Source organism: Symphalangus syndactylus, chromosome 7, assembly GCF_028878055.3.
Source record: "Symphalangus syndactylus isolate Jambi chromosome 7, NHGRI_mSymSyn1-v2.1_pri, whole genome shotgun sequence".
Classification (NCBI taxonomy): Eukaryota; Metazoa; Chordata; class Mammalia; order Primates; family Hylobatidae; genus Symphalangus; species Symphalangus syndactylus.
In genome coordinates this window covers 116,021,480-116,165,658 of record NC_072429.2, presented here as the reverse complement: position 1 = coordinate 116,165,658, position 144,179 = coordinate 116,021,480, and the positions used below count along the sequence as shown (strand labels likewise).

At 37.3% G+C, this 144,179-nt stretch overlaps 1 long non-coding RNA gene across 1 annotated transcript; it reads left to right on the top strand.

Annotated features, from left to right (window-relative positions):
* The first annotated feature begins 61,384 nt into the window (after positions 1–61,384).
* Positions 61,385–130,749, top strand: LOC129485857 (uncharacterized). Its single transcript, XR_008658794.1, has 3 exons — positions 61,385–61,500; positions 63,726–63,825; positions 130,615–130,749. It is a non-coding gene; the product is annotated as an uncharacterized lncRNA (long non-coding RNA).
* Positions 130,750–144,179: the final 13,430 nt, after the last annotated feature.

The window sequence follows — 144,179 nt, the reverse complement described above, 5'->3', positions numbered from 1 at the left end:
ATGTGATATGTAAGGTTCCAACATCGTGTAATGAATGCTAGATTCGTCTATATTAAACTCTGACTCACTGACTATTTTCAAAGCCTGCTTCATCTTAATCCATGCCAGTGTTCTACGATAATAACACAGTAAACAAGTTTTTGCTTATAGACTAGCAGTATAGAGTAGCCATGTGTGGTGGAGGTGGATTTTAAGAAAGGATGAAATGGTACCTTGGGAAAGTAAAAAGCAACAAAAAATATCTTTATTAGTCTAATAAATAGTTTTAACTGTGCTGCTAGATTTGTTTTACATCAAATAATCATTGACTTCAATGTTTCTGCTTCAACTTAGATGGTCTTCCTTCTTCTTTTCCTCTTTCCTTCTCTTTTTCCTTGTTTTGTCTCCTTCATTTTTAAAAATTTTTCACACATATTTTATCTGTTTTTTTTTCTTTCTTCACTGTGCATTAGATATGTACTATTTAACTGTTAGATCCTAGAGATAAAATGGTGAACAAAAGCAGTTTGGAGTATTGTTGAGAGATTTAAACATACAATTCCACAAATACATGTTAGTAAACAAGACGTAAGTCCAGTATTACCAAGGAGAGGAGCTATACAAGCATGTAAGAGGGAAATATATCTCAGATATGTTGCCCAGGCTTTCCTCAGGAAATAAACTCAGAAGAATGAGTGGGTTAACTAGGTGAAGATAGGAGAGAAGATCATTCCTGATAGGGAGAATTGTTTCTGCAAAAACCCCGCAGCTCAAGTAACCACAAAGCTTATGAAAGACTGAAGGAGGACCAGTGTGGTTGGATGAAGGAGCTAGGAAGGGTTTTGGCATAGAGCCAGATCGTGCAGGGCATAGCTTGCCTGGGATGGGATAAAGATTCTCATCTTTAACTCTAGAGAGATAGAAATCATTGAAATGTTTTAAACCAGGAGATCTGTGATATGATCAGATTTGCATTTTGCAAATGTGTCTCTGTCCACAGTATAACAAGATTGATAAACAATTTTGTGCTTATTGCAATTTTACATCTTTAAGGTATCCCTGCAAGGAAAGAGCAACCCTGATGTCTGCATTTTTCCATTTTGGAAATAGAAAGAATGAGGCTTATGAGAATGAAAATTATCCTTTGCTTGATCGAGTCTGTTTTTTTCCTCATACTTCCTCTAAGGGATATCAGTATCACAAGAGATGGCATCATAGCTGTGAAACAAAGCATACAGGTAAAATAACCACATTTCTTTGAATAGAGGGGCCTCAGTCTCTCATTTTTTTGTACTCTCCATCTTGAAAACAGCTTCTATTCACACCTGAACTCTCATTTGTAAGCTACTTCTGTCTCAGTTTTGTTGGAGGTGTTTCTAGGTTTTTCTGCCACATTAAACATGTACATCTCCAGGATCTACCATTGAAAAGTTTGAACAGATCACTGGAATTAGCAAAAGAAGAAAAGAAAAAGAAGTCAGATTTTTGGCAGGAGGCTATCTACCTGAGGACACATTGCCTCATTCCCTTGGCAACCATGCCTGTGATTAACAGTTTTCATAAATAATTCAAGTCTTCCATTTGCACTCTCTATAATCCCTCTTAGGGAGGGAACGGCACAGTATTTAGGGGTTTTTAGTTAAGCAAAGTCACACTCCCTGTGGCTCCTCTTCCTTCACTCAAACTATTACACTGTGAGATTAAGAACTCCAGAAATGTGTTAGGTTTTGTGCAGAATTTAAAGGAAACACTGGATGTTTCTCAGTAAATTTTATGTCCAGTTTGCCACCTAAGCCTCTGCTCTGTACCTCCTTTAACAACACATTCTTTCCTTTTAGAAAGTAGAGTTGCTTTGAGGGCATAATCTTAACAACCAATGGTTTCTGTCCATCTAATGATAACAGGCCACTTTGTAAGTTCTGGCTGCCAGCAATACTGCTTGAGGTGAAATTATGAGAGGTGGGGCCTGCACCAGAAGCAAGAAATTGAAGAAGAGGGCATCAGCTATAAATTTTTCACTTGTCTAATGGACTGTAGTTTTAGGGTCCCAAAGTGAAGTAGCTGGTGGGGAAGAATTTCATTATGACAAAAATGTGTGAAGCCAGAATTCTCCCTAATCTTTTGTCATAATCAAATCTTCAAAACTCCCAGATGATAAATGGGCATCATGGAAATGTATCTAGGGTCCAATCACTTTGAATCTGAAGTGTAATCACAGATCATCTCATGATTTAAACACACACACACACGCACACACACACACACAGACACACAGAATTTATCAGGGCAGGGCTTAGACATTTCTATACTGCACACAAATGTGCATTCCTAGCATCAATCTTCTAACACTGAAATGTTCACTAGGCAACAAGTAATGAACTGACCTGGGTGGAGAAATTTTGAAAAGTTATAGCTCCTCCACTAAGACATCCAATGACCTGGTAATAGAGACAGAAAGAAGAAAAACAGAATAGAGAAAAGATTGGTTGAAGGCAAAACAGCAAGAGAAAGTCCAAAAAAAAAAAATGAGAAATAATGATAGAGAGGGAGAGAAAGAAAAAGAAGAAACATACTAAAGGGATGCTTCTTAAGGCAGCTAAGAGAGTGTGAAAGATTGAGACCATGGAAGATTCTGGACAGGGAATCAACTAGGAGTGTTTATTACACTAGAGGCTGAATACATTATCCTTATTTGTGGCATATTATTTTTAATCTACTTCTAAATATGAATGTTTTAATCCTTTCTAGAATGAGATGAGGTGTAAGTAGATAATTAAAAACAGAACCAGAAATGACTTATGATGTTAAACTACACCAAAAAATAGAGGGAATAAAAATAAGAGATTAAAAAAATAAAGGAATGTGAGAGGAGGCATTTGGGTGAGCTTCCTGTTATGAACTACATATTTAGCTTTGGACTCCATGTTATAAAAGGCAAAGTGGGAGGTCATCTAGTATTGTCAAACTAAAACAACAAGAGCAACAACAACAACAGTAAGCATCTTAAAATTTTATCAAGAAAATTAACACCTTTTTTTCTGGCACTAAAAAACAAATATATATATGTAAGAGATAAAATAATGGAAAATATTTTATTGTGGTTTCTAAAAAAAGGAAGGGAGGGAGGGAGGAAGGAAAGGAAGGAAGGAAGGAAGGAAGGAAGGAAGGAAGGAAGGAAGGAAGGAAGGAAGAAAGAAAGAAAGGAAAGAAGGAAGGAAGGTTCTTATAACAGTATTTTATGTTTATATAGTGGTTTGTAATATATCCCATACCTCTACTTTAATTATTTCACTTGAGCCTCCTAAATAGTCCTATGACTTAGAAAAGGCACATACAATGATCACGTAACAGATTAAAATTAAACACTTGAAAAGAAAATGCTATTAGTAAAATTGATGGACAATATACTAGAACCCAGGACTTCTGACCCATAATCCAATTCCATCTGCTTCCTTAAAAAAGCAAAATGTAAACTATTAAATCAATGATTTTACCACTTGGATTGCCTCAGAATTAACTATGAACAGCTTTATTGAGATATAATGGAAAAATAAAAATTGTACATATTTAAGGTGTACACTGTGATGATTTGATATACGTGCATATATTCACTAAATGAAATGATCACAATAAAGCTAATTAAAACATTCATCATTTAATGTGGTTTCCTTTTTGTGTGTGGTGAGAACATTTAAGATCTAATCTTGAGCAAGTTTCGGGTATAGAATACAGAATTGTCAACTATAGCCACCATGTTGTACATGAGATCCCCAGAACTTTGTCATCTTATAACGGAAAGTTTGTACCCTTTGACAAATATCACCCTATTCCATGCACCTCCCACCTGGCTTTTGGCAACCACCATTCTAGACTTTGCTTCTGTGAGTCTGACTTTTTTAGATTTCACATATAAATGATATTATACAATATTTTTCTTTCTGTCTCTGCTTATTTCATTTAGCATAATGTCCTCCAGATTCATTCATGTTGTTGCAAATGGTGGAGTTTCCTCCTTTTTTATGGCTGAATAATGGTTCATCACACACACACACATATATATAAAAATATATGATATGTATGCATCACATTTTCTTCATCCACCAATGGACACTTATGTTGTTTCTGTATCTTAGCTATTGTGAGTAATGCTGCAATGAACATGGGAGTGCAGATATCTCTTCAAGATGTTGACTTCATTTCTTTTGGACATATATCCAGAAGTTAGATTGCCGGATAATATTGTAGTTCGATTTGTAATTTTGTGAGAAGCCTCCATGCTGTTCCATAATGACTGTGCTGATTTACATTCACACCAACAGTGTACAAGGGTTCTCTTTTTTTCACACTCTCACTAACCCTTGTTAGCCCTTGTCTTTTTGATAGCAGCATCCTAACAGGTATGAGGTGATATCTCATCATGGTTTTGATTTACATTTCTCTACTCATCAGTGATATTGACTACCTTTTCACTTACAAATGTTGGACATTTGTGTATCTTCTTTGTAAAAAATGTTTATTGAAGTCCTTTGCCCATTTTTTAATAAAAATATTTCTTCTGTTTTTTTGCTATTAAGTTATATAAGTTGCTCATATATTTTGAACATTAATTCTTTATCAAATATATGGTTGGCAAATATTTTCCTCCCATTCTGTGGGTTGCCTTTTCAGTCTGTTGAATGCGTCCTTTGTTATGCAGAACCATTTAAGTTTGATGTATATAAAACTAAAATGCTTTTGGCATCATATCCAAGAAATCATTGCCAAGACCAACGTCATAAAGATTTCCCCTTTGTTTGCTTCTAGGAATTCTACACTCTCAGATCTTATATTTAAGTCTTTAATCTACTCCAAGTTAGTTTTTTGTGTGTGGTATAAGATAAGGGTCCAAATTCATTCGTTTGCATGTCAATATTCAATTTTCTCAACACTATTTTTGCAAGGGACTCTCCTTTTCCCATTGTGTACTTTGTAGATCAATGGACCATATATGTGTGGATATATTTCTGGGCTCTTTCTTCTGTTCCATTGGTTTATATATGTCTTTATACCAGTACCATATTGTTTCTATTAGTGTAGCTTTATAATATATTTTGAAATCAATAAATGTGATGCTTCCATCTTTGTTCTTTGTCAAGATCACTTTGGCTATTCTGGGTCTTTTGTTGTTTCATATAAATTTTGGATTGTTTGTTCTATTTCTATAAAAAGTGTCACTGGGATTTTGATGGAAATAGGATAGAATCTGTATATATCTGTGGGCAATACAGACATTTTAACCATAGTAGGTCTTCCAATTTGTGTACATCGGATGTCTTTCTATTTATTTGTGTCTTCTTTAATTTCTTTCATCAGCATATTGTAGTTTTCACTGTAAGTCTTTTACCTCCTTAGTTAAGTTTATTCTTAAGTATTTTACAATTTTTGATACTATTATAAATGAGATTGTTTTCTTAATTTTCTTTTGAGAAATTGAATTTATTATTCAAAACCTTTCACATGTGAATTTCATCAAGTATTTAAGGAAGAAATATTTTCAATATTATGAAATGTTTTCTGAGAGTAGAAGGAAAACTTCTCAACTTGTTTTATGATGCTAGTTACCCTGATAACAAAACTTGACAATGATGTTACTAAATAAAGTTACAGAACAATATCCCTCATAAAAATATACTAAAAATACTTAAAAGTATAACAAATTAAAATCAGCAATATTATAGTATCATTAGGGTAGTTTATTTTAGAAATACACAATTTGTCTTTTAAAATTATTTAATATAATTTATCATGTCAATGGAATAAAATAAGACACATATAATTAATTAATAGATGTGGAAAAGACACTGAGAAAATTTAATACCAATTTATTATTAAGGTTCTTGCATAAAAAGGAGAAGCAAAGATTAAAACTGTCTCTGTTTGCATATTACATGATTCTTTAATTAGAAAATCCTAAAGAATTTGCCAAACACCTATTAGAACTAGTATGTCTGCTTTGCATGAACACAGAATATGAGGTAATATTTAAAAATCAGTTATATTTTACACACTGGCAGGAAACAATTGGAAAATTAAATGTTAAAAATTCCATGTATTTTAGCATTAAAACATAAAAATGAAAGAATAAATTTGAACAAGTTTAACAAACATTTTTAAAGAAAAATAATTTTATAGTGAAAACTACCAAAATGTTCTTGAGAGAAAAGATCTAAATAAATGGAGACATATACCATGTACATTGATTGTAAAACCCAATAGATTTAAGATTTCAATTTATCTATAGATTGAATCTTGTCCAAATTATAGTGTCAGCTATTTTTAAGCTGATTCAAAAATTTATATGTAAATGCAAGCAATAAAGAATATCCAAAACATAACTGAAATGAACAAAGATGAAGGATTTACACTATCTGACTTTCAGATTTACAGGCACCCTAAAACTACAATAATTGAGAAAGTATAGTGCAGGCATAAAGATCTACAAATAGATGCATGGAACAAAATAGATGGCCCAGGAATAACACCCCTCTTATGTAGTTATTTGATTTTTGAGAATGTTTCCAACGCAATCTAGTAGGGAAAGAAAAGTCTTCTCAACAAATGGTGCTAAAATAAGTAGATATTATATTGGAAAATTGAACTACACTCTTTATTTTACACCATGCAAAAAATTAATTAGAGATGAATTGTAGATCGAAGTGTAAAAGCTAAAACCACAAAGCTCTTGTAGAAAAACATCGTGGAACATCTCCATGACTTATGAGCAGATAAAGGTTTCTTATTCAGTCCCAGAAAGAAAGAACTAACCACAAAAGAAAATATCAGTCAATTAGAATTCATCAAAATTGAAAGTATCCGTTTAACAACGGGCTGAAATTCAAGATATATAGAACTCAACAATAAAAGGACAACTAACTTAATGTAAAATAGACAAAAGGTTTAAAAGACACTTCATAAAAGAGAATATATGAATAGTCTATAATTATATGAAAATGAATTTAACAGCATTATTACATAATGCAAATTAAAATCACAAGAAACTACTGCACACTTTCCTAAATGGTCAAAATTAAACGGACTGAAAACACCAAATGTTGGTTGGCATGTGGAACAAATAGAACTCTCATACATTGTTGGTGGGATTCTAAAATTTTACAACCACTTCAGAAAATAGCCTGCCATATTTTTATTAAAATTAATTAATTAATTAAATATTTTAGCTTTATTGAAGTACAGTTGACATACAAAAAAAGTATACATTTAATGTATTCATCTTGACGAATTTGGACATAAGCATACACCTGTGAGATCATCACCACAATCAAGGTACTAAACATACTCATCATCACCAAAAATTTTCTTGTGCTTCTTGTGGGGTTTTTTTCTGGAGGGGGATAAAAATGCTTCACATAAGATTTATCCTCTTAACATATTTTAAAATGTACAATACTACATTGATAACTATAGGTACTACTTGTGTATAGCAGATTTCTAGAATGTATTCGTCTTGCATGACACAAATTTTATATCCAGTGAAAAACAGTTCTCCATTTTCTCCTCCCTCCAAGCCCCTGGCAACCAACATTTTATTCTCTTATGAGTTTGACTATTTTAGATACCTCATATAGGTTGAATTACACAATATTTGTCCTTCTGTGCCTGGCTTATTTCACTTAGCATAATGTTCTCTAGGTTCATCCGTGGTGTTGAAAATGCTAGCATGCTTTTATTTCTGCTGAGTAAATAAATAGGAGTGGAACAGCTCCATCACAGGTCATTTTTTGTGAAACTAAACATACACACATTCTATGATTCAGCAATTTCACTCCTACGTATTTACCCAACAGACATAAAAACCATCTTAACAAAAAAACTTGTACAAGAATGTTCATAACAGCTTTATTCATATTAACCACAAATTGACCCGTGTCCACCATTATAAGAATGAATAAACAAACAGTAGAATATTTATGTAATATGGACAATATTACACGAATATTAGAATATTTATGTAATATGGGCAATATTTATATAACATGGACAGTATGTCAAAATCATTATGCCAAGTGAAAGAAGCCTTACATTGTATACTATATAATGAATGTGGATATATGCTCTATGATGTCATTTATATTAAATGTTAAAACAAGAAAATCTAATTTATGGTAAAATAATATCAGAACAATATTTGTCTCTGGTGGACTCTGGTGTTTAAGGATCAACTGGCAAGGGGCCTGAAAGAACTTCTTTTTGTGATAATAATGTTCTATATCTTACTAGGGGTTTGGATAACACAGACATATTCATTTGTCAAAATTCACTAACTATACACTTAAAATTTGAGCATTTCATGGTATGTAAATTCAAGAAAAGAAAACTACTAAAAATACTGAATTTTTGTTAATGTGCATATTGTTTGGATGTCTGCAATTTGCTTTGAAATCCATCAAAAGTAAAATTGATAAATGGACAGAAAGATAGGTAGAGTGATAAGTGGTGCAACAGGTGTAGTAAGATATTAAGCTAGAATCTAGGTGGTGAGGATGAGGATGTTTCATGTAAAATATTTTCAACTTTGCCATATGTATGAGAATCTTCATAAAAAATTGAAAAAAAATCTACCTACCTGATTTAGTCACTTGATATGCAAGAAGTGTTAATACTCTGACATGCATCTTTCCCCAAGCAGGAGATATTTCTGGTGTTACACGTGTAGAGACTTGAGAGGTGGTTTGAAACTGCAAAAACTCTTCGATGAGGACACCACCTAGACTTTGTGGTTCCTCACCAACATTTTAGCGCAAATGCTAGTGCTATGGTTTGAAGGTTTGTGTCCCTACAAAATTCATGTTGAGTCTTAATTCTCAATGCACCAGTATTAAGAGGTGTGGCCTTTAGGACATGATTAGACCATAAAAGCTCTACCCTTATGAATGGGATTAATGCCTTATAAGAGAGCTTTAGGGAACAACTTTGTCCCTTTTTTGCCAGTCTGCTGCTTCTGGTGAGGATACAGTAACAAGGTGCCATCTTGGAAGAAGAGCGTGAGCCCTCACCAGATGCTGAATCTGCTGGCAAATTGATCTTGGATTTCCCAGCCTCTGGAACTGTGAGAAGTAAATTTCTATTATTTATAAATTACCCAATCTAAAGTGTTTTTGTTATAGCCACAGGAACAAAATAACATTACCAGCTGTCCACCTCAAAAACAGAACTTGAGCCTCTGTGTAGGACTGTGGTTTTGAATAGTACTATATTTGGATTGGCCTCTTATTAGGATGAATTTGCCACAAAATATGCCCAAGCAAGTTGAATATTTCAGGCTATGAGATGAGGATATATCAGTTCTGTTCACTTAGATGCAAATATTTACCTGCTAAGGACAATGATCTTAATCTTAAGTACACATGGTTGTCAATATCATACCTATGTACTTAGTGAGTTTTCCTTCTTCCAAGTCCATTTCCAAACATAGCTATAGGTTTGTGAAATCTATGCCTTACTAATTAAAGCCCAAGGTAAAATATTATTTCACTTACCTCTTTTAATCTGTTTTAACACTTACTTGCATAGGAATCTTTTTGGCTCAGTTTTCTGTAAACTCTTTTGTGAACTGAGGCCTATCATTCTTTCCAGATATTTACATTCCTGTGAGCTGAGACCATGTCTGGATTGTTCACTACTATTTCCTTAGTGCTTAGAACAGTTTTTGGCATATAGTAGATGATCAATAAGTGCCTATTCAATAAGTTGATAATAAAGATGTGTTTCAAAATATCAATTAGATGCCAGTATTGCATATTCTGTCCTTCTAGAGGAGTATTTTATAAACTGAAATATTTTTAAATTATTTTTGGCAAAGGCTTCTGTATATCATATATATTAGCATTGCAGAAACTTTAGAAGTTAGTTTATAAACAATGTTTTATCTCTCGGCTACAGGTGGCATTTATTACATAGAAATCCTATGCAATAGAACAAATGTTACCAGTTACTAGGCCAGAAAAATAGATGATCTATAAAAATAAGTATTTTATAACAGAGATGTAAAGAATAATGGCTAACTTAACCAGCTGCCAGATTTCTAGCAATCTCAAAACTTTTGACCAGGCACAGTGGCTCACGCCTGTAATCCTAGCACTTTGAGAGGCTGAGGTGGGCAGATAACCTGAGGTCAGCAGTTCGAGACTGGCCTGGCCAACATGGCGAAACAGCATCTCTACTAAAAATACAAAAATTAGCCAGGCGTGGTGGTGGGCAGCTATAATCCCAGCCCCTTGGGAGGCTGAGGCAGGGGAATAACTTGAACCCGGGAGGTGGAGGTTGCAGTGAGCTGAGATTGTACCACTTCACTCCAGCCTGGGCAAAAGAGGGAAACTCTGTCTAAAAAACAAACAAACAAAAAACAAAAAAAAACAAACAACAACAATAACAACAGCAAAAACCTTTTATACATTTCTAAAATAAGAGAAATAATCTGTAAGTAGAGAGGAAAAAAAAGAAGACATAAATCTACTGCACTTTATTCTAAGAATGAAATATATAGTATCCAAGTGACATGAAAGAGTGAAAACTTGGGTTACTTATAAAACAAGTTGATATATCTATTTTTATAGACATTTTTTGTTTCATTTAAGTTTAGCTTAGTGGGGAAACTAAAACAACAATGACAAGTACTACCACCACTATTACTACTATTATAGTTAACAGTGAAACAAGGTGGAAAACAGGAAAACCACTATTTAAAACTCAAGTCTGGTGAACTCCCATTTACAATTGCTACAAAGATGATAACATACCTAGAAATCCAACTTACAAGAGATGTGAAAGACCTCTTCAAGGAGAACTACAAACCACTGCTCAACAAAATAAAAGAGGACACAAACAAATGGAAGAACATTCCATGCTCATGGATAGGAAGAATCAATATCATGAAAATGGCCATACTGCCCAAGGCAATTTAGAGATTCAATGCCATCCCCATTAAGCTACCCATGACTTTCTTCACAGAATTGGAAAAAACTACTTTAAAGTTCATATGGAACCAAAAAAGAGCCTGCATAGCCAAGACAATCCTAAGCAAAAAGAACAAAGCTGGAGGCAACATGCTACCTGACTTCAAACTATACTACAAGGCTACAGTAACCAAAACAGCATGGTACTGTTACCAAAACAGATATATAGACCAATGGAACAGAACAGAGGCCTCAGAAATAATACCACACATTTACAGCCATCTGATCTTCAATAAACCTGACAAAATCAAGCAATGGAGAAGGGATTCCCTATTTAATAAATGGTGCTGGGAAAACTGGCTAGCCATATGTAGAAAGCTGAAACCGGATCCCTTCCTTACACTTTATATAAAAATTAACTCAAGATGGATTAAAGACTTACATGTAAGAACTAAAACTGTAAAAACCCTAGAATAAACCTAGGCAATACCATTCAGGATGTAGGCATGGGCAAAGACTTCATAACTAAAATGCCAAAAGCAATGGCAACAAAACCCAAAATAGACAAATGGGATCTAATGAAACTAAAGAGCTTCTGCACAGCAAAAGAAACCACATCAGAGTGAACAGGCAACCTACAGAATTTGAGAAAATTTTTGCAATCTACTCATCTGACAAAGGGCTAATATCCAGAATCTACAAAGAACTCAAACAAATTTACAAGAAAAAAAAACCCCATCACAAAGTGGGAGAAGGATATGAATAGACACTTCTCAAAAGAAGACATTTTTGCAGCCAACAGACATATGAAAAAATGCTCATCATCACTGGTCATCAGATAAATGCAAATCAAAACCACAGTGAGATACCATCTCACGCCAGTTAGAATGGTGATCATTAAAAAGTCAGGAAACAACAGGTGCTGGAGAGGATGTGGAGAAATAGGAACACTTTTACACTGTTGGTGGGACTGTAAACTAGTTCAACGATTGTGGAAGTCAGTGTGGCGATTCCTCAAGGATCTAGACTAGAAATACCATTTGACCCAGCCATCCCATTATTGGGTATATACCCAAAGGATTATAAATCATGCTGCTATAAAGACACATGCACACGTATGTTTATCGCAGCACTATTCACAATAGCAAAGACATGGAACCAACCCAAATGTTAATCAACGATAGACTGGATTAAGAAAATGTGGCACATATGTGCCATGGAATACTATGCAGCCGTAAAAATGGATGAGTTCATGTCCTTTGCAGGGACATGGATGAAGCTGGAAACCATCATTGTAAGCAAACTATCACAAGGACAGAAAACCAAACACCGCATGTTCTCATTCATAGGTGGGAGTTGAACAGTGAGAACACATGGACACAGGGTGGGGAACATCACACACTGGGGCCTGTCAGGGGGAGGGGGGCTGGGGGAGGGATAGCATTAGGAGAAATACTTAATGTAAATGACGAGTTGATAGGTGCAGCAAACCAACATGGCACATGTATACCTATGTAACAAACCTTCACATTGTGAACATGTACCCTAGAACTTAAAGTATGATTTAAAAAATAAAAATAAATAAATAAATAAAACTCAAGCCTCAGAGCATTTAGCAGAAGGACAAACAGCCTGCGGTGAAGATGGCTCTAGGTACCATAAAGACATAGTATAATAATTAAGTTTAATAATGAAGACTTTCAATTATCAAGGGGTGGGTAAGATTGTAGGATCATCTTCAAGTTTTCTATTCTTTCTGGGCTTTCAACTACACTACATTTCCCAGCCTTCCTGTGTCTGTGAGACTGAGTTCTAGTCAGTGAGATGTTAGCAGAAAAGATTTATGTCACCCAGAGTTCTGGTTATAAAATCATTTACAAGTAACCCTCAATACGCTTCTCTAATCTCTTGTCTGGGTGCTGATGTTTACGGTTATTTGGGAAGCCACAATTTGAAGACAGCAAAGATTCTGTCAGTTTGAATTTCTGAATACTGTGATAATCAAACTTCCATTGCCTCTGATCTGGAACTTCTGTTTTGGTCTTTACTTGAGTGAAAGACAACGTTAGGTTTATTAAGCAACTGAGTGTGCTGTGGAATCCAGTAGCCACTAGCTACACGCACATTATGGTTACTAAAGATTTGGCTAGTGCAACAAGAGTGAATTTTTAATTTTATTAAATTTAAATAGCCACATGTGGCTCATGGCTACCATATTAGTGCAGTTTTTTCTTTTTTTGGATTTTTTTTATTATACTTTAAGTTCTAGGGTACATGTGCACAACGTGCAGGTTTGTTACATATGTATACATGTGCCATGTTGATGTGCTGCACCCATCAACTCGTCATTTACATTAGGTATATCTCCTAATGCTATCCTTCCCCCGTCCCCCGACCCCATGACAGGCCCCAGTGTGTGATGTTCCCCTTCCTGTGTCCAAGCGTTCTCATTGTTCAATTCCCACCTATGAGTGAGAACATGTGGTGTTTGGTTTTTTGTCCTTCCGACAGTTTGCTGAGAATGATGGTTTCCAGCTTCATCCATGTCCCTACAAAGGACATGAACTCATCCTTTTTTATGGCTGCATAGTATTCCATGGTGTATATGTGCCACATTTGCTTAATCTAGTCTATTATTGATGGACATTTGGGTTAGTTCCAAGCCTTTGCTACTATGAATAGTGCTGCGATAAACATACGTGTGCATGTGTCTTTATAGCAGCATGATTTATAATCCTTTGGGTATATACCCAGTAATGGGATGGCTGGGTCAAATGGTATTTCTAGTTCTAGATCCCTAAGGAATCGCCACACTGTCTTCCACAATGGTTGAACTAGTTTACAGTCCCACCAACAGTGTAAAAATGTTCCTATTTCTCCACATCCTCTCCAGCACCTGTTGTTTCCTGACGTTTTAATGATCACCATTCTAACTGGTGTGAGATGGTATCTCATTGTGGTTTTGATTTGCATTTATCTGAAGACCAGTGATGACGAGCATTTTTTCATGTGTCTGTTGGCTGCATAAATGTCTTCTTTTGAGAAGTGTCTGTTCATATCCTTCACCCACTTTGTGATGGGATTGTTTGTTTTTTTTCTTATAAATTTGTTTGAGTTCATTGTAGATTCTGGATATTAGCCCTTTGTCAGATGAGTAGATTGCAAAAATTTTCTCCCATTCTGTAAGTTGCCTGTTCACTCTGATGTAGTTTCTTTTGCTGTGCAGAAGCTCTTTAGTTTCATTAGATCCCATTTGTCAATTTTGGCTTTTGTTGCCATTGCTTATGGGGTTTTAGACATGAAGACCTTGCCCATGCCTATGTCCTGAATGGTATTGCCTAGGTTTTCTTGTAGGGTTTTTATGGTTTTAATTCTAACATTTAAATCTTTAATCCATCTTGAATTAATTTTTGTATAAAGTGTAAGTAAGAGATCCAGTTTCAGCTTTCTACATATGGCTAGCTAGTTTTCCCAGCACCATTTATTAAATGGGGAATCCTTTCCCAATTTCTTATTTTTGTCAGGTTTATCAAAGATCAGATAGTTCTAGATGTATAGTATTATTCCTGAGGGCTCTGTTCTGTTCCATTGGTCTAGATCTCTGTTTTGGTACCAATACCATGCTGTTTTGGTACCAATACCATGCTGTTTAGGTTACTATAGCCTTGTAGTATAGTTTGAAGTCAGGTAGCGTGATGCCTCCAGCTTCATTCTTTTTGCTTAGGATTGTCTTGGCAATGCAGACTCTTTTTTGGTTCCATATGAACTTTAAAGTAGTTTTTTCCAATTCTGTGGAGAAAGTCATTGGTAGCTTGATGGGGATGGCATTGAATCTATAAATTACCTTGGGCAGTATGGCCATTTTCACAATATTGATTCTTCCAACTCATGAGCATGGAATGTTCTTCCATTTGTTTGTGTCCTCTTTTATTTTGTTGAGTAGTGGTTTGTAGTTCTCTTTGAAGAGGTCCTTCACATCCCTTGTAAGTTGGATTCCTAGGTACTTTATTCTCTTTGAAGCAATAGTGAATGGGAGTTCACTCGTGATTTGGCTCTCTGTTTGTCTGTTATTGGTGTATAAGAATGCTTGTGATTTTTGCACACTGATTTTGTATCCTGAGACTTTGCTGAAGTTGCTTATCAGCTTAAGGAGATTTTGGGCTGAGATGATGGGGTTTTCTAAATATACAATCATGTCATCTGCAAACAGGGACAATTTGACTTCCTCTTTTCCTAATTGAATACCCTTTATTTCCTTCTCCTGCCTAATTGCCCTGGCCAGAACTTCCAACACTATGTTGAATAGGAGTGGTGAGAGAGGGCATCCCTGTCTTGTGCCAGTTTTCAAAGGGAATGCTTCCAGTTTTTGCCCATTCAGTATGATATTGGCTGTGGGTTTGTCATAAATAGCTCTTATTATTTTGAGATACGTCCCATCAATACCTAATTTATTGAGAGTTTTTAGTATGAAGGGCTATTGAATTTTGTCAAAGGCCTTTTCTGCATCTATTGAGATAATCATGTGGTTTTTGTACAGTGCAGTTTTAATAGAGCTCAGTTATATTTACTTCTTTTGAAGAGGGTTCGGACTGTGTAATAGCATTTTTTGCCATCAAAATAAGACCCTATATTTTATACATGGCATAGGATACACTCAATAATCCCTCCTCTGTGAACTTCTACAGCATCCCTTTTAACCATGCCTCACCTCGCAGAGTGTCAGATTCACCCCTAAATTAGTAATACTATTTTTCTAACCCATGCCCTTGTTTTCTGACTCTTCTGTCTGACATATTTTTCTCCTTCATAGCCATTGTTAGATGGCCTCTCATCTTTCAAAATTTATAACTGATGTCACCTCCCCTATGAACACTTTTCTGACACATCCCAGGATGAATTACTTATTTTCTCCTTTGTGTCACACTGTAACCTTCTAGATTTCTATTATGCTACCTAGGATACTTCATCACATTTATTTGTTTTTGTGTTTATCTCTTTTCCTATTAGACTATAAATTCTTGAGAGAGACTTTGTTGACTTAATATTTGTTTCCCTGGTAGTTAGGACAGCATCAAGTACAAATAAATGATACACGAATAGGAAATTTAGAAGGTAAAATTCAGTAACAAGCCTCAACTACTCTCTTTCTTTGATATGCATTATTTTCCAAGCAGTTAGAGCTGATCCATCCTAGATAGTGTCATCTGCTCCTTGTATCTGTATTTAGAGGGAGCTACTTCTGATTCTTTGCCCTCAGTGGGCATGCAATCAAAGCTTACAGTCTACAGAATTAAACCACAATTGCACATTGAATTTCTTTCTCTGTTAATTTCAGAAAACATGTCACGAAATGTCTGTCATGAGAACACGCTGATTTATGTAGCAGTTCCTGAGGTCGTGAAAATGAAAACTGGAAATTTAGGAGACCAGATTCTGGCATATATGACTTATGATTATTATGTTGGATTGGGTCAATTTCATCTTTATACTTCATCTTGTTAGTTACTAACAAATTATCATAATAAAATTAACACATTTTAAAGTTTATAAGAAGACTTGAATTAAAGTTTCTGAGTCTAATTCAATAATATTCCTCATGCTTCAGTGATACAACAATTCTTTGAGAAAATGGAGCCCTTCATTGAATGCTTCTTTATTTAATAAACTTGCAGAATAGTGTAAATATTTACCCTTTTCTGTTGTTCTCCATTTATTTTTATAAGTCTACTGAGAATAAATTTCTTTCAAGATAAAATTACTTTTATCTTTCTTTGAGTTTTTTTTATTCTTACTTTCTATTGTCTTTGAAAGGACATTATTATTTTATTTTATTTTATTATTATTATACTTTAAGTTTTAGGGTACATGTGCACAATGTGCAGGTTTGTTACATATGTATACATGTGCCATGTTGGTGTGCTGCACCCATTAACAAGTCATTTAGCTTTAGATATATCTCCTAATGCTATCCCTCCCCCCTCCCCCCACCCCACAACAGTCCCTGGAGTGTGACTTTCCCCTTCCTGTGTCCACGTGTTCTCATTGTTCAGTTCCCACCTATGAATGAGAACATGCGGTGCTGGGTTTTTTGTTCTTGCGATAGTTTACTGAGAATGATGATTTCCAGTTTCATCCATGTCCCTACAAAGGACATGAACTAGTCATTTTTTATGGCTGCATAATATTCCATGGTGTATATGTGCCACATTTTCTTAATCCAGTCTATCATTGTTGGACATTTGGGTTGGTTCCAAGTCTTTGCTATTGTGAATAGTGCCGCAATAAATATACATGTGCATGTGTCTTTATAGCAGCAAGATTTATAGTCCTTTGGGTATATACCCAGTAATGGGATGGCTGAGTCAAATGGTATTTCTAGTTCTAGATCCCTAAGGAATTGCCACACTGACTTCCACAATGGTTGAACTAGTTTACAGTCCCACCAACAGTGTAAAAGTGTTCCTATTTCTCCACATCCTCTCCAGCATCTGTTGTTTCCTGACTTTTTAATGATTGCCATTCTAACTGGTGTGAGATGGTATCTCATTGTGGTTTTGATTTGCATTTCTCTGATGGCCAGTGATGATGAGCATCTTTTCATGTGTCTTTTGGCTGCATAAATGTCTTCTTTTGAGAAGTGTCTGTTCATATGCTTCGTCTACTTGTTGATGGGGTTGTCTTTTTCTCGTAAATTTGTTTGAGTTCATTGTAGATTCTGGATATTAGCCCTTTGTCAGATGAGTAGGTTGCAAAAATTTTCTCCCATTTTGTAGGTTGCCTGTTCACTCTGATGGTAGTTTCTTTTGCTGTGCAGAAGCTCTTTAGTTTAATTAGATTCCATTTGTCAATTTTGGCTTTTGTTGCCATTGCTTTTGGTGTTTTAGACATGAAGTCCTTGCCCATGCCTATGTCCTGAATGGTATTGCCTAGGTTTTCCTCTAGGGTTTTTATGGTTTTAGGTCTAACATTTAAGTCTTTAATCCATCTTGAATTAATTTTTGTATAAGGTGTAAGGAAGGGATCCAGTTTCAGCTTTCTACATATGGCTAACCAGTTTTCCCAGTGCCATTTATTAAATAGGGAATCCTTGAAAGGACATTATTGAAGGACATTATTTTTGAAGGTTATTTTATAGGTATAGACTTCTAAATTGGAAGCACTTTTTCTTTCTGCTGTTTAAAGAAATTTCTAAGTTTCTATGCAAAAATGTACTTTATTTTTACTATTGATCTTTTGAAGCTGGTATCCTTTTTGTTCTGGCTACGTTTGTTGTTTACTTTTTGTTGATAAATTAATTTGACTATGTCGTGCCTAGATTTTTATTTTTATGTTTTAAATCCTGCATAAATTTTGCTAAATATCTTTAATTTATGGGTTATTGTCTTTTTTTATCATATTTGAAAAATTCTCAGCCAACTTTTATTCAAATAGAGGATATTTTTTCTTCTTCTTCTAGGACTCTAATTACACATGTTAGGCCTTTTGAATGTGTCTCACACGTGTCTTACGCAGTCTTCTGGTTCTCTTTTTCCTCTCTATTCCTCTGCTTGGATATTTTTCTATTGAACAGTTTTCTAATTCACTAATACTGTCTTCCACTACGTCCAGTCCACTCTTTATTTATCCAATGAGTTTTAAATGTCAGATATTTTATTTTACAGATCTTTAATACGAGTTCTAGTCCTTTTTGTCTAATACCCTACTGAAATACTCTACTTTGTCCATCTCTTCTTCTATATTATTTAAGATGCTAATCATAGTTATTTTGAAGACTTTATTCGCTAACTTCAATATCTATAATATCTCTCAGTCTCTTCCATTGATTATTTAATCTCTTGATTACTAGTCACTGTATCATCCTCCTTTGCTGTCTGGTAAGTTTTATTTTATGTGCTGTACACTGTGGGTGATAAAGGCTCTAGATGTTGTTGTTATCCTCTAGTGAGAGTTAATGGAGTTAAATTTTGTTCTGATACATATTTAAATTACTGGAAGACCACTTGATTCTGCTGAGGCTTGCTTCCAGGGTTTATTAGGAGGGAACTATTGCACTTTTGCCCTTAGTGTCTGAGAGTGTCCCCTACTGCTGGCACATGGTCATTACTTCTAGAGCATGGCCATTCCAAGGTCTCAACTGAAAGCCTGAGATGTTCACAAAGGTCTCTGTACTCTTGTTGGACCTCAGATCCAACATTTTCTTTTCTTTCTTCCTTTCTATCTTTCTTTCTTTCTTATTTTTTTTTTTTTTTTTTTTGAGACAGAGTCTTGCACTGTCACCAAGGCTGGTGTGTAGCAGTGCCATCTCAGCTTACTGCAACCTCCGCCTCCCGGGTTCAAGCAATTCTCCTGCCTCAGCCTCTCAAGTACCTAGGATTACAGGTGCACGCCACCACACTCAGCTAATGTTTTGTATTTTTAGTAGGGATGGGGTTTCCCTATGTTGGACAGGCTGGTCTCCAACTCCTGACCTTGTGATCCGCCTGCCTTGGTCTCCCAAAGTGCTGGGATTACAGGTGTGAGCACCAGGCCCAGCCTCCAACATTTTCTCAATACTCTGCAGGCTTGAAATCTTTGCTAAGCTCTTTAGCCTCCTAGTGGTTTTCCTCTGGTAGGCCATTTGAAATCTTGTCTTACAAGTTTGCATTTTAGAAGTTGGCTGAATGTTCTAAGGGAAATGGCTACATACATTTGGTGCCCCTTGCTTTTGGGTCCTTCTTGTGTAATACCATATCTCGAAATCCAAGTGTCTTGGAAGGCCTAAACGGTTTATTTGATCCAGCAAGACTGCCACTCTTTTTTGGGCTTTGTTTCTCTTTGCCCTAGATTAGAAAATACTCTCAGGGTGAAAGTCAGGGTAAATGTAGTACTCACCTTCATGTTTCCTTTCTTTCAATGGCCAGAGCATAGTATTAATTGCTAAACAGTGTCTGAAAACACTTACTTTATATATTTTATCCATCTTTTATACCAATTTATGGTAAGAAGAGGATAGGTTTGATACCAGATACTCAGCCATGACCAGAACCAAAGACCTTACCACTATTCCTTATTTTTATAGTCATCACTTTCCAATGCCACTGTCTCATGTTTTTGTTCCTATTTCTTAACCTTTTCCCCATTCCTCATGAGACTTAAATGCTTACTCTCAAGAGCAAAAGCATTATTTTTCATGAATAGGGGAACTTAAACAAGATATTTAAGTTTCTTGATTCTTAGTTTATTCATCTAAGCTTATGGTCAATTTTTATTAGGCAATATTTAATAGACAATGTTACTTACAGTGTGTTTCACAGGCTACCTATTTCAGACTAATCTGGAGAGGTTTGTTAAAAATAGAGATCCTTTAAATCCTTCCAGATCTACTTAATCAGAATCCTGTCCGAATGGACTCTGGGGACCTGCATTTTTACCAAGTTGCACAGAGGACCCTTGTGCAAAGTTTGAAAACACTGTAATAAGGCCATCATGAAATGAGCCATATTCTATGAAGCACCTGAAATGTAAGTGCTTAATAAATACTGGTATTTATTTCACTATTTTCTATTCCATATATTTTAGGAATATATTTTAAATAAATATGCCAATATGTGAAATATTTTGATCCTATTCAGAGACTATAATTAGATACAGTACAAAACACACACGCACAAACACACACACACACACACACACATCTATATATGTAGTGCTTCTACTAACTAAAATACTATGTGATCCAGGCTTTTTTTTGTTATTTATTAGAACACTCAATAAAAAAGAAGTTCAGCTGTAAATTTGATGTGAAATACAGAACTTAAAATCTTTCAGTAATCAGGATCCATCAAAATATTTCAGCCTTGTAAAATACGTGGAAGGGTTACTATTTCTTTTTTTCCCCAGAACTCTAAAAAAGGAAACTAAAATTCAATAGGAACATATACAGTGTGTTTAAAAAGGGAGCCAAATACATTGCTATTCTGACTTATGGTTTATAAAAGTGAATTCTAGTAAAATAAGAAAATGTCAGATTTTAAAGAATGTTATGAGTTTCCAAATCCACAGTTCCCCCCAAAGTTAATTGTCTTAATCGTTATAAGTGATTTAGAGGTTTTAAACATTCCTTAAAGTAAAGTAAAAATGAATAACCCTGTGAGTAATATCCTCCTTGGCTTAATGACATGCAGAATCAATTGTGTACAGCGTTTAACATGCATTTTTGGAAAATTGGCTTCCTTTTTAGAGATGGCATCCAAGACATAGCTACAAGGCAATCACCATCAATTACCAGGTTACTTCTGTTTTAGTTATACCATAATTTTCACTGGAAATTAATTACATTGTTGGGGTTTTAGGGTGTTAATTAGTCATCCGTCTCCTGAGCCCAGCTCAAGTCTGAAATCAATGAGAAAATTGCTAGGAGTAAGATGAACAGGGATCAAAATATTAGAATTATTTGTAAATATAGATTGGGAAATTTACTGGGATCTATGGTCACCACTGGGCTTTCTGCTACCTTTATCCCAATATAAACAGCATAGCTGAAGAAGTTGGACCTGCCAACTAGAATCACTTATTTAGAATTATTGTCCCACATCTGTTGAAGTCTATTAGTGGTGACTGAGAGAAACAGGCCTGCAGACCAACATCTAGAAAAAATATCTTGATTTCGATCTATGTGTCCTCATCTCAGGGATGTACAATTGGTGGGGGTATGAATAAAAAGAATGAGGTAGCAACTGAGTCATACATGTTTGGTTCCTTCACCAAATATTAGGACATAAATTTTTACATTAGGGTCAAGGTAGAAAGTTGTAGTGCAGGATGCTTCCATTTATAATACTTTAGGGTCGAACTGGAAGTTCCTTTTAGGGTTGAGTACTGTATGTCCCTTTCTAACTCCCTCTTTGCCATATATATCTGCCCACTCTGCTGCCTAGTAAAATTCAAAACAGTTAAGGGAACTTAATTGGATAACAACCAAATGCTATCATCAAAATACACAAATACTAATGTCTATGTTACATCTCATATTTCAATAGATTTAAATATATTTCTAAAGCTCTTTCATAAATACTGCATATTAACTACATATTGTATGTGTGGCTGAGATGTGAGTTGAACTTTGAGTTTCAAAGAAAGTTGGCTCAAAGTTGGACAGTGGCAGAGATAGTTCATGTGTGTATGTATGATTGTGCAGTTGTGGGAGTGGTAATGGGAGTGTTGTCTGCATCATCCTGGTCGTCTTTGGGGCTGAGATCTGGCTTCTTATCAAATAGGATAGTGTCTGAATTATCCTCTTCTACCAAGTGTGCTGTCCTCATTCCATGATGTATACATTGAACACAAACGCTTTCTTCCATTTCCTTCAAAAATGACAAAAAAGAAAAACAAAAATGCTCCCATGAGGCATTTTGGCGGATTCAATCTTGGATATTTTCCTGTTTGTGAAGATGGAGATGGTTTCAGCGAAATCACAAAAATAAACCAATATTTGCTATTCTTTTAGGAAGACTTATTATCAACACTATCCTTTCTCTTCTGCTCTCTTCTCTCTTCCCAATGTCCTTCCCCTGAGAAGAAACTCTACCCCTTCTCAAATTATTTTTATTTTTTTTTCATGAAGTTTTCTCCAGCTCTTATTCTGAAATTCATCCTAGGGCTTCAAAGTCAAAGCCACAGGCCACTCCCTTGTGGTCTTATTCTCCTTCCCCAGTTCCTGCAAGGGTATGAGAGCAGAGGAGCTACATAAGTATTTATTTCTCCAATGATATAACGTATACTATCAGTAGTTAACAACAGACTCTGTTTTGATTTTAAATATTAGTTTTTTCATCTTTATTAATATGCTAATTATCTGTCTTCTATACATTATAAAAGAGTTAGTTTTCACTTGCACAATCAGCACTGGCTCTATAATTCAATAAATGTAGCTACAAATCTCTAAAGTCTTCAAGGAATTTGATTGTTTACAAAGTTGCAATTATATTCCTAGCCTGCATTGTGTGATTTCAGTGTATCAAGATGCCTCATTCATAGGACAAAACAACAAAATTTCCTTAGCCTGCTTTATGATTATTGACACTTCATAACTACAAATAGAATTACTTATTTCACATGGAATTGATTTTCAAATATACATCTCTAACATAAGGAAAGTATCTGATCTTTTTCTAAGAGCAGGTTTTGGTTAGGACATGGGTGAACATACTATAGACGCTTTGAATACTTAAAAGGGAATGATGTCATTGAGCAAGACGTGAATTAATAAAGAAGTTTGGAGTGATAATCCAAATTTCTCCTAACATACGATTTGGCTTTCAACTTAGTAGCATTTCTTGGGTAGGTTTAACTCTAGTCCCTTCATTTCTGATAATAGTAGTTTTCAAACATAAATCTGGGTTAGGTTTTCAACTCACTTACTTTTGGTAAATATATTCTTATTATTGCGTCTTACAGTTTGATCCAAAATCAATAATTTGGATGCGCATATAGCAAACTAGCTAACTGACAGAGTTCCTAAGGAGACTGGCAGACTAATTTGCTAAAGCACATAGCAACAGCCCAGAAAACACTTCCTGTGTCTGAGAATGCCGAAGACAGGATTCTTTTCTAATCCTATTCTAAACAGAGTGGGAAAATATACATATTTCTTTTGATTGCAGAAAAAAAATGAGTGACTTTATAGCATACTTTAGACCCTCCAGTGAAAGGGCCCAGAAATCTGGATGTTTAACAAGCACTCCAGCTAATTCTTACAAGACACAATTTTAATAAAGTTGAAAGGTGAAGAGGGAGGAAGGAGAGGGGAGGAGAAAATGAAATGTCTTGGGTGTGTTTTCTCTCAAAATAGTTTGCTCTTCAAACCAATATACCGATACACATTCCCCCAAGTGAGCATACCTAAGTTCTCCAAACCACTATTACGAATGGGACATGTCACATTCCTCAGGTGTCCTGGGAGATAAATCTACAGGGTCAACCTCTGTTGAATAAGATTAGTATTAGAAAGAGCTTAAAAGAAACACTAGAGACTAGTGAGAAAAATAATCTGCCATATTTTTATTTTTTATAATGTTTATTCTGAAGTATTTCTATTAAATGTAGCACCTCTTCTTTGCTTTTCCCATTACATTCTAAACTCTTTAAAAGTAGGAATGGTTCCTTAGTCATCTGTGCATCCCCAGCCCTAATGCATGGTTCAGCATGTGTTTTTAAATAAGAGAGTGACTTAATAAATACTAAAAGTGTTATGTTAAACAGTTTTTTGTTGTTGTTATTACTATAATTATTATTTACGTTTTTTATTTCCTCAGAATTACTTATGCTCATGGAGCTCAGTGCAAGCCTGTGAAAATGTCCTCACCATAGGGAACTATGTTAAATAATTTTATTGAAAAAAATCGTCGGTGTGTAAGGAATGGAAAATTCTTACATTCATCAACAGTAGGCAAATAAGCATTACAAAACTGAGGATCAGATTGCATAAAGGAAAGTCACGAGGTGATAGTTTTATGACAGTGCCTATCCACATTTGATTCCATTGCTTAGACAGTGAACATTTCCCCAGCTGGGTCTTTACTTTACATTAACCTTAGTCTCTAGCAGCAGGAGCAATTATTTGGACCTACATTTGGATACAGGAAAAGGAAAGAGATTCTTCTTTTAAGCCTCATTAGGCTACAGAATGAGTAACACAATACAAATGTCCCTGAAAGGATTAATGATACAGCTCAAGATAGCTACGATTTGTTCTAATTGGAAATACGATCATCATTTCCTCTGATCTTCGGATCTGGGGATGAGCAAGGATCACAGCTGAACAGTAAGTAAAGAGGCAACAAGAGAGAGATGAAATCATCCTGAAGTCAGCTATTTCCAATTCACTTAACACTTCTTTCCAATTTTGCACCTTCCTGGAAGGAGTAGTTGTAGGACTGCATGGTGCGGTTCCAGTATTACTGAGTGGTAAACTGTTGTCCTCAAGACTACGAGTACATTGTGCATGTTAATACAATCTTGCAGGGGGTCCATATGGAGATGATAAGAGCCTAAGCAGTTGTGTAGACTTTGAGCGATACTGTTCTTGGCTGATGTGCTCCGATTCCTAGAATCCCCATTTAGCAAAAGAGCTAGAGGGAAGAATTTGTTGAGATAATCTATTATATTTTGTATTTGCATAGGAAGACTGAACTGTACTATTACTAATAAAAAATATGATGTTGAGAAGCAATTCTAGTTATCTATTAGATATCAGTTACTTTTTATCCCATTGACTTGTTGTACAGCACGGTGTTTAAGAGTACCTCTGAGGGTCAGATTGGTTAGGTTTGAAGCTTGGCTCCTTCACTACCAGCTACATGACCCGGGACAAGTAACTTAACCTCTCTGTACTTCAGCATTTTCATCCAAAAAATGAGGATAGTAATATTCCCTACTTCATAGAGTTATGAGAATAAAATAACTTAATCTATGCCAAATGCTACATTATCTGGCCTATAACAGACACTCTCTATATGCTCCTTGTTATTAATCCTCTGCATAGCACGTAACAACAGTAAGCCATTTGTTCTGTTTATTTAAATTATTTGCTTCATTGTTTATATGTTATGGTCTATACTAGAATGTAACTTTCATGAGAACTGTGACCTTGCTTGTGTTGATCACTACTATATCCCTAGAATTCAGATTAGTATCTGATGGGGAATAGATAGTAATACTTCTTGAATGAATGTGAAAGGTAGAATCATATGAAAGGCAGATGTTCAACCATTATTGAACTAAAAATTGGTGGCTTCATATGGTTCAAATTAATAGAACGAATACCTTAGACTTGAGGACAGCCAATGTGGGCTCAGTATAACTAAGCCACCTAATAGCTATGTGACCTTGAATAAGTTTCTTCATTTTGCTGATTTATAGTTTGGAGATGATATATACCTACCTCCAAAAGTTGTTTTGAGAATAAAATAAATAATGTATGTGGAGGTAACTTGCACATAATAAACAAACTTTTTTTGGAAACAAAGTAAATTCTAACATTAATGTAGCACTTCAGAATCTGTAAATTGCATTTGTAAGTTTTATCTCATTTGTTTACTATAACAGTAGAAGATGGTGCAGATAAAAGAGAGCCTTATTATGCAAGGGTAATTTAATCATTCACTACAAAAAATTCACTTAAAGCTGCAACAAAAATTTCATAGTATATAAGGGAAAAACGATTCAATTGAGACTTTATCTTTAAAAAGTAAAGGTAATAAAAATAATATATTTTTCATCAATGTAATAATTTTGGTTATAATGACAATGAGAAATATTTACTGAAAATAATGGAGTTCATTTTTTTTAAAAAAACATGATTTCTGGCAAAACTATAAATGAGAACATAACGCAAAATCCTTTTACGTTAACTTTCAAAGAATCCTCAAACGTCACTTTTGAGAAATATTCAAGGTTTAATCAGCTTTCCCAAAGACTTTTATTGTTATTTTGATATTCAAATCTTTTTTCTTTAAAATTCCTGCCCTGTCACCAACGTTACCTTTTCTCTTTTCTGTGGTTTTGAGGTGCTAACTAGGCCAGATCCTTCCATGTCCGTTGCTTTGTATGTGACTTTGCACTGTTCTCCAGCACTGCTCTCATTCATTGCTTGAGAGTCTGAAACTTTTCTGAGATTTACAGTTGTGCTTGCCAAAGGATTTGCAAGATATTTATAGACTAATGATCCAAGGCATTGGTTTAATGGTTAGAGATAAATACAAATCTTAAAAGAGAAGGGATGTGGAGAGCAGACTAATTTCATAAATGAGCAACTCATTACAGCATTAGAGGATATTTTCATGTTATGATGGCTTTTGATTTCTTGTGCAGTCTCATTATGGTGCAGACTTAGATAATAAAATTGACATAATGAGGAACCTCTGTATTATTACTATCTTCGTTTTATAGATAATTAAAATGCAGCTCAGAGAAGTTTAGTGACTTAAGGCAACACAGCAAGTAAATACTGTCTCTTAATCCATGCTTTTTATGCAAAGAAGATAAATTTGGGATTAAGGGTGAAATTATTTTCTTTTGGTTGCAGTTTAAATTTATGCTTTACTATAATAAGAAAGAGTCTCTTCAAAGGACTCATTACTTTGAATAAATGTTAGGATTTATGAGTAGTCTCAAGTTGCAGGCTCAAGTCTTTTCTTCTGCACTTGATTTTGATCTCTGTAGGAAATTATTGCAGGTCCTATGTCTGAGAATTCCTTCTCAAGTAGAACGAATGGAATAATGGAATGAGTTTAGAACTAAGAATGAGGATTTATGGGTTCTAGGCTTAGCTCTGATGTTGACAAATTGTCAAAAATCAAGCATAACCTTTGACAAGGAGCTTTCTCAGTTTCGGTTCCCTTAACTCTAAGATAAAGATTCTGAGCTCATTGATCACCAAAGCCTTTTGTATGTCAGGATTCCTTATGCCTACCTACTACCTACACTCCACTACAGGCCAGACAGGTGATCTTATGCTGCTATGCATTTGAACTGTGAGATCTGGCACAAATGGAGTTTGACTGCAGCTCTATGCTTTCTCTCTCCCTGTAATTTTCCTTTTCCCTTTCTTTAAACCTAAAGTTCTTCAGAAGCCAGTATATTGGTAAGAGTGTGACCTCAAGTGTCAGGCATACCTGAGTTCAAACCCCAGCCATGTGATTAGAAAACTCGCTGAGTTTCAGGCTTCTTATTTCTACAATTAGATTATTAGACAAATACTGGATACTACTAAGGATGAAATCTATTAATATATGTGAAATAATTGGTACATAGGAAAAACTTAGTAAACACCAGCTTTCTTGCTCTCCCTCCACCTTCTCCAAACATAAAAGCTGCAAAACATATTTGCTGTAGAGCCACCACACTTCTTTTACCAGGAGAACATAGAAATGCAAATGGTTAAGAAAAAAATAATTAAAATGGGTTAAGATATCGCTTTCAAGCAATGCTTATTTAAAAGACTGAATTTTGAAGCTATCAGTTGTATGTGCCTTCACTTGGAAGTCCCTGTACAAAGCACTAATATGATCATGTCTAAGTCAGCATCTTCTAGTGACCTGGAACGTCAGGTCACTGCTTGGCTTTCTTGCTAATCTCTGAAAGCTCAGTGTTTTTATTGCCAAAAACAATGTAAAGGATCAGCTCTTGCTTTTAAAGATTTTCTTAGTGTTTTACTATCTCATTTCTTTCAGAATAGCCAAGCTGAGAATTGCCTTAGGTGGACTGAATATATGTCCTGTTGGCTAATGTTCCTGTCTTCTTCTAGACTTTCTTCTGGAGCTCAGTTCTTTATCTATCTATCTATCTATCTATCTATCTATCTATCTATCTATCTAATCTATCTTCATCAACAACAACATCATCTATCTATTCATCCATGTTTTTCATCTATCCTGTGGAAACACCGATGTCAAATATATTTTTCTTGATTTGAGACCTGCGTAGAATACTGAGAAATAGGTTTCCAGGGTAAAAAGTGAATCAATTGCTTTTGTCATTTAATTTATTTATCTTACAAAATATCTTAATTACATTTTCTTTAATAAGACAAGTCCCTACCATGTGTAGTAGCACATGATTTCTTTTGAAGAGATTCAGACAAAATTCTTCCTGTCTTCAAAGCTCAAATTTTAGTTATTCAGAAAATGTCAGCGTGTCTAGCAGAAGGAATCCGAAGCTAGCCTGATCTCTAAGAGTGCCCAGTTTCACTTCACCGTCTCTATGGCTGTCATTCTGTGATTCGGAGAGCAAGAGAAGAGGGTTCTTTATGCAGGATGTGGGCAGAAAGCCAGGCAGGAGTTATGCCACTGGTGTGCCATCTGAGTGGTTTAGAAACCTTGTGTTCAAGGTTTCAAATAGTGGTCATTTGTAAGTGACCAGAAACCCCACAGTGGCCAAGACTTGAGACAGGCATTAAGAATTGAAGAGGCAGATAAGTCCCAGGAGAGGAGGTCAAAATGGAAAAGGAGGTTGTTTTAGATACATTCAGTCAAGACTCAGTGACCAGAATACAGAATCTCAAACTAGTATGAATGGAAAGCTTTTTTCAAATCTAGGTACAGATGACAACAATCTTTGCAATTTTCTTTGTTGCTTTCATGATCAGGGAATTTAATCCTATTCCACAAACCTACTCTATAATCATGGTACAAAAAATAGTAATTCTGATAGTGGCTTCTGTTTGTTTTCTATAGCAAATGTCAAAGTCCACCTGTGATATTTTAAGTGGTGATTGGAAGATGGCCATTTTTCTAAGTTTTAAAGAGACACATTTTTGACACATCTGTGGACTTTAGTGTGAATCACAATTTCACTACCATGGGTGTGAGAGTCCAGAGAACAAAGACTGTTTCCTTCTGTTTTGAATGCTGTGGTCCCTGGCATAAGTTCTGGTTCATGGCAGGTTCTCCATATACACTTTTTTCAATTGAGATGCTTAGGTTCAGAATGTTAAGAACAATCCAGATCAAGCCAGCTGTGTTCTGAAACAATGTTGTTTTCCTCAAGCCATCACTTTCTCTGAGTTGGAAACTTTACTTGATCAATAATGACTTTTCTGAAAGCCATAATTCCAGAACCCCATAAGTTGACTTTCATGGCTGCTAGGCACTGCACATCTGTCACTTCTCTTTGACAACTTGCAAGGTGAGACCGCAGCATCTGTAGAGAGTGGATTAATAACGCTGTCCTGCTTTATGTGAGAATCCCCAAGGTGGAACAGGAGGCTCAACACAGAGTCTGCTACATTCTTAGCATGCTGGCTGGAATTAAACACCTCATTTGAAAACCAAGACACACAAAGAAGAAAATGAAACAAATCCCTGGCTTTCAATTGCATTGCAAATAGGACTGAGCAAGGCTTAAGTGTGGAATTCTGCCTAGATTGTTCTGAATCTAAATGGTTCATCTCTTGCAGAAGAGTGGTTGGGTTATTTCAATGTTTGAGACCAGGTAAAAATGTTGAGTATATAGGCTACTTTTCCATACATTCAACCATTTTATTCACTCATTTGGTGTGGACACACATTATGTGCTGCAGATGAAGCAGAGAAAAAGACAAAACAAATTTCCTATCCTCATGGAGCTTACATTCTGGTGATAGAGACAGATAATGAATAAATGGACAAATAAATACATAATGCCATCAATGAATAACAATAACTCACAGTAAGATTGATATGATGGTACCATAATGCCTGACACCAGCTATGATGAATGACAGTGACAGATAATGATCAGGGATGGTCTTTCTGAGGAAGGACCCTTTGGGTAGAGACATGAATGAAGTGAGGGTGGGGACCATACAGAGATAACTAGCGGAAAAGCTCCTGGCAGAAAAAAAAGAGAATATTCAAGGGCTCTGAGGTGGGAATGAACTTGGCATTCTGGGAAATAGCAATAAAATTGGCGAGACTGCATAGAAATGAATGGAGAGACAGTGATGAGGAATAGAATGAGAGAGTAGAAGTCGGCAGCTTGTGAAAGGCCTACTTGCTGGGATTTTGGATTTTGTTCCAGGTGTGGATGAAAAAGCAATGGAGGATCTAAAAGAGAGGGAGAAATAAGGTCTGATTTACATGTTTAGAAATTACACTGAGTGGCCGGGCGTGGTGGCTCACATCTGCAATCCCAGCACTTTGGGAGGCCGAGGCTGGTGGATCATCTGAGGTCAGCAGCTCAAGATCAACCTGGCCAACATGATGAAACCCCGTCTCTACAAAAAATACAAAAAATTAGCCGGTGTGGTGGCGCACACCTGTAATCCCAACTACTCAGGAGGCTGAGGCAGGAGAATCACTTGAACCTGGGAGGTGGAGGTTGCAGTGAGCCAAGATCACACCATTACATGCCAGCCTGGGTGATAGAGCAAGACTCTGTCTCAAAAAAAAAAAAAAAAATCACACTGTATGACAGGCAGAATAATAGTCCTTCAAAAATGCCCATACCCTAATCTCTGGAACTGTGAATATGTCACATTACATGTCAAAGGGGAATGAAAGTTTCAGATGGAAGTAAGGTTGCTAATCAGCTAGTCTTAAAGAGATTGTTTTGGATTTTGCAGGTGCTCCCAATGCAATCACAAAGATCCTTAAAATTGGAAGAAGGTGGGAGAGGTCAGAGTGCTATAAAGAGAACTCAGTCTACCACTGCTGGCTTCGAAGATGGAAGAATGGGGCAGGGATTCCACACAGGCACCTCTAGAAAATAATGCAGCCAGCCGATCCTTAGACTTTAGCCCAGTGAGAGTCAAGTTGGACTTCTGACCCACAAAACAGTAAGATGATGAATTTATATTGTTTAAACCACAAAGTTTGTGGCAGTTTGTTACAGGAGCAATAGAATATTAATACACTGTAGCCTCTGTGTTGGGGATGAACTGTACCATCTAAAAGTAAAGGGAGTACAGTTAGGTTGTTCCCGTGATTTTAGAATTCAGGGAAAATGGTCTTGACAATAGGGACAACAGTGAAGGTGGTGGGAAGTGGTCGGATTTGGGATACATTTTCAAGCCGACAAAAAATTGTCTTGGATAATTCCTAGATTTTTGGTCTAAGCCATTGAGTTTGAACAACTAGATGAGTAGTAGTGCATTTACTGACATGGGAAAGACAGGGGAGCTATGGTGAACAGGAGAAAAGAAAGAATTCTGTTTTAGAAATTAGTTTGAGAGCTTTTTCAGATACCCAGGTGGAGACATTGATTAGGCAATGGGATAAATGATTCTGAAGCTCAGGAGATGGGTCAGGCCTAGAAATATAAATCTGGGATGGCAAAGTTACAAAATGGGAGAGGCTTTTATCCTAGATATTATTATGGTGCCACCCTCAAAACCCCACTACTTATACTTGAAATGTTATGTGAGAAGAAAGAATGATTTTGTATTTCTGAAGCACTTATTATTTGCTGTCTTACAGTTACTAAGCTGATAATCTAACTAATTCCCCAAATGGTTTAATCACTTTATATTCAAAAAAATTTGAATTTCCAAAGTTGCTCAAATTAAATCCAGAGAACAGTAATATCTAGCTTATTTTGTTGCAGATTTAGGGACATAGTCATGAATATTTCCTGATGATGTGTTCTTATCTAAACTTGCTGGGGCAAATTGGGTGACAAAAACAACTGTGGTTTCAGTGGGTGCAGCCTTTATCTGTGGTTGAAAATGGCTCGTCACAATGTCGACATTTGGAACAGCCTGTTGAAGAAAGAGAGGGAAGGATGTACCGCTTCCCTTTTAGGACATGAATCTGCAGGTGCACACATCTCTTCCACTCATTTCCTCTGGCTCAAAAATAATATATAGTCCAATTTAAGATTTTTGTTTTTGTTTTGTTTTTGTCTGGATGGCCATCTGTGCAGCTGAGATTGTGGGGTTCAGTTACTAATGAACAAAGAGAAAGTAGATATTGGAGACAATAGTAATTCTGTCTCCGTCAGTTCCTTTGGCCACCCTAGTAATCTTATGTATCCTTCTTTTTGCCCCTAGAACACACTCACCCTTCCCCAAGGGTCGCATGCCAGGTACTACATCCAGCTCAAAGCCCCAGATCTGCAGGTGATGCATAGACTTTCACTAGAACTAGGTGTGGCTTCTCATAGTTCAGGGAACTATAACCTAAAAGACTAGTTATTTGACTTCTCCCCAGAGTAAAATAGCAGAGTAGGAGCTGTATAGTTGCAATTAAAACACACAAACAAAAGTCAAAAAGCCTCCAAGTTAGAAAGAAGAGTCTGAAGAGGCAGTACTCACTTTATAACAATGATCAAGTGCTGATGTACGGGAATACCAAAGGCTCCTGTATTAGGTCTGCTGGAGCTGCCATAACAAAATACTACAAACTGTCTGGCTTCAACAACATAAATTAATTTTCTCACAGTTCTGGAGGCTAGAAGTCTAGAATCCCAGTGTCAGCAGGTGTGGTTTCCTCTGAGGCCTCTCCTTGGCTTGCAGATGGCCACCTGCTTGCTGTGTCCTCATGTGGTTTTTCCTCTGTGCACAGCCCTAATGTCTCTCCTTCTTCTAATAAGGAGACCAGTCACTTTGGATTAGGGCCTGCCCTAGTGGCCTTATTTTAATTTATCCACCTCTTTAAAGGGCTTATCTCCAAATAGAGTCCCATTCTGAGATACTAGGGGTTAGGGCTTCCACATAGGAATCTGGCGGAGGGTGAGGAGTACAATTCAGCCCATAACAACTCCTTTCCCTAGCAATGGAGTAAATCCCTTCTTTAGCTCACCTGGCATCCCTGGCTTTATTCTCTGGGCAGAACTTTCTGAATTCATGTCTGTGTCTGCTCTAGGACCCAGATCATAGAGCATCAAGTGAGGTCAGAGAGGTTCTTGCCTCAGGCATAAAAGTTAAGGGGGCACAAAAAGACTTGATAATCAAAAAAAATTTTAATGATATATTTTAAACAGACAAAATGGATGTAAAGGATCTATAAATCTATGGTGAACAAAATAACACTTTAATAAAGATAGGATTGTATTGATGATTTTCCTTTTCATCTCAGGATCTGATATGACTTCCTATGGCACTGTTACAGATCGTGTTAGTATTAAAAATTTTGTGATTTTTTTCATCCATGATGTTTTGCACTGATTCTGATTCTATAAAGCATTGTATTAAAACAGTATTTTGATTACCGTTTTTGCACTACCTTAAATTTTGTACCAGAGGCCACGGCCTCAACTTGCATTACTTTCATCTCGCTCCCTCCTCCTCCAACCCTTCCCTTTTTCCTCTGGAAATTTTTTCTTGTCCATCCCCCCTTCACTACATCAGAAGTGGACACAGGAGAGGATATCCTTCCCAGTGACGAAATTACATTATGTTGGTGCAAATTCAAAGATCTGTAGGTGTTTTAGGTGTGTAGCAACACTAGGCTTTGGTCAGCTAGGTTTCCCATTCATTCAGCATATAATTTCCTAAAAAACCTAGTCAATTTCTGGTCTATTTCTTTCTTTTTATTTTTTATTATACTTTAAATTTTAGGGTACATATGCACAATGTGCAGGTTTGTTACATATGTATACATGTTCCATGTTGGTGTGCTGCACCCATTAACTCTTCATTTAACATTAGGTGTATCTCCTAATGCTATCCCTCCCCCTTCCCCCTACCCCACAACAGGCCCTGGTGTGTGATGTTCCCCTTCCTGTGTCCATGTGTTCTCATTGTTCAATTCCCACCTATGAGTGAGAACATGCGGTGTTTGGTTTTTTGTCCTTGCGACAGTTTGCTTACAATGATGGTTTCCAGCTTCATCCATGTCCCTACAAAGGACATGAACTCATCCTTTTTTATGACTGGATAGTATTCCATGGTGTATCTGTGCCACATTTTCTTAATCCAGTCTATCGTTGTTGGACATTTGGCTTGGTTCCATGTCTTTGCTATTGTGAATAGTGTCACAATAAACATACGTGTGCATGTGTCTTTATAGCAGCATGATTTATAGTCCTTTGGGTATATACCCAGTAATGGGTTGGCTGGGTCAAATGGTATTTCTAGTTCTAGATCCCTGAGGAATTGCCACACTGACTTCCACAATGGTTGAACTAGTTTACAGTCCCACCAACAGTGTAAAAGTGTTCCTATTTCTCCACATTCTTTCCAGCACCTGTTGTTTCCTGACTTTTTTTTTTAAGTCATTGACATTTAATACCGATCTTCCAAGTAAAACAGATGTTACATTATCCTAACCACCACATTTTAGTACAGGTTATTTTATTTGCTTTGACCAAATCATTTAAGGCTTGATATAAAGATGTGCAAATAAGTAAAACTGAATTGAAGTCATTATATGGGTACTTCAGATTTTTGGTTGGTAATCTGAAAACAACTGGTGACATTCATTTATATTTTAATACATTTAAATGTAATGGTTTTAATAATTTCTGTGGATATTTAATAATATATTTGGCTATGTTTTTACATACATCCACAGAAATTGAATGAGGGAAATGCCCATTGTTGGCTTTGATAGTCTTAGAGCTTAATTGCAAAACTCCCTTTGAAAATCAAGACCTTGAGAAATTTCAGTGACTGCATGGCAAACAATCTCAACACTAGGAAGTGTTCACATTGAGTAAAAAGTAGCAGGCCGGGCGTGGTGGCTCACACCTGTAATCCCAGCACTTTGGGAGGCCAAGGCAAGCAGATCACGAGGTCAGGAGATCGAGAGCATCCTGGCTAACACGGTGAAACCTCATCTCCACTAAAAATACAAAAAATCAGCCAGGCGTGGTAGCGGGCACCTGTAGTCGCAGCTACTCGGGAGACTGAGGCAGGAGAATGACGTGAACCCGGGAGAGGGAGCTTGCAGTGAGCCGAGATTGCGCCACTGCACTCCAGGCTGGGCAACAGAGCGAGACTCCATCTCAAAAAAAAAAAAAAACAAAAAAGCATTATTCCCCCTATGAAAAAATATATCAGAAATGAAGTTTATTTCATCAAAACCAATAAGCCACCAGTTATAAGACACACCATTATTTTATGTATTACTAAGAGATGAAACTTTATCAATTAAAGTATAATATATCATTTATAATCAAACATTCCAATTTCGGAGATGGAAACTGTTGCAAACATATGTATCTTTAAACTGATTAACTAGAGCATTTTTACCATTTTTTTAATAGGAAATAAACTATGATTCCTGAAAAAAATATACATTCTGCTTTTTTACTTCCTGAAAAAACAAAAAGTTTAAAGAAACACTGGATAAATAATACAATTTTGTTCACTAAACTTTTCACAGAATGTTAGGAAAAACTGAACTGAAAAGCATATAGAGGTAAAATAGTTTCTTTTGGTAATACACAAAAAAATGCTCTCCGTAATATTATTTTGGGACTTTGATCACAACTGTAATTACTAAGTAATAAATTAAAAGTTGAGTCAATAGGCTGAGTCTTTCTATCATAACATTTGTAAAACATATCAGTAATTGTAGAACTAAGCAGCAGCACTGTACTCATTCTTTCAATATTTTGAAAACTTGAAATCTATCTGGTTTTCTGAAAAATCTTATCAGTTTTCCACATAAGGTTTAATTCATGTGACGTCTATTTTGGAAACCCAGGGAAGGAATTATTAGACATCAGGAAAAGCGGCCTAATTTTGCTCCTTGGTAGGAAAATCTGTAAAATAATTAAATCTTTTTTTTTTTCTTTTTGTCACCAGCATGTTTTATTTTTCTTTTTCTTTTTGTTTTTTTTTTCTTTTTATTATTATTATTATACTTTAAGTTTTAGGGTACATGTGCACAATGTGCAGGTTTGTTACATATGTATCCATGTGCCATGTTGATGTGCTGCACCCATTAACTCGTCATTTAGCATTAGGTATATCTCCTAATTCTGTCCCTCCCCCATCCCCCGACCCCACAACAGTCCTCAGTGTGTGATGTTCCCCTTCCTGTGTCCATGTGTTCTCGTTGTTCAATTCCCACCTATGAGTGAGAACATGCGGTGTTTGGTTTTTTGTCCTTGTGATAGTTTACTGAGAATGATGGTTTCCAGTTTCATCCATGTCCCTACAAAGGACATGAAGTCATCCTTTTTTATGGCTGCATAGTATTCAATGGTGTATATGTGCCACATTTTCTTAATCCAGTCTATCGTTGTTGGACATTTGGGTTGGTTCCAAGTCTTTGCTATTGTGAATAGTGCCACAATAAACATACGTGTGCATGTGTCTTTATAGCAGCATGATTTATAGTCCTTTGGGTATATACCCAGTAATGGGATGGCTGGGTCAAATGGTATTTCTAGTTCTAGATCTCTGAGGAATCGCCACACTGACTTCCACAATGGCTAAACTAGTTTGCAGTCCCACCAACAGTGTAAAAGTGTTCCTATTTCTCCACATCCTCTCCAGCACCTGTTGTTTCCTGACTTTTTAATGATGGCCATTCTAACTGGTGTGAGATGGTATCTCATTGTGGCTTTGATTTGCATTTCTCTGATGGCCAGTGATGATGAGCATTTTTTCATGTGTTTTTTGGCTGCATAAATGTCTTCTTTTGAGAAGTGTCTGTTCATGTCCTTCCCCCACTTTTTGATGGGGTTTGTTTATTTTCTTGTAAATTTGTTTGAGTTCATTGTAGATTCTGGATACTATTAGCCCTTTGTCAGATGAGTAGGTTGGGAAAATTTTCTCCCATTTTGTAGTTTGCCTGTTCACTCTGATGGTAGTTTCTTTTGCTGTGCAGAAGCTCTTCAGTTTCATTAGATCCCATTTGTCAATTTTGGCTTTTGTTGCCATTGCTTTTGGTGTTCTAGACATGAAGTCCTTGCCCATGCCTATGTCCTGAATGGTATTGCCTAGGTTTTCCTCTAGGGTTTTTATGGTTTTAGGTCTAACATGTAAGTCTTTAGTCCATCTTGAGTTAATTTTTGTATAAGGTGTAAGGAAGGGATCCAGTTTCAGCTTTCTACATATGGCTAGCCAGTTTTCCCAGCACCATTTATTAAATAGGGAATCCTTTCCCCATTTCTTGTTTTTGTCAGGTTTGTCAAAGATCAGATAGTTGTAGATATGCGGCATTATTTCTGAGGGCTCTGTTCTGATCCATTGATCTATGTCTCTGTTGTGGTACAAGTACCATGCTGTTTTGGTTACTGTAGGCTTGTAGTACAGTTTGAAGTTGGGTTTCGTGATGCCTCCAGCTTTGTTCTTTTTGCTTAGGATTGACTTGGTGATGCAGGCTCTTTTTTGGTTCCATATGAACTTTAAAGTAGTTTTTTCTAATTCTGTGAAGAAAGTCATTGGTAGCTTGATGGGGATGGCCTTGAATCTATAAATTACCTTGGGCAGTATGGCCATTTTCACGATATTGATTCTTCCAACCCATGAGCATGGAATCTTCTTCCATTTGTTTGTATCCTCTTTTATTTCATTGAGCAGTGGTTTGTAGTTCTCCTTGAAGAGGTCCTTCACTTACCTTGTAAGTTGGATTCCTAGGTATTTTATTCTCTTTGAAGCAATTGTGAATGGGAGTTCACTCATGATTTGGCTCTCTGTTTGTCTGCTATTGGTGTACAAGAATGCTTGTGATTTTTGTGCATAGATTTTGTATCCTGAGACTTTGCTGAAGTTGCTTATCAGCTTAAGGAGATTTTGGGTTGAGACAATGGGGTTTTCTAGATATACAATCACATCATCTGCAAACAGGGACAATTTGACTTCCTCTTTCCTAATTGAATACCCTTTATTTCCTTCTCCTGCCTGATTGCCCTGGCCAGAACTTCCAGCACTATGTTGAATAGGAGTGGTGAGAGAGGGCATCCCTGTCTTGTGCCAGTTTTCAAAAGGAATGCTTCCAGTTTTTGCCCATTCAGTATGATATTGGCTGTGGGTTTGTCATAGATAGCTCTTATTATTTTGAGATACGTCCCATCAATACCTAATTTATTGAGAGTTTTTAGCATGAAGGGTTGTTGAATTTTGTCAAAGGCCTTTTCTGCGTCTATTGAGATAATCATGTGCTTTTGACTTTGGTTCTGTTTCTATGCTGGATTACATTTATTGATTTGTGTATGTTGAACCAGCCTTGCATCCCAGGGATGAAGCCCACTTGATCATGGTGGATAAGCTTTTTGATGTGCTGCTGGATTCGGTTTGCCAGTGTTTTATTGAGGATTTTTGCATCAATGTTCATCAAGGATATTGGTCTGAAATTCTCTTTTTTGGTTGTGTCTCTGTCAGGCTTTGGTATCAGGATGATGCTGACCTCATAAAATGTGTTAGGGAGGATTCCCTCTTTTTCTATCAATTGGATTAGTTTCAGAAGGAATGGTACCAGTTCCTCCTTGTACCTCTGGTAGAATTCGGCTGTGAATCCGTCAGGTCCTGTACTCTTTTTGGTTCATAAGCTATTGATTATTGCCACAATTTCAGAGCCTGTTATTGGTCTGTTCAGAGATTCAACTTCTTCCTGGTTTAGTCTTGGGAGGGTGTATTTGTCAAGGAATGTATCCATTTCTTCTAGATTTTCTAGTTTATTTGCGTAGAGGTGTTGGTAGTATTCTCTGATGGTAGATTGTATTTCTGTGGGATCGGTGGTGATATCCCCTTTTTCATTTTTTATTGCATCTATTTGATTCTTCTCTCTTTTCTTCTTTATTAGTCTTGCTAGCGGTCTATCGATTTTGTTGATCTTTTCAAAGAACCAGCTCCTGGATTCATTAATTTTTTGAAGGGTTTTTTGTGTCTCTATTTCCTTCAGTTCTGCTCTGATTTTAGTTATTTCTTGCCTTCTGCTAGCTTTTGAATGTGTTTGCTCTTGCTTTTCTAGTTCTTTTAATTGTGATGTTAGGGTGTCAATTTTGGATCTTTCCTGCTTTCTCTTGTGGGCATTTAGTGCTATCAATTTCCCTCTACACACTGCTTTGAATGTGTCCCAGAGATTCTGGTATGTTGTGTCTTTGTTCTCGTTGGTTTCAAAGAACATCTTTATTTCTGCCTTCATTTCATTATGTACCCAGTAGTCATTCAGGAGCAGGTTGTTCAGTTTCCATGTAGTTGAGTGGTTTTGAGTGAGTTTCTTAATCCTGAGTTCTAGTTTGATTGCACTGTGGTCTGAGAGACAGTTTGTTATAATTTCTGTTCTTTTACATTTGCTGAGGAGAGCTTTACTTCCTACTATGTGGTCAGTTTTGGAATAGGTGTGGTGTGGTGCTGAAAAAAATATATATTCTGTTGATTTGGGGTGGAGAGTTCTGTAGATGTCTATTAGGTCTGCTTGGTGCAGAGCTGAGTTCAATTCCTGGGTATCCTTGTTAAATTTCTGTCTCGTTGATCTGTCTAATGTTGACAGTGGGGTGTTAAAATCTCCCATTATTATTGTGTGGGAGTTTAAGTCCCTTTGTAGATCACTCAGGACTTGCCTTATGAATCTGGGTGCTCCTGTGTTGGGTGCATATATATTTAGGATAGTTAGCTCTTCTTGTTGAATTGATCCCTTTACCATTATGTAATGGCCTTCTTTGTCTCTTTTGATCTTTGTTGGTTTAAAATCTATTTTATCAGAGACTAGGATTGCAACCCCTGCCTTTCTTTGTTTTCCATTTGCTTGGTAGATCTTCCTCCATCCCTTTATTTTGAGTCTATGTGTGTCTCTGCATGTGAGATGGGTTTCCTGAATACAGCACACTGATGGGTCTTGACTCCTTACCCAATTTGCCAGTGTGTATCTTTTAATTGGAGCATTTAGCCCATTTACATTTAAAGTTAATATTGTTATGTGTGAATTTGATCCTGTCATTATGATGTTAGTTGGTTATTTTGCTCGTTAGTTGATGCAGTTTCTTCCTAGCCTCGATGGTCTTTACAATTTGGCATTTTTTTGCAGTGGCTAGTACCGGTTTTTCCTTTCCATGTTTAGTGCTTCCTTCAGGAGCTCTTGTAGGGGAGGCCTGGTGGTGACAAAATCACTCACCATTTGCTTGTCTGTAAAGTATTTTATTTCTCCTTCACTTATGAAGCTTAGTTTGGCTGGATATGAAATTCTGGTTTGAAAATTTTTTTTCTTTAAGAATGTTGAATATCAGCCCCCACTCTCTTCTGGCTTGTAGAATTTCTGCCCAGAGATCAGCTGTTAGTCTGATGGGCTTCCCTTTGTGGGTAACCCGAACTTTCTCTCTGGCCACCCTTAACATTTTTTCCTTCATTTCCACTTTGGTGAATCTGACAATTATGTGTCTTGGAGTTGCTCTTCTTGAGGAGTATCTTTGTGGAGTTCTCTGTATTTCCTGAATTTGAATGTAGGCCTGCCTTGCTAGATTGGGGAAGTTCTCCTGGATAATATCTTGCAGAGAGTTTTCCAATTTGGTTCCATTCTCCCCATCACTTTCAGGTACACAAATCAGACGTAGGTTTGGTCTTCTCACATAGTCCCATATTTCTTGGAGGCTTTGTTCATTTCTTTTTATTCTTTTTTCTCTAAACTTCCCTTCTCACTTCATTTCATTCATTTCATCTTCCATCACTGATACCGTTTCTTCCAGTTGATTGCATCAGCTACCCAGGCTTCTGCAATCTTCATGTAGATCTCGAAACTTGGCTTTCAGCTCCATCAGCTCCTTTAAGCCCTTCTCTGCATTGGTTATCTTAGTTATACATTCGTCTTTTTTTTTTTTTTTTCCAAAGTTTTTAACTTCTTTGCCATTGTTTTGAATTTCCTCCCATAGCTCGGAGTAGTTTGATCATCTGAAGCCTTCTTCTCTCAACTCATCAAAGTCATTCTTCGTCCAGCTTTGTTCCATTGCTGGTGAGGAACTGCATTCCTTTGGAGGAGAGGTGCTCTTCTTTTTAGAGTTTCCAGTTTTTCTGCTCTGTTTTCTCCCCATTTTTGTAGATTTTTCTACTTTTGGTCTTTGATGATGGTGTTGTACAGATGGGTTTTTGGTGTGGGTGTCCTTTCTGTTTGTTAGTTTTCCTTCTACCAGACAGGACCCTCAGCTGCAGGTCTGTTGGAGTTTGCTAGAGGTCCACTCCAGACCCTGTTTTGCTGGGTGTCAGCAGCAGTGGCTGCAGAAAAGTGGATTTTCATGAGACCACAAATTCAGCTGTCTGATCGTTCCTCTGGAAGTTTTGTCTCAGAGGAGTACCTGGCCGAGTGAGGTGTCAGTCTGTCCCTACTGGGGGGTGCCTCCCAGTTAGGCTTCTCAGGGGTCAGGGACCCACTTTAGGAGGCAGTCTTCCTGTTCTCAGATCTCCAGCTGCGTGCTGGGAGAACCACTACTCTCTTCAAAGCTGTCAGACAGGGACATTTAAGTCTGCAGAGGTTACTGCTGTCTTTTTTTTGTCTGTGCCCTGCCCCTAGAGGTGGAGCCTACAGAGGCAGGCAGGCCTCCTTGAGCTGTGGTGGGCTCCACGCAGTTCGCAGTTCGAGCTTCCAGGCCGGTTTGTTTACCTACTCAAGCCTCGGCAATGGCAAGCGCCCCTCCCCCAGCCTCGCTGCCACCTTGCAGTTTGATCTCAGACTGCTGTGCTAGCAATGAGCGAGGCTCTGTGGGCATAGTACCCTCTGAGCCAGGCACGGGATACAATCTCCTGGTGTGCCGTTTGCTAAGACCATTGGAAAAGTGCAGTATTAGGGTGAGAGTGGCCTGAGTTTCCAGATGCTGTCTGTCACCCCTTTCCTTGACTAGGCAAGGGAATTCCCTGACCCCTTGCACTTCCTTCCAGGTGGGCCAATGCACCATCCTGCTTTTCCTCACTCTCCATGGGTTGCATCAACTACATAGTCAGTCCCAGTGAGAGAACCTGGATACCTCAGTTGCCAGTGCAGAATTCACTCCTCATTTTCCTCCTTCTTGGTGGGCGCCTCTGACCGCAGCTGTTTCTAGTCAACCATCTTGGCCCCTCTTCAGCCTCCTTTTTTTAAAACACCATGACTTACAGTTTCAGGTGCTAGTTTGCTGTACACAATTACATGTCACTTCGCTTTCCTCTCCATTCCCCACATTTCCATAATATGGAGCTTCAGCTCTAAACTTTCTGGTCCCCTACTGACCCTCTGTGTGCCCTCCCTACCTTGTTCTTTCTCACAACCTAATTCCCAGCTCTCCAAATCCATATCAAATACTATCTTCACCCTGAAGTCTTTGCTTTTACCATCTTCCCCTCCAGTGCTAAACTGTCTCCTTCCTAACCCTCCTAAAGGATTGACTGTTTATAATATACATACTATGACAGTTTTTTTACTATTTTACCATATAATTTCTTCAATGAATCTTTAATAATCTTAAGTCCATTTATTCTTTATACTTATTTCTTATTCCCTGCTCACCCTAAACTTATGTGAAGACTGAGCACTTGCCCCCATTCTCCAAGCTTTATGGAGATGGTTCACTAGAAGCACTCAGAACTTCCTCAAGCATTCAGGGATGGGCCAACGAGTTATCGTGTTTCCAGTCATCTGTCTGGGTGGGGCTGTATGGCTTCAGCCATAATGATATTTTGAAAGAAAGTTCAGGGATCATTGATTTTTCTTGTATCATCCTACAAAAGGAACTGTTTGGTTCTGTTCCCCACCTCCATCACAGTTCTAACTAGAGGCTTTCAGAATCCTATGGGTGAGTTCAGAACATCTTACCAGGGGAATGGTTTAGGGAGCTTGTAATTAACTGGTTTTCCTGGCAATCTACAGGACTCTTGATTACTACTATCTTTGATCAACATAAATTACTGAATTTCCCATGGTTGGAAAAAATACTGCCAGATAATGAAAGCTTGTTTCGGTTGCATGTCCCAGTCCTCCAGTGAGGCTGATGCAATTGGTTATCCCATCAGTTTCCATTGCACTTCATCTAAATGTTATTTTTAGCATAGTTTGCATTTTACAGATGACCATATGTTTTTTTCCTCTTGGTATCAACACAGATTTTTTAAATAAGAATCCTTTGGCATATTAATATGCCCTAATAAATCAAGTACATATGTTTTAAAACCACATACAGAAATATTCCATTTGCCATTAAATGTGTTGCTACAGTTGATCTTTTATAATATTTTTCTATTTTTTCTGTAATATTTGTCTGTTTTTCTGTTGATCTTTCATAATTTTCTATTTTTGCCTTTTGAGGTCTGCAGTTAGGGAAATTATTTAATGTAGAAATTGTGAACTCTAGAGGTTGGTAGGGACAAAGATCAGCAGAAGTGGGCTAGAGGATTTTAAAAGAGAAGTAGGAAAGGAGAATCAAGCCTGGGTACTACTGGTTTATGGCAATCTTAGTATAGCAGAAATGAAAGAAGCGAGGGCAGCACTGGTAGTGAGGGGCTGAGTACCAGAGGAGCCAAAAATGAAAAAGAAGCATTAGAGACACTGGAAAAATTCAGAAGAGCTGATTGGAAAAACAGATGATGGTGAAACAATTGGCAAAGATGAAGGTCAACTCCAGAATGAAAAGTCAGTAACAGATGAAGAACAAAAATACAGAATTTAAAGAAGAGGCTATACACCTCTTCAGCCTCTAAACTCTACCCCTGCTTTCAATAGTGCTTTGTAATTTAACAATAGCTTTCACAGCCAGAAAACTATTAGGCAGAGAGGAAGTGAGTCAGGAACAATATTATTTACTAACCAGATAAATGCTACAATTCCAATAGCTACTAAGGCTCTTTAATGAAAAGATTGTTTCCAGATTTTGGCAGAAAATACTTGGCAAAAACAACAAGAATTCTTTGGGCTTGGCGTGAAGTTCTGTCTATTATATCTTGCCAGGCCAATTTCACACTTAGAAAGAGAGGCAAGAAACTACTGCTTACCCAGGAAGGGGTGTTCACATTGGAAATGGAGAGGGAGTAATACGAGAGTCCAGATTTAAGGACTCATTTTTATTTGTTATTTAATTCACTCATGCAACAAATACTCATTGAACACCTAATAAGTGCCAAACATTATTGTAGATTCTAAGAATAAAAAGCTTACTGATATTTAAGGAATTGCAGTGGATTATTCTAGGAGCTGGCAGATTATGGCCTGTGGACCAAATCTACCCACACCTGTTTTTGTGGTTTATTGACTCATTTATTTGTGTATTGTCTGTCTCCTTTTATGTTAAAATGGCAGAGTTGAGTAGATGGAATGAGGATGGCATAGCCTGGGAAAGTAAAAATATTTACTATTATAGTATATATTATATAATTGTCCACTGTTAGTTATGACTTTAACATACAAATGTAAAAAACAGGTATTTGAAATTATGTATTCTGTTATTTAATGTTCTGTTACATAAATGCTATTATTTCAGCATTTAAACAAAACAGCAATAGCATAAAGTACCAGTGGCAATTAGTAGTAATTAATAGTTGAACTAATTAAATAAATAATGTGTGGGAAAATGTTAAAAACTTTATTATTTGATCCTTTACAAAAATAGTTTTCTGACCACTAAGTAAATACAATAGTCATAATGGAGTTATATTGGTATTTAATAAATTCTAGGAGGAGAAGCCTAGGTGTTAGTTAGTGAAAGCTTCAAAGAAGAGTTGATGTGTGACACTTGATTTCAGTTTTGAAAGATTTAAAGGAATTTCTGGGCATGAAGAAATGAGAGTGGTGCTTTGGGAATGGCAGTGACAAAGATAGTAACATGAAATATTATGTGAATTTTAGGAATCTGCTCATTGTTTGTACTGGCTAAAGCTTAGCTTTGGGTGGGTGACTAAGAATGAAGGGTTCAAGCTAGACCAGCTGGTAGAACACAGATTGTACTTGAAAGGGACTTGTACTGAGAACTTCATATGCAGACACAGCATGGCAAGATGCCCAAAATTAATAGCACATAATATCTGCTTTCATGAAGCTCAACCTCCAAAAGGAGGAATAAGACATTAAATAATGCACATGACAGAATGAGATACATATTATAGAAAAGTCCAAACAAAATATAATGGGGATTTTTTAGTAAGAAGAAATCATGTCTGATTGGAGGATCACAAAATTAATTTATGTTGATGTCAATAATATATCTTGAAGGATGGCTGTCATTTTTTTGAGGGTAGTGGTGGGGTACATGGGCACCAGGCAAGAAAATAGCATAGAGACCAGGCACAAAAAGGAATGCTAAGAAATTTGGGGTATGTCATAGCCCAGTTTCCCTAGACAACAGAATTGGAGAAAAAAAAACTGTGTGCTAATACTTCATTGGGTGGTGCAATATCAGGGAAGCAGAAAAGACGGAGAAAAGGGCATGAGGCAGAGATGGAAGGTGTGCACATATGAGGGGGGCATGTCCCAGGCTGGCCCAAGTTGTGTAACAAGGACAGCTGGCTCCTGCATCTGCTGTGGCATTTTCCTAGAGGCTTTATGAATTTCCATGTCTCAGAACAGTTTACATGGTAGGGAAGGATGAAGAAGGGAGATAAATCTACTCATTGCCTTTCACTCTTGTTCTACTGACCAATTCATTCCTTGGGCATTAACTCCCCTGCACTTCTGAGTGGTGTCACCCCAGCCTCTCTAGTCATTGCTGGGAAAGTAAGAGCCTCCATGCCTTCAGTCTGGCCAGGGAGCATGCATGCCTATCTCTCTTTGCCAGCCAGTGCCATAAGCAGGGCTCTTCAGTCTGTAGTGGTAGTAGTAGTGACAGTGACCTGCCTCCATGACCTGGGGGAAAGTGCAAACCTTCACTAGGACCATTCCAGCCAGAAAGTAAGCAAGGTGTTACATATGAAGCCAAGCAATACATTGCTTGTCTGGAATATAGAGTAGGGACCTAATGGGAGAGAAGACGTGAGAATTTGGAATGTCTTATGGGAGACATTGTTGTTGGATGGGGATATGTTAGAAAATAAGCAGCTAAAGGTTTTTTAGAAGATGACATGATCAAAAGTGCTATTTTGTGGGGCTTAATATGGAAGTGGTACATGAAGGAGATTTATAGAGTATATAAATTGGAAGAAGGACTATTTGTGAGTTACAGAGAGTCTTAGCAAAAAGGATCAAGCTGCTTGTTTCTATACCTTTAGAATGGGCCTTTGAACTCTTTAAAGAGGCCCCTCTCAGCTTTCCAAGATAATTCCATGAATTATCTTCCTTCGTAAAAGAGGTTGAATAGATACATATATCTTGTTTTAGGAGACAAAATGATCCTCAGTAGTGTTCATTTCTAAGCATTTTTAACTAAAATAATTCTAAAAATCTCCCCCCCATTTTGTTTCAGTTTCGGCTCACTGATGTAATCACTAATAGGAACACTTTGGCGTGTATCCTTGTGTAACACAAAATATGTTTTAAAAACTTTTAGAAGATGAAAAGAGTTTATTAAAAACTCTTTATTAAAAAGGTTTTATTTTTTAAATGCACTGTTTTTAAAAGCAAGATATACTATCCTGAATCACAATCTTTTTCTTATCCACAAAAGCTTTTCTTCACTTTGAAAACTGATTATATTGTTAACATTACATATTGTACATTACATGCGATATTAAAGTAATATTTTAAATTTGTGTTTAACCTTGAGGAAATATTTATTTCTCAACTTTTATTTTAGATTCAGGGGGTATATGTGCAGGTATGTTACCTGGGTATATTGAGCGATACTGAAGTTCGGGTTACGAATGATCCTGTCACCTGGGTGCTGGGTATAGTACACCATAGGTAGTTTTACAGCCCTTTTCCCTTTTCCTCTCTCCACTCTCTAGGGGTTTCCAGTGTCTGTTGTTGCCATCTTTATGTCCATGAGTACCCAGTGTTTAGCTCCCACTTACAAGTGAGAACATGCAGTATTTGGTTTCCTGTTTCTTCATTAATTCACTTAAAATAATGGCCTCTAGTTACATCTATGTTGCTGTTAAGGACATGATTTCATTCTTTTTTATGGCTGTGTAGTATTCCATAATGTATATGTACCACACTTTCTTCATCCAATCCACTATTGATGAGAACCTAGGTTGATTCTATGTCTTTGCTGTTGTGAATAGTGCTGCAGTGAACATAGCCTGTGTCTTTTTGGTAGAATGATTTGTTTTCTTTTGGATATATATCCAGTAATGGGACTCTGTAGTCAAATGGTAGTTCTGTTTTAAATTCTTTGAGATATCTCTAAACTACTTTCCACAGAGACTGAACAAATTTACATTCCCACCAATGGTGTATAAGCTTTCCCTTTTCTGTACAGCCTTGCCATCATCTATTGTTTTTTGACCTTTTAATAATGCCATTATGACCAGTATGAGATGATCACTTTGTGGTTTTGCATTTCTCCGATGATAATGATGCAGAGCATTTTTTTTTTTTTTCGGTTTGTTGGCTACTTGTATGTCTTCTTTTGAGAAGTGTCTCTTCATGTCCTTTGGCCATTTTTTAATGGGGTTCATTTTTTGCTTGTTCAATTGTTTTTTATAGATTCTGGAGGTTAGACTTTTCATCAGGAAATATTTTAAAGGATGTTTATCAAGATAAACTACTTTTGGAAAATGGTTTGGACTCAAACATGGGAGACTAGTAATTTAATTATAAACTCTTTAAAAACACTACATTGCATTTGAGAAAACCTCATTAAAAGTTTACCTATAAAAGCTGTGTGATTTTTATCCTAATGGGATATATTTTAGTATAAATGTTAATGACATGTCTTAAATCCATATAAATGGAAAGCTGAAAGCTTTCTTTGAAATAGACCCTCAAAACATGTCATTTCAGTTACCTAACTTGATTATTCTAAAGAAAGAGGCAAGGAGCCATTAGAAATACTGCTGAGAAAAATCAAACCTCTGAAAACTTGGTGATCTACTTTTGGATTCCTGATCTTTGCTGCTTTATCTACCTCAAACCTAGGTGAAAGTCTGATTTTGCTTCTGTCCATACACACTAAGTGCCAAATGTGTGTATTTCCAAGCCTTGTCAAGTTAGATGTGGGAGGATTTTCATTCCAGAATGCTTACTTTATGTTCAGCTTCCCTCCCTAACCCTGCCCCAAGGCTTCTAGTTTCTGAAATAAAATATCTAATTGCTTTTTAGAAGTTTTACTTTTCATTTTATAAAACCTCACAGCTTAAAAAAATGTGTCTAAATTTTACTTTGAAATGAAGTGGAACACCCTTTGATTATTTTCTAAAAATTTTCCCTTGGACAAACTCTCTATAATCGTAGAGTTACTCCTTGATCATACATCAACCATATCGCAAAGGTGTCTATAAGAGATTCCTTATGGCTATATAAAAATAAGGGGATATTATGAGGGGAGAGATCATAATAGGACTACATCATTAGAAATGTAATTATCGCCCTTTAAAATCATCTTTATGGTGCTGTTTAGAGGTTAACTAAAGGATATAAATTAACAAACATGTACTACATGACAATTACTGATGAAATATATTGGGGTTTTAGGCAACCTCATAGCGTATATTATCCTGTTTCTTGCCTGAGTTCTGATTTCACTGAGAAAGACAAAAATTTAAGCAGACAAACATTAAAATTCTTACTTCATTATTGATGGAATTACTGGAAATTGAGGCTTAGGCCCTATGAGAAAACAATGGGCTTCCTAATATGTAGCCACATTAATACAGACTTATTCACTCAATGTCAAGTAGCACTGGTCAACCACTGATTTTCCACAACAAAAGGACAAGGTTGCTACTGTGAAGCTCTTTGTATGACCAAGAACAAAGTAGAGTATATCTTCCTAAAATCAGGTAGATCCAAAGAAGAAAGGCAAAGGGAAGGGACTCAGTCAAACATGACCAGTTTTTGTTCCTAGATTTACTATTCAGATACTTTAATCCTCCTCCCACTAGGAAAAATTAGTGAGGATGCAGAGGAAGCCAAGAATGTTACTCCAATAGAAACATGAAGAGTAAAGAAGGTCCCATTTAATAATGCATAATCCTAACAAAACAGCAGAAAGGGTATGTTTAACATTTGCTTTGGCCTTCCTGCCTCTGCCCTCTCCATCCAAGGACATATGTAGATGACCTACAATCAGGCATTTATCTTCTATATAAAGTTGAAGGTCATTCTCTGAACACATTGTACCTATTGTCAGGATATATTAAATCCAGGTGTCACAGCGTAAACTTTTACAGGCACAGTAATGTAGACTACTTGTAATTTAGATTACTTATATTTAGATCTCAAATTTCAGCAGTAGAATCCTAGCTTGCAGTCTATACACAATATATTTTACTTCATCAGGGAACCATGGTGGAATCACAGAACTTTAGCAAAATCTGGCTCCAGGGCTCAGAGTGCAAGCTTTCAGCAGGGTCCTTCAAAAAGACACATGTGCTTAGTGGGTGAGGAGCACACAACTTTCTCAACTGTCAGATTATATCATACTCTCCCTGTCTGATCAGGTAGTAATGAACAATGGCACAAGGAGTCTGGTTTCTGCTTTTTATCAGGAAACAGTTTTTCCTGCTTTGGCTTCAAAACCATATCAACAAAAGCCCAAACCAGAACACACAGCTCAGTGGAAGATGGATACGCCCATGTTTTCTAGATAATACCAGCATTTTACCTGGCTGAACCACCTCTGGCACAATTCACATATTAAATATAAGCCTTTCACTATGGAAGACATTCACTCTATAGTAGCATGGAAATCTGTCTCCCAAGGATTGCATGCCGTTTGTTTCAGACAATATTCTTTTGTGGTACTTAATACACAAGGTAAAAGTGAGGGAGGACACACAGGAAAGAGGACATGAACAAATTTAGAAAGTTTAAAATATTAGCAAAGCTAATGTGTCAAGTTTAACTGAAAATCACAAGTAGCATGTCTGAGAGCAATGAGAAGTCCTGAAGAAATACAATGATCAGAGAAGAAACTATTCTTCCCCAAGTAGTTTTATGGCTCATTCAGATGGAGTGTATATAGAAAACAACACACAGTTACACATGATAGGTCTGTCATTATGAGAGCACTGGTATACATCTCAATGCCATTGTTTTCTATTCTGTTTGATACAGAACATATATTTCCTATATATTAACTCACTATTTGGTTGAGTAAATAAAATTTTCATTCTCTTAATTAGGTGAAAATTATTCTGATATAGTAGTATCTTGAGCATATTGTAGCCTCTTAGTAGGTAACTTTCCAAATCTTGACTGCCAGAAATACTATAATCTTCTTCAGCTTCCCAATTGCATTTCCTGGAAACAAGTGAGATAATGGATTTATATCATCTAATGCCTGGTATATACTATGCCCTCCATAAACAAGAGTAGCCAGGCCCTATTTGTGAATCAATGCTCATCTCAGATCCTGAGACACTCCTGATTAGAACAAGAAGTATGCTGGAAGCCTCATCCTCTCTACCCCCATCCAGTGGCCCTTGGAACTAAGTCTCATGTCTCCGACCCCAAGCCCAGTGTCTGAGCTATGATTGATGGGATGCCACATGCCCTCTGAGCTACCTTAATGTCAACCTGGCTCAGGACCCCATGTACCAGGAATGAGCATCTGTGGATCCCTAAACAACAGCCTTTTTCCTTCCACTTATATATGGGTCCCAGCCAAGGATAAGAACTTCTTTGTTTTTATTTTGACCTTCGTAGTTTCTGCTTAATGTCCCTGGTTAGACCCCAAGTCCAGCTTAGGGTATTGCCCTGAATGCCTGGCTCTTACAAGGTTTCTGTTCCAAAGCTGAATTCTGCTCCCCTATATTTCTACCCAATTGTGAGAAGTCCACATGGACAAACCTAGTGTCAATTGCTCTTCACCTCTTCCAGATATCATTCACCACTGGGATCTTCATCCCTGTGTGCCACAGTCCAGATAGACACTGGCGATTGCCTGCATCACCTAAGGTCTTGAGGCTTTTTGGAGTTTCTGTGTCCGAGATGCCCCCGCTCATGTCCTCCTACATTTTGGTGACACTGATGCTACTGAAATGTTTTCTCACCTCCCTACAAAAGATGTCTTAGTGTCCCAACTTGCATCTTACCTCACCTTTTCTATGACAACACTGATTTTCCAGACTAGGCTGCAAATGGACTGATCTCCAAGTACAAACTATGGGATTAGAGTAGAAAGAAAGAGGGTCATGAGCCGCATCACTCAAAGATGTTTGTAAGTTGAATCCCAGTCCCTCAAACCCAAACCAACTGAGGAAGTGATTTTTCTTTGTTTTTGGTTCTCAAGAATTGCAACCCCTTCGATATTTTATTCATTAGATTTATTTTCCTTATTTTTTTCTGAGCTCAGAACTTCTGTGCAAGATAGAATAAGAAAACTGCAAAACCCCTTCAGGGCACAAATCAGGAATTGTTTCAATTACTTTTTTTTTTTTTTTTTTTTTTTATGAAGTCCAGGATATAGGTCTTGATGAAGCCACATCAGCTCTTTTTCTGTTTTCTGTTTTTCTTTTAAACAGAACAAACTGCCAGCAGGATTCCTGTTTCTGAGGGTAGGAATTTCTTGTATACATTTTCCATAAGGATTCTAACAAGAAGCTTCTCTCTGCTAAGGCAAAGGGCTCGTTGTATTGCCAATTTTGGGCATGTAGCCAGAATAAGTCTGAGATCCCTTATGCCCACCAAGACACCCTTCCCTGTATCTGTACAGTCTGATTTGCTTGAGAATCATAGTTCGTTTCTGTAATTATCTCAGAATGGAGAAGTTTAAGTCTGTGTAATTACAGTGTTCATGTGTATTGAGGATTCTCTCAAGTTTGGATGTCAACAGGGTGCCCAGGCAAAGCTGACTGGTGAATCCAAGTGTTGAGACCACAAGCAGGGTGAAATGTAGGAGGCCCCATAATGGCCTTCTCAAGCCCAGTTCCATATTGATCAGGGCAGCTGTGAGAGGCTGGGAAGAGCAGCAGCAGCCATCTTTCCTGGGCTAATTTCCTTTGAACAAACATATGAACAAGGAGGCTTTTAAGGTGGTATCATGGTTAAAACAGAGACAACCAGACTAAAGATGTCTTTATCTATGGCATACAATGTATGAATAATCATAATTGTGATAAACTTTTATTAAGCATTTAATATACTAAATGTTGTGTATACATTGCATCAGCAGTATTTTTTAAGTGTTTTCTAGTTGCCACACATTCTTCTAGACACTAGGGATTCAGTATGAATAGCCAAAATAGGCATGGCATTTTCTTCTGGTATAAAAACAAATATATTTGGCTACACATGAAAGCAATGTTAACAGTGATCCCATTTTCAGTTGTGAAGAGCAGAGATATACCAGCCATCAGTTTAAAGCATTTATCTCCTCCTTGAGGACAAAGTATTGTCCCCAAGCAGATGGCTTAGCTGAGCCTTTAATAGGTCTTCCCATCAATATATTGGTCTGGTTGCTTCTGAGTGATATGGTAAGATTTCATGGGCAGTGATCCACTATTATAACTTCTATGCTGTAAAATGCATCCCTTTAATGGACAATGCTGAACGGAATCCCATGTCCATAAATCAGGCATGCAGAAAGCCCTTGGGTGATGGTCCTGAGAGACATACAGCAGGCAGGGAAGGTTAAGACATATCTGGAATAAGTGTCAGTTTATTTAAGGGTGAACTGATACCCCCTCTAAAATGAAAGAGGTGTGATGTAATCAAGTTGCCACAAAGTGATGGAAGATCTCTTTGGGCATTGGTGCTATATAAAGGGACATAGTATTGGTCTTTTGATGGCAGTTTGGACATTGAACAGTATCAAAAGATAGTCTAGCCTTGATCAGAGGGACCCCAAACTTAGAGCCCATGCATAGCCTTCACCTCTGTCACCGTGGCTACTCACTTCATGGCTCTATTGCATAGCCACAAGGGTGGCTAAGGGTAGAGGCTTGCTGACAACCAGTGGATGCATCATCTTTTCCACCCAGTTAAGTGCTGCCTCTGCAATGGATGGTCTCTGGTGGACATTAATTAACATTAGATAAAAAGATCAACATGGATTTTGACCACTTCCAGGGGTACATCTACATCCTTCTTTCCCAGCTCCCCTTGTCTCTGATCTAATCTTTCTCTTTCCTAGCCGATGACCAAGCATCCATGCCTTTTAGGAGTCCTCAAAGATCTGTGTCTGTCATTATTTTGAGGTACTTCTCCATTCCTACAAAGGGAATGATCCAGTGTACTGCTCACACTTCCAATGTAGAGGATTCACCCTCACTACTGTCCTTTAGTGCCAAGTCTAGACGGGGCCGTATTGACGTAGCAGTCCATTTTCAGCTCAAATCAGCATAGCAGGAGGTAAAAAAACAACATATTGTGGACCAGCTCTCAGGTTTTTTCTGCCTTCATCATGTAGTCATAGAAAAACTCTCATCGTATGGGGCCATAGTCATGAGCTTCAGAAAAAGCATCACTAATATGTTGGGGCACATCTTCATGTAATTTACTTTTATCTCCTGCTTGGGCCTGATCCAGAATAGATCATTTCTATTGTCCAGTGTCCAGTGGATTGCTGCTGCACCCACCCAATGTTGCGATTAGGAGAATCTGATAATACCTAGCTCATGTTTGACGGCTTCACTTACCAGGTTGCCTGTTGTTAGGTACTCAGTCTTTACCAGGATCCAGCAGCACTCCAGGTGGTGTCTTTTAAATAGTAAGTCATTCTCTACCATGGAAGGCATCTGTATGTCTCTTCTATTGAGGTTTGTCAGAGATTCCAAATGGCATACTTATCTATCAGAGGGCATCATTGGCTCTGCCAGGTCATGTGGCCCAGGTTGCAGGGTAGTTGATACCACAAACAAGACCTGTTGCAGGGTTTTCTCTTGCTCTGGTCCTAATTCAAAACTGTCAGTCTTTTCAGACTCCAGATAAACCCAAAGGAGAACTATTTCCAAATGTAGTCAGCATATTGCCTTCAAAATCCACAATGACACACTAAGTGCCATGGCTCCTTCTTGATAGTAAAAGGTACAAGATATAAAAACTGCCCATCCTTAGAGGGGATGTCCAAGCCTGTCTTAGATCCCTGGACCCCTAAAAACATCACTAACATGGTGAGTAGCTAATTTTTTATGTGGTTTATCTCCAGTCCTCTGACATGTATTTATCCTGCCAGAGATCTAGAGTACTTACTACTTTCTTTTCACCAGATCTTGTTAACATGATATCATCAATATTGTAGACCAATATGATGTTCTGAGGAATGCTAATGTGATGAAGGTTCCTGCTGACTACATGTGTCTGAGAGCAGGAGACTTATATAGCCCTGGAAAAATAAAGTGAATGTGTAATGTTGTCCTTCCTACAAAAGAGAAAACTGCCTTTGATCCTCCTTTGTGATACAATTAGAGAACACATTCACCAAGTTGGTAGCCTCAGACCCAGTACCAAAGTCTCTGTTGATCTCTTTCATAAGGATTTTTACATCCAGCAGAGGAGCTGTGAGGGTAATCATAATACTTGGTGAAGTTTATAAGAGTCCACTGTCTTCTACCACAACTAATAGGTTTTATTATTTCTGGTCCCATACAAGTGAATTGAATAAGGATATGTAGGAACTATCCTCCCTGCATCCTACATGTCTGATGGTAGGACTATCTCCAGAATTCCTCCTGGAATGCATTATTATCTATGCCTTATTATCTGGGCAAGGGTGGAGGCAATCTTAGGAGTTTCCTATAATTTTGACTTATATTCCATAGGTCACAGAATAACATCTGCCAGCTGTTTAGTATATCTATCCCAATTATATACTTGAGAATTGGGAAATATGTCTGTGGACTCAATGAACTCACTGTAGAATGAACTTGTATCAGAAATCTGTTTATTACATGGATTCTGTGAGCCTCCACTCCACTGGAGCTCCTGGATGGTATTTTGGGACCCTTGGATAGTGTCAGCTCAGACCCTGTATTCAACTGTCCTTGAAAGGTCTAGATGTTCTATTTTCCTCTTGCGTAGCTACTCTGGAAAATTTATTTGGGGAGATATTTCTTACATATACAAATGATGATATTATAGAGTCCTTCCTCAAGGAAAACAAGCCTGCCCTTTGATCAATAACCTCTGGGTCTGTAAACTAATTTAGATCCGGAAATTTGGTGAAGGACTAGTTTTTCATTGTGTTAGTTCACATTGGACAGTTCTCAATTTTGGGCATGTCAGGGAAGGGAGAGAATTACATTAATTCAAATTGAATAGCACTTTGTAGGCTGTCCATCTATCTTGTCCCCTGGAATATTCTAATCTATGATTCGCTACCATAGATCCCTTCAGGTAAAGGCATCTTGATTTCTACCTGGCTCTTTCCATTATGATAGTCACATCTACTTTGCTTCTGAAAATTAAGTGCTGCCTGTGGGCCTTTGTTATTCTTGGATCATTTTATAAACATGCCAATACAAAGCAGCCCAGTGCCAAGGTAGCAGACTCTACTATCACACCAGCAGATGGAAGCCTCCACTTGACTTCTCAAATCTGTTCATCTTCAGCAGAGCCTTCATGGCCTTAGTAAAGGAGTTTCTATGGGTCCTTCGAGCGAACAGGCAGTTAGTGGGGTTTTCTGCTCTCGCATAATAAATCCATTCTAACGTTTTCACTTCCTTTAGCCGTTTGGCTCCTTCAGTGTTCTGTCTAAGCAGTTCTAGCATCTCCACCTCATTTACTCTGCACTGTTATTGTGTACGGCCTTCAAGGAACCATCCCAGCAGTAGGTTAGGACTGGTTCCAGAATCTCTTTGCCAGGACAGTACATCGTAGATCCTTGTTCAGACCATGCTGAGAAGAGACCCAAGTTTTTGGTATTGGCAAAAAGGAGTGAGTGGTGGTGGATCTTGAGAAAAAAAAGTATCACTATGTAAGGCATCTTCTTCAGGTGAGGCCTTTTCAAGGTATCTAGGCAACTGGAAGTTTTTCTTTTGATAAGGAGACAGTGGTGTCCTTTTGCCAGCCTGGAGTGTTCAGGAGGATCTGGTGGTTTAGGATTCTCAGGTTCCTCCACTAATTGGTTGAGACATGCCCTGGGGACATTAACTTTTCCTCACTTTGAGGCTGCACATGAGGGCAGAGCATGCTTTTCTCAGGTCACCATGCCACTGTGCTAGATAAAACCTGGGGCTGCAAATGAAGAAGAGGTGGTTCTTGCTTAGGGCAGGAAGCTGCCAATGAGTCAAAGACCATAAGTACTGTTTGCTATAACTAGAGCTGGAGTCAGAAGTGAAGTCAAGGCAATACAAGGCAGTTTACAGAAGTCTCTGGAATAAATAGGAGGAAGACTCATCTATGCTGAGTAAATTATCCAAGATGATACATGTATGCTTAGCCTAGAGTTGGAATAAAAAGCCAGGCTATCTGATTCCAGACACCATCTCTTAACCACTGCTACTCTTTATTTAGGACAATCAAACAAATTTTATAGGAATGAACATATTAACACTGAAGTGGCTGGGCAGAGCTTAGCTCAGCAGCCATCTGAATGCTTCACCTTAGCTTCCAAAAGAGTCTAGCTGCCTAGAAAGTTTCTGATACAAAGTCTCAGTGCCTTCTGTAAACTCCAAGCCTGGTAATTCCTTTCACTGTCTGATATGGTGAAATTCCCTAAGGAGCTCCATGGTCTTTGCAACTTCCCCTAATCAAGTCTAAGTTCTTTGAACACTAAGCTTTCTACCACTCCAAAACCTTTGTTCTTTCTGTCACTTCTGTCACAAACTTCCTTTCCCTGTCCTTTTGCATGGTGGCCAGGCTTTCATCCTTCCAGGATCAGTTCAAGTGCCATGAGAGGCTACCTCTGACTACCTCATCCAAAGAAGCACATACCACCCCTCTCCTTAATAACCCTCGACACCATTATCCTAGTAGTGTTCTTTATTATACCATCACATTCTTCAACTATCTTGTATTTGTGTATAAGGTTATTGTTTGATTACTTCACTAGAATGAAAACACATTGCTTAAGAATAGGCTATTTGGCTGGGTGCGGTGGCTCACGCCTGTAATTCTAGCACTTTGGGAGGTTGAGGCGGGCAGATGACCTGAGGTCAGGAGTTCGAGACCAGCTTGGCCAACATGGTGAAACCCCATCTCTACTAAAAATACAAAAATTAGCCAGGCGTAGCGGCATATGCCTGTAATCCCAGCTACCTGGGAGGCTAAGGCAGGAGAATCACTGGAACCCGGGAGGCAGAGGCTGCAGTGAGCCAAGATTGTGCCACTGCACTCCAGCCTGGGTGACAGAGCGAGACTCTGTCTCAAAAAAAAAGGCCATTTTTCTACTCTCTTTATCACCATGTCCCTTGTCCTTAAATAGTGCCAGGTAGATAGAAGACACTCCAGAAATATTTGCTGGATGAATAAATGAAAGCCATTAAACCATTGGTTTGTCCCTAATGCCTATGTATGGCTTTCCAGTAACTACCAAATCATTTAGAGACCATGAGAGGTGAGTATCAGTGGAGATTTACTTAGTAAGGGGGGCCAGTATCAACCAATGCACTGCACAGAACACAGAATAGACATTACCTTCCTCATGCACTTCTATCTAAACATGACAAAATATTGAGCAATTAGACCAGTCATATTACCAAATGTATGGACAAAAATTTAGATGCTTAACAAGAGCATCAAGGATAAGGTGCCAACTCCTTATCTATTCTCTCCTCTGGAAAAGCATTGAGGTGATGTTGTCCATTAACAGGTGACATCTTTGTCCTTGGCCATAGGAATGAGATACAAAACTGAGTTGCATGCTAAGAGGTTCAAGGTATTCTCTCGTACTTTACTTTTTTAAATCACTCGCACCTCCTTTGACCTTTCTTTTTTGAAATTATTGGACTTGTCTTTCTACGTTGGCTTTCTTTTCAATTCTTGCCTTGACTTGATTTAGAACTTGGCTCCAGACCATATGCTTCATGACTGCCTTTGAAATTCCATTGAAGTCTTCAATTAAGAGTTATTTCAGGTCTTACTATCTAGCTGCAATCCCAGTCCAGCTTCTGGTGCTTGGCTTTATAGACCAGAAATGTAGTTTGTCCAGAAGAGACTAACTGATAAATTGATGTATATTTTAAATTTGTAATACCCCAAATTAAAACATTAAATATTGAGACAACCTCAATGATAAACGAATAATAAACTTGGGAAGCTGAATGATCATTTTATTGTTGAGCAAACTTCATATCAAAACGTGGAATATGATAGTTTGGGGATATATTTTATATGGGGTGAGAGGACCACTAGCTATACGAGCTTGAGTACAGGACTCAAACTTTTGAATTTTCAATTCCTTCATTTATTAAAAAATGTAAAAAATAGTATTTACCTCGTGGGGTTATAGGATGAACCAAATAAATGCACATAAAGCCTTTAGCATAGCATGTGGCCCATAGAAAGCGCTCAATAAATGTTAGCTGTTAATGATAACAATAAAAATCTGCTTGGAATATCTTTCCCCACTTCCCCACCAGGAAATCTTTCTTTCATCCTTCAAGATTGTTCAAGATTGCTTTGCTCTGTTTTCCCACAGGTAGCCTTAGTCATCTTCCTTGCTGAGACTCCATTGTTCATATTTCTATGCCCGTGATGATGATATTATTCATGTCTGTATTACAGGGACTAACCTATGCTAGTTATTCAATAAATCCTGATTGAATAAATGCATACCCTCTGCACATTAACCTTGACCTCATCTGACTCCAGCAGTGGCTTATTGCAAAGTGAGATTTCTGAAGCTTTAAACTGTTAGAGAAATTACTTTTTTACAAGAGCCAGAAACATACAGAAATGCCTTCGCACTCAATGCCTGGGCCAACTCTTTTTGTTCTCTGGGCTTTTTATGGGTGGGAAGAGATCTCAGCGTTCAACCCTAAAAAAAAAATCAAAGTCTCAACTTTGCTAACATATTTTGAAAAAGACTGGCCTTGGAAGTAAAGGCAGGATCTTGGATCTTGGATTCACTCTTGGTAAGTGCTTCTGCCTGAGATCTGAAAAACGGTTGCAGGAAAAGTGCCAATAATTCCAGTATATAACTAAGACAAGCATTTTCTAAAATGTCTGTTGCTAAAGTCAGATCATTGCTCACTCATGATAATGCTCTTAATATTTAATTTAATCAATCGCCTGGCTAGTAAACGTCATCTTCATCTTAAATCTGTTCTCTTGGACTGTCGTAATAGTCTCACAGGTTCAGAAATGCATAAAATTTCTCACTCCTCCCAATGCTCAGTGCAGAATGAAAACTCTGTGGCCTTTAAGACCTTTCCAACTCTGAAATGTTATAATTCTGTGATTCCCTCAGCCAGATAAAATTTTATTAGTTTTAATGCTTCACACCAGGATAAAAGAAGTGATCTTAACCATTCAGGAGTAACTTGTGATGCTGTTAAAAATCTATTGGGTGATTCAATAAGAGATGCCACAGAGCTCCTCAAAATATGCAGCTATGGCAATTTTGCCAAGAGGAAGAATCTAGAAGACCCAAAGCCTCAGAGATTATTGAAGCCAAACTTACTTCTCCTGTACCATCTTGAGGCAAACACCCTTTTAGTATGCTCAGCCAACCTGTTTTGTAAACTTCCCGTTTCAACATCACTTTACCTCTCTTTACATTGTATATTGCCTAGAAATAGCACCAAATGAATGATCAACAGAAAATAAATCTGATGAATCACCTTGATCTCTCTCTCTCTCTCTCTCTTTTTCTCTCTCTCTCTCTGTCAGACTGTTTTTTTTTCCTTAGAGATTTTATTTCTGACAGTCTCCCTAGGAGTCATCTCATGAATCATCTACCTTCCTCTGAGGATATTTGCTCTCAGAGTCTGTGAACCCTCCAGGGAAAGTTGTTTCTGGCTGAGGTGCAGGCTGTGCAAATCATGAAAATGATTCAGCTTTAGCTGAAAAAGCACTACCCAAAATTTAACACCATCTCTTTCTTTGCTCTTCTGTTTGGCTATTGTGAGTTTGCATTTATTCCTTCATTCATTCTTTAATTCATCTTCTCCCTGCTCATTTACTCTTTCAATTATAATTCAACATTAACCAACTCCTGGGAATTTCACTTAAGTTGCACAAATGTTACTTGATTTACTATTTTGCTTAAAATTGGGTACACTAAATAATTCATTTCTATCTCTAACATCTTTTTGATACATTACTCTAGTAATATATTATTAAAATATGAGATATGTATACTTTTAATTGAGCCATTGCTGGGGTCACAACCATGAAGCATCTTACTAAGTGCCAGGTACTCTGCTTAACTTTTCATACAGTATCTCCTTGAGTTTCACTATAACCCTATGAGAAGCTATATTATTTTTTGTTTCCTGATTACAAATTCCAGCAAGGATAACATCAAGCCTTATTTCTCATCCTGTTCTTGATTGCTACACCTACTGCCTGGCATATTCATTCATGAAGACATTTTTAAAAAATGTATCAATTATCAAGCGCACAGTGGATCGGGCACTATGTTGGCCCCTGGGGATGAAGCTAAGTGCAAGGTAAACATCCATCCCTGCCTTTATAGAGCCTATACTCTAGCAGGGGTGATAATAAATGTTTGATGAATGAATAAGTGAATGCAGAGGCCAAGGTTAAGAGAAGTTAAATAATTTCTGATTAGTGGCAGAATTAAGATTCATGCCCAGATTTGAGTGACTCCAACTCTATGCTCCTCATATAAAACAATTTTAGGCAGAATATTTGACCTCAAGGAGCTCACAATCTAGAGAGGAGTAAAGAGTAGGAGAGGATAGGAAAGTAAGTAACCACATAATTACAATGTATATTATTTAACATTTAGCAAGTCCTTCCTATGTACCAAGTACTGTTTGAATGGCTTTCTACATAATGACTTTTTAAAGTCTTAAAACAATCTTTGGGGCAAGTAATATTTTATTGCCATTCTACAGACAATTAAAAGGGACACAGAGAAGTTAAGTAAGTCTCCTGAGATCACCCAGCCAATAAGTAGTAGAATTTGTATCCAGGGAGTCTGATGCAATAATGTATGGTCTTATCACCATGTCATACTATCCCTTTCAGTGTGGTAGTGTTCGGGAACTGTGCTAGTCTCTTTGGATTCAAAAACAAATAAGATATGGCCTCCATTCTTGATGAGCTCGAAATCAAATTTAGAAGACAAATGTAAAAACATTATTATCACGAAGGATACGCTGGTAAGCTATGCTTTATTCTTTCCAAGAGAAACTATTCTGAACTCAGAGTACCTGGTGTCTGGGGTAGACTTAATTACTGGTCCCTATATTCACACTTTTACCATGGCCTTGGTGTGAGCTGAATATATTTCCCAACAACTTGACTTTGACCATATGACTTGCTTTGGCCGATGGCAAGTTGGTGGAAGAGACAGCATGACACTCCTGACCCTAGGCCTTAAGCATCACAGGTTTCTGCTGTTGTCTTAACCCTCTGATATCTTCATGGGAAGGACATGTCTTGGCTAACCCCCTGGTCCATAGTGAACTACCTGGCTGACCAGCAGGCTTACAGTTTGATGCAGAGATACCGAGATCTAGGCTCTTCTAGCCTAGATCAGTTGATCCCTGGGCTATGTGCAGATACTTAAACAGCAAAACTATCCCAACCAACTTGCAGGAACATAAGAAGCAAACACTTATCATAATATGTGTTAGTTTGCTCAGGCTCCCATAACAAAATACCACAGACTTGGTGGATTACACAGCAGAAATCCACGTTTTCATTGTTCTGGATGCTAGAAGTCCAAGATCAAGGTGTTGGCAGGTTTCATTTTGTCTGGGGCCTCTCCCTTTGCTTGCAGAGGACTGCCTTCTCAGTGCGTACTCATAGGATATTTCCTGTGTGTATACACATCTGTGTCCTCGCCTGCTCTTCTTATAAGGATATCAGTCATATAGCATTAGACCTCACCCTTAAGCCCTAGGGTCAGAAGTGTCATGCTGTTCCTTCTATCAATGTGCCATTGGCCAAAATCATGACCTTATTTTCTATTCATTATCTTTTTAAAGACTCTATCTCCAAAAAACAGTCACATCCTGAGGTACTGGGAGTTAGTGCTTCATGACTATGAACGTAAGGAACAATTGATCCCATAACAATACAAAATGCCTCTGAGATTTTATATTCTTTCTTATGCAGCAAGAGATAAAAAATATAGGTAAAATATAAATAGATAAAAATATAGACAGATTTCTCCAAAGAGATAAGGTGACTTCTGGGCATAAAAATATAGAGTTCCTAACTCTTTTTCTCCAATATTAAAAGTTATTAAAATATCTTGTAGTGGACACAGGTAGCCCAGAGCAGATCTTATGACATGGAAGAGCAATGGGCCTCTGAGTTATGCTCATTGCAGTAGGAAAGAATACGATCAGTGTGCCCTAAACCAAGATGGGTGGATAAAAGGGGAAGAGTAGTTCTAGGTCCATGAGGTTCTGACCCAGCCATCTAGGTAGTAGGTTCGTGACCTAAGGAAATAGCTATTCAAGTAAATTTAAAAGCCAAGAAGCTGTCAGGCCAGACTAAATCTGGCATGAGCTGCTAATGTCTATGTGTAATATTGATGCTTCCATGTTTCAGGGCCAGTAGCAACAACCTCCAGGAGTTGGTTCCTCAGCACAAATGAGCACTCCAGCGTATCCTTAGACACATAATAGAAAGGAAATATTTGTGAAAAGGTAGAGTAAGACTAAATTGGACATTCAGGAGCTTCATAATTATATTCTGATTGTACTCTTGCTCTTCAAACTTGAGTCCTTAGACCAACAGCATCAGCTTCACCTGCCAACATATTAGAAATGCAGCATCTCAGGCCCCAAACCATCCTACTTGCTAAATCAGAATCTATATTTTAGCAAGATCTCCCGGTGCTTCTTAGGCATCTTGAAGTTAGAATGGCCCTGGTGTAGAGAAAACTATTGGCTGTCAGGGGCTGGGTGGGGAGGTTATTCTGGTAAATTGAATGGGGTACATCAAGACTTCCTGGCTACATTACAATCTCACTGTTATTCCTGTTTTTAGGAATCAAATTCTGTTATCTACTGGTGTGATGGTCAGTTTTATGTGTCAACTTAGTTTAGGTTTATAGTCTTAGTTTTTCTGTTATTCAATCAAACATCAACGTAGGTATTGCTGTGAAGATAACTTGTACATGTGATTGAAGTCTATAATTAACTGATGGCATGGACTGAATTGCATCTCACCAAAATTCATATGTTGAAGTCGTAACACCCAGTGCCTGTGTTTGGAGATGGGGCCTCTGAGGAAGTAATTAAGGTTATGTGAGGTCATAAGGGTGGGCCCCTGATTCTATAGGATCAATGTCCTTATAAGAAGAACACCGAAGAGACTCTCTTTCTCTCTCCCCTCTCGCTCGCTCTCTCGCTTTCCCTGCCATGTGAAGACACAGCAAGAAGGCAGCCATCTGAAAGCCAGGAAGAGAGCCCTTACCAGAAACCAAGCTCTGTTGGACCTTGTCCTTGGACTTTCCAGCCTCCAGAACAGTGAGAAAATCAAATTCTGTTATTTAAGCCATATAGTCTCTGGTATTTTTTTTTTTTAATGGCAGCCTGAGAAGACTAATACAGTTGACTTTAAGTAAGAGAGGTTATCCTCAGTAATCTTTGGGCTCAATTCAATCAGTTCAAAGATCTTAAGAGCAGAACTGAGGCTTCCCTAAGGAAGAGAAAATTTTTCCTACAGACAGCAACTCTGAAGGAGAATTCCATCCTGTCCTTCCTAACAGCCTGCCCTGTGAGTTTTGGATGTGCCTACCCAGCTACCACAATTACATAGGCCAACTCTCCGAAATAAATCTCTTAATAGGTATCACCTACTGGTTTGTTTCTTTGGTTTATCCCTGACCGATACAGTTGACTTGTCCATTTTTTTTTTTAATTTTCATAGATTCAGCATTTTATTAATTGTTTTTACTGATTATCGTTTTCTCTTTCATTAGTATCTCAGTTTTATTTTTATTTCCTTCCTTTAATTTTTTTTGGCTTAACTGTTTTTATCTGTCCTTTTTTCTTTAGATGTAATTCTTCTTTTTTTATTTTATTAACAAAAATATCTACAATTATAAATTTTTTCCTTTTATTACTGCATTAAATGTATTCCACACATTTTGATATAATGAGGGTTTTTATCATTAATTTTTACAAAACTTATTATTCTGGTTTTCATTTTCCCTTTACCCAAGAGTAATATAATAGTTTCTCTTTTTTTTTCTAATTTCCAAGTAGAATTTTTGTTTTGTTTTGTGGTTTTGTTATTAATTTCTAGTTTTATTACTTTGTGATCAGAGATTGTTGTTAATATTATTTCTACTTTGTGAATGTATTTTATGCTTTCTTTGAGTCATGATTATATTGTCAATGTTTACAAATGTTTTAGGTGCATTTGAGAAGTTCTACACGTTTTAATCAAGGAGCAAATTATATACACATATATAAATATAGATATTTATAGAAATATAAATATAGATATTTATAGAAATATAAATATATTTATAGAAATATAAATATAGATATTTATAGAAATAGAAATATAGATATTTATAGAAATAGAAATATAGATATTTATAGAAATATAAATATATAATGAATATATAATCAATATATTATTTTCTGTTCACTTAGTCTTTGTCTGGGACTGAAAGTGCTGGCTTAAATTCTCCTGATAGTCGTGTGCTTCTGTTCATTTCTCTGTATGTCAGTTGTAATTTTTCCTTTATGATGGTGGTTTCTGTGTTTTTGATACAAAAATTTTATATGTGTCATGTCTTCATTGAAAAGTATGGCCTTTAGTACAAGAAAGCCTCTCTTTTTTTCTGTTTTTGCTTTAGAGCATAAATTCTTATATGATAGAAGGATGCATCCTCTCTTTTCCTTGGTGTCGTTTGACTAGTATACTTTTGTCCATCTGCTTCACTCATTTCTTTTTTGCCTTTCTGAATCATTTTGTTTTCAGGTATTTCTATTCTATTTCACTTATTTTCTACACTACGATAGCTCTAATGCTATAGGACAATGACCTAATCTGGAGGTTATGGAAACTACCAACTATGTCTATTTTAATTACACATTCAGAGATTAGAGAAATGACTGCTAAGTGGTTCCATGAATCCTGTGGGCCCATTGTGAGCTGGACCTGGGCCAGGACTCTAATGTGGAGGTGGCATAATAACACTTTGGGTATTAATAATTACTTGGTTCCTACATGCAACGGTCCTTGAAATATGTGAGTGTTTGCTATTCCCCAGGATTAGGTCCCTATTTGAAAGAAAGAGAACTATTTGAAGAAATCATTGCCACTTTTCCTTGCCATGGTTTTGTGGGGTCCTTTCTCCTGGGGACCTGTCCTCCATTCCAGTCTATGGGATCTGGGTTTGTAACTTCATTTGGACAAGAAACTGGGATGGAATCATGACTTTTATATTTAGAATTGGGGGCTGGGAACTTTCCCCTGATCTGCCTTGTGATTATCTGCCACTGAATTCTTTCGCTTGCACACATTGAGCAGTTCCCTAATTGGCTACTCTTCTATTTTGCCCCTAGGAATACCATCTCATAACCCTCTCCATATCAGCTCTTCTTGGCTGCTGCTTCAATCTTACCACTTGTTACAATAGCTTCATCCTTAAGGCTGCTGACGAAGCCCACACATTGCTATTTAGTATTTTGTTTTGAAGTTTTATCATTCTCATTATTATTAGAGAGCTATAGGTTGGGAATGGCATCTTCTGCTGTCAGCCCTACACTAACAAGCATTAATGAACATCTCAATGACACTGATGTCCCTCTCACCAGCTCCTTCCTTAGCCCTTTGACAAATAGTGTATCCCCTGGCCTCACTGATGGCATATCACTATCTGGTGAGTTTTCTAACTTTACATAATATATCCACTCTAACATGCCCACTTCTTTGATTCTTTTGCTTCTTCTATTACCTGCCACAAAAATTCTGGAATTTCTTTCTCACCACCCCCGGGGGCCATTGCTTTTTTCATACTTCTAGTGGCCATCCTTACAGTGTGTTTGTACCATCTTCCCAGGGCTTTTTGCCAGGCTGTTAAATACTCCCATACTGATAAATTCCTCTTATCCAAGTTTTTTTCTTTTGCCCTTGGCAAAGCATTTTTTTGTAATCAGTCTCATTTGTGCTCTTCCAGCTCCTTCTGGTACATGTTGACTAAGTCATGCAGCTGTGCAGTCACCTCCCACCTTTTTCCAGGCTCAACACACTCCTGGCTGGGATAGCCTATGACTTAACTCTAGGTTTGGACTTAAAAGCAAAGAAATGAGATAATGAAAGATCATGAGTGGGTGCTGATTGTTTAAAGGAGAGACACCTATATCAGGAAGAGGCTGCCCTCCTCTGTTGGAATGGTGAAGTGGTTTCTCTAATCAATTGTTCTCTTTTTGTGGGGGAGGAGTTGTGTGTATTCTGTTTAATGTGATTTTCTCACTCCCTTACCCAAGAGTTAAGAGAATGTACTGATGCTCAGTAGGAGGAGTAGGCTACTTTCTCATCTCAAAGGATTCAGCGGAATTAGGGCATTCAAGATTTTCAGGTCCATCAACTCAGATTTTGCCATCTCATGTGTCATGATAGAGATTAACCTTCTTTGGAACACAGTTACTCTTATTATTAAATCTTAAAACCAATCCTTAGGTTTCACTACCTTTCTGTTGCAAGTGATTAGAAAGTCTTTGTTATGCTACCAAGGAAGCTTTCTGCCTTTCACATTTAGATTTCATTTGATGATTATTGATTATGATTTGATGATGTTATCTTTCCCCAGGGTGTCCATCAAGTTTAGGAATAGTTTAGCAATAGGTCTCCCAATTCCACTCTCCTTAGAGCTTCTATTTCCTTCATTTTTTCCCAATGGCTGATACGTTGCAGCAATTAGTGCATTCCCATTAAACAATACACCATCCCAGATTGCCCCAGTGAAAGTTTTTCACTGCTGCTTTATGCTCGATTAATCATCAGTAATGGGGTTCTCATTGCCGGCCAGCTAGCTGGTAAGTGATCCAGCTCCAAAATTCAATTTTAGCATCTGCAAGACCACTTCTTGTCAACCATCACTGGTTACATTCTCTAGGAAGTAAACTATGAGATGCAGATTAGCATGCTAGGTGTGTATTAGTAGATACTCTTTGATGAACACCTGTAGAAGGAAGGTAAAGGAAGGGGGATAAGGAAGAAAGTGAAATTTTGCAGTGATGCAAACCCAATAAAGGCCTCAGCCAAACCCATAGAAATCTCTGAAGCTAAGACGGCCTTTTAGAGTTATCCTGAGTTAGAGTAAAAAGGGGAGCTGGGCTTTTATACTTTTCTCTCAATCAGTGAAGGAGGACTTGGGTGGTATTTCACAGCATCTATCGGTCAATGTCTATTATTTTCTTCGTTTTGCTTTGTCTTACATCTTTTTGTACTTAGAAGTACTTTTATTTGTCTTCTAGTAGTTATCTATACACTAGCAGGTGAAAAATGTTCTTCATTCTCCTTTTTCTTAGTTGGAGTTTGACTATTTGGTTTCTGAGCTTTAACTTACATACTTTGACCCTCACCTTTCTTTTTCATTTCTCTGCCTTTAAAAAAAGCTTCCTCTGTTATTTCTACTTTGGACAAATTTGTCCTCTAGTAGATTTTCTTGTAAAGGGCACATGTACAGTATTCCTAGATTCTTGCATATCTTAAAAATGTGTTTCTATAACCTTGACACTTGAAGGACAGCTTAGCTGGATATGAAATCCTTGGCTTGCGCTTTCTTTGTTTGAGTTTTTTGAAAATGTTTCTCCACCGTTATCTGTCTTTGCATGTTGCAGTAGGGAAATCTTATGCCAATTTGATTTCTTTTATAAATAATCTGGGGCTTTTTTGTTGTTGTTTTGCTTTGCAGGCCATGAGGACAATTTTCACTACACATTATACACCATAGGTCCTTTTAATTTATGCAAATAGGTCTTTTATTTCTGAAAAAAAAGTGGATTATGATCTAAAATGTTTTTCTGTTGTGTTGTTGTTTTTTTGTTTTTGGTCTCCCAGAGACTCCAATTATATGTATATTGCATCTGCTTTGCCTATGCCAAATACTTTCCCTTGATCCTTTTAAATTATTTCCTTTTCATTATTTTTATTCTTTGCCCTATTTTTATTTTCTTGACTATTCAATGGTCCCTACTAAATTTCAATCCAATGTTTTCTCATTCAGGCAATTTGTAATGTTGTCTTCACTTCTAGGATGAATTTTATTTTTTCTACTATTTCTTTCCTGTGTTCAGTCATTTTACATCTTCCTAATTTTTGTTCATATTTGCTATGAGTTTTACCTTTCTGATTTGAGATACTTATTTTACATATACACATTCTTGTTTTCAGATATTTAATTCAGGTGGAGCTCTTATGTTGCAGTTTTTTTCTGCTTCATGGTTGACATTTTGGGGAGCATTTTTAACAGCTGGTACATTTTAATTCTTTCTTCATTTCTTTTTTGTCTGACTTTGTATGGATATTATCTACTTTTCATACTTATTTTGAATGTCTAATTTTCTGGACCTGCAATAGCAGTTGTATGCACACCAAAATGAAAGTTTTGACAGGCTTATCAAGCTGCCTAGTTCAAGACTACCCTCTTCATTTAGTATGGTGAAGTGCAGTTTCTCTAATTAATTTAGCTATTTTTGTGTGTGGAAAATTTTTGTGTATTCTGTTCTGTGATTCTCTCTCACTTTCTCTCTCTCTCACACACACACATGTGCACACACACCAGAAATCTCAATTTCTTGTTTTTATATATATATATTTTTTTACCTTCACTACCAAGTAAGTGTCCATGGGTCATGTTTCCTTCTCAAGTTGCCCCATTCCCAGGCAGAAGTGTTAGTTTCCAATATTGCTGCTTTGGGTCCTGATTACATGCAAATCCTTTCATTTCTCTCCTTTCTTTCTTCTTTTCTTTTCTTTCTAGCCAGTACTCAGATCTGCCAGATTCTACATTTGTTCCTGGTATTTTCCACTGCATGGTGGGGATTTAGCTTTTTGAGGGAATTCTATTTGGATTCTGTTACCCTATTTCTCCTGTGGCCCCTGCTCCTCTTTCCTCTTTCTTTTGGCCTCTTTCATATCTCTGCCTTACTCTTCCCCTAAACTGGATTTTTAAAAAATTTCCCTACTTGCCAGTGTTTTAAGCTCACATTATTGCATTTTCTGTTTCCTGCAGAAAGCATAGATTATGGGTCGTTTTATTTGCTGCTTATATTTATCCAGGTGGATTTTGGGTGAATATTTAGAAAGAATTAGAGTTAAGAGGCAGCCATTATTCTATGTAAATCTAGAAAAACCAGATGATTAGGTTTTAAGCAGAAGACTGTCAGAAGTAAGATTTAGAAAAATAAAGCTGTGACAGAGCTCAGAAATGTGTTTGACTACTCACTTCCACTCCTCAGGTAGAGAAAGAAAAGGGTGAGATGCTTTCTGCCTTGTTCAGGTGCAAGCAATCCTCCAGGGCACCCAATATTACTCACCACATCCATCCTAACCACACCCTGGCTCACAGAGGGTGAGGCAGAGAATGAATCATTGGGAGGGTTTTTGTGACTAACAGTCCTTCCACTGCCCTCGGGCCTGGCTATGCAGATTCTCACCTGTACACTTTTCCTCTTCCTGGGGTAATATTGCCCCCAGTTTCTCAAGTCCTTTCAATAGCTATTTTTTACTCACTTTAAGATTTTCTTTAAATATCAGCTATTTCAGGAAGTCTTCTGATGACCTACTACAAACTGGATGGTGAATATTCTCTTTGTGCAACTACAGGAAACCATATACCTCCCTATCCCTGCACTTGACATGTTATTCTGCTTGTGAAAATGCCTCCACCTATAAAGTGTGGATACTTCATGATTCCTTTTTCCTTTTTGCATTTCCGTAGCATCTCTCACAGAGTGTGATATTTAACAAACACTCACTGGTAGAACGAATGGATGAATAAAGGAAGCAACATAACTGCTCTAGAAATGCCTGCACTTCGCACTGTCCCATCCTATGGGGAAAATGTCTTCCTCTTTTGCTTGGTTATGCTTAGAGGGTCACTGGTTTCTACAGACAATTTTCTATGCTCACGTGCCTGATTCCAGGGCCACTTGGACATGAATATTAACCAGACTTCCCCCAAGGCCTGGAAGCATGGAGCATTTTGCTGAGGGTGCTTTTGGGTGATCTCCTTTCTATTCTTGTCTCCAGCCGTGTTCCACTGGGGACACAAAAATGAATGTATTAATTATCTCAATATGTAGCTAAATAGGAAGAGTGAATCCATCTCCAAAGTCACAATATTCTCTTCAGGTACAGGCAGAATAAATTTAGTTATTCTAAATCATGTTGAGGGGCAATAAATGTTCTTCTCTATGAAATTTCCTCTGCATTTCTTTCCTCCCCTCACCTGATCTTTAATTGTATTCCAGAAGAGGGTTTCATAATGAAAGACGACCGGCTTTCGTCCAAGATCATTATAATTCTTGCAATTCCAAAGTCTGTTTCGCCCCTCTTCTCTGTAGACCTGAAACTATAAAAGTCGTGAAAGCATGGAACTTAGGACTTGAATGGACCTCATTATCATCTAACCTTCTCATTTGACAGACAAACACTGACTTGCCCATAATTATAAAGCTGGTTGATGGAAGAATAAGTAATAAAATAAGTTTCTTACTCACAGATTCGTGTTTCTTTTGTTTCTGTGTGTCTCTGTGTGTGTATCTTCTCTCGTTCAAGCCTCCAGGATAGCGACCCCTCCCTTAAATCCCCTAACATATTCTTCTTGTCTAAACGGTTCCAAGCGGCAGTTTGAAAATAATTTTACTACACCATAGAGCCTTGAGATTAATGATATAAGCATCTCCTTGTCATAATGCTTCAAAAATTTTAGAGAAGTTCCTTTTCCTCTCTTTTATTTTTGTCATGAAAAAAGAAATAAAATTTCTCTTAAAAATAAAAAAAAATCCAGAATCCTTTCAAGATTTTTCAGGAGTTTAAACCATTCTTCATCAGTTGCAATTTTCTCTTCTATATTTTCCATTAAGGAAGGTGGAGTTAATAACAAATTTGGAGTCCTGTTAGAGAATTTGCAGTCTCAAATTACTGCCTTCTAGTCTTTTTTATCTTGGCCTTCTCATAAAGGGGCAACTCTGTTTTCTTTGAACAAAGAGAGCAGTAATTCACAATCTTGGTTTTGCCACACCCCAGGGTGTCTTCAACCATAAAATAGTGTCAAGAGATTGTCAAAACAAAATTAATTGAAATTGAAACAGTAAATTCCTGCCATAAAATGTCTTCAGAAGGTGAAAGGAAGGCTGTATCATAGAATGAAGCAAAAGGTGAGTTCCCCAAAGGATGAGAATTGTTGATCCAAAGGGAAGATGGAAAATCTTTTACTCTAATCTCACCTATGTTTTCAAAACCTTGCAGGACGTAGAAGGAGGAAAAACGAGAATTGTCAAAACAATAAGCCACATCTTGTTACAAGTCAGGGCCCTCCACAGCGTTTCTGACAGTTTGAACACCAGCTAAAGTTTTTTTTAACACCAAATTTAGTGTGCACAGGCATTTCAGATCTGTCACTAGAAGCAGGGTGATGTCAGTGAGAAAATCTGGTGTTGTTTCATTTTCACAAGTTTTTCAGGATCCAAAATGGAGTGTTTGTTGAGCATGTCACTGCAAGAGGGGGTAATCATTAGTGATCTGAGAAACGAGGCTTGTTGCAAGGTTAAGAACCTAAAAAATGCTTATTAACAAGGAGAAGGGCTGTCAAAGGGAGGAAGGCAGTGAGATAAACGTAGTACTTATCACTCCTGGGGGCTCCAATTCATTTAGATGCTTTGGAATTCTACTCTTTGGGCCATGCATGTGGTAAGACTAAAGTCACTTTCACACTTCAGGGGAATGCTGTTGTAGTCATTCTTGAGAAATGTGTCATGACATGGGGTGTCTTTTTATCCTAAACCATTTGTGCTTTGCCTTTCAGACTAAAGTGGCTTCTGAACGTTAGAATTTTAATTAGAAATTGAATGAAAGCCTTTTACCAATGAAGATGATTTTGAAATACGTAAGGCAATAATGAGGTTTTTAGGAAGCAAACCATTTATTATTCTGTGCCCATTTGACTCTCTGCTTTATGTTGAGGGGCAATAAATGTTCTTCTCTATTAAATTTCTTCTGCATGAACTTGCATTTAATTATTTTTAAGGAAGGCTTCATGTCTGCTGTTAGTCTGAAGTCCTCATGAAGAATTTGGAGTTTCACATAATTTAGCTCTCTGTAGAAGAGATTGCTGGTAGCCCTTCAGTGTCAGTTTGCTCTTTTTCATTAGTCACAGAACCCCAGTTTTATTAGGTTGGCGCAAAAGTAATTGCAATTTTTTCATTAAAAGGGATGGAAAAAACCGCAATCATTTTTGTACCAACCTAATATTTGGGTGACAGTGATTTCAGTTTAAAGAAGATATTTCCCCAGCTCTTTCTTTTTCAGCTAAGTGTACCCGTGAAATTATAATTGGTTCTTGCCAATGATATGTCAACAAGAAGTTACATGAAAAGTAGAGTAAGGTTTCAAAAGTGTATTAACTCACTGACAAATGTGTCCCTTAGCATACATTTCTCCTCCCTGAAATCTGATAATTGGTTCTGAGGTTTGGAGCTCTAGCAACCAACTGGATTGATGTGATGGTTAATTGTGTGTCAACTTGACTGGACCACAGGGTGCCCATGCATTCAGGTGGACGTTATTCTGGGTATGTCTGTGATGGTGTTCCTGGATGAGAGTAACATTTGAATTGGTAGGCTGAGTGATTGCCTTCCCCAGTGTCTATGGGCCTCCTCCCATCAGCTGAAGACCAGAATAGAACAAAAGGCTGACCTTTTCCTCCTTTTGGACTCAAACTGAAACATCAGCTCTTTTGGGGTCTGGAGCCTGCTGACTTTTGAACTAGACTATGCCATCAGCTTTCCTGGGCTTGGTGACTACAAAGCTTGGGACTTCTCAGCCTCCATAATCTCATGAACCAGTTTCTTATAATAAATCTCTTTCTATATGTATACATATCCTGTTAGTTCTGTTACTCTGGAGAACTCTGATTAATACAATCCATAAGGTGGCTTTGAAGGCAGAAAGTGTGCTGTAGGATGATAAAGCAGGAAGATAGAAGGAGCCTTGACTTCTGACAATTTAACTGAATAATTATACTAGTCCTGGGCTGCTAAACTTCAGGGCTTCACGTTATGTGAGCAAATAAGCACCTAATTTGTTTAAACACTGTTATTTCAGCTTTCTGTTACTGGCAGCCAGAGGCAATTTTTAATTAATATCCTCCCTTGCTACACATAAGCTCTGTGAAAGCTGAAAATAACATTTATACTTCTTTGTTTCCCCACCAGTGATTAGCACAAAGCTTTGCCCAGAGTAGGAGCTCCAGAAGTATTTATAGAATTATTTTCTTGAACAAACATCTATTGAGCTCCTAATATGTACCTGGTAATGTGCTAAGGGTGTGAAATAAAAGAATGTAAAACAAAAGCTCTTGTAACCAGTCTCTACTTAACTATCATGATGGGTTAATCAATGTTCTTCTTTTCCCCTGTAAAAAGCATAAGCATCGGAAGCCCTTGGCACTCCACTTACTCCTGAACAGTAGACTACTCTCTACTGTGCCAAGCACTTCTGCTCCCACAGGTTGGATTTTAAGCTTCCAAAAAGTCCATTTTATTTGTTCACAAGCCTAATTATGCCAGTTGCATTTATTATTGCAATTATATAATTATTATAAAACCAATAAAATATGAGTGTACAAAGAAATGGAGCTATTGTTCATGTAAAAATTAAGCTGAATTCTCTGAAAAGATTAAATAAAGGCGAATCACTAAACAAATGCTGTCAAATTAGGTGGGTAATGATATTACGTATATAGTAGTAAAAAAACTTATAAGTATTTGCATTAGGACTTTTTCCATTGCAAATACAAATAATCTATCTTAGATCCATTTAAGCTGAAAAGGTAATTTATTGGCTCATGTGGCCAGGAAGTCCAAGGAAGAATGGCCTTTCTGCATGGTGGGGTTTGGGTGGCTTAACTATGTCATCATATATTGTCATCATTTTCCAGCTCACTCGTTGTTTTTGTTGACTTTTCTTGTTTTTCTTTAAACTTGTTGACTTCATTCTGTCCTATTACAGAAAGACTTTCTCTGTATGATGGACAAATTGACTGTAGGCAGCCTGAAACAGGCCTCATTGTCACTCATATTACCAAGGGAAGACAATCTCTCTCCCAGGTTTAATTGGTTGAATAGGTCCTGCAATCTTGGACTAATTGCAGGATAGTTCTTTGGGTTACCCTAATTCCCCAGTTCTCCCCTATTCTACTTTTAGTTTTTAAGAATAACTGTAGAATGTGTTGGAAATGCAACAGCCTGAGATGAAGAAGGACTGGCTAGAAGAGCCTGGTTTCTGTTCCAGTCCGTCTTTAGAAAAAGAATGTCACTCAGTTCCTTAGCCCGGTGGGTCATGTGACCCTGAGGTATATAACCGGGGCAGGCTGCCTTTTGGGGGTCCCTCAGCTGTGGTACAAGTGGGACATATGTAGAAAAGACTCTATCTGCACCAGGCAGCTTTCCCGAGCCTTCGGGAATGCCTCACAATGGACCCTAGGCTTCTGTTGTCCCTTGCTGCCTGTGTGTAAGAAATGCATTTCGGGTAACTTGTTTTGTGTGTGGGCTTCTCTGTGACTTGACTCGGAAACGCTGATAACCAATGCACAGTGAATCTGCTTCTCACTATTCAGTGTGAACAGTTTTGGGTCACCATGCCTATCAGTTCTGATTTACTGTCATACCAGAACCATGGGTGTTGAGGCAAAGGTAGAGCAGCCCCAACTTCTCCACTGTGGCAGGGGTCTACTCTGGGGCAGGGCCTGAGAAACGGTACTTGTCTCTCCGTTCTTCTCTGTTTTCCTTAGGATGCTGGAGCTACGTGGGGTTTTATTAGCCTATTCTAGGCCCAACAAAAGGCCACTTGACTGCACCTCAGAGGACTTGTGAGAGAGTCCTTTAGCTCATGAACTGGCTTAAACTTTCTTAAAAAGTTACTCATTGTCGGCCGGGCGCAGTGGCTCACGCTTGTAACCTCAGCACTTTGGGAGGCCGAGGCGGGCGGATCACGAGGTCAGGAGATCGAGACCACGGTGAAACCCCGTCTCTACTAAAAATACAAAAAAATTAGCCGGGCATGGTGGCGGGCACCTGTAGTCCCAGCTACTCGGAGGCTGAGGCAGGAGAATGGCGTGAACCCAGGAGGCAGAGCTTGCAGTGAGCCGAGATTGCGCCACTGCACTCCAGCCTGGGCGACAGAGCGAGACTCTGTCTCAAAAAAAAAAAAAAAAAAAAAAAAAAGTTACTCATTGTCGGCCGGGCGCGGTGGCTCACGCTTGTAATCCCAGCACTTTGGGAGGCTGAGGCAGGCGGATCACGAGGTCAGGAGATTGAGACCATCCTGGCTGGCACGGTGAAACACCGTCTCTACTAAAAATACAAAAAAAAAAAAAAAAAATTAGCCAGGTGTGGTGGCGGGCGCCTGTAGTCCCAGTTACTCAGGAGGCTGAGGCAGGAGAATGCGTGAATCCGGGAGGCGGAGCTTGCAGTAAGCTGAGATCGCGCCACTGCACTCCAGCCTGGGCGACAGAGCAAGACTCCGTCTCAAAAAAAAAAAGAAAGAAAAAAGAAAAGAAAAGCTACTCATTGTTTCTGGATTTTAGTTTTCTGTGCTGTAAAATGAAGACATTGGACTTGGCATTCTTTAAGATCACTTTGAATCCTAAAATTCTACAACTATGACTCTACACTTTTGCTTATGCTGTAAATCCTGCTCAAGGAATATTTTTACCCTTGCAAAATTTATATATGTAAACTCTACTTTTGGTAAATAGCCTGGTGTTCTGTATCAATCTAGAGAATCTAGGAAAGGTATTTTTGTTTTGTTTTATTGGATATTTTAGTACTTTTATTTGAGAAAAGTGGTGTCTCCTTTATAGCAAAACCTATGTTTTTCTAAATAAATTCAAATTAAATAGAAAAAATATCATTAAAGAATGAATGATTACAGGAAATGACAGCAGGGATATTGGCAGGTGGCAGAAGGAACCTAAGGGTGTGGAGAGTCTTGAACAAACATCAACCCATCCCTTTTAGAGAGAATAACATTTGTTCATCCAAAGACACTCAGTTTGAACATTGGGCTTTTTTGAAATAATAGAAGATAAATTAATATTATGTGCTTTATGGCAGGCACTGTGCTAAGTTGTATGATGTGGCTTTTCTCTTTATTTCAAACGGCAACTTCATAGGGGTAGGTTTCGTTATTAGGCCCACACAGATGAGAGGAGAAGGCCTTGGGTAAGTAAGTAGCTCAAGATCTATTAAGTAATAAACAGTAAAGGTGAGATTCACATTCAGGGAGCCTGACTCCAGAGGATGGCTTCAACTCAGAATGACTTTGTGGTTTACATTTTTTTTTTTTTTTTAAGAGACAGGACCTTGCTTTGTTGCCCAGGCTAAAGTGTAGTGGTACAAATATGGCTCATGGCAACCTCAACCTCCTGGGCTCAAACGATCTTCCTGCCTCAGCTTCCCAAGTAGATGGGATTACAGCCACATGCCACCACACCCAGCTAATTTTTAATTTTTTTTTTTTGTAGTGACTGGGTCTCACTATGTTGCCCAGGCTGTTCTCAAGCTCCTGGGATTAAGCAGTCCTCCCATGTTGGTCTTCCAAAGTGCTTGGATTATAAGCATGAATCACTGCACCCAGCCTAGATTCTTTTTTATTACATTTTTTCCTTCCTTCCTAAAAATGTAATTTATTACATTTTTATTACATTGTTTCCTTGTTTTCCTCTGCCTCCTTGTTTCCTCTGATAAGTAGTCTAAATTCATCCCATTGAAAGGAATACCTTGAGGCACACACATGGTTAGAATGCTAAGCAAGAAATCCCTAAAGAATTGTGACTACTTTGTGATAGTTAAAGAAAATAAATGAGTTTGCTTAAGGGTTTTCCAGACAACAGAAAAATAAAGAAGATCTTGTTGATGGCTAAATAGTCTTTTTAGAATTTATTAATATTTATTATTGGAAGCTATTTTAAAAGAAGAAGGAAAAAATTACCCATGTTGCTTTATCTGTCCTGTAAGGTCCATCTGCTATTTCTCAGGTATAGATGCCAAATTACATGATTAAAATAACACATACAAAGGGCTGTTCCTTTTATAAGTTGAAAATCTGTCTGATTTTTCACACTTACAAGATCAATGTCTAGAGAAAGATTTTATAAATAAATATGTCCTATGTTGCTGCTGCTTCAAGTTATGATTAAATTAGTCCTCTCATGTGGAAGTTTAAAAAACTTCCCAGGTAAGATTCTACAGACAATAAGATCTAAGTCTTCCCCAGAGATGGACATTTAAGCATTTTCTTTGGTACAGCAGCAAGTCTCTTTCTCTCCTGTTAATCCCATAACTTGTTTTCTTCTTTTAAGATTCCACAGTCTCAAGACGATCTCCCACAAATCCAACTTTTCTCCCTTTTCTGGGCCACTTTCTATTGTTACACAATATATGGTAATGATTTGTTTCACTACACAGGGACTGTGAGCTCCTTGAGAAGAGGGTCTGCTTGTTCATCTTTCTCCTGAGTGTCCAGCCCCGTACCTGGTATGGAGAAAGTGCTTCACTGTTGTTTGTTGCATAGAAATGATTCTGGGTTCAGAGCTTGCCTCCACGATGAGAAAGGGCAGAATAACATGTAAGCAATGGTGTGGACATCAGTCAGAATTCAGAACTAATCTTAGGAGCCAAATAAGAAAGAATGACTATATTTAAATCAATGAATTATCTTGGTTTAGCTGGACTTTATTTATAAACCATTTTCCCGATAGGAAAGCTCACGAAGGCATTGTCCAAACCACTGTTGTTACTCATTCCCTTCATTTTGTGGTTCAGGCATTTTGAAAATGTGGGGGGGAGCAGAAGAAATTAAATTTCATATAAATATGGAAAGAATGGATTTTTGTTATCTTTGTTTGAAGTGATATGTTTGGCTAGTTAGTACAGAATTGAAAAGATTCAAGAGAGTGAGCCAAGTAACACTGATTTTGACATTTTTAATTCAAAGCAATTCTTTAAGCATTGTGTTGTGAATAACCTTAAGAACAGATATGCACCCTCTCCCTCGTTATTTCAGGGCTTTAGAATTCGTGTCCCACATGTGCAGCTTTATATCATAAAACACTAGTTAAGAAATATTTTCCAGGCCTTATATTACCTAGTGATATATTTGAATCTAATATAAATGTCAAGATAAAGGAAGTTTTCTGTTCTGCTTTGTTTTGTAAATTTCAAGTGCTATTACAATAAACACGAGGAAGCAACCAATTTTTCTGAAGTAACAGCTCTGTTATCAAATATATTTTCTCTTGATTAACTACCTGTTTAATCAACTAAGTTCTGTCTCTGTTATCCACTAATTGATTAATCTCAGGTAAGTAATTTAACCTCTCCAAGCCTCTGTTCCCTTGTTTATTATATGAGATTCTTATGTGATGACATGAAAGCATATATAAATCCATGGCATAGTACATAAAAATATATTAGAAACTCAATCAGTGCTACTTTTTCTCTCATAAGAAGAAAAAATACTTGAGATGTTTACTGTGTCACCTCTCAGCCTTCACCCTTTTGGCCAAACAATTCCTTTTAAATATTCTGAATCTCCACAACTATCATTCTTATTATGCTATTCTGTCTTGAACTGTTTTTTCTAGTCACTGTGAAATTGCATGATCAAAAAGAAATTAAGACAGAGTTTTCAGTCTTTATAATGACTCAGCTCCTTATTACCACAATTTAAATAAAATAAATGGCACAGTTGGCCACATTTTAAGCAAGTTATTTAGTGTTGGCTACAGGTACAGCATTTGGGAGAACTGAGAAAACTACCTTTTTTTTTTTTCTAAACAACAATAACAAAAAAATGTATTGCCTACGTTTTACATTCAAGTCATTTAGGTAACTTTGTATGCCTTCCCCTAAATTTGAAGTAAGCAGAGGGTCTAGAAGTGTTGAGTCAAGCCTAGAAAAAAGATGTTCTCCCTAGCCTCTGGCTTATGATAGAGGGGGCATGAGAATATGTGTAGAGACCAAATCTACAACCAGCCCTTTCACCCAATCAAAACACCAGTGACAATGATAATGGTTTAACACCTTATTCTACCTCAAAGATGCTCCATTCAGTTGGCAGCTCCGTAGAGGCTGTCAACAGGCACATTTAGTTTATCTCTACGTTTGTTAATATGTTGTAAAATAAGAGGGAATCACTCTGAGACACAACACTTTAGTGAGTAGCATTGTGTGGGTAGTCTCTAAAGTGACTTTTTTTTTTTTTTTGAGCCCATCTTTGCTCTTTTCTAGCCTGTAAATGAGTTCTGTGTTTTCAGCAGATTTGAGTTAACTTGAGAATTAACTTTAAGTTCAGGGAGTTGTGAGTGAACTTAACATTTATGCCGAGTGCCAACCCTTTCTACAGGGAAATTAATATTGTGTCAGTTATTGCCATATCCCAAATGAAGAGGGAGATAGTATGTGTCAAGGAATAAGAGCAGCTAATTAACATTAGCATTAATTGACTGATTACCATGTGCCAGGTATGATTTTGATCTCTTCACATCACTTATATAACTGAATCCCCAACACCCCTAATTAACATTATTCCCATTTCAAATGTGAGAAAATGAAGTACAGAGAATTTAAATAATTTTCTCAAAGTTTCATAGTGATTAAGTGGTGGAGTTATAATTGAAACCTGAGTACGCAGACTAACTTCTTTTCTTTGGCAACATCAAATATTCTGTATATTTTTTACTGTAGGGGTCTTGGTCTTAATGTGCTAACTTAAGCCATCCAGTAGATTCTCACAAGAAAAAATCCTCCAAGATCTCTATGACTTAGTTCCAACATAGTTTTCCCTATGTATCTTGATATAAATCTTTTACCAATTGGATGCTTTATCCAAACTGGGTTGCTGACTTTTTCTCAAATCAGTGCTAGGCCTTTTTGTATTCATTCCCTTTCTTTTTTTTAATTTAATTTAATTTTCTTTCTTTGTTTTTTTTTCTTTTTTTTTTTTTTTTTGAGACGGCTTGCTCTGTCGCCCAAGCTGGAGTGCAGTGGCGCGGTCTCGGCTCACTGCAAGCTCCGCCTCCTGGGTTCACGCCACTCTCCTGCCTCAGCCTCACGAGTAGCTGGGACTAGAGGCACCTCATTCCTTTTCTAATTGTTTTGCTCTCTTTTATATACTTTTGCCTTTTGTCTGTACCAGCACAGCTTCTGTCCTTATCTCCAAGCCCATTCTAGGTGTAGATGCTCACTCCCATGAACTCTTTTTGGGTCTGTCTTTCCAGATGTAATCAATTTCTCCTCTTTCACTTTGCTTGGACCTCTTGCATCTGCCATTTGTCCTTATTTGTGCTCGTGTATCATGTGCTTTACCAGATTATAAATTCTTTAAAGCTAGTAGTATCCCTTAGACATACTAGGTATGTGTCACAATAAATGTGACAGAGGTCATAAGAGAACAGCAGATAACCTTGCCCTCCCATTTCAATGCCAGAGAAACAAAACCACATCCTAATGTGGATAGGTCAGAGCAGCAGAGCCTTGCTTTTGTTCAGGTGCATTTCTCAGTCCAGGGAGGGCTGTTTCTGTTTCCTACAGCAGACCTCAGGGACACAGTCTACTCTCTTCTCTCTAAGGTTACCACCACTCTATCTGTTGGTGGCTATAGGAGGGTGGATCTTCTGCACAAAAGACTGTAGAGAAGGAGTGTCATCTCCCTAGACATTGTCTTCTTTGCTTCACCCAAAGACAAGCTCACACAATCCTTTTCCCTATAAAGGTTTTCCTGCTCATTGGTCTGGAGAATTCAGGAGGTAAAAGAAAAAAACTCGAAGAAATTAAAAAGCTTAAGTAGTCTGTTGCAACATTACTAGTGCGATCCCTGGTGGGTTGTTCCTCTCTCTTGCTGAGATAGAGACTCAAAGTTACTTTAAACTTTTCTCAACTCTATTCTTAGGGGAGTGTTTCCTGAGAGCAATAATCATGGCAGAAAGTAGACATCCATTCAGGAGCCCATGCAAAATGCATCCAGGAACATAGGAAGGCACGGTGGCTAGAGCACATTTTTGGGGTTAGCCAACTGATGTTTGAATCCTAGTTCTGTCACTGTATATCTCTGTGACACCAGGAAATGTATTTAATGACTCTATGACTCAGGTTTCTTATTTGCAAAAAGAAGATAATATTGTATTTACATCACAGGGTTGTGGGAAGTGTAAATGAGACACTGGGTAGGCATTGCCACACTTTGCCATTATCTGGTTTGCTTTCCCCATGTCCTTGAGGCCAGGTGTGGTCACATGACACAGCCAATGGAATATGAGTGTAGATAATCTGTGTCACTTCTAAGTAGGAATAGTTCATTGCTAGTGCTGCACTCTGCAGTCTGCCCTTCGCTACACAATGATTGTGGAGGTTCATATTGGTGTGCTGGTGCCATGAAGTTAAAGAAGCCTGGAGGATGAAGTTATCACATGGGCGGCTGCTCTGGAGAGCCAGCCATGCCTGGAAGAGACTCCATATGAGGAGAAAATAAAACCTTCGTTGTCTTTAGCTTCTGATATTATGAGTTTATGTTATCACAGCATAAACCTAGTCTATGACTAATACAGTGCTTAATGGAGTCTGTGACAGAGTAAACTTAAAACCTTTAAAAATCGATACTTTTAGAAATGGATAATTTGCATTTCCTAGAACTCCTAGATTGCGAAATACCTACATTAATGGGATTCAAGCCAGTCCCACATGGAAATATTTCTTCATGTTTAGCATTGACATGCTTCCATGAAAATTCTCCCTACTATATCCTGTTAGCATTAAATAACATATCCCCATGTAAAATTTACCTGCAGAGAATTTCTTTACTTCAATAATATCAATAGAAACCTTTCAGGGTAAACCTTTTTGGAAGAAGACAAAAGTTAATTTTTCCTGGCAGACAAAGGCTAATGACCACTAACGGCCCTCTTTACCAGATCTCTTCTGGCAATATCATTCCATGCACTTGGAAATGTAGATTTTTCTTTCTTCTTTCTCCCTATGAAGAAGTCATTATGTGTCTAATTAAACTTTAGTAAATAATGTGTTTTATTCCTCTAGTAGATGAAAGGGATTTTTTTAATCCCACAGAGTTCACAATTCATATAAGCCAATGGATTTCATGACTGGAGTTGGGTTATTCTTTCAAATGAGCAGTAGGGGTGTTAATTCCATGATAAGTGAGGTTTAGATGGAAGACTACTGTCTACTGATCAGTCTCAAGTTGTAACTCTGATTGTAGCACACCCTTGCTGTGTGACTCTGCTCAAGTCTCTTCTTTGAGCTGCCTGGAGTTTTTTCTCATTGGATTATAAAAATTTTCAACATTGTGTGGACTTTAACTCTTTACCTCTTATATTTGTTGCAATCTTCCGCATAAATGTGCGCATACCCTGACTTTTCCTTTCTAATGATATTTATGTATTTGTAGATACGAATCTCATTTCACATCCTAGCTCCGCCTCTGCCAGTATATGTAACACAAGACTAGCTATTTATAAGCTCTCTGAATCTGTGTTCCCTTATTTACAAAATGTGAATAATAATACCTAACTCACTAGATTTATGGTGAAGGTGCACTGGATAATATTGAAAATTAGCTGGTACATAGCAAGAGGTTAATGCATAGTAGTTTATCTTCTTGCTTCATATATTTCTTGGCATGTCAAGATTCAGGACCACCATATTCCATATTCCATATGATATCCAAAAAGAATAGAAAGGAAAGGAAAGGAAATCAAGATTCCAAGGCTATTTCAGTGAAAAAAAGACTTTATTTCTCATTTCAGAAAACTTAGGTAAACTCCCTTGCCTTCTCCATATATATTTTTCACTTTTTTGAAAGTGTCTTGAAGTTTGCAGTTAACATAAACTCTATTAGCCGAAATCAGGACTTTTATACATCAAAATGCCAGTTCTCAAGGCAGTGCAATTAATTTTTATTAGTAGTAACGCTAATATTTACTGAGAATAAATTATGTGCCACATACTATTCTAAGTATATTATGTACAAAATATATTTATACGTAATACATACAAAACATATACTAATACATAGACTTGTTTAGAGAATTAGAGTACATAATACATACCACACACACACAGCTTTATGATACAAATATTATTTCCATTGTATCAGTCCAGGTTCAGTCAGGAGAGTTATTCTACAGAGAAACTTTAATATAAGGTATCAAGGCAAAAAGGTGACAAGGAGGTATCCCAGAGGAAGTAACTGCACCTCTAAGCCTGCAGAGAAGAGAAAAGGGAAGAAGTTGGACTTATAGAAACCTAAGAGCATGGAGGAGGAAACTTGTGGATTCGGGACTCTGACCCCTGAGGAAGGGGTGCTGCTTGCAGTTGCATTTGCATTCCTGAGCACATGCAGCGATGCTGGTTCTAGGGTTAGAGAGAACTAACTACACGTTGGAAGCAATGCTGCTGGCACAAGCTATAACTAACAAACCATTGCTACCGTGACATGGTGGGAACAAGAAGCAAAATAGAAATGAGTGCTTCTTCCTCTTCCAGCCTTCAAGTCTTCCTTCTAGCATCCCTATGAGCAGATCCTAAGCAAGATGCAGCTGGCAAAGGAGAAATGTGTTTTACAGAGGTCCAACTCCAGCATCAGAAAACAGCAGAGAAGCTTAGGTTTGATGCTGAGATATAATATCTTAATAACCAATACCATCTACTCCTTTGGCTATTCATAATCTATATACACCCTTCTACACATACTTTAATTTCAATAAAACAACAAAAATCACTTTGTACAAAGATGACCTCCTCTCTCCAAAGTGGGGAGAGGAGAAGTTCCAATAGTTATAGTGTGTGTCTCTGGAAGACCGTCACAGCATCCATCTCTGAGGTTCTGAAAAGCAAGCAAGGTAACTTCCATTGGTTTGTGTGGAAGCATCCACATGTAATTTAAAAAGATTTAGTGGACTGTGATAGAAAAGTTTTTCTTCATAGTGATTCTTCTTATCCCATTGACTGGTAAATGGCTTAAAAACCTGGTGAAGTTCTCAAGGCATTGATTTTCAAACTTATTTTCAGCTCCATGTTGCCTCCAACATTAGTTTATTTTCCCTTCCCCTTCCCCTTTCTCTTCTGCTCTTCTCTCATCTCTCCTTTCTTCTCCTTTTTCCTTTTCTTTCCTCTCCTGTCCTCTTCTCTACTCTCTTCACCTTCCCCCTCTCCTCTTTATTCTGATCGTTCCTTCTTTCCTTGTTTCTTTTTTCAAATATCCCTCTTGTTATATTTGTGTATCCTTTTAATAAACTTGAAATTATTTTCTGAAAAAAATTAACGTATAAATAGATACAGAAAACAATTTTTTTCGATTTTTCCCATAAAGGTTCTATGTTTGCATGCTTACCAACTGATATAAAAAATGTTTGCCTCACTCTACTTGTATCAATAACATTGCTTTTACATCTTTGCTTATATAATGGGTAAAGAAATAATATCTCCTAATTTATATTACTTTGATTAGTAAGTTAAATGCTTTTTCACATAGAATCTGTTTTTTCCTCTTCTAAGAAATTTTTTTATCTTAACCTTTATTTTGTCATCGTCTTCTGAGATCCTTGATGGATTGTTGTTATAATTTTTATTAGTTATGTATTAGAAACATATTAATTATATCACAGTTGTAATTTCCCCCCCAAATTTTATTTCTCTTATAATTATGTTTCTGCTATCAAATTTAAATCTTGGGTCAATCAAAGCAGTTGGAATTTTAAGCCATTGCTGACATCAGTGGAACGATATAGACTAGTTTAGTCATTATCAACAAGGTACTCACCTTGTGCTGAAGATTGTCAACATGCTGCTAATAGACACGTTAACCTTTGAGATACAGTTTTCTAAGCTTTTGGTCTATCAGTGGGTAGTATTTACTGTATAAAGGGAAGCCTACATATGACTATATGGCTTCATCTTTTAAAGTGATAACATAGCAACAGCTTTTGTTAGTTTGCAGGAACCAGAAACAGATTGAATTCTTGGCATGTCATAAGAAAGAGGTTTCACAAACTCCTCTGGTTATGGTACTCGCTGTGTTGTAAATGTTACTGGAGACAGACCCTGTGACTGAGGCTTTCCACGCTGTGAACAACATATCACTGAGCAACAACTTTCTTCTCACAGGTCTGACAGAGACAGAAAAACATGCCAAGGTGAAGATACTAAGAAAGAGGGTTGTTAAACACTGCCAAATTGCTTTCTTTTCAAAATGGAACACTTAGCACAAGCAAAAAAAAAAAAAAAAGAGCAAACATGCATGTCACCAGTTTGTTGTTATTATTGAAAATGAGGAAATGTATAAGAAGGCTGTCCACAAAAATCAAATGTCTATTTCATTGCTTGCCTAGATATTGGCAGAGGTGAAAATGGATACACAGATTCCAGACAGAGGTCAGGTCAGTCCTGAACAACATTGAAAGATGAACTAAGGTGGTTTGATTTCCCTATAAGTGACCTCGTTGATAATTAGGGATGCCTATGCCATGCTCACTCAGAGGCTACACCTTTCCAGTAATATTGTATATGTACCTATCATCAGTCATTCACTTATTATCCAAGCATTCATTATCTATCTTTTCCAGGTATAGAGGATTTAGTATTATAGATGTTGTCAGTGTCAGAAAATGAATGCAAACTCTTTTCTCATAGATATTTATGACTTTTGTAACTTGGAGGGCAAAGGAGTGAAATTGGCTTTAAGCAAGAGGGAATTCTAAAGTTAAATTATGCCACCAAGATCCTCTCTTCCATTCTGTTTCTCTCAGGTCATCTTACTCCTTACAGGTTTTCATTTCAGGAAACTTCTCTCTACATGTCGACAAAGGAGACTCATGGCAGTTTCTGGCTTACGTGGGCCATTCAAATTTTAATAACATAAAGCAATAAGCTGTCTCCAACTGACCAAATCCCTTAAATGGGGAAATATGAGTCTATGTGATGGAGATATTATCTCAGAAGCGGTAGCAGGAGTTTCCAAAAGGAATTCATTAAACAGAAAAAAAAAAAAAGGAAAAGACTATATATTTTCACAACTTTAAAAGAAGACTCTTCTTTATGCACAACAAGAATGTAGTCTGACAGGAAAAATAAAGCATAAATAGCTATTATATAATCAAATATAGTGTTGTGATAGAAATATTTTCAGTGAACTAGAGGCAATTCTGTATCTGGTATGGCAGAGTAAGCTGCCCCATCATGGTCTACATTCCTATGAATGGCAATCCTAAACTCTGAACAAAACATAAAAATATTGTAGACACTAGGGAGTGAACAAAATGAGACAGACTGTAAATAAGTGCCAAAACTTGCCAGAAGGAAAAAGAATGAGGTGCATTTTTTCATTATTGCAGGTATTAGTCTGAAAGTAGGCTAAAGCCTAAAACTCCAACAGAAAAGAGACAGACTTTCTGACCTAAAGAACCAGAGGACAGAGTTCAGGGAAATTACCTCTGCTGAAAACTGAGGTAGGTAAGGATTCAGAAAAAAAAAAAAAAAGAGCAAGAGAGTGAGCCCCACATTTTGGAAATAAATTCTGCCCAAATTTCTAGATAACCATGGAACCACACATATGTGGGCAGAATCAAAGCAGTCCAGCTAAAGAAAAGGGCACTGAATTGAGATCTGAGCTGTTCCCAAAAAGATTTTTTTGTAACTTGAATCCAACCAAGTTAACTGTCTACTAAAAGAAAGAGAGCCCATTCTTTGGAGGAATATAACAGAATCTATAGTATCGCCTTCCAGGATATAATAAAAATTTACTTGACATTTGAAGAACTAGGAAAATGTGATCCACTCTCAAGAGAATAGACAATCTACTAAGACCAACTGTAATTAGAATATATGGGTTTTAAAGCAGCTATGTATGATGATGTAAAAGAAAAAATATTTGGACTTAAAAACTGAATAGAAATGGCAAAGGAAAAGAGTCTGAAGATAAGAGAGCCTCATAAAACTGTAAGACAATGTCTAAAGTCTAATGTGTATATAATTGTAATTGCTGAGGATAAAAGAGATACAATGGAACAAAAGAAATTGAGATCACAAAAGCACAAGGAACAAACACACACACAAAATAAGACTTCATCAAAATTAAAAACTCTTGTGCATCAGAGGACCTTATAAAGATAGTGAAAAGGCAACCAATAGAATGGGAGAAATATTTGCAAATAATATATCTATTAAAAGTCTAATATCCAGAATATATAAGGTATTCTTATAACTCAACAACAAAATGACAAATAATTCAATTTAAAATGGTCAAGATACTTGAAAGATATTTCTCTAAAAATGTATTCAAATGGCCAAGAAGCACATGAAAAATAATGCTTGGTATCATTAGTTATAAGAGAAATACGAATTAAAACTTCAAAAACATACAATTTCACATTCACTAAGATGGCTATTTAAAAGAAAACCAAAAAAATGTGTTGGTGAGGATGTGGAAAAATTGGGACCTTATGTATTGCTGGAGGGAATGTCAAATGGTGCAGCCACTGAGGAAAATAATTAAAAAGAGGTATTTAAACAGATATTTGCACATGAATGCTTGCATATGAATGCTCACAGAAGCATTAGTCACAATAGCCAAAAGGTGAAAACAAGTCAAATGTCCACCAGTGGATGAATGAGCAAGCAAAATGTGATATAGCCATATAATGGAATATTATTTGGCAAAAAGAACTAAGTACTGACACATACTGTTAAATACAACATAGACTAACCTTGGAAACATTATGCTAAGCAAAAGAAGACAAGCACAAAAGGTCATATATTGTACAATTTTATTTATATAAAATATCTGAAATAGATAAACCCATAGAGACAGAAAGCAGACTGGTGGTTGTCAGGGGTTGGATGGAGAAAGGGTGGAGAGTGGTTACTTAATGGGTACAAGCTCTTCTTTGGGGTAATGAAAACATTTTTGAGCCAGAGACCACCGTTGCACAACCTTGTGAATGTATTAGATACCACCAATTGTATACTTTAAAATATACAATAAGCTTTAAAATAATTGTATATTTTTTAAAATAGTTAATTTTTGTTGTATATCTAATGCCTTGATAAAATTTTGAAGAATGGATGGTGGACATTTTTTTCAAATTTGGCCATAGACATAAATATGGTAACTAAAGGAGGTTAGTGAGCCCTTGGCAGAATAATTATAAAGAAAACTATCCCTAAGAACATTATGTACAAAGTGCTAAAAACATGAAATGATGGAAACTTGAAAAGTGAATAAATAAAAAAAGTGTTTAAAACAAAAATGAAAGGAAAATCTAAAAAACAGCTATAGAAAAACAACATATAACGTATAGGGGAACAATAATTCAAAAGACTTCTGAATACTCATCAGAAACTAGCAAGGCCATAAGACAAAAGATAAACGTCTTTAAAGCTAAGAGAAAAACAAAACTTTCAACCCAGAAATTTATATCCCATGAAAATAACCTTCAAGAATGAAGGCAAAGTAAAACTTTCAGATGAAACAAAAAGAATATTCATTGACAGTAGTTGGAGATTACAAGGGATGCTAAAAGAAATTCTTCAGGCTGTAGGGAAATGATACTTGAAAAAAGTTGAGATCTTTTGAAAACAACAAAAAGCATTGGAAATGATATTGTAAAATGTATTCTTTGTATTAATTTCTTTAAAGTACATTTGACTGTTGGAAGCAGAAATTAGTTTTTAGTTTTATGATAGAAGTATATGTAGTACATATGATTACTGTAGCATAAGAAACAGCCTTGGGGGGTAAATAGGTCTATACAATTATAAGATTTTCACATTTTACATGAAGCGTACAATATTAACTAAAATGGACTGTGAAAAGTCAAAGTTATTTATTGTAATCCACTAGAGTACCAAATTTAAGAAATTACAAAGAGACATAACCAAAAAGCTAGCAACAAAATTGAAATGAAATTTTAATGAAATATTAATTAATCCAAAAGAAGTCAAGAAATAAAGAACAGAGATAAAATGGAGGTGAACAAATAATAGAAAGGTAGGCCTAAATAAAATAACATTAATAATTAATATGAAGTAAACAACTAAAAAGCAGAAATTATCAAAATAGGAATAAAAACAATTTCATACCCTCAGCTACATATTGTATAATAACACAATTTATATGTACAATGATAAGTTGAAAATGAGTGGAAAAAATAATGTACAAACAGCAAACGCAAAGATTGTTGGCTGCCATATTAATGTCAAATAAAAGAAAAACTTCAAGATAAATGGTGTTGCCAGAAATAGACGCATTTCACATTTATCATGAAGACACAGCAACTCTAAATGAAGATTCACTTAATAACCTCAAAATAAATGAAGCAAAAATTAACAGAATTAAAGGGAGAAATAAATTTCAAATAATATTTGGAAATGTTAACATTTGTCTCTTAGCAATTGATTAAAAAACTAAACAAAACATATTAGTAAAGATATAGATAATCTGACAAACACTATAAACTACCTTGGTCTAATTGATGTTTATAGTACAACACACCCAAGATATACAGAATACACATTCTCTTCCAAGTGCACATGACACATTCAACAAGATAGACCATAAAAATAATTTCAAATCAACAAGATAGACCATAAAAACAAATTAAACAAATCTATAATTAGGTAGATTATACAGAGTAACTTATCTGATTATGCAATTGAAATATAACAATCTAGAAGACTCTAAACATCTGAAAATTAAACACACAACTAAATAACACAGGTCAATAAAGCATAAAATAAAAATTTTGAACTGGATAATAAAAATACAACAAATTAAAATTTTTAGATGTGTAAAAAATAAATGCCTATATTAGAAATAAAGGTCTAAAATCCATTATTTGAGTTTTATTTTAAGAAACAACAAAAAGAAAAGCAAACACAAAGATTTTCTAATAAATATTAGATTAATGTCAATGAAAGAGAAATCAGACAAATGAGGAAAAATTAAATGAAGAGATGATTCCTTGAAAAGATTAGCAAAATCGATAGAGAAAGAAGATTAAGAACATAAAGTAGTAATATCAGGAATGGAAGAGGGATTATCATTGCAGATTCTACAAATATTAAGTGAACAGTAAGAATATTATAAACAAACTTGGGTCAAAATTTAATTAAAACAAACACATTCCTTGAAAATAAAGCTTACCAAAACTGACACAAGATAAAACAGAAAATATCAATAGTTCTACCTCTGTTAAAGAAGTTGAATTTGCTGTTAACAATCTTCACATGAAGAAAATTCCTGGCCCAGGTGGGTTTCTAGTGAATGCTATCAAATATTTAAGAAATAATTATTACCAATTTTATGCAATCTCTTTCAGAAAGTAGAAAAAGAATACTTCCAAACTTCTTTTGAGGCCTTCAAAACTCTATTCAAAACCCAGCGAAGAAATTACAAAACAAATACATAAATGAAACTACAGATCAATATCTCTCTTGAACATGGATACAGAAATCCTTAGCAAAATATCAATTCTAGCCGTATATGAAAAGGATTTTATATCATGACCAAGTGGGGTTTATCCTAGAAATGTAAGGTTAGTATAACATTTGAAAGTCAATCAGTTTAATTCACCATAACAATAGAATAAAAGAGAAAATCATGTGATAATTTTGATTGATGCAGAAAAAAGTATTTGATGAAATTTAACACTGTTAAAAGAACAACTTTAGACAAGTTATATTTAACAGAGTTTAATTGAACAAAGAACAATTCACGAATCAGGCAGCCCCTGAAAGCAGAATAGTTTCAGAGAGACTCTGCACTGCCACATAGCCAGAGAACATTTATGGATAGAAAATGCAAAGTGATGTACAGAAAATGGACGTGTGGTACAGAAACTGCTGAATTGGTTACATGTTGGTGTTTGCCTTATTTGAACAGGGTTTGAAATTTGGTCACCTTTGATTGAATGAAGCTCAGAGATTGGTGTAAGGGTAGGCTATAGTCTGTTTACACATCCAGTTAGGTCACAGTTCACTATGTATGGAGAAACTTGTAGAGTGAACTTAAAATATGTAAGGTGGCAACTTTAGGCTAAACTTGATTTAATAACATTGTTTCTGATTTAAAAAATTTAAACTAGAAATAAATGAAAACTTCCTCAATCTGATAAGGGGTATCAAAAAACACCTACAGCTAACATATCACTTAGCAGTGAAATATTGAATGATTTCTTTCCAAAATCAGGAATAAGGCAAGAAATTCCCAGCTCACTGCTGGTATTAAGCACTGAAATCAGAAAAATAAATTTCAGGCATAAATTTTAGAACAAAAAATACAACCCTCTATTTGCTGCTGTTATCGTTATCTACATGGAATATTCTAAGGACTTTGAAAAATAATAGAATTAATAAGTAAATTTAGCAAGGTCACTGCATTCAATATTAGTATAAATAAAAATTGTGGGTTTTATATATTAGAAAAAAATTAGAAAACAACATTAAAAATTTTTTTTCAAAATAGTATCTAAAACTTTTTCCTGCTTAGGAAAAAGTTTACTTTTAAAAAATGAAGATTTCTACTTTTTACTGTGGTTAAGTATACCTAATGAAAAAATTTTCTACTCTTTAATTATGTCTAAAAATAGACAAGATGAAAAATTTTCTGTTTTAATCATTGCATGTATATAGTTTATTGGCATTAAGTGCATTCACACTGTTGTACAACCATCTTCACTATTCGTCTCTAGAACATTTTCATCATCCCAAACTCTGTACCAATTAGACAATAACTCCCCATTTTCTCCCTCCCTCTATCCCCTGAAAACCATTGTTTGATTTTCTGTCTCTATAAATTTGGATGCCCTAGGTACCTCATAAAAGTGGAATCATATAATATTTGCCCTTTAGTGACTGGCTTATTTCACTTGGCATAATGTCCTCAAGGTTCATCCATGTGTAGCATGTGTCAGAATTTCCTTCCTTTTCAAGGCTGAATAATATTCCATGTGAGTGCTGCTTTATCACCTCCTTTGGAACCTTCCAGAAAAAAATGTGGTATTCTCTACTCTCCAAGACAGCCATCCCACTACTCTCAAGTCTGACTGTTAAGATAATCTTGGGTTGAACAGCAGTGATCTTGCCATTACTGCTACTTGTTGATTTGCCTTTCATCACTAATTTATTTCACTTAGCATAACGTCTTCAAGGTTCATTCATATTGCAGCATATTTCAAAATTTTCTTCCTTTTTAAAGCTGAATGATATAGACCTATATTTTTAAAATTGCAAAAAATTTGCTGAGTGAAATTGCAAAGCTGCTAAGTTAGTGGATAGGTATTCTGTATTATTGAACTGGAAGATTGAGTATTTTAAAGTTGGCAATATTCCCCAGAATGATCTATAGAATCAATGAATTTCAAGATTCCTGAAGGTGTTTTATTAGAAATTGACACCAGCTAATCCTGAAATATATAGGTAAAGGACCTAGAACCTCCAAGGAAATCTTAGAAGAACAAAATTGAAGGATCTTTCACTATCCATCTTTAAGACTTATTGTACAGCTCAAATAAGAAAATATGGTACTAGTATTCAGGATTCATTATTAGATCAACACAACTGGCAGTAAAACGTCCAGACATAGACACTTACATGGTCATATAATTTTCGACAAAAGCATTAAAACAATCTAATGGAAAAGGAAAATTTTTTCAACAAACATTGCTGGGAAAACAGGATATTCATATGGAAAAAAATGAACCTTGCCATGATGATTTTCATATCATACACACATATGCACAAATTAAAAATGGATCACCAGGTTGGGCACAGTGGCTCACATCTATAATCCCAGCACTTTGAGAGGCCAAGGCAAGAGGATTGCTTGTGCCCAGGAGTTTGAGAACAGCCTGAGTAATACAGTGAGACCTTGTCTCTACAAAAAAAACTTTAAAAAAAATTAGCCTAGCATGGTGGTGCTTCTGTAGTACTAGCTACTCGGGGGGCTGAGGTGGGAGGATCACTTGAGCCTAGGAGACGGAGGTTACAGTGAGCCTTGATGGCACCACTGCACTCCAGCCTGGGTAACAGAGAGAGACCTTGTCTCAAAACAAAACAAAAGGATTACCAAACCCAACCATATACCTTTTAGAGGAAAACAGGAGCCATCTCCCTTGATAACCCGGCAGCAGGCAAAGCTTTCTTAGATTACAGAAAAACCATAACAGAAAAAATAATAAACTGACTTCATAAGCAAACAAATGGCAAAAGCAAAAACTTCCACTCACAAGACACTGTGAAAGAACTGAATAGGCAGTAGAAATAATCCAAGTGTCCACCAATTGGAGAATGAAGAAACAAATGGAGGTGAATTTATGCAGTATACTCATATACAACTGTGACATGCAACAGTACAGATGAATCCAAAACAATGTTAGGCTGAGTGGAAACTAGCCAAAAAGAGTACATACTGCATGCATAATTTCATATATAAGATATTCTAGAACAATCTCCTCTGGGAAGCAAGGGCTGAGTTGGACTGGGAAGAGGCATGAAGGGACATTTTTGTGGTGATGATAATGTCTTATTGGGTTTATAGAGGTGTATACCTGTGTTGAAACTTGGAAAATGTATAGCGAAGATATATGCCTTTCATTGTATGTAAATATTATAAGAAAATACTGAAAAATATAAAGTATACCACTGTCTGTGGTTTAAATGCATTAAAAATGAGAAGGATATATGAATGACTAGAAAGACGGCTAGATATGTGATCAACCAAATAAAGAGTAAAATGCTAATGATAGAATCTAGATGGTGGACATATAGAATTATTTACTGAAAACAATATTTCAACTTTGCTGTGTGTTTGACAATTTTTTTTTGCAATAAATGTTGGAAAAGAAGCTGTAGGAGCACAGAGGAGGGAACCACAAATTTTCATTTTTGATAGTGAAGATATAGATTGACGAAGAGAATGGTATTTTAAAAACATTTAGAAGAGTCTACTTTCTTTCTCTTATTTCATTTTCCCCTTCCATCAGAATGTTCCTGTACCGTGTCCATGTCATATAAATGCTCCATTCTCTTTACTAGGGCTAATCTGATAAAATTACCTGTGCTAAGGAGTTAATGGCTAGTGAGAGCCTAATGCATGAATCCCTTCCAGAGAAAATATTTGAGAAGGCTTCAATGCCTTTCTCCAAAGGAAACACTATTTCTAAAGAGACTTGGGAACTCTAATGATGGAAGTTATGCTACCCCATTCTTCTCACAGAGATCTAATGGCAATCTGTAACTTCTAAAGAAATGGATTATAATTGATACATCTTAAATACATTTATATCCCCCAAACCCACTTCCCTTCACTTATTTTCATCTGATAATGGCACCCAAAAATTTCAAGATGTACTCATCCTCATTGGTCCTACAACTACAGTCTCTCTCTATCCCCACCTTAGCACAGAATCATCACAACTACAATCTAAACTATTTCAATCACATTCTAATTATTCTTTCTCCTCCAGCTTCTCTCCCTTTCCAACCTATGTTAGTGATCTTAATCCACCAGTTTCTGAAAAGTTCATGCTGAAATATCTAAATTATTAATTTATCTAGTGTTCATTTGACTATTATTTATTGCTTTATATACTTTGAGGCTCTATTGTCTGTTACACATATATTCATGGTTGTTACAATTTCTTGATATATTATTTCTGTTACCAGTATATGATTGCTTTTTAAAGTATATCTTTACAGATATTCAGATGCAAAAGTATATTTTGACAAATATTAAAATTGCTGTCATGGCTGTCTTTTGCATTATTTTGCCTGATACACATTCTTACATTTTCACTCTTTTCAAAATGCATTCTTTTGAATATTTCCAGTAAACAGCATACTGTTTTACTTCATTTAAAAAAAATCCATTGTAAATGTCTTTAATTTTTATTTATTTCAAATACCATTATTTCTTATCTAAATATTTAATAATTTCCATATTATATACTTCATTTTCATTTTTCCTTACGACCGTCTTACTTTTCATTGGATATATCAAATTTTATTTTCCTGCTTTTTAAGTATCATAGTCTATTTGTAGGGTTTTGGAGTTTACCCCTAACTTGTTGAGAGCCATATTTATGCATATTTTTCCTATCAAACTCACACACACACACACACACCCCACAACTCCCTTTCTGGACAAATACATAAGCAAGTTCTCCCTCTGGTACCTTCTTTCTCACCAAATTGTAGTCAGTAGTAAGTTTTACTAACTCCTTTAGTCACAATTTCCCCATGCCTTATTATATCCCCTCAGTCTGATTTCATTTTTTGAAGCAATAACTTATCCAAGAGTATTTTTTCAGAGGAAGTTTTTGTGATAAACTGAGAGTATCCTTATTTAACTCTTGGATTTTAATGATAGATTACCTAGACACACAATTCCAGATTAAATGATAGTTTTTTTTTTTAAAGTTTTAAAATTTTATTCTTTATAATTTATGTTGTTATTGAAAATTTTAGCATCAATCTGAGTATCGATTATTTTTTTTTGAGATGGAGTCTCGCTCTTTCCCCCAGGCTGCAGTGAAGTGGCGTGATCTCAGCTCACTTCAGCTTCCGCTTCCTGGGTTCAAGTGATTCTCCTGCCTCAGCCTTCTGAGTAGCTGGGATTACAGGCATGCACCACCACACCCTGCTAATTTTGTATTTTTACTAGAGATGGGGTTTTGCCATGTTGGCCAGGCTGGTCTTGAACTCCTAACCTCAGGTGATCCACCCACGTCGGCCTCCCAAAGTGCTAGGATTACAGGCATGAACCACCATGCCCGGCCGATTCTTGATTTTTTAAAAGTAATCTCAACATTATTGATCAATAGTTTTCATCGTTTTTGTTTTTTCTCATAGGTTTCTCTCTCTCTCTCTATCTGGGACTTCACTGATACGAACTTTGACACTTTCTGATTCTACTCTCTTTGTCTTTTAATTTAAAAATCTCTGTCTCTTTGTCCTATCCTGATGTCACCTAAGAGAATTTCACAAAATGATTTTTACATGTATTCTTCTGCTATTCAGTCCAGTTATTTATTTCAACCATAACATTTTTCTTAATATCTCCAGTTGATTCTTCCTTATGATTTTTCATGTTTGCTGCATGGATCCAATATTTTTTCTTACATATTTTAGAAAATATATTTATTTTAAATTCTTACTCTGATACATTACTTTTGCTTTTATTTGATATAGCTGAATCCATCAGTTGTCCTTCTTTCATTGCAGTTATGCTCTGAAAATATCTTTATCTTTTTCCATAAATTTATATTCCTTTAGGAACTTAATTTACCTCTATAGAAATGTGACTTTGGCAGGAAAGGCAAAAAGCCAGAAGCTAGCGTGTGCCCCTGATAGTAAATATAAGGGGTTAAGATGTGTGTGTGTGTGTGTGTGTGTGTGTAAGAGGGTAAACACTTGGAGCAGGAAACCTCTGAAATTACTACTTATATATCAACATTGGCACTGCTCTTGATCAAAAATTCTTAACCTGAGTTGTAATCACATACTACTTGGTGTATAGAGAGGATGTGCAGGAAGGAGAGGGAACACCGAAAGGCTAACCAGGCCCATTGCACTTATGGTTAGCTGATTTCACCCCAGGTGGACTCGGCAGCACCCCAAGACTTTCCCTGCCATCACTATAGGGGGTAGGCTGGTTGCTCTTGTTCTGCTTTGTAGTTTGTTTATTTATTTATTTACATAGATTATTATCATCTCAAGGCAATATCAGGGAGAGAAAATAGCTGTCAGAGGTGGAAAATTGCTTCCCTGCTCCATATCAGATGTCTGGGTTGATTATTCCACCTTACTCCACTCAAAGGCTATGCAAGGACCTAACCCATTGCTTTTCCTTGCCCTGATGTTGCTGTATTTCTTATTTCAATAGATTCCTCTGTCTTCTTTTTGCTCTCATGGAACTTCCAGGGCTGTATTCAGGGGGAGGAATGCAGCCTGTACATTGATGTTAACTCACTGCCCTGATCACCTTCCCTTCAGCTAAAACACCTGCAGTAACTCTCACTGCCTTCAGAATAGAGGTTTATTCTCTTCAGACAAGGCAAAATCCAAGATTTGGTAAGCCGTTCCTTCCCAGCCTCTTCTGATTTTTCGTATTCATTTAAATTAGACTATTTATACTTTTCCAAAACTTCACTGTGCTTTTCCGCCTCTGCATTTTCAAATGCATCATTTTTTTTTAATCTTGAAAATCTTTCCCATTCTGCTATGGAAACCCGAGACATTGTGCATTTCCCACCTTGACTGGCACTTCATGAAACAACGTAATTTAATAGAAAGGATGAGGGCTGGCCGGGTGCGTTGGCTCACGCCTGTGATCTCAGCACTTTGGGAGGCTGAAGCAGGTGGATCATGAGGTCAGGAGTTCAAGACCAGCCTGGCGAACATAGTGAAACCCCGTCTCTACTGAAAAAAAAAAATACAAAAATTAGCCAGGCATGGTGGTGCATGCCTGTAGTCCCAGCTACTTGGGAGGCTGAGGCAGGAGAATCGTTTGAACCTGGGAGACGGAGGTTGGCAGTGAGCAGAGATCATGCTACTGCACTCCAGCCTAGGCAACAGAGCGAGACTGCATCTTAAAAAAAACAGAAGAAAGGATGAGGGCTTTTGCATTCAGAACTCCAACTTGACATTCTAGCCATTATTCTTTCCATTCCATGTATGACTATCAATTGTTTATTTCACATTTCTCTGCTATAATTCCCCCATTTGTAAAATAGATAAGATACTACATACTTCATAGGCCTGCTATGGGACTTCATGAGATGGCAAATACTTAATATGTAATAAAGCCAGCAAGAACTTTGGTCTCTACAAGTTTACTGCCCCCTCTCTCTAGTGTTTCACTTCACCCATTTCCCTAAGCCCAGTAGAATTAGTCTCGTCCCTCACCAACTTCCCATAGCATCTTCTCAATAGCATTTTTAGGGCACTCATCCCATTTCATCTGAGCTATAAGCCTGGATAAGAATTTAAATTTTATCTATCTCACACACACACACACACACACACACACATATACACACAAACATATACGTGTGTATATGTGTGTATATCTATATCTATATATCTATATATCTATATAGATATAAAAAAACTGTGTGTGTGTGTGTATCTTCCAGGTGTTTTGCAAGAGGCAACAACAGTAATAGTATAACAAGGGCTTTGGAGTCAGAATCTCAGGGTTTGAGTCCTAGATCACAGCTTGTTAACTGTATGGTTGTGGGAAAATTTTGTAACCTTTCTTATGTCTCAGATTGCTCATGTCTAAAGTGAAAGTAACTTCAGTCTCTATAGGAATGTTGCAACAATTAAATATATTAATATATCTAAACCATTTAGCACAGTGTCTGCTGTATAATAAGAGCTCAGTAATGATAACTATATGAAGGCAGAAGGAATTTGTGGGATTCAAACAATGGTGAGATTAACACTTCCCACTCCCAATATCCCTAAAACCCCACGGCCAAAAGATTGCCCAATCTCTAAACAGCTTCAACATATATTAGCCCTCTGAGGTAGTCCAGATTTATGGATTTTCTCCTAAATTCCCAAATTTCCTTCTCGGTCAACTGGCAGAATCAGATTACATTTTTTTGAGGAATTTTTTTTTTCCCCCAGCTGCATAGGTTTCAGTGTTTAAAGACCTCTTCTTCTTTCCTTATGCAAATTGATTTTTTTTCTTTTGCTCACCACAAGGAGTTAGTAATAAACACATCAAAACTGGCATTGAGCCAAAGTTCCCAGGTGGAGATTGGCATATTGGCTTCAATTTGAAGGCAATCTTTAATTTTTCCAGGCTCTCTCTCCAAATCATCAACCCGGCAGCCTTGTAAGTGCTTATATATTTTTATTTCAATTTTTAAAGCAGTTTTTTTTGGCATTGCACAAATTTGATTCACACATTGCTAACATGTTATACAGAGCTATCAGCCTGCACAATTTGGCCTTGCAGCTCAGTTTGCAAAGTCCTGTGTCTTACTAGAGGATCTCAAGTCAAGCTGGTGAACACCAGTTTAAATCCTGAAGGTCACTGCTTAGGATCTTGGCTCCCTAGATTCTACATGAAATGCATCTTCAAAATTGATTGCTTCCTCTCCAACTTCATGTCAAACTCCTCTCATGCCCCTTCCTCAATCCACATTCTAGATATAATTTAAAAGGATGATTAAAATTCAGCTTTAGTAAAACCCCTTCTGCAGTGGCTTCTTTCTTCTTGTCAATGTTTTGTGCCTGACCTGGCTTCCTCACTTTTTCTCTCTGTCATCTACAGGGACTATTAGATAGAAATCCCCATGCAGGCAGAATGAGATAAATTAGGAAGACTTTACAGGCAATTTATCAGGAAGCTGCTGCAAGGCAAACCCGTGAATTTCGTTGCTCAACCTCTACTTTCCATTCACCACTCACACTACAGTAATAATGCTTTGTAACTATGCAATGGTGCTCATTCCTCAATCTCCACTGCCATCGCCCACGGTTAATTGGCTTTTACAGCATCCCTGAAGGGTAAGCAAGTGTTGCTACCACTGTCCCCAATTTGCCAATAATTGAGACACAGAGTTGTCAAGTGTCTTTTGGAAGGCCATGGAGAGCCACTTGGAGAATTTTCTGACTGCTATCTGTTTGCTCTAATCACTGAGCTTCCCTGCAGCTCATTGTTTCTGGGTGAAAGGCTGCTAATCAGATTCTTTGAGGAAACCCAGAAGAAGAGAATTTAAGGAATGGATGCTCCTAGGAGTCCTTTATTCCCTTTCTCTCTACAGGAAAGCACGCGAATGAAGAGTGAGTTTTTGTTGTTGTTCTGACTTTTAAAATTTATGGCTTTCTATCACTGGAAGGTTCAAAAAGGATGTAGTCACATTCTTAACTGCTGTTTTATTGTAAACGAAGATGCTAAACAATCATGGGAAAAGGAGATATTTATGATTGCCAAAAGGGAGATGCTCGTTCTCTAGAACCCACAATGAAGCTTGGCTTCCCTTCTGGCCCCTGCAGCTGTACTCGCACCTCAGGACCCATTCTCCTACCAAACCCAGCCCACCTCAGGTTCCCAGGAGCGTTTTCACCAACCCAAGTTTCCTGGACTCAGCGTCAGGTTTCTCTGGTGATAGCCTTTTTTGCTTGGGGATACCAAAGTTTCAGTGATTAAATGAGGCCAAATTTGATTCTTTCAGGACACTGAGAGATGAAGACTAATTTATGAGTTATTCATTCATTCATAAAATTAATAAACATCTATCAAAAATCTCTGTATGCCAAGCACTGTTATAGGTGCTGTGGAATAAAAATAAATAACACACACAGTTTCTGCCCTCATGAATCTTAAATTTAATTATTTCTCTCTTTCCTTTATTCCCTCATTTGGGCAATGCCAAGTAATATTCAGCACTCCCTGAACTGCTTTTCTGTCCTCTGTTGAAGGTGGGATTACCTCTAAAGTCCAAGCACAGTAGGAAGGTGGCATGTGTAGTGGGTGGAATGGTGACTCTCCCTGATTCTACCAAAAAAAAAATAATAATACATCCACATCCAAATTCCTAGAACCTGTGAATATTACCTTATTTGGAAAAAAGGGTCTTTGCAGGTATAATTAAGGATCTTCAGATGAGATCATCCTGGATTACCCAAGTGGGCTCCAACTCCAAGGACAAGTGTCCTTATAAGAGACAAAAAAGAAGACACAGAAGCGATGGAGTCCATCTGAACATAGAGGCAGAGATTGGAATGATGCAGCTCTAAGCCAAGGAGTTCCAAGGATTACCAGCAGCCATCAAAAGCTAAGAGAAAAAAATGAAATAGATTCTCTTCCCAGAGCCTCCAGGGAGAGTATGGTCCTGCTGACACCTGGAGTTAGGATTTCTGGCCTCCTGAATGCTGAGAGAATACATTTCTGTTGCTTTCTGCCACCAAGCTTGTGGCAATTTGTTACGGGTGCCACTGGAAGTTAATACCTTATGGCACATTGGTCTTAGAAGGTGGTGGCAGGAATGGTTACCTTCAGCTGATGACCAATGGGCATGTCCAAGTGACTTCTTCAAAGTCTGAGTCCTGGTCTTTTTAGTGTACCTCCTCAGGCTCAGATGATAACTCATGCTGGCATCCAATTGTAATTTTGTTACCTCCTTTAAGAAACATTCCCTCATTTTTCTCTAAGATCAACATAAAAGTATCAAGCAAGTAATATTTCAAACAAAGTTGTCAAGAAATACATTTTTTTCAGCCTGTGTAAATTCTCTTCTGAGAAATGTGCATGCAGATAATACAATACATTATGTAACAATAAGGAAGCAGCCACAATTTGCCAGTCCCACCCCTGGATTTTTAAAGAGAAGGCAGAAAATAAATAGTTAGGTGACATGTTATGGAAATTCCCTATCAGTGAGGTGTAACTTGTCCACAGGTCTCCTGGAACACCTGATATGGTTTGGCTCTGTGTCCCCACCCAAATCTCACCTTGAATTGTAATAATCCCCACGTGTCATGGGGAGGGGGAACCCAGTGGCAGGTAATTGAATTATGGGAGTGGGTTTTTCCTGTGATAGTGAATATGACTCATCAGATCTGATGGTTTTGTAAAGGGGAGTTCTCCTGCACATACCCTCTTGCTTGCCACCATGTAAGACATGCCTTTGCTCTGCCTTCATCTTCCACCATAATTTTGAGGCCCCCATAGCCATGTGGAACTGTGAGTCTATCAAACTTCTTTCCTTTCTAAATTACCGAGTCTTGGATATGTCTTTATTAGCAGCATGAGAACCGACAAATACAACATTCTTTTGTGCATTAAGGAGAATTGACTGGTCTCGTTTCTCACTAAAACCTAAGCCTCTCCAGGGGGCAACATTGCTTATCATTGTAGCCCTCCCCAGGTTTGATATAGCCTCCAAATCTTGGTGGTAACAATGATAACTATAGCCAGCCTTTATTGAATTCTTAATATCTGCCAGGATTTATTCTACATGCTTTACATATATTTATTAATTTGATCCTGAGTGCCATCCTAGGTAAGAGATACTTGTATGATTCAGATTTTACCATGAGAAAATAAAGCCACAGCCAGGCTGATAAATATCTGTTTTGTTCCTGATGCAAATTATCTCACTGATTGAATTTTTAAGAATCTGAAGCTACTAGATTGTCTATTGCATTTTGTGCTCAGTTTATAGACAACTTCTCTCTACATAATTGGTTGTTATCAATTTTATTGAGGTAAAATTTGTACACAATACAATGATACAAATTTATTCATACAGTTTAATGGGGTTTGAGAAATGTGTTTGGTTATTTCAGTGCAATAAAAATAAAAATATTTTCATTATCCTTATTTTTTCCCTCATGTTTCTTTGCAACCAATCCTCTTCTCAAATTCCAATCCAGACAGCCACCAAACTATTTTCTATATGTAAGGATTCATTTTTTATAGGTAGAATCACACGGTGATGTTGTACCTGCCTCAATATGCTGTGTGGGTGATTAAGTAATGTTGTATGTATTAATATTGATGAATAATATCTGTTATATGAATACATCACAATCTGTTGATCTGTTAACCTCTTGATGCATATGTGTATTGTTCCCAGTTTGTGGTTATTATAAATGAAGCTGCTGTGAACATTTGTGTACAAACCTTTGTGTGGACCTATGTTTGCATTTCTCCTGGAGTGAAATTTCTGGGTAATACAGTAAGTGTATGTTTAACTATAGAAGAAACTTCCAGGTTGTTTCTCAAAGTAGTTGTCCCATTTAACAATCCCATTGGCAAGCTAAAATTTCAAGTAGCTTTACATCTCTACCTACACGTGGTATTGTCACTCTTTTTAAATTTTAATTATTCTAAACTAAATAGTGTGGTGTTTAATGGTATCTCATTATAACTTTATTTGCATTCTTTGATGCATAATGATGTTGAACATTTCTTCTTGTGCCTATTGACCATTTGAATATGACGTAAAATTTAATTTACATATTTTTGAAATGTTCTTTGTTAGATATTTCAATATAGTTTGTAAATATTCTTTCTCAGTCTGCAGCTTCCCTCCTCATTTTCTAAATAGTGTCTTTTAAAGAGGACAAATTAATTTTCATAAAGTTTTAATTTGTTGGTCATCTTCTATGGTGAGTGATTTTTGTGATCAAAGAAATCTTGCCTGCCCAAAGATTACGAAGATTTTTATCTTCTGTGTTTTCTTTTAGGAATAATGTAGTTTTCTATTTTTAAGTTTAGATGTAATCAATTTTGAGTTATTTTTTGTCTATAGTTTGAAGTAAAAATCGTGGTTCACTTTTTCTTGTATTGTTATTTGGTTACTCCCCCCGCAACTTGTTGAAAGGAGTATTCTTTTTCCGTTAAATTATCTGAAACTTTCTCCAAAATCAATTTACTTTTCTACTTATCTATATTACTATGCTTGTGTCCCTACCACAATCTTTTAACTACTATAGTTTTATAATAAGTCTTAAAATAAGGAAGTGTAGGTCCTCCTGCATTGTTATTTCTCAAAATTGTTTTGGGTTTTCTATGGTCTTTTGCAAATCTAATCAAATTTTCTAATTGGCTAGTTAACTTGTAAACAAAAAAAGCCTGCTGAAATTGTTATTGCTATAGCAATTTGAGTAGAATTGACCTTTTAACATATTGTATTTTATGATCCATATACATCATATATTTCTTCCTTTATTTAAGTATTCTTTAATTTCTCCTAGCAGTCTTCTGTTGTATTCAGTTTATGAATCTTGTGTAATTTTTGTTAAACTTATCCTTAAGTGTTTCATAGTATTCCAATTATCTCTTCATAGAATATGGAAATACAATTGATTTTTGTACATCTAGTTACCTTTTATTTAATTGCTAAACTCGTGAAGTAGTTCTAGTAACTTTTGGCAGATTATTGGAATTTTCTGCTCTCTGTGAGTAAAGACATTTTTACTTCTTTCTTTCCAATCTGTATGCCTTTTGTTGCTTTGTCTTGCCTTATTAGACGGACTAGGACCACCAGTACAACACTGAATAGTGGATTCCAATTATATTCATATTAGATCACTTGCTATTGTCCCATAGTCAGTGAGGCTATATTAAATGTATTCCGTCTTTCGTATCTCTGTGCTTTAGTTTTAATAACTTCTTCTGTTCTGCTTTCAGTTTTCTGATCTTTTCTTCTGTGATGTCTAGTCCCTTGTTAAGTGCATCCAGTCAGTTTTTCAATTTGGTGTCGTATTTTTCGACTCCAGAAATGTCATTTCATTCTATTTTATACTTTTCATTTTTCTCTTTGTTATGTTCATTTTTCTTTTACATCATTGAACATATTTAAAATAAGAGTTTTTAAATCCTTTCTATTAATTCCATAATATCAGTCATTTCTTTTATTTTTTTGTTTGTTTTGAAACAGTCTTGCTCTGCTGCCCAGGCTGGAGTGCAGTGGCACAATCTCTGCTAATCGCGACCTCTGCCTCCTAGGTTCAGGCAATTCTTGTGCCTCAGCCTCCTGAGTAGCTGGGACTATAGATGTGTACCACCATGCCCAGCTAATTTTTGTATTTTTAGTAGAGATGGGGTTTTGCCATGTTGGCCAGGCTGGTCTCAAACTCCTGGCCTCAAGTGATCCACCTACCTTGGCCTCCCAAAGTGCTGGGATTACAGGAGTGAGCCACCACGCCCAGCCATCTGTCATTTTGTAAGCTTTGTATTCACTAACTTTACCCCATTGATGGATCTTGACTCTCTATCTCTTTACATGCCTGGTAATTTTCGATCAGATGCTGAGTATTGTAACTGTTACCTGGTTGAGTATCTGGATTTTGTTTTCTTCCTAAAAAGAGTGTCATATTTTTTTTCTTTTTTATGAGAGTCAATTAGTTTGCATCTAGGCTAACTTCACCCTTCCAGTCTTGTTTTAAAGCTTTGTATGAGCTTTTATAGAGAAGTGTAACCTCTTCAACTGGTGCAACACTGTTTTGTGTTCATTTGAGCTTTACTGGGCTATCACTGTTGAATAAAAATTCTACATATTTAAGGTGTACAATGTGATGTTTTGACATGTGTATACATTGTGAAATGATTACCACAATCAAGCTAATTAACATATCAGTCACCTAACAGTTATTTCTGTGTGTGTGGTAAGAACACTTGAGATTTCCTCCCTTGGAAAATTTTAAGTATATTTTAACTTAATATGAATCGCAGTCACCATGTTATATATTAGATCTCCAGAACTTATTCAACTTATAACTGACAGTTTACACCCTTTGACCAACATGACCCCCTTACCCCACCCCCAACCCAAGCAACCACCATTATACTCCGTTTCTGTGAGTTCAACTTTTAAAATTTCAATATATGTGAGATCATGCAAAGTTTGACTTTCAGTGTCTGTTTTATTTCATGTAGTATACTGTCTTCCAGGCTGTTTCCTTTTTTCTTGAAACACGGTCTTGCTGTCACTCAAGCTGGAGTGCAGCAGCATAATCATAACTTACCGCAGCCTCAAACTCCTGGGCTCAAGCAATCCTCTCCCCTCTGCCTTCCAAGTAGCTGAGACTACAGGTACGTGCCACCATGCCTGGCTGATTTTTTAATTTTTGGTAGATACAGGGGTTGCGCTATGATGTCAAGTCTTGTCTCAAGCAATCCTCCTGCCTTGGCCTCCAAACTAATCACAAGTAGAATGACAGGCATGAGTCACTACACCCAGCCCTTTCTCCAGCTTCTTTCTTAAGGTTGAATAATAATCCATTGTGTGTGTCTGTACAGACACAATGGATTATTATTATTATATATATATATGCACAAACAATTATATTGTAAATAATGCTGTAATGAACATGGAGTGCAAATACTTCTTCAACATACTTATTTCACTTCCTTTAGATGTATACACAGAAGTGAGATTTCTATATAGTAGTTCTATTTTTCATATTTTGGAATACTTTTATACTGTTTTCCATGGTGTCTGTACCATTTTACATTCCCACAAACCGTGTACAAGGGTTCTTATTTCTCTACAATCTCACTGACACTTGTCTTTTGCCTTTCTGATAAAGCCATCCTGGCAGGTGTGAAGCGATATCTCCCTGTGGTTTTGATTTGCATTTCCCTGTTGAATGGTGATGTGAACCTTTTCATATACCTGTTGGCATTTTCTTTGGAAAAATGTCTATTCAGATCCTTTGCCCATTTTTAAATCAGGTTATTTGTTTTTTCCACTTTTGAGTTGTATGACCTACTTGTATATTTTTGCTTTTGTTACCTGCGCTTTTGGTGTCATATCCAAAAAATCATTGCAAAGAACAATATCAAGAAGCTCTTTTTCTCTGTGCTTTCTTCTTTTAGGAGTTTTATGGTTTTATGTCTTACATTTAAATATTTAATCCATTCACAGTTGATTTGTGTGGCTGGTGTAAGATAAGGGTCCAATTTCGTTATTTTGCATGTGGCTATTCAGTTTTCCCACCACCATTTAATAAGAACTACCCTTTTCCCACTTTGTATTCATGGCCTCTTTGCCAAGATATCCATGGGCTTATTTCTGGGCTCTCAGTTCTGTTCCATTGGTTTATGTGTCTGTTTATGTGCCAATGCCATGCTATTTTAATTTTTATGGTTTTGTAATAAAAATTGAAATCAGGAAGTATGGTGCTTTCAGCTCTCATCTTCTTGCTCAAGATTTCTTTTGTTATTCAGGGTCTTTGGTGGTACCATGCAAATTTTAGAATTTTTCTTCTATTTCTGTGAAAAATGCTATTGGAATTTTGATGGGGATTGCATTGAATCTAGAGATTGCTTTAAGTAGCACGAACATTTTAATAATAATTCTTTCAATCCATGAACAAGGAGTATTTTTTTCACTGATTTGTGTCTTCTTTCATGTCTTTTGTCAATGTTTTATAGTTTTCAGTGTACAAATCTTTCATCTCCTTGGTTATTCTTACATATTTTTGATGCTATTGTAAATGACATTGTTTTCTTATTTTTTTCAGATGGTTTGTTGTTAGTGTACAGAAATGAGACTGATTTTTGTATGTTGGTTTTTTATATGGAAACATCACTGAATTTACTAGTTCTAACAGTATTATTTTGGTTGAATCTTTACGGTTTTCTATATATAATATTATGCCATCTGCAAACAGACAATTTATCTTCTACCTTTTTTTTTGAGACAAGTTCTTGTTTTGTCTCCCAGGATGGAGTGCAGTGGTGCCATCTCAGCTCACTGCAACCTCAGCCTCCCAGGTTCAAGCAATTCTCCTGCCTCAGCCTCCCAAGTAGCTGGCATTACAGGCATGCCACCATGCCCAGCTAATTTTTATTTTTAGTAGAGATGGGGTTTCACCATGTTGGCCAAGCTGGTCACGAACTCCTAACCTCAAGTGATCCACCCAACTTGGCCTCCCAAAGTGCTGGAATTACTGGCATAAGCCATCACACCTGGCCTACCTTCCACTTTTATTTGAATGTCTTTTTTTTTTTCTTTTCTAATTTTTCTGGCTAGGACTTCTAGTCTTATGTTGAGAAGAAGTGATGAGATGGATATTCTTCACTTGTTCCTTATCTGAGAAGAAAAGCTTTCAGCTTTTCATCATTGAGTTTGATGTTAGCTGAGAGCCTGTCATATGTGACCTTTATTATATTGAGATATATTCTTTGTATATCTAATATTTTCATAGTTTTTATCATGAAAGTGTGTTGAAAATGTAAAATGCTTTTTCTGCATCTGTGGAGATGATTATGTCTTATTTATTCTTCATTCTGTTAATGTGGTATATTATTTATTGATTTCCATGTGTTGAACCATTTTTGCATCCCAGGGATAAATCACACTTGATCATGGTACACAATCTTTTTAATGTGGTATTGATTCAATTGCTAATATTTTTTTGAGAATTTTTGTACATATGTTTATCAGGGATATTGGCCTGTAATTTTCTTTTCTTGTAGTGTCCGAATCTGGCTTTGATATCAAGTTAATGCTATGCTTGTAAAATGAGTTTGGAAGTATTCTCTCCTCTTCGCTTTTTGAGAACAGTTTGATAAGGATTGATATTAATTCCTCTTTAAATGTTTGATAGAATTCAGCAGTGAAGCTATTAGGTCCTATGCTTAGCTTTGTTCAGGTTTTTTATTCATACTTTAATCTCCTTACTCATTATTGATACATTCAGATTTCCTAATTCTTCATGATTTAGTGTTAGAAGGTTGTATGTTTCTAGAAATTTATTCATTTCTTCTAGTTTGTCCAACTTGTTGATATATAATTGTTCATAATAGTCTCTTATGGTCCTTTGTATTTCTGTGGCACTAGTTGTAATATCTCCTTTCCATTTACAATGTTTGATTTTTTTCTTTATTTCTTAGTCTAGCTAAAGATTTAAAATTTTAATCTTTTCAAAATATCAACTCAGTTTCAATGATCTTTTCTATTGCTTTTCTACTCTCTATTTCATTTATTTATTCTCTGGTCTTTGTTTTCCTTCTTTCTGCTAATTTTGTGCTTCATTTATCTGTCTTTCTCTAGTTCCTTACATGTAAAACTAGCTTGTTTATTTGAGAGTTTTCTTTTTTCTTAATGTAGGCATTTATCACTATAAACTTAACTGTTTTTCTTTATCCCTTAAGTTTTGGTATGCTGGGTTTGCATTTTTATTTGTCCCAAGATATTTTTCATTTCCCTTTTGATTTCTTCTTTAACCTTATAGTTATTCAGAAGTATGTAGTTTTTGTGGATTTTACAGTTTTTCTCCTGTCATTGACATCTAGTTTCATACCACCTGCATTAGTCTGTTCGCAGGCTGCTATTAAGAACTGCCTGAGACTGGGTAAATTATACAGGTAAGAGGTTTAATTGACTCACAGTTCTGCAGGGTTGGAAGTCCTCATGAAACTTACAGTCATGGCAGAAGGGGAAGCAAACATGTCCTTCTTCACATGGCAGCAGGAAAGAGAATGGGAGCTGTGTGAAGGGTGAAGCCCCTTATAAAATCATCGGATCTCATGAGAACTTACTCACTATCATGAGACTAGCATGGAGAAAACAACTTCCACGATTCAATTACCTCCTGTTTGTTCCCTCCCACAACACGTGGGGATTATGAGAACTACAATTCAAGATGAGATTTGGGTAGGGACACAGCCAAACCATATCACCACTACTGTTTTCTTATTAATTTTCTGTCTGGATGATGTATTCATTAAAAGTGGGGCATTGAAATCCCCTTCTATTATTGTATTGCTAGGTATTTCTCCTTTCAGATCTGTTAATGTTTGCTTTATATATTTGGGTAAGAAATCATTGGCTAGGAATTCTTTTCTTCTGAGGTTAAATGAATGTATATTTACAATTGTTTTATCATCTTGATAAATTGATCCCATAATTATTATATAATGACTTTTATTGTCTTTTGTTACAGTTTTTGACCTAAAGTCTATTTTCTCTGATGTTAATACAGCTATTTATCTTCTCTTGGTTTATATTTGCATAGAAAATCTTTTGGTGTTTCATCTTTTTCAGCCAATGTATGTCTTTAAATTTGAATTGAGTCTCATGTAAACAACGTATACTTGGAGCTTTTTTAAAAAAATAAATTTGGCCGGGTGCGGTGGCCCAAGCCTGTAATCCCAGCACTTTGGGAGGCTGAGGCGGGCGGATCACAAGGTCAGGAGATCGAGACCATCCTGGCTAACAAGGTGAAACCCCGTCTCTACTAAAAATACAAAAAAAAAAAAAAAAAAATTAGCCAGGCGTGTTGGTGGGCGCCTGTAGTCCCAGCTACTCGGGAGGCTGAGGCCTGGGGGACAGAGCAAGACTCCGTCTCAAAAATAAATAAATAAATAAATAAATAAATAAATAAATAAATAAATAAATGTAACCACCATATGTCTTTGATTGGAGAATTTAACCTATTTACATTTAAAGTGGTTATTGATAGGCAGGAACTTACTGACATTTTGTTAATTGTTTTTTGGCTGTTTTGTTGTTCCTTTGTTTCTTCTTCCTTTTCTGTCTTCTTTTGTAGATTTGATGATTTTTTTGGAATGGTATGCTTTGTTTTCTTCCTCCTTATCTTTTGTGTATCTCCTATAGGTTTTTGGCTTTGTGCTTACTGTGAGGTATACCTAAAAGATCTTCTAACGGTCTATTTTAAGCTCATAATAACTTTAATTGCATATAAAAGCTGTAAATTTTGCTCCCCCAAATTCTCTGTTGTTGATTCACAGTTTGTATATTTTCATATTGTGAATCTTGTGAATCCGTTAACAAGTTAATGTAACTATAGATTTTTAATAATTTTGTCTTTTAACCTTTCTACTAGAGTTAAAGTTGAGCTACTCACCACCATTACAGTAATAGGGTAAAGGGATACTTATCTTTACCAGCAAGTTTTATTATTTCATGTTTTATATTACTAATTAGGATTCTTTCATTTCAGCTTAAAAAGCTCCCTTCATTATTTCTTATTAAAAAAAGGTCTAGTGGTGATGGTGATGAACTTCCTCAATTTTTATTTGTCTGAGAAATTCTTTATTGCTCCTTCATTTCTGAAAGACAGCTTTACCAGATAAATTATTCTTATTGGTGTTTTATTTTCCTTCAGCACTTTGAGCATGTTATCTCACTTTCTCCTAACCTGTAAGGTTTTGCTAAAAAAAAAAAAGTCTGCTGAAAATCTTATGAGGGTTTTGTTGTAAGCAACAAATCTCTCTTGCTACTTTCAAAAATTCTCTTTGATTTTTGACAATTTGATTATAATGTGTCTCACTGAAGTCCTTTTTGGGTTGAAACTCTTTGGAAATTTTTGTGCTTCACGTATCTGGATGTCCATCTCCTCCCCAGCTTTGAGATGTTTTCAGCCATTATTTCTTTAAACAAGGTTGTTTCTTTCTCCATTCTTCTTGTGGGATATTCCTAATTTTATATCATTTCTCTGAATGGTGTCTGTAGTTAGTGCTTGTAATTCTCTGTTGCCTCAGCATCCATTTTAAAATATGTATAATTTTCTCATATCAGAAGCAGGGCTCAGCCAGCCTTGACACAGTTTCTAATACTATACCCCACTCAAATGGTTCCAGGTTGTAGCTAGAGATAAATCTTAGAGGCATCTTTCTTGCCTCACAGGCTGATCTCCCTACTTTCCTGCTGCCTCCTTTAAATGGACCATTCAGACATTTTCCAATGAGCTTAAAGGGACCACTTCTTGGTTACAGCATGACCTCCTGGAACTAGTGCCTGTTTGCTTTAACCCATGAATTAAAGCTCCCTGGGGGAAACCTGTTTCTATAACACCCTGGACTCAATAAATGCATTGACTCATGGGTCCCTTCTCTCTTTCTGTTTGTGCTCCCTGGCTTCTGTGTTTGTGTGGGCTTCAGGAGTGCTGTGTATCCTCCAGGATCTATAAATACTAAAAACTCTTAAACTTTCACATTGTGGTTGTGTCATTGAAGTTGTTCCCACAGTCCAACCCAAACCCCTGATGGTGAGGCTGCCCCAAAGGGACCCATGCAGGTGGATCCCCTGCTGGTGCTCTTTTGTCTGAACCTCTCAGCTGCTGAGAAGTTACCAGTTAAGCTGATAGAGTTTCATTTAAAACAGCTTCTCATACATCCTGTAGGCTTTCCTCATTCCTTTTTAATCTTTTTTTCTCCTCTTACTGGATAATTTTAAGTGACCCATCTTTGAGTTCACAGACTCTTTGGTTTTGCTTGATCAAATCTGCTGTTGACGCTCTACTGCATTTTTAATTTTTTTCATTGCGTATTTCAGCTCCAGAGTTTCTATTTTTTTAAAAATGTTTATCGCTTTGTGCAACTTCTTGTTTTCTTTGTGTATTATTTGCCTGACTTCATTGAGTTGTCTATGCTCTCTTTTAGCTCACTGAGCTTCTTTGAGACAATTGTTTTGAATTCTTTATCAGGCAATTTATTGATGCCTATTTCTTTGGGATTGGCTACTAGAAAATTGTATTTTTCGTTGATGTCATATTTAGTTGATTTTTCATGTTTTTAAAAAATCTTCAATTGCTGCATTTGAAGACACAATCAACTTCTCCAGTTCTTACTGACTAGCTCCAGGGGATAAACACTTTCACCTGTCAGCCTGGTTAGGAATTCTGACTCTCCCTTAGACCTTTTCTCTGGATGCGTGCACTCTACACTTTGTGTTCCCTCTTGGGGAGCAATTGTGATTGCACACCTTCTCTTGATGCTGGAAACCAAGCTGGGTTCTGGGAGCTCCCGTTTGTTTTTCCTAGGCTGGTGTCCTACAATCCTTGTTTGCGTGCTGTCTCACAATCCTGCAGAGTTGGGCCAGCTGTCTGCATCTACTCATGAGCCATCTGCAGAGGCTCATACTTGTCATTCACAGAGGCAAATGTGGGGTGGGGTAAGAGGGATTTGGTGAGGTGTGTCAAATGTCATGGGTGCTTTTGGTTCAGTTACCGTGGTCCATAGGCGAGGCATTCCAAGTGCTTCATGGATGGACTTCCTGATGAAATCCACAAAGTAGTTAGTAGGATTCATGGTCCTTTGTTGTTTTCTGAGCTCTGGTTGCTTTGTGTCCCCTCTCACTTTCCTGATCCCAGCCCCTTTCAACCACTCGACTGTGCCAGTCACCAATATTCTGGTTGGGACATGGGTCTTATGAGCAGCATCCCACATGGCTGAGGGAGCCAGATGCTCACTTACTACACTCTCACTTTTCCGTGTAGGAGAAATCATAGTCCCAGGGTGTCTGTCTTGGCACTGAGCTTTGCCACCTTGTGGGAGGGCTGATATAGATAAAGTGAAGCTACTCCTCTTAATCTCTCCAATATGTTAGATTTTTTGCTCCAGTGATGTGCTCAAACTTCCCTGCTGGATTCTTGTGCCCCCACAAAGGTACTCTCATCCATGGATGGTTTTTAGCATCCATGCTTCTACATGGAGATAATGACAGGAAACTCCTGTTTCACTATCTTGCTGGTGCCACTTCCTATAGCACTGTTCTCAGTGTGTGGTCATTATAATACCTCTGCTAAATGCCCTGGGTGTTCAATGAGGTCTCCCAGCTCTTGTTGGTCAAAATTCAAAATTTTCTTAACTTCGTATAAGCCAGATTTGTTGTTTTGCTTATAACTCCCTAATAGTTCTTTCCATCATTATTGTCTTCATCGAAAACCCTGAAACCCTGGTTTCATAAAATTTCAGCCTATGCACGTGCAGCTTAATATTTAGATAAATAACTACAGTTTTACAGAGCTATTTTCCTCTGTTACTTATTTCTGGTTGTTACCCTAAAAATGTCAGGTACCTCAGTTTTTCCAAACTTGATCTCTGTTACATAAGGTCAGTGAGACTATCACTGCTTAAATTAACTCTCCCCGCTCCAGAGTCCTTTATATTATTCAGCTGGAAAGTTGGAAAGAATCTAGAGCTTACCGCTTTTGTTTTCCTTTATTGGGAATTACATTCCTTTGCTGTTCTTTATCTAGTAACTGGATTTCTTTCAAATAAATTTTGTCCAGTTTTCTAGCTATTGATGTGAAATGGGTATTACAGTATCAAGTTTTCATTATGACAGGAAAAAAAGAGTAATTGTTGAACAAAGAATCTGAAGTTCTTATTCCATGATCTTCCAAGAGTTTCCCTTAAGCTTATCCAAAGTTTTCTGTGGCGTATACTCATATTTTCTTGATTTTTTTTCTTCACCTATCTCCACTCCTAAGGTACATCTTGGTCTGAATTACTGTTATTTCTTTCATCCATTCTCCAAAAAAATCAGCAAGGCAATGTATTTTGTGTGGCAGTATATTGCTAAAAATTGGTAATGTGTTGTCAGTTTAAGTAACATTACACCATATCAGATGACAAGGAGGGACATAAAATAGAAGACTTGACATCAACAGCCTTAAAGATACTGGAGTATTCCTGACAGGGAATTTTTTACTATACATCTGTCCTACAGAGGCCCAAGTGTGAGCCATCCTTTGGTATTCATTCATTCTCCTTTTCTTATCCCTTTTCCTATTTCCATTCTTTATCCAATTGCATAATCCCCAATCCCTCTTCCTTAAGCTATCAACCCCAAATTAAGAGTTCTTGGCAGGGCGCAGTGGCTGACACCTGTAATCCCAGAACTTTGGGAGGCCGAGGTGGGCGGATCACCTGAGGTCAGGAGTTTAAGACCAGTCTGGCCAACATGGCGAAACCTCATCTCTACTAAAAATACAAAAATTAGCCAGGCATGGTCGTGGGTGCCTATAATCCCAGCTACTGAGGAGGCTGAGGCAGGAGAATCACTTGAACCTGGGAGGCAGAGGTTGCAGTGAGCCAAGATCACACCACTGCACTCCAGCCTGGACAACAGAGTGAGATGCCATCTCAATAAAAAAAAAAAAAAAATTAAAAAAAATTTTTATAACTTGATTAAGCAGATCAACTTAGATTTTTCTCCTCAATCTTATCCTTCTAGAATGGTGGTTTTTAAATTCTGGCTGCTCATTAGAACCACCAAAAGAAACTTTTATATAAAGTCTACTTCCTGGGCCTTTACTAAACACAACAAGGTCAGAATTTCCTGGTGAAACTGGGCACCTCTATTTCTATTTTTAAAAATTCCCCACTAATTTTAATATGCACCCAATTGGGAACCGCTTCTGGAAGTTCGGCCCATGGAGCTTGTTTTCCTCAGTTGGAAAGATCCTATCAGGTATTTTTGTTAACAAAATGCACATTACTCTAACTTTCCAACCCAGAGAGCACAAGAATTCAGCACAAGTTTTGATATTATGAGTTTTTTCACCCTTCGTCTCAGATTTTATATTTAAGTTTATCCTTGCAGTGTTCTCAAAATGAGAGAGAGGGATTAGGAAAATTTCTTTCTTTCCAGAGCTAAGATTATTAAGTCATGATTTTCTTATCCTTATAATCTTCATATCTTTTAATATTTGATACACTTAAAAATTTAAAAGATTGAGTTTTAATAACTCAAATTTTGACAGTTTTTGGTCATGCCTAGTCTGTAAAAGAAGTTGATGTTATTGTCTCATGGTGAAATTTTCTGAAGTTGACTAATCCTTAGATATTTTAATGTAATTCATCAATTGACAAATAATAATTGTGTATATTTATGGCATTCAATGTGATGTTTTGATCTATGTATACAATGTAGAAAGATTTAATCAAGCTAATTAACATATCCATCGCCTCACAACTTGTCATTTTCTTGTGTGGTGAGAATGTTAAAAATCTATTACCAATTTGAAGTATACAATATATTATAATTAACTGTGGTCACTATGAAGTGCAATAGATCACTAAAACTTATTCTGTGATCTGACATTTCATAATCTTTGATCAACATCTTCCCTTCCTCAGTCCCTCCTCCTTCCTCCTAGCCTCTGGTAACCACCTTTCTATTCTCTGTTTCTATGAGATCAACTTTTTTAAGATTCCACATATAAGTGAGATCATACAGAATTTGTCTTTTGGTGTCTGTTTCATTTCACTTAGCACAATATCCTCCAGTTCTATCCATATCGACATGAGTGACAGAATTTCCTTCTTTTTTAAAGGCTATATAGTATTTCATTGTATATATGCCACCTTTTCTTTATCCATTTACCTATTGATGGGCCAGTTGGTTGATTCTATATCTTGACTATTGTTAACAATGCTGCAATGAACATGGGAGTGCAGATATCTCTTTAACATACCAATTTCATTTCTTTTGAATATACACCCAGAAGTGGGATCATTGGATCATATGATAGTTCTGTATTTAGGTTTTTGAGGAACCTCCACACTATTTTCCAAAATGGCTCTGCTGATTTACATTTTCACATTCCCCCAATAAATTCTTGCAATCTCTCATTAGAGAGAAGCTAGGGGACCACCCATGCTTACAAGAGAAAGGAGGCATTCCTTGTGCCTTCATCCATGGCTTGCTTCAGCATTACCTTCAGACTAGAGTACTCCCCTTACAAAGAAGGTATAAAAGTTCTGCTTGCTTGAATAGGAAAACAGGTACTCCCTGTGCCCCCTTCCCCACCTTGCTCTGGTGATAATTCCAGCCCTGAAATCTCTTTAGGAAAAGAGGTTGAAGGCCTCTGCCTGCAAGAATAGAAGGGATGGCACTCTTTGCACCCTCATCCTTGGCTTTCTCTTGAGATAAACTCCTGTAATCTCTCATTAGAAGGAGGCTGGGGGATCTCTCCTTGCCTGAAAGGAAACTGGGTGCTTTCTATTACTTCCTCCCTGGCTTGCTTTAGGGATATATCCAGACAGAAGTCTTCCTCTAGGAGGGTGTGAGACTTCCGCTTGCTCAAACAAGAGAGAAGGCACTCCCTGTGCCTTCTTCCCTGGCATACTGCAGCAGTAAATCCAAATCTGTAGACATTCCCTAGAAGTGGTTTCCACATGCATTGTGTACCCCCAACTTTTACAGTCTTCACCTGAGGAAATGACTCTTAAATTACCTAACTCTAGGAGTTGATGGGCTCTGTCCTCTTGAGTCTGCTAGACCACATAGGATAAAAAAGTGACATTTAACCTTGCAAACTTTTATCAGCTGTCTCCTCAGGTTTAAGGTGAGCAGTCTGAAAAAGAGTGCAGGCATCTGCCTCACACCCTCTTCTTGGTGTAGGGTAGAATGATTGGGAGATAAACTCTGGCTCTCATCTTCTCGCCAAGAAAAGAAGTAACTGGAACATATATTTATCACCCCAACCTCCCTAGCTATACCCCAAGGGACTGGCTTCTGTCCCATCTCTCTTGAGGTGATAACATAACTCAATAACTTTCTAATTTCTTGAGAGGCAGTAAGAACAAATGCAGGAGATTGGACAAGGACAACAAATTTAGAGGCACCTAGAATCTTTTGCTGAGCTGATTTGAGAGAAACATCTTCTGTACAAGACCAGTCTAACAAAAGTGGGAGAGGTGTTTTGTCTTATGTGAAGAAGCCAACATAGAATGAAAGAAAATAAATGGAATTATGTTCCACGTAAAAGAACAAGATAAATATTTAGAAGCTGACTCTAATGCAATAGAGATATGCGATTTACCTGACAGGAAATCCAAAAGGATAGTCATAAATATGTTTACTGAGGTAAGGAAAGCAATGTATGAACAAACTGAGAATTTCAACAAAGAAATAGAAAATATATAAAAGTACCAAACATAAATCACTGAGCTGAATAATACAATAATTGAACTTAAAAATTCAATAGAGGGATTCGACAGCAGACTAGATTAAGCAGGAGAAAAATTTAGCTAACTTGAAAATAGGTCACAGAAATCATCCAATCTGAGAAACAAAAAGATAAAATGAAAAAGCAAAGGCAGCCTAAAGTATTTATCATAAACCATCAAATTTCCACCAGAAGAGGAGAGAGGAAGAGATGGAACATGTATTCAAAGAAATAATGGCAGACAATTTTTCAATTCTGAAGAAAATAGAAATCTGGATTTAGGAATCTCAATGGATACCTAGTAAGGATAAATTTAAACAGACTCACACCAAAACACATTAAAATCAAACTGTCAAAAGTTAAAAACAAAAAGAGAATATTGAAAGTTGCATGGGAAAAGCAACTTATTAGATACAAGTTATATACAGAATCATGTTACATACAAGTTACATACAAAAATCAGAGTTTCTAACAGAAAATCTGCATGTCAGAGGGAATGGGATAAGATACTCATAAAGCTGAAAGAAAAAAAAAATTCTGCCAAGCAAGAATACAATACCTAACAGTCCTGTGCTTTAAAAATCAAGGGGAGATAAAACCTTTCTCAGACACACTAAAGTTGAGGGAATCTATTACCACTATACTTGCCTTACAAGAAATACTAAAAGTAGTCCTTCAAGCTGAGGGACAAGGTCACTTAAAAGTAAACATATAGCCAAACTGAAAACACTCCTATATTGTAGTGTGATATGAACATCAATTATATTGCTAGTATAAAGATTAAAAGACAAAATTATTTAAAAACAACTATAGCTACAATAATTTGTTAAGGGACACAAACTATAAAATATACAAAATATGTCATCAAAAACAAATTGTGAGGAGGGGAGTTTAAAAGTGTATAATTTGTGCAAGTGATCAAGGTTAAATTGTCAGTTCTGACTAACCCTTGGTCTTATCCAAAATCGTAGAGGGCGTATCTATGTCTCTGTTTTAATTACCTATTTTTGCTATGGTCGGAACATGTCCCCAAAAATTTATATGTTGAAACATAATGACCATTGTGATAGTATTAAGAGATAGGGCCTTTTTGAGGTAATTATATCATGAGGGTGCAGCTCTCAAAGATGGGATTAGGGCCATTTTAAAGGAGTTGAAGGAGTAGATTCACTGTCTTCCACTCTTCTGCCATGTGAGAACACAGTGTTCATCCCCTTTTGTTTTTTCCATCCCTTTTCCAAGTGACGACACCTAGGTGGCCCATCTACAAGAAACAGTCCTTCACCACACACTGAATCTCCTGACACATTGATCTTGGACTTCCCAGCCTCCAGAAATGTGATGACTAAATTTGTATTCTTTATGAATTACCCAGTCTCCACCAATTTGTTACAGCAGCACAAGCAGACTAAGACACATTTCTTGGCCACATTCTTGGGGTCTTTTTTTTCTTTTTTGAGGGTGGGGTATGAAATTCATGGGGTATGAATTCTAAACTTGGACCCTTAACTTTCTTTATCTAGATGTCTTATTTTATTTCTAAGAGAAGAAACTGTCCAGGTATCTGTCTTGTCAAATTTTTGCACTATTTTAAAGGCTCCTTGGAGAAATGGTCAGTGTTGGCAACAGTAGATAAAACATTCCTAGGATTTATACCAAAGAATGCACAATTTCTTCACTCCATTTCATCTATGAGGAGAGACTACTTGGACCCTGGAATTAAGCCCTAGTACATTTACTATTTCATCATCAGAGATTCAGGGAGATGTTGTTAATTGTTGTTAATATTCATCTTAAATTGGGAGACCCTTATTGTATCACTTGATAGTAATACTTAGCTTCAGGCCGGGCGCAGTGGCTCATGCCTGTAATCCCAGCACTTTGGGAGGCCAAGGCCGGCAGATCGCGAGGTCAAGATATCAAGACCATCCTGGCCAACATGGTGAAACCCTGTCTCTATACACACAAAAATTAGCTGGGTGTGGTGGTGTGCACCTCTAGTCCTAGCTACTCGGAAGGCTGAGGCAGGAGAATCACTTGAACCCAGGAGGCAGAGGTTGCAGTGAGCCGAGATTGCACTGCTGCACTCCAGCCTGGAGACAGAGCAAGACCCTGTCTCAAAAAAAAAAAAAAAAAAAAAAAGAAAAGGAAAACTAAACTGCAAAGAAGTTAAATGACTTTGTTTATGGTCTTTTATTTGGATATTTGTAACTCCCTGGATCTTTTAGCTCCCGGGTAATATTCTTTCCACTATAAAATTGTGATATTTATTTAACAGATTAAAAAAAACTTGACTGTGGCATAATTGTTTTTAAATTTTGGCAGCATATGTACGTGCACCCACATGCACACAAGGACGTGTATGTTTCCTTAGAATATTTTGCATATATTTTCAGGAAGTTCTAGGGTCTTAACACCCATTTGTGGATCCCTCATTAAGAACTTCCGTTGTAGATGTAGGCTCAGTGCAGGAACAATATCAAATATTTTAGCATTGACTTTCTTCAAATACTGGTAGAAAGGGTTTTTTTTTTTAATTTTTTATTTTTTCCCCCAATACTGTCGCCTTAGGGTCCAGGCAAATTTTCCACCCAATGAGGCAAAAATATTTTTGTTTGCTGTCTTCAACCAATTTCTTAAAAATAATCCAGCCTAGAAAAATCAGCCAGCCAAATGCTGTCAAGACAATTCCTGGCTTAAATCAAATACAGCATTGCAGAATTTTTTTTTACACCTTTGCTGGCTCTTTTGTACTAATACTTGTTTTTTTTTTTTCCATTTCTTCCTTTTTTTTTTTTTTTTTTTTTTTTTTTAATAAAAGAGCTTTCTAGTCTGTGTTCTTAAATACACTCCATGATGTTTATCGGAAACTTTTCCCCAAGAACAGCATCCAATGAGTCCCTCCACTGAAGAATAGAATAATAGTATAGCCTTAATAGATGTTGTTTGGAAGTGAATTTGAGCATTTATTATATGTCATGAAACATATTAAACACTATCAAAGTGCCAATCAAAGAGGCCGAATCTCACCGATAAATGAGATGCTGGTAAAGAGTACTTTGGGGATACTGAGGATGGAACAACTAACAAGATTCCCTCCTTAGCACCTCCAGAGTGAAACAAAGCAAAGTGGAACAATTTCCCTGACCTTAGCACTTCTGAGGTCCTGTGAGTTTGCAGTGACAGATGGTCAGTGAATCAGGGAAGGCGGCAAGAAAAGGGATAGTAGCTCTATTAGTATTACAGGTGTCTGAATCTTATATATAAAGCACACCTGTTCAAGAGAAAGTGGCTTCCCTGACCCCATTTTACTTCATAGTTATCCTCAGGCTAATGGTTGACTCTTCCCACTTCATTCCTTATTTAAGGAAGCCTTTGATATTCCTTTTCTAGCAAATGTCACCCTGGGAAGGCACAACCTTGAGGGTGATTGCCTCCTTAAACTCTGGCCCTAGTTACCTCATTTGCCTGACCTAGTCCTGGCCCAGCCTAGAGTTAAAGGGCTAGAAAGGAAAAGAAAGAAGGGAGGGCTTGCTGTCTGCTACCCTATAGCAAAGGTTTCCAAAGGACAGTTGGTTGTTCATTGAAGAGAGGACTGTCTCCCTTGTTTCTCCTACAATGCTTGGGCACTCCCACCACAAGAAGACCTGTAAAGATGCTGAGGTGGAAGACACCAGAAATTTGATTGATGCTGGTCTCACACTTGACCTTGGCTGTCATTGATTTGAAGCAGCATCTCCAGGACACTTCTCTCCCACTTGATATGAAGATTTAAGTTTGCAACAAGCACTGAAACATTTTTTCCTTCTATTTCCTTCTTAAGACCTTCTTCTCCTGTGAATCTCAATCCAGTGAGGGAAGGCATTGTTGCCCAGGCCACTATACCTGATCAATTTCCAGAGGAATATGCTGTCCTCATTCACACAGAGGGGATGGAAACACTGCTGCTACCATCTCCCAAGGTAATTTACAGTTAAAGAAAGCAATGCTTAGCCCAGAGTTGGGAAAGCTTACTGTACATACTATCATCATTACTATAACTCATTACTCAGGCCTTGTTTTGATTTTGCAAAGCACTTTATTTGTATACTCTTATCCTCAAAATAGAGCCTGATAAAAATTATATTTATCCCAGTTGTACAAATGACAAAAGTAAGGCAGAGAAAGTTAAAGCAGCTTGCCCAAGACACACAGTAAGCAATAGTGGAGGAAGACCCTGAACAAAATGTTCCAAGCTAAAATTCGTTCTCTTTCCACTATTGAGTACTACCTCCTGTGCCATCAGGAAAGAGCATTTCTAGCATAAACTTTCCAGGTGTACTTTATCTCCCACAAATGGGAGATGTAAGTTGATTACAACAACATTTATAGGGCATTTTGTGCCTGGTATAATGATAGGTGCTTTTGATGGTTAATTTTATATGTCAACTTGGCTGGACTAAGTGATGCCTATATGACTAGTAAGACATTATTTCTGGGTGTGTCTGTGAGGGTGTTGCTGGAAGAGATTAGCATTTCAATCAGGAGACTAAGTAAAAAAGATCCACCCTCACCAAGGTGGGTGGGCATCATCCAATCTGTTAAAGACCCAAATAGAACAAAAATGCTGATGAAGGATAAATTCACTCTCTCTGCTTGAGCTGAGACATTCATCTTCTCCTTAACCTTGGACATTGGTGCTCCTGGTTTTCAGACTTTTGGACTCAGAGTGGGACTTACATTGGCACGTCAATTCTCAGGCCTTCAGACTGGCACTATATAATACCACTGGTTTTACTGGTTCTCCAGCTTGCAGATGGCAGATTGTGGGACTTCTCAGCCTCATCACTGCATGAGCCAATACCTATAATAATTTTCCTCTTATATATATATTTATAAATATCTAAATGCTATTGGTTCTGTTTCTCCAGAGAACCCTAACACAGTGCTAAAGATAAACCGAAGAGTAAGATTATCTTCCTTGCTCTCAGGGAATTTTTAGAAGAACAAGTGGCTACTTCTTTTTAGGTTCCATGAATTTGTTTATTTATGTAACATTTCATCCTGTGTGGGATTTTGCTGTTGACACTGGACTCACCTTTGCCATCCAGCTTCATGTGTCTTGAGTCCAGGGACCATCTCCTATAACCCTTATGCCCAGCATAGTGATGAAGCAAGGCAGGTGCTCATAAATATGCATGAGTTGATCGATCAACTAAAGGACAACAACAATGACATGTGTTTGTGTATGTGACAGTAGGGAAGTCCTGCTTTTGGGACTTTTAACATACTGAGCAGTTTCTCTAACTCCATTTCCCTAATTCCCTAATGCAAATGAAGGCTTGCTTGGTTCCCACAGGAGACACTGAGGCACTTTCCACTGCAGATCTGTGGCTTAAAATGCAGCTTGTTTATGCTGATCTTGGGCAGATAATGGAATGTGGCTTCTTTTTCTCTTGTTCTAGCGCATCCTCATAGTGCTCAGATTCCCTATTGTACCAGCTCCCTCTCTGACATCAATTTCAGTTTCAATCTTATCTACTTACTCTGATTCCTCATGTTTTATACAACCTTTTCGGGCACTGAAGACTTATCAAGCACCTCTTGAAACCTTAAATAAAGAAGGCCCACCCCAGGAGTACCGTGTCACATCTTCAAAGAATTCTAACAAAGGAAGACTGTGAAGGGTAGGAAGGCCAGGCCATGGCAACTATTCTTCCCTTTGATCCTCTGAAGTACATTGTAAGTGTGACTGCTCGGAATCTTTCCCTCAAAACCCCTCACTATTTTTGTAATGTTATGCCAGTTACTTTGCAGCCTAAGATGTGTTTTTGTATTTGGGGCTGTTTTGGGGAAGTAGGTGGCAGGCTGGAGGGACTTGGTGGGGGAGGACGGGGAGGAGGGATGTGTGAAGAAAGAGGCTAGACAGAGCGTGGCAAGCCCACCACGACCCTCAAATCCTTTCTTCACTACCCCACAGGAGGTGAAAATATCAAAGAAAATTCTTCCGTTCGTACAGAGCTGATGTCTGACAGCTTCTAGAACCTCTAACCTTTGTTTCAGGTATTATTGGCACATTCTTTAATTTGTCCTCAGGAAAGTGGGTAATTAAAGGTTATGAGATTTGGGCAATTATCTAGCCTCTTCCTTCCTAGTGGCAGACAGCAAATATTAAAATGCTGCTCCGTATTTGCCTGTCTGCCATCAGCAGCCTTGTTCCCTTTCACACGGATCGTATCCTTTCATGCCACACTTAATTGGGAATTAAAAAGGCCTTTCATGCTCTTGTTCACCTCTCCAGGATTTTTTTCACCTCCCTTTTTGTTTCCTGGGGGGAGGCGTGTGAACGAATTCAGCCTTATACCGTTTCAGCCCTTGCTCCCCGCTCAGTACCAGCTGGCGTTGTTCTACCATTTGGCCCTATAAATATTTTGCATTCAAGGAGCTGTATGTGCAAGCAAGCTAGTTCTAAGCTCTTTTGCTTTTGTTTCAAGAAAGTGAAAACCAGCCTCCGTGATCAGCCTTAGCATTTTGTGCCAAATGAGTGGAGAAAACACACACTTAATCAGCTCTCATATGTCCTGCTGCACCTCCGCAGTGCAGCTCCCTTTCCCACGTTCTCTAGGGGACCACCCTTTGCCACCTAATCACCTGCAAACTCATAAGCTGTTTGTTAACATGGGGCGATGCCTTACTTTTATTGCAGAGGGTGATTCCCCCTCGCCCATTCCCAGTGGGTTCTCTCCAGTTGATCAGCAGATGAATGAGAGAAAGTGTCTGTTCTAATTTACTGGGTTAATTTTCCTTTATCAGTAGTCATTGTTTATTAAGCCGAATGTTGACAGGCACTTTGCATCTCTCTACTCTTCTCAACTACGATACTAGGTAGGGATATTTTGTCTCTAGGTTTTGCAGATGAGGAAATGGAAACTCAGAGGTTGAATAACTTGCCCGGGATCACACAGTCAGTGGTTGAGCTGAAAGTCGGATGCAAATTTATTTGAATCCAAAGTGTATGCTCTGTCAACTGTATGATGACAGAGACAGGAGCAGCTGACATTTCCAATAATGACCCAAAGGGGATATTTCTCCTTATTAAGCATAGCAGGGTTGAAATTTACTCTTCATGGCTCAGATGTGCAAGAACTGTAACTTTTCCTTTTAAATAACAGGTCTCATCTTGCTTCAAAATCCTCATTCCTGATAATAGTGTGTGTGTGTGTGTGTGTGTGTGTGTGTGTGTTTGGAGACTGAGACACAGGAAAGATGTTTAATAAAAGTAACTTAGTCTCTCTCTTAGTTTAATATACTCTCAATATACTCATATACCATATATGTGTATCTATGTGTATATGTGTACATAATGTATATGTGTATACATACATACATACATAAATTTAGTGGTGTGCTGGTCAGTGTTTCACAATCAGCTTTCTGGGACAGGGAACTCCTAGTTTGTAGCACTTTTCAATTTCTACGGTGTAAATAATCTCACTTTGGTCAATTTCAAGTTACCAGCATGATTATACTGAATGTGCAGCTGGGAGGAGATCACGCAATTGGCTTTCACCAGCAAAGTAAGCCAGCCCATCACCCCATTCTCCCTCTCAGGAGCACAAGATTCAACAGACAGGTGGGCCAGTGGCTCTTTAGGGACACCAACCTAGGGTGCCAGGAATCAAAAAGGACTTGAAACTTGCCAGGAGTCTCTCAGGAGAGGGAGAGGGAGAGGGAGAAAATGTGTGCTGTCTAGGGTAAATCTATAGCTATGGAACATGCATTCATTTCTATAATTTCTTTTCCACACATGAAACATATAGAGAGATTATATACATTCAATCTAAGGTTGAACGTCCCTAACAGAACTGTTTCACTCTTTCAAGGGCTTCTCCTTCTGCTTCCACCTTTTGAAGCCATCATCTGGGTACGGGGAAATCAGCAAAGAAGCACCATGGGCTCCAGGGCTCATCTGTGGCTCCAGTGAGAAGTCCCAAGTCCTTTTTTGATTTCCGGCATCTAGATTGGTGTCCCTAAGAAGCCACTGGCCCACCTGTCTGTTGGATGCTGTGCTGGCATCCATTGCTGGTAGCCAGGAATTCTGCCATCAGCTCCAGCTACAAGGCCCTTACCTGTGCAGCCTTATTTCCCTGGCCTTTTGGTCCATCAGTCCAGCTGATGTGCTCTTTACCCAATGCTGCTGTGGGCCGTAATCTTTTGAGGCACGCTCAGGCTTTCCCTAAAACCTTGCTACTCTGGGTAAAGTCAGCGTGGCACCTTTCTGTGTTTTAAGTTGTTCTGAAATGCCTTTAAAATCCCCACGTTCGGGGAAGTGGAACACAAGTTACACAGTATCCTCTATTATTTCCCTGTTTCCTGACCGAGGCTTTGAGTCTTGAGGGTGGCAACTGTGTTTTCTTTATCTTTATAACTGAGAATCTAAGAACAGTGTCAGAACACATAAGCATTTGTCAAATGAATGTGCCAAACAATAAGAGAATTCTGGAGTAATTCTGAACAATGTCTCGCAAATTGTAAGAATTTGGACAAAACCGTCAATTCATAGTAAGATAAAAAAAAAAAAAAAAAAAAGGACAGTAACCATCTCAGAGTCAGCTCATTATAGAACAAGAGAAAAAAAAGTCCAATTTTTGACCTACTGTACTGTGTGGTTCCCTTCAGGTGCCAGCCACTCACAAATTGCCTCCTGTGACCCTGCCTGGGACCTATTTTTTAATCTCTGAGGTCCATTACAGAAGACATATGAAAAGGGAAATGCTTACTGCCTTGTTAGGGAATGGACTAGGAAATTTCATGCGCTTTATCAGAACCAGCAGAGATAAGTAGGTTGCAGGATAGTCTTTCAACACTTTTAAAAACACACCCAACAAGACCCCAGCACAGCTGAATAGAAAGCTGATCTTACCATAGCATACATTTGCATTATCGATCCATTGGTGAAAATACTTTTGCAGCAAATTAAACCAAATGCTTCCTCCAAATACACAAGGTTTCCAGTATCACTTTGTTTACATGTGTGTCTGTGTGTGTGTGTGAGTGTGCACGTTTAAGCAGTTTTGCACAACTTCGACTTAAGCTTAGGAGAAAAACCTCAGACTGGGTTTGAGAGAGCCTGTCTTTCTTCCCAGCTGTCGGAAGGGGGAGCTCACGCTTCATGCACAGCTGGGGCCTGTCTGCTTGCTGGAGACACAGACCAGATGAAGGAGGCTGAGGTGCCTCAAGAGAGAAGAGGAGATGCAGATTTGGGCGTGGGAGGGAGATTAAACAAAACTAAACAAAAACATATATTTCTTTCAAATGTCATCACTTTGGCCAACTGTCTTTTGAAAGATAGAAAATGTGTGCTGTCTAGAGTAAGTTCATAACTCTGCAACATGCGTTCCTTTCTATCATTTGTTTTCCACACATGAGAAAGCCTTTTTTCAGGGGAAAGTGCGTTTTTTTTGCTGGAGTTACACGATTTTCTGAACTGTATGTTTGAGAAACTAGTATCTTTGTGACATTTACCAGTGATGTTCTAAGTATTGGCCTGGTAACTTTAACCGCATGTGCTAAAGAGGGTGCCAGACAGCTAAGAAAGCAGCATCAGCATTGGCTTTGATGAAGACGGAGGCTTTGCCTGTGAGCAGTTTCAGGAGAGAGGGGTCAGCCGGAGGCCTTCATCAGGCCCTGCCGTGGGAAACGGAGCACAGCGTGTTACTATTGATGTTACTGGAACAGTAGTCATGCATGTGCACATATGTTCACATGTGCATCTCTGCATCTCTGTGCACACGTATGAGAATGTGTACGTGTGTGCATACTGAGTGTGTGTGCTCTGAATCAGTGATTGAGGTCAGCTACAAATCCATAGCAGAAATTCTGCCAATCGCTTCAGCCCTGTAAGATAAAACAAATAAGTAAAAACATCACAAGCATGGAGATATTTTTTAAGAGAAAAAGCGTCATTATTTTTTCATCATTTTTGATACAGTAAAACAAAAAGAATGAAAGCTTTTTAAAAATGGCTTGCAGTATTATTATTTTTTAAGTAGTGATAGTTTCTGTTGCCATGCATTAAAGGATCTATGCCTAAATATTGACTAAAGTTTAGGATGAAATTGCTTCTAATTCAGGTATTTTATTTTACTTACGTCTGTAGCTTCCTTTAAAAGCAGAGTTTGCTGACTTAATATATCTTTGGCCACACACACACACCGCGCACACACAGACACACACACACACAAAAGGATGGTGGTAGAAGGGGATGTGAGGGAACGATCCTTGTGTTTTTACCAAGGTTTTTTCGCCTACTGTGTGTCCGTGCTCCCTGGGGCTCTGCCTGGTGCAGTATGGTAACAGTTGGAGAGTAGTGCCATCTTGTGGCCACACTGGAAATTAAGTCTAGAAATTAACAGGTAGTGGACAAAATGGTCAATATTTGAAGTGCCTGGTCTGGGATTTCCAAGTCGTTGGGCAGAATCAATTGAGTTAGAATCCCCAAGGCTCTTTTATGCAGGGCTGGGGTAGGGGGATCAGATCCCTCTCGCTAATACCTGAGGCTAGCTTTTCACTTATGCAGATTAGTTTAAGTTTTTTGTTTGTTTGTTTAAAGACAGGGTCTCGCTTTGTTGCCCAGTCAAGAGTGCAGTGGCATGATCATAGCTCACTGTAGCCTCCAACTCCTGGCCTCAAGTTATCCTCCCACTTCAGCCTCCTAAGTAGCTTGGGCTACAGGTGAGTGCCACTATGCACAGCTAAGTTTTTAATTTTTTATAGAGATAGGGTCTCACTATGTTGTCCAGGCTTTTCTTGAACTCCTGGCCTCTACTAGTCCCCTTACCTTGTCATTAGGCTTTTAAAAGTCACCTTCCTTCCACTTAGTGTGAGTGAGCTTAAAATCCAGTCCTGACAGACTTTCTGATAAAAGGAGGAGATTCCTGGGAAATAGGGGAAGAAGAATCAACATATTTGAACTGGGATAGAGGCATGAAAGTAGACCAGGAAAACAGAGCACCTCATTTTTGCCTGGTTAATTTTCTAGAAATGAACCTAACAAGAAATCTTTGAAATGCTACATTCTCAGATGCTGTAGGAGGAGCTGTTGCTTCATGGTCAAATTTACTTGGCCTATTTATGAATTTTCTTCTTTTTTAAAATCAGAAGACAGAATCGTCGAATTTCTCTTTGTGAGATGCCCTGCAACTGAAAGATTTGTAAACCAATAATGTAGTTGTTCTTAATAGGTTGTATTTTCCAGATCTGTTTATCTAGTTCAAAAATATTTGTCATCACAATGTACAGTAGCTTTTTGGGATGAGTTCCTGTCTCATGGAAGCAAGTAATATTTAGACATCTTTGGAGAGAACACTTTTTTGTGGAAGAGGTTAATAACATATTTTTCTGGTTTGTTCTATATTTCTAGTGAATGGTCTTGAAGCTATGTGTCTTATTTTTGAACAGTAAACAATATTTTTTAAATAATTGCAAGTAACATGAGATAAGTCAGAGCCTTTAGCTTCATTTGACATATGTTCATATGGAAAATGGATGCTCATATGTCATCTTGGAGCAAGTGGTAGAGTGTCTAGGGTCACTCAGAATCAGATGAAATACATTCAGATCTCAGCTTAGCTACTTACCAGCTACATAAATATGGACAAATTGTAAAATAATATGAACCATGGTTTGTAAAATTGGAGCAATATTACCAACCACAGAGGGCTTTTTGATAGTCTGGAGATAACATGGGTAAAACATTTAGCACCTCTTTATTATAAGAAGGAAACAGACAAATTCCTGGATCCAGATTCCAAACAAATATTGATCACCATTCTGGTTCCTAACGCAACTTCAGTCCAGTCTGACCTTAGAGGAACCTCAGGTATTTTAAATTCCTTGTGGAAATCATCACAGAAGACAAATGACATTCGCAGTTTGGCTAAGTTACAGAGAATACCTTTGCTTTAACTACAGAGGGTAGGAATTTGAACCAATAAAATATCTCTACTACAAGGATATAGCAATGCCTGAGAAACAAGGGAGCAGGAGTAAAATTTAATGGTGACTTTTCCCCTGGATTCCTTAAAGAGCAGATGTTTATTTTGTTAAAATTGGCTTGAGTGTCCTATAATTTTGACTTGAAAACAAATCTCTAATCACGGTCGAGTGTTGGTTTCTTCATTTTCCAAACTACCACTTTTCCCATCCCCAGCTCTACTTCAATATATTCCCAGAAACTTTTTAAGAAGTTAAACCCCAGATGAGCATGCATGTTGGAGAGATGCTTACAAGCAACCTATAAGCTGCTCCAATAATCTTAGCAGCAGCCGAGGCAGCTGCTGTCAGCCCGATGTGGTCTCAGTGTTTCAATAACCACACACAATAGATCCACACACGTTCAGCTAGTTTTATTTTCACTTCCCTTTGAAACTGGAATGGTATCGAGCATCTGACAAATGGAAAGGGATTAAACTGACAGTGGGCTGATGTTAATTTCAAGCTACAGAAATGACATTGTAACCAGTAAAAATTTCTTTAATCTGTTAAAGATGGGAAATGCTTGCCTATTTCTGATGAAAAGAACAAAGTTATAATTTGTGTTACAATTTATGGAATCTGGGATGTGTGTGTGTGTGTGCCTGTGCACCGACGTGAGCCTGTGTATATGCTGTGGGTAAGAATGGCAGGTGTGGATAAGAATGGCAGGTGTGGATTAAATAGCTTTCAAAAATCTCTTGCAAGCTTTTTTATGATGTCAGGGGGCAGAATATTAATATTTTCTCTGTTTCATGGATGGGGAAACTGAAGCTCAGAGAGTTTAAGGACTTGTCTCTATTCTTACAGATATTAGAAACAAGATGTGAAGAAATTAAGAGATGTCCAAGTTCGAAGAAGCCAGCTGTTAGTTCAGGCAAAGTCTTATCTAGAGTGCATCGTCATCGTATGCTCTGGGTTCTGAATTAAACCTGAAATGCAGGTAGGTATCCAATAATTATTTGCTGAATGTATAAAGGGAAAACTTATGACTGTCTAGACAGAGTTCACCTTTCCCAGGATAATGACTTAACTTTATAGCTCTAACCTTACTAGCTTTTCTATTCACTCACAGGGTCTTAGTGACCTTCCATCAGTCTTGATCTCTGTGAACATTTGGCATTGTTAGGTAATGTTTGCTTCCTTTTAAAACTCTCCCACTAGAGAACGTTTGTACTAACACTCATACTTCTTCCTCTCTGTTTCTTTTCTTTATTTTTTCATTATTTTATTTCCTTCTATTTCCTAAATGTGTGTATTTTCTAAAAATTTGAACCCAGCCAATTTCCCCTTTCTCTCTTGAGGAGAAATTTCATGGTCATTCTGGAGGCTAAGTGAAAAATGGGTCCTGTGGTCATATAACTAGGAAAATACTCTATATGACCTCTTCGTTGTAAAAACGTATCATATCCAGCAGCAAATCAAAGGCTGATGCGGATCAGCTTTTCTTCGTAAGACTAGCGTTTTCTAAATTTATTAACCTATAAGACTGTGTTAGTTAAGGCAATACCATCTTATATTACAAAGAACCCCAAGTGTCAGTCACTTAACACAATAAAAGTTCTTTCTCATGCAGCAACCTGATGAGGTCCCCTCCCAGTCTGGGAGATCTTATGATCTACTTCCCTTCATGTGGTGACTCATAGACCCAGGCTCTTTCGGTCTTATTGCCCTGCCCTTTTGTAGGTCCTTGGTCTCTCCCTTCATTGGGCAGATGATGAAAAAAAAAAAAAAAGAGTGGAGGGCAATGAGGAGTTTTTTAGAAAGCATATGGAAAGCACTTATCATGACTGCCCACATTCCATGGGTTGTTTGGCCACACCTAACTGTAAGGAAAGTTTGGAAATGCAGTCTAACTTAGGAGGAAACGAAAATTGGCTTGGATGAACATAGCAATCACTGACTTTTATTACCACATTCTTTCTCCAAGAAACAGAACTGAATTACTTTCTACCAAGGTAAACACTTTAGGTCCCATCCATTCAATGCACTCCATGACCAGGATCTATAGGTGATGTACAGTCCTTCTGCTATGTACAGATGTGGTTCCTTTTGGCACAGCAACCTGTAAAACTAGAGATAAGTTACTCTACATGCTTCTGCTCCAAAACACTTAAATATAAAATAATGAAGATTGTATAGGATAGCTACAATTTAAAATTCCCTGGTGCTCCTGACTCCACCCTTTACAAATTTCTTCTTTCTTCATACTTGAAGCTGGTGTCCCCGCCCATGCTAGTTTGGATCTACCATGACAGTTTTAAAGCCTAACAAATAATCACAAGATTATTAGACTTGACTTGGGATTCTTCTGCAATAAAAGATTCTCCAAAACTTGGCAGTTTCTAATCTAAATATTTCCATTTACTTTTATATATCAATAATCACAGTCAAATCTTTTTTTTCTAGATACAATTGTTAGTCCTGCCTTATTTCTCCTTTATCCCAATGCCTTTCTCTCTTTCCCATGCTTTCTTATTTTCTCTCATCTTAATGGAAACTGCTTGTTAGCTACCCAAAACATGAGATTTGGTGAGGGAGTAACTCTTTTAACTGGTCTTTGTCTCAGAAGGAGTTATTAGCTGAGAATCATATTGAGCTTTTTATGCTTGAGACCTTTTTCAATTTGGAATCTTACTATCGGGAATCCAGAAACAGCCTTTCCAACTCTATAAAACACTTGATCTCTGTATTTTCACTATCCCCTATAAATCTACTTTAAAATAGCTGATTATTTTTAATTAATAATTTGTTTACTTTGCATACCATGAAATTCATCCTTTTGAAGTGTACATTTCAGTGGTTTTTAGTATATTCACAGAGCTTTACAATGTACCACCCTATGACTATCTAATTCTGCAATATTTTACTTACCTCCAAATGAAACCTGATGTCCATTGGCTGTTAATCCTCAATCCTTCCCCTCCTACCACTCCCTAGAAATTACTAATTTACTTTCTGTCTTTAGGGATTTGCCTATTTTGAACATTTCACATAAGTGGAATCATATAATATCTGGCCTTCTGTGTCTGGCTTCTTCCACTTAGCGTAACATTTTCAAGGTTCATCTGTGTTGGAGCGTTTATCAATATACAAGTTTTGCACTTCTTTTGTTATGTTTACTCTTAAGCATTTTATCCTTTTTACATATATTAGAAATATAATTGTTTTTTCTTTATTCATTCTACCAATCTCTGCTTTTGGATTAGAGTATTTAATCAACTTACACTTAATGTATTACTGAAGTGATATGATTTATGTCTGTCATTTTGCTATTTGTGTTTTATATGTCTTATTTTTTCCCTCTATTCTTCCATTACTAACTTGTGTTAAATAAATAGTTTTCTTTTAATTTCACTGTTGTGTGCTATTTAACTTAATTCCATTGTTGCAGCATTTAATGCCAATGTTATTTCTTTTATTATGTATTTTGGGTTATTTTCTTAGTGGTTTTCTTGCGGATTACAATTAATAATTTAATTTATAACAATCTAATTTGGATTAATACCATCCTGATTTCAACAGTATGCAAAATCTTTCCTCCATTATAGCCCTGTCCCCATTTCTGCCTTTGTGTTGTTAGTCACAAAAACTACATTTTTATATATCGTGTAAGTACTGCTTTTATGTAGTTGTCTTTTAATTCAAACAAAAGAAAGAGTTAAAAACAAAAAAAATACACTATACTGTTTTTACATTTACCTATATAGTTACCTTTTTTGCCAGCTTGCAGATGGAAGACTGTGGGGCTTCTCAGTCTCCACAATCATGTGAATCAATTCCTGTAATAAATCTCTCTCTCTCTCTCTATATATATATATATATGTAAAACCTTATGTTTTATGTTTTTCTAGAGAATTCTGATTAGTACATTAGATAATATTCTATTACATAGATATGTTACAATTTGATTATCCATTCAAATGAATGGGATTCCCCCCTTTTTTCTATTACAAATAAAGCTGCTATGAACATTTTGTTTTCTTAATGATTGAAATTATCATTTTTTCTTTCTTAGTTTGTTAATATGGTGAAATACATTGAATTGTTTTTCAAATGTTGAACCAAACTTACATTAGTATATCTTTTTATTTCCTTTCAACCTATTTGTGTCATTTTATTTACAGTATGACTTATAGGTAGCATATTTTTGGATCTTGACTTTTTATTCAATCTGACCATCTCTGCCCTATAATTGGCAGATTTAAATGATTTACATTTAATGTGATTGTTGGTTAAATTTATAACATTTTGCTATTAGTTTCATATTTTTCTAATCTGTTTTTTGGTCCATTATTCCTCTTTTTACCTTCTGTTAGAATAATTGAGTATTTTTTATGATCTTATCTTCTCCTTTCTTGGCTTACTATGTGAACAGTTTTGTTCTTATAATGGTTGCTTTAGGGTTTTTTCAATACAACTTGTCTGTGTTCCAGTAATATTATACAACTTTCTATATAGTAAAAGAAACTTAAAACAGTTTATTTCAATTTTCCCTTTTTAAATAGACCTTTGTGCCGTATTCGATATGCATTTTACTTCTACACGTTCTATAGCTCATGATGTTTTTTTCTACTTTTATTTTAGGTCCGGGGGGTAAATTGTGTGTCACTGAGACTTCGTGTGCAAATGACCCCATCACCAAGGTAGTGATCATAGTACCTAGTATGAAGCTTTCTGGCCCATGTCCCTTTCTCACCCTCTCCTTTCAAGCAGTCTCCAGTTCTATTGTTCTCATCTTTGCATCCCTGTGTATTCAATATGTAATGCCCTGGCTGGGCGCCGTGGCTCACGCCTGTAATCCCAGTACTGTGGGAGGCTGAGGCGGGTGGATCACTTGAGGTTAGGAGTTCAAGATCAGCCTGGGCAACATGGAGAAACCCTGCCTCTACTAAAAATACAAAAATTAGCTGGGTGTGGTGGCACGTGCCTATAATCCCAGCAACTCAGGAAGCTGAGGCAGGAGAATAGCTTGAATCCGGGAGGCAGAGGTTGCAGTGAGCTGAGATCATGCCACTGCACTCCAGCCTGGGCAACAGAGCAAGACTATGTTTCTCTCTCTCTCTCTATATATATATATGTTTTGTTTCAAGATATCTGTTTCAAAAAAAAACCATATATATATATATATATATATATATACATAGTGCCCAGTTATAAGTGAGAACATGCAGTATCTGGTTTTCTGGTCCCACATTAGTGCACTTAGGATAATGGCCTCCAGCTACATCCATGTTGTTGTAAAGGACATGAGTTCATTCTTTGTTTAATGGCTGTATAGTATTTCATGGTGTATATGTACCATATTTTCTTTATTATTATTATTTATTATACTTTAAGTTTTAGGGTACACGTGCACAATGTGCAGGTTTGTTACATATGTATCCATGTGCCATGTTGGTGTGCTGCACCCATTAACTCGTCATTTAGCATTAGGGATATCTCCTAATGCTGTCCCTCCCCGCTCCCCCGACCCCACAACAGTCCCCAGAGTGTGATGTTCCCCTTCCTGTGTCCATGTGTTCTCATTGTTCAATTCCCACCTATGAGTGAGAACATGCCGTGTTCGCTTTTTTGTCCTTGCGATAGTTTACTGGGAATGATGGTTTCCAGTTTCATCCATGTCCCTACAAAGGACATGAACTCATCGTTTTTTATGGCTGCATAGTATTCCATGGTGTATATGTGCCACGTTTTCTTAATCCAGTCTATTGTTGTTGGACATTTAGGTTGGTTCCCAGTCTTTGCTGTTGTGAAGAGTGCTGCTATAAACATACGTGTGCATGTGTCTTTATAGCAGCATGATTTATAATCCTTTAGGTATATACCCAGTAATGGGACGGCTGGGTCAAATGGTATTTCTAGTTCTAGATCCCTGAGGAATTGCCACACTGACCTCCACAATGGTTGAACTAGTTTACAGTCCCACCAACAGTGTAAAAGTGCTCCTATTTCTCCACATCCTCTCCAGCACCTGTTGTTTCCTGACTTTTTAATGATCGCCATTCTAACTGGTGTGAGATGGTATCTCATTGTGGCTTTGATTTGCATTTCTCTGATGGCCAGTGATGATGAGCATTTTTTCATGTGTTTTTTGGCTGCATAAATGTCTTCTTTTGAGAAGTGTCTGTTCATGTCCTTCGCCCACTTTTTGATGGGGTTGTTTGTTTTTTTCTTGTAAATTTGTTTGAGTTCATTGTAGATTCTGGATATTAGCCCTTTGTCAGATGAGTAGGTTGTGAAAATTTTCTCCCATTTTGTAGGTTGCCTGTTCACTCTGATGGTAGTTTCTTTTGCTGTGCAGAAGCTCTTTAGTTTAATTAGATCCCATTTGTCAATTTTGGCTTTTGTTGCCATTGCTTTGGTGTTTTAAACATGAAGTCCTTGCCCACGCCTATGTCCTGAATGGTATTGCTTAGGTTTTCTTCTAGGGTTTTTATGGTTTTAGGTCTAACATGTAAGTCTTAATCCATCTTGAATTAATTTTTGTATAAGGTGTAAGGAAGCGATCCAGTTTCAGCTTTCTACATATGGCTAGCCAGTTTTCCCAGCACCATTTATTAAATAGGGAATCCTTTTCCCATTGCTTGTTTTTGTCAGGTTTGTCAAAGATCAGATAGTTGTAGATATGCAGCATTATTTCTGAGGGCTCTGTTCTGTTCCATTGATCTATGTCTCTGTTGATATGTACCACATTTTCTTTATCCAGTCTACCATTGGGCATCTTGGTTGATTCTATGTCTTTGCTATTATGAATAGTGCTGTTTTCAACACATAAATTCAAGTGTCTTTTTAGTAGAATGATTTATTTCTCTTTGTAACCCACAATTATTTTTATTTAAGTAGTAAGTTATAAAATTAAAAATAATATTTTATCTTTACCTATATTTTTAATATATGCTAGTTTTCTTCATCTTTGTGTAAATCCAGATTTTCATCTGATATCACTTTTCTTCCCTTTAAGGGACTTCCTTCAACATTTCATATATTTGAGGTTTATTGATAATAAACCCTTTCTGCTTTCATATGTCTCGCAAAGTCTTTATTTCACCATTAGTTTTGAAAGATATTTTCACTGGTGATATGGTTTGTCTGTGTCCCCACCCAAATCTCATCTTGAATTGTAACTCCCACAATACCCACATGTCATGGGAGGAACCCATCTGATGGGTTTTAAAAATGGAAGTTTCCCTGTACAAGCTCTTTGTCTGCTGCTATCCATGTAAGACATGACTTGCTCCTCCTTGCCTTCCACCACGATTGTGAGGTCTTCCCAGCCACATGGAACTTAAGTCCATTAAACTTCTTTCTTTTGTAAACTGCCCAGTCTTGGGTATGTCTTTATCAGCAGTGTGAAAATGGACTAATACAACTGGAAATAGAGCTCTAAGTCAAAACTTTTGGAGGTCTGTAAAAATATTGCCTCACTACTGTCAGGTTTACATTTTTTCCAACAAGAAGTCTATAGTTATTTTTTTCTGTTTTTTGTTCATTTGTTTTGTTTTTCTGTTTCAAATGTGTGTATTCTCTCTGTTTTTAAGGCTCCCATTGATTACTGGTTTTAATCATTTTCTTAGGATGTAGCTTGGAGTAGTTTTATTGTGCTCAGAGTGTACTGGGCTTCCTATATCTCTGGGTTTATAGTTTTCATCCAATTTAGAAGAAAAATTGGCATTCCTTCCAATACTTTTTTCAGTAATCATTCCCATGTCAGAGATTTCAATTACATACGTATTAGGCATCTTAAAGCTGTCCACAGTTCAGATTGCTTTACTATATTTTTAAAGTCATTTTTGTCTATTTAATTTTGAGCAGTTTCTTTTTTCTTTTATTTTAGGTTTAAGAGTACAAGTGAAGGTTTGTTACAGAGGTAAACACATGTCATGGATGTTTTTTGCACATACTGTTTCATCACCCATGTAGTAAGACCAGTATATACTAGTAGCCCATTACCCATGTAGTAAGCCCAGTTATCTTCTCAGCTCTTATCTGCTCTTCTCCCTCCTTCTACCCTCCCCACTCAAGTAGACCCCAGTGTCTGTTGTTTCCTTCTTTGTGTCCATGTGTTCTTATCATTTAGGTCCAACTTATAAGTGAAAACATGTGATATTTGGTTTTCCGTTCCTGAGTTAGTTTGCTATGGACAACAGCCTCCAGCTCCAGCCATGTTCCTGCAAAAGACATGATCTCATTCTTTTTTATGGCTGCATAGTATCCCATGGTGTGTATAACAACCACATTTTCTTTATCCAATCTGTCATTGATGAGCTTTTAGTTTGATCCCATGTCTTTGCTATTGTGAGTAGTGCTGCAGTGAACATTCACATGCAGTTTTAACTGTGCATTTATTAACATTTTTCCTGCATTGTTTATCTGCTATTAATCTCATTCTTCATTTCAGACATTTTATTTTTCATCTCTAGAAGTTTACATTGGGCCTTTTTATACCTCCCATGTCTCTGTTTAATATCCCCATATTTATTCTACCTTTCTGATTATCTGCAATATAGTTATAGATAATTCAATGTTGTCTGCTATTTTTAGCATGTTTCAAGAATCTATTTTAATAATTAATTTTTCTTCTCATGACGGATCATATTTTCCTGCTTCTTTGCCTGCTTGGTAATTTTTATTGGCTGCCTGACATTGTACATGTTACCTTGTTTGCTAGTTTTGTGTACCTTTAAATATTCTTGATCTTTGTTCTGGGGCACAATTAAGTTACTTGGAAATTGACTGATCCTTTCAAGGCTTCATTTTAAGGTGGGATCAGAAGACTTTAGTCAAAGGCTAATTCTGCCCCAGTGCTCAGGCGATACTTAGAGTACTCTATCTGATGCCCCCTTGTATTACAATGTTCATTCAACTTTTGCAGGTAGGACCATAAACTCTTCCAGGCTCTGTGGGAATCCCAGGGGTTGTTCCTTTGAATCCTTCCTGTTGTTTCCTTTTCTAGTCCTAGTTAGTTTCCTCACATATATGCACTGAGTAGTATTCAATTGAAGTCTCCAAAGGAACTCTCTGCAAATCCCCAGAGCGCTCTATCTGTGCAGGCCTCTCTTATCTGTGAAGCAATTTCATGCCTGGTTGTTGTCTCTATAAGTTAAAGCCACCTTAGAATGTACAAGTTCTCAACTTTCTCTGGTCACCTCAGGGAGACTGCCAGGCACTGTTTGGATTTCCCTTTCCTGCAAAACAACGTAAAAACTCTCTCCAGCTAGTAAACTGGAAAATATAAGACTCCTCTCATCTGTTTCTGTTGTCTCATTCTCTTGCATAGCCTCTTTCCAAATGTCTGAAAACCATTATTTCATATATTTTGCTTGTTTGCTTAGTTTTTTTAGGTAACAAGGTAAATCCTTTCCCTCATACTCGATCATGGCCTAAAATAAAAGTTATGAAGTACTTCATGGATACTAATATTCTAAGGCACATAATATATTGAAAATATCTCTCTAAGTCTGTCCCATAGGAGGGTAGTGCATCTGAGAATCCTATCTTGTACCTAACACACACTTGCAAATTGAGGTAAATATTTGGGAGCCAGCTTATTCATTTGAATTTCTACTCTGTCTGAGGGGTTCAATTCCATTTGAACTCTCAATATATACTGTAATGGCTCATGTTTTTGTTCACATTTTGCAGCATGAAATCACCCTTGCTCAGCTTGAATCGGGCTGATTGCCAACCCATTGCTTGGACCACTGCCTGGTTTGATTTGGCTGTAAATATAACTAATATAATGGTTTCACACATGGTTATTTCGGCCATCGTAATATAAGCAGTTACAATCTGCTGCTGGCTAAGTATTTCGATTGCCACTCTATTCACCATAAAATGTCAGTGTGGTTGTGATTTATAGCGATGACCTTAGTAGGCATAATTGAATTTTTCTGGCATTGTGGAGCTGGAGCACATCTGCAAATCACAGCTGGCAATGTCTCTGGTTAATCTAGGCATAAATACAGCTGGGCCAGTGAATAAGCATTCAAAAGAAAAAAAAAAATCCAAAACAAACAAAACATAACTAGAACCAAGAGCTGATATAGAAATTCCAGTTTATTAACTCATTTATTTACTCAACATCTTGAGTTAAGTAGTAGAATATGTGAGAAATCCAACGTAACACATATGCAAAATAGCATTTAGCCTATTATCTCTTGCATTCCATAAAAACAGACACATAAAATTGCAAAGGAAAATAGCTTTGAAATGTTAACTGATGTAAGTTTGCTGTTGTTTTTCTTGGAATTACCTGTTGCTCCTTGACTCTTTAGCCAATTCAGCTTCTAGTTAGGACTTTGCTAATTTAGTATTTCAAGGTAGTGATGATCCAGACAAGAGAGAAAAAAAAGGAAGTTTTTCTCAGGTTTTGAGTTTTAAAGTCTAGGTCTTCTAGATGATAGGAAGGAAAATAGCAATGCTCCTCAGAACTGATACTAGAAAAAGTCTCTCAGAGTTAAAGAAATGGGGAAAGTCAGAGAGGAAACATTTTCAGTAGCTATTTGTGCTTCTGCACAAGGGGAGATTGCATGTTGCTCAATCCAGAAGATAGAAGAAGGAATGACAGGGCCCAGAAAGCCTGGAGGATCTGTGCAAAAGGAATCCATGCCTGCTTTCTTGTGAGAACCTGGAGAAACAGTAAGAGCTTGTCCACCAGTTCCTTCCAGTTACATAGGTCCAAGACCATTGCATTTTTATTGCACATTTTGAAGTCCTTCACCCAACAAGATGCAGATTCTTCAGAACAATTCTTACATGTCTGAGAAAAGCTCCAAACTTCCTCCAGTTGGGTCTAATCATGGGCTTCTAAAAGAAAATTACCCAAGAATGAATCAGATTTTAGATCCTCACTTATACAGACCAAGAGAGAGAACTGCAGAGATCAACAACAGGAACAACAGTGCCCTGGTTCTCCCTCCCAACACCTTCCACCTCCTCATCATGCAAAGCCTCCTAAAGTTAAACCCAATCCTTAAGGGAGGAGAAACCCTGAATTGACTGAGAAATTTTTCTGCTAACCAGCAGAACAGGGGATTTGTAATAAAACTGTTAAAAAATAAAAAGGTCTTGTCATCACACATCTAAGTTTGGAGTTTAAGATTTAAACCAACTATATAGTAGAAGTTTCTGGGATATCTTTAGCTTGCCATTTTCTGAGCCTTACCTCTAATATGAGCATTGCAAAAGATACTCATTTAGTAAGTGCTGAGCAGATATGCAATTAGAACCCAGAGAAGGAATGTGAGATAACATAATCTGTGAGATATTGCAGCTGAAATTAATATATGTCAAAACTCAGTGGCTAAAAACAACCGTTATTTATTATCACTCGCATGTCTTCATGTTGGGAGGGGTTTGGAAGCTTTGCTTCCTGGAGTTGGCAGCTTTGCTTCTTGTGTCTTTTATCCCCCTTCTTGGACCAGCAAGACAGCCTGGGTATATTTTTCTTGTGGTGATGGGGGAGGTGCAAAGGGCAAGTAGAAACATAATGCCTCTTAAGTCCTGGTCTAAAAACGAGCCCATTGTCACCTCCACCCACATTTCTTGGTCTAAGCAAATCATGTAGTCAGCCCAAAGCAAGGAGTGGGAAAGTGCACTCTGCTCAAGATGTGGTCATGGCAATGGTGTAGTTTCAGACAGGGGTGAATAGTTTTCCAGTCATTTAACTGATCACAGGTAAGAGTAAAGAATTTTTTTAAGGCCAGGCACGGTGGCTCACGCTTGTAATCCCAGCACTTTGGGAGGCCGAGGCGGGCGGATCACGAGGTCAGGAGATCGAGACCACGGTGAAACCCTGTCTCTACTAAAAATACAAAAAATTAGCCGGGCGTGGTGGCGGGCGCCTGTAGTCCCAGCTACTCGGAGAGGCTGAGGCAGGAGAATGGCGTGAACCCGGGAGGCGGAGCTTGCAGTGAGCCGAGATTGCGCCACTGCACTCCAGCCTGGGCGACAGAGCGAAACTCCGTCTCAAAAAAAAAAAAAAAAAGAATTTTTTTAAGTGCCGCCTATTGGTAGCCACTTTGCTAAGTGCTTCACATGCTACACATCTAAGTCTGTAAAATGGTATTACATAGTTTGCATTATTTTATCCTTTTTTCCCTTAGCATGTGAGGAAACAGAGGCTCAGAGAGGCCAAGTATCTTGCCCACTATGCATAGTTAGAGACTGAGCTGAGATTCTCACCTCTATCTGTTAGACTCCAAAGCCTGTGATTTGGAGGAACCAGGCTGTTGGCCAGGTCTCAGGTTTCCTGATGCTTAATCAAGCCCCCTTTTCCTGAATGACCTTGTTTCTAGATGATTAGATAATTCCAAGGGGCCTCTTCTTTTTCTACTTTCAAGCACAGTCTTTCTTCCTTTCCTGTTTGACTTGCTAATTAATTCAATGACTTTTCCTTGATTCCTATTAGTAGGTAACACCATGATCGATACCATCTGGAAAACATTTATCGAAGTCTTCAGTGGAAAGTTTCACAGAACAGGAGATGTAAAAGGAGACCCACAAGAGGTGCTGTGTTTGCATAAGTGATAAATTATCAGCCCTTGGATTATCTGCCAGGAGCTCTCCCTCCAGGTTTGGGGGCAGCACCTTTCCTGCTGTGGTGCCAGCTGTATGATTTACCACATGTTTAGTAAAGCATGTGCCCTCTGAATGAAGTGGGGAGGGTGGAAGCACTAAGCTTGCATAAACTAGCTTTCAATAGAATCTATTTTCCTCCAATTGTCTCACGTGCCTTCTCCCTGGGTAGTCATGCTTCATACTTTTAGAAGCTCAGATCCCAACAGCTGGAGATAAAACTCCCAGTGTAATGGAAGAAAACATGTTGATAGTTTTAATTGGTCCCTAAAGTGAAACCCAAGGAATGATTTATTGGTTGATGGATTTGAGGCTTCCAACTTAGCAGAGCTGGGAAACATATGGGAAAGATAAACACGCTAGAAATTTGTGGCTATTTGTTAGAAAGTTAATTTTAGTTCATTCAGTTTATGATAATCGAAAAATCTCTTTAAATTTTATTTATTATTATTGAAGTTAATGATGCATCTACTTACCTGCAGGCATGAACACCTGCATCTTGGACCGTGCTGTGATTTTCTACCAGTCTTGAATCCTCCAAAGGTCTTAAACCTATAGACCCAAATAGGCAAAATGTCTATTCCCAACCATACAACTTCATTATTCAAGTGGGAAATATCTGGTGAGGCTGGGGAGCTCTGTAAGCACCGAGAGGCTGGCCATCAAAGACACATGAGAACTTCCAATAGCGTACACCCACATTCATCAACAATTGTTGCCATAACACCACATAAAAATCAACTCCCAAAGCTTCCTGGGTTATAACAGCAAATGTTTATGGTTTACTCATGAGTATGCACATTGATTTCTTGCTCACGGGACTGCAGGCCAGCTGGTCCCAACTCTGTCTGCTTCAGGTTAAAAGTGAAGTTCATGTCAGCTCCTTGTACCTTTTCTTCCAGAACCCAAGATCAAGATGCAGAATCATGGTCATGTTCAGCCTACCATGGCAAAATGCGGAAACACAATAGGGCTAGAGAAAACTAGCTGTGATTTTTTTTTTTTTTTTTTTTTTTGAGGCGGAGTCTCACTCTGTCGCCCAGGCTGGAGTGCAGTGGCACGATCTCAGCTCACTGCAAGCTCCACCTCCCAGGTTCACGCCATTCTCCTGCCTCAGCCTCCCGAGTAGCTGGGACTACAGGCGCCCACGACCACGCCCGGCTAATTTTTTTGTGTTTTTTTAGTAGAGACGGGGTTTCACTGTGTTAGCCAGGATGGTCTTGATCTCTTGATTTCGTGATCCACCCACCTCGGCCTCCCAAAGTGCTGGGATTACAGGTGTGAGCCACTGCGCCCGGCCTAGCTGTGATTTTTAAAACCTCATCTTGGAATTGGCCCATTACCACTTTTGTTCATATTCCTTTGGTCAAAACAAATCACATGTTCTCAAGTCAGTGGACCAGGAAAATATACTCTACCCCATGGGAGAGAGAGAAAGAGAGAAAATATTTGCTAAAAAATAATCTAATAAAACACACCTTTATTTTTATTTTTATAGACCATGACCTTTGTTTTTCTCTTCTATATAATTTAGGGCAATTGAGAGTGCAAATAGGAATATGCACATGAAGTAACTCATGGAGAGATAAATAGAATAAGGAAGTATAAACTTTTTTTGTAAATTGTAAAATGTCATGTAGTATTACAAATTGGAAACCATTTATTAAGCACCCATTATGAACTGTGGAAGGTGAAATGTTGACAATAAATTATTCATACAAGTCTTTCTGACTACAAAGTCTGCTAGTGTATACTGTATAATGAATTAAAAATATAGTTTTTAATAATAAAAATCC